The following is a 132,457-nucleotide window of genomic DNA, read 5'->3' as shown; positions in this document are numbered from 1 at the left end:
GTAGACCAGATCTTTAAGTTTTTTGCAAAAATTATAGGTTTCATAGTTCTTTTTGAAAGATTTCAGGTAGGGAGGTGGTCGTCATTACAAATTTATATTTTTTCTACTCCAGAATGAAACCTAATTAATTAAATGCATATATGAGACTCCTCGACAAGTTTGTGTATGGATTATATGCTACTCAGGTGACCGTTAAGGCCAATTGGCCTCTTGTTTAAAATTGCTATTATAAAACTATCTTGTTTTTTTTTATTTATTCAAACTTTAATTAACACAAATGAATTATAATTGGCTCTTTTTCGTTCTTAGTTTTTCATGTTAATAAGAGCTAGATATAGCTATATTTTTTTTAAATATGAATTTGAAGTAACGTGGTATGTAAAAAGTATCGACAAATAGGCAGATATGCAGCTAGACGAATAGTGGCATCTCTCTCTCTCTCTCTCTCTCTCTCTCTCTCTCTCTCTCTCTCTCTCTCTCTCGATAAATATAATTATAGCTTAATGTTAACAGAAAATTTTTAGAGGATTTGTACTAATACCCGACAGAAGAAAAATTCTTCTTTTTTTTTAAATCAATTAACGTATTAATCATTCGTCAATCTATCTTTATTTAATAGGATCTTGTGAGAAGTAATGACGAGCTTTAAAACAACCTTTTTGCCAACCGCGGGTTAAACCAACCATTAACCTCGTTGTTTCTGTCACTGTTGTCGGTGTTGTGTTCTGGTATTTTAGTCCAGATTTTGTAGCCGGTGTGGGGTAGTGTTGGAAGTGTCGGTAGTGAGGGTGTTGGAAATAATGGCGTTGTTTTCACATACATGTATATATCGCCGCCCCAATTATTTTGCATTTTTGGTGGTGTTGATAAAGAAACTATAATATTTGCATCATCGTTTCTGTTGTAGGTGCTGGTGAGTTGTTGATGCTTAAATTATGTTGTTACCTTTCGTTGTTGGTGGTGGTCTTGTACATGTATTGAGTTGAGGTTGTTGTAAATGTTATTAATGATATAACAGGTACTGCTATCGATGATGAGTGTAGTTGTTGTTGACTATATGTGTTTTTTATGCTTTTGTTATTTTCTGTTGGTGTTAAATTCTGATGCCCTTGTTGTTGTTGGTATTTTGGGGTTGTTGTTAATTATGTTGGTTGTCGATTGAGTCGTTACGGGTTTTTTTCTGATGGTAGCTCGAAATGATTTTTCGGCCGATGTACGTAATACCGGTATTCTAAATGACTCATCTACCTAAACTTGTCATTAAATGACAATAAACTTGAATCATTAATTATATAGCTGATGCCCGTACTCACAATGTAAGTATTTGATAGATATGTGACTCAATGGAATTCTGGGAGGAAGGGGAGGGCGGTAGATAACGATTTTTGTAAATATAAAGTATGTTTCTCCAACGACATATTTCTGCTTTTTATGCACCTATTTATATATTCATACTTTATTCTTATTTTTAAAAAGATAGCAATATTGCGATCCGATTTGATTACTAGTAAATGTGTTTCAAATTTAACATGTATCAATAGTTTGATCAATTCGTAACTTGAAAAGCGCTGCCAGAATCCCGTGTTTTGTGTTTTTTGGATGCCGTTTTTCGTGCAAACTGCCTATTAAAAGTTACTTAAAAAGATTTTTTGAGAACCGAATGAATAACAATTTAATCAAAGATTTGATAAAGCTGAGATGTTTTACCTTCACTTTATATGTTTAATGTTTTATGGAAACTGCAGGGTAGTGTTGTTCATATTTGTATTAAGGAATATACGTAAGCTATTTATAGCTACCACGTGATAATGCACCGAAGTGGCAGTAATTAATGTACAGCACTACTTGCATTTTATTGCATTGACATCTATTTCAAAGGATATAACGAAGATTTTGATCTGATTCAAAACAGTTATTTAATATTACGATTTTTAAAAATAACAGTCAAAATTAGACGCTAAAATGCCCATATATGCATTCATTCAAGATTCTCAAAAAAGTACCTCTTTTGTTCTTTGCTGCATGTAATTCACGTTGAAGTATTATCATGGAGTGAAATTTGAGTAACTGTTATCTATTCATAAATATACCTTTCCCTTCGTACAAGACAATAATTCACTTCAGTTATAATTGCTTACTTATTTTATTAACTCTTACACCTCACCTTTGATTGAATTGACTCACTCATATTGAAGTTTTACTCTATGACATATGTTGCTCGTGCTTAAGTGCTTATTTCTATTGTTTTCAATTCTTATTTATATTGTGCCATGCACCATTGTCGGGAGAGAGGAATTACGTTTCGGATTGTTCGGGTATAGTTTTTGGATTCCCAGAAATCACCCATACTGACCTAAAGTTCAAATAAAGTGCTTATTTACCATCTATTAGAGCATTTTAGTCTTATTGTCACCGGATATATAGAAACACCATATTTTTCCCGGTGACAGTATTATTGATAATAAATTCGTTTTTATCCATACTTGACTAAATCAATTTTATTTAAAAGAGAAAAAACTACATGTATATGCATTTTGATTGTCATTTCGAAAATGGACATGAGTTTCAGCATTCAATATACTAATTGATAATTTCATTGCGAACTGATCACGCATTACCCATAACAGAGAATGCTTTTGTAGGCCCTTTGATAATCGTAATGAATATGGTCATAATCTTAATAAATCGCGGAAAGGTTGTAAAAGGTTTTCAATGACTATTGCTTTAAATTCACATGGGACCAGAGGGAAAAATACACCTTCTAATAACTCCTACTCGACTGTACTAGGTTGACTTTATAGAAATTCGCTATCAAATAAATGATTTTTATTCAGGTTAAAACCCATTTATGTCTAAATTCTATTTTCGCTCAGTGGTTTTGAGTATTTGGGAATTTTAGTATTGTTTTTGCTTTTAACTATATTTGAATTATTATACAAATATACAATGCAGGTTGTTATCAATTTGACAATATAAGGTGTACTGTATACATTTACAAGCATATACTTAAAACTTTTTTCAAAATTCACCTTTTCTTTATTACAATAACTTATTACTTATCTTCCCTTTACATGCGATAAATGCTGTAGTAAATAGCGATATAGAATTCACATAAAAGTAATATAATTAGATTTCGGAGACCACTAACTGAGGGTAAAATCAATATATATATTCTGATAAATTTGGATAATATCTTATAATAACATGTTACATAACATGTTACATAATATGATAGAGCATGCATACATTGGCATTTCAAGTAATTGTGGAATAAAATGTTAGCAAGCTTCGGGAACCATGTGGTGAATTATGAAATCTTACACAAAATCAAGGAGCAGGATTTCCAGTCATTTTATTTCATAATTCATAATTTATGTACATGCAGGCACGTAGCATCAGGCCCTGGGGCCATAAAACTTAGACGAGCTCACTTTTGATCTCAGTCTCACTTTTCCACTATATGTTTCTTTTGTAAAAGTGAGACTTAGATCAAAAGTAAGCTCGTCTAAGTATTATGGCCCCGGGGCCAGGTGGGGCAGGGGGGCTTGCCCCCCCCCCTCCCCACTTTTTCTAGCAGCAACAAAATTTTTAAAATTTATATATAGAAAATTGAATTATCATGGAGTTGCCCCCCCCCCCCCCCCACTTTTTTGGGAGCATGTAAAAAATTAATATGAAAGTAAGGAAATTAGATTGAAATTGAAGTTATATAGTACGCCCCCCCCCCCCCCCCCCCCCCCTCCACGGATTAGGATTTTGAAGATTTTGGAAAATTCCTAATATCCTTTTTTTTATTATTTTTTTTTTAAAAAAATTTTTCCTTGCTTGTCAAGATTTTTTGGATGAGTCTGCCCCTCCCCCCACTTTCAAAAACGATGCTACGTGCCTGTGTACATGTACTATTGTCCATTAGCTTCATATTAAAGTTGTGTTTCCAAATCAATTGTAAAGTGCCATCAAAGATTAACGACACATTTGTATCAAATTCTTTGTCATTATTTTATTTGTGTTTTGGGTCTCCGGGAAAGTGTAATTTTAGATTGCATTGTTCTGGCAATTTACGTCATTTGTACAGACAGTATCGCGTTCATGTACAGACGATGCGCAACTGTTAAAAAACTGGGGACACTACACTTGAAAGAAAAAACAATAACAGATCGGTTTCGGCCTACTCCCCGATGATTACAGCGATAGTATCATTTTTTCTGTCATTGAACAATATATTTATTATTCATGATGTTTTTAACCGTTTACAATTGTAAAACTTGCATTTCCAAGTATCTGCATGTGATGTTCTGTATATTAAGCTTTCATAAACATTTAGGAATGTCTCTTTGCGCTCCTTGTATTGAATTTTCGTGCACTTGGCTTTTCCTTTCCCCATTATAGAAAACTGATCCTTAAATTCCCAATAGACTATTCCATAATAAGAATAATGCGGACGAAATGGTGGGTAAATAAAACAGGGCGAATATTTCAATGTATACAGTATTTATATAGATTACGTAGAATATACGAAATTACGAAATTGTGCATGATAATCTGTTCAATTATCTACTATTGAAAATTAAAAATGCAAAAATAGTGACAATATGGTTTCAGTAAATTATCACTTTATCATACCTTTAAAAATAAATGCATTTATTTATTGCAACGGTGTTAAAATGATGATATGGAGACTACAATTATTTTAACTTGGAAAATATACAATCATTCATATATTAAAAATTATATGCTCGATTGAAGGGAGCATTTATTTTAAGTAAACGTGTAATGTACAATCAATTACTTGTTTTTACATGCACTGAGTATTCATCTTATTTTTACTAATAAAACCTTAAGTTTTTCATTATACATGCAATGGGGGAAAATAAGTATTCTAAAAAAGCATTAAATTAAAATTTCTTAAAAAATTAATAAACTTAGAAAAATTGCGGGCTTATGCTGTATTTTAATTTATATCCCAGTTTGGTAATATTATGATAGACATTTTGTGGCATTCTCTTTTTATTTCTAAGAAGAAACAGAATAGATGTATGTGATTGATTGGCAACATCATCTTCTTTATTTTACATCATTTCAATCAAAAAGAAAAAATAATGACCTTGACCTGACCCTGCTACTAAAATTAGATGGTCAATGATAACATCACATGATAGTGTCGGTATTTCCGGTCTACATCACCATCCGCGTTGTCTTGTCCTTAAGGAATTTTTGTGCACTGTACCGGAAATATTCTTTTATCTTCCAAAAAATAATTATTCCATTGTTACACAAACACTCACTTTTATCCATTTCGTGAGTTTACAAAACGGTTTTCAACCTTCCTTTGTATACGGTGAATGCATTAAGAAAATCATTTGTTGATTATTCACAGTGCTATGAAAGAATTACAACCCGCAGGTGGTAAACGCAATTTTAATTTCGATTTGTTCCCGTATTGTGCCTCACAGTTTGTTGATATCTTTTATAATTAACAGTAATGCGTTTTGAAAGTTATATCTATTGAAGTTTATGGCAATGAGATATTGAACTTTCAATGGCCCAAAGCAAGTGTTTTTGTTGCGTTTCGTGGAAACAAACATCTGCATAATATTAAGTACTAGTAATTGTATATATATATATATATATATATATATATATATATATATATATATATATATTTATATATATAAAACACTGCTGTGTGGTAGTACAAAACGCATACTATTGAAATATCATATTTTTAAAATAGTGATAGAGAAAGCCAAAGTCATGATGTATGGCATATAGTCTGAAGATTACAAAGGCATATACATGTATCCTAAAATCACAAATGGCGGATATGACAACAAAAAAGCACCAATCTCTTTGATAATGTTAAAAAAAATGGGTTTTTTTAAAGACACACGGATTTAAGTAAAAGTATTTCGTAATTCCATTAAAACAAAATCATGTTGCAAGCACTATAGGTTCTGATGTTTTGGATCGTAATGGATATATCCTATGGTTTTACAAGAGCCAGGAAAAATGACGAGACCGATATCTAAAGCTGAAAATTTGTCACGCAGAATTTTCTTTTTCTCTTCAGAATCATCCGACTACAAAGAAAATTATAGTGCATTTGTTTTTTTAGGACACAATACTAAATTAGGTCCCTTAGGAGCCGTGTCCACGGAAACATGGAATTTTTTTTAAATTATAAGACAAGTTTGGCTCTCATAGATCGATGTCTTAAAAGTAATTTTGTTTGGAATGTTTTTAAATTGTTTAGTTATTTTATAGCTAGGAAATGTATTTTTTCTTGCTTTTTTATGTTTCAGTTGCACTCGATCGTAGCACAAGACGTAAAACTTTGCGCAGTTCTGGCAATTCTGATCAAAATGAGACACTATTGTTAATTCGTCAAGATTATTTATCCCTTTGAAAACAGGATGCAGTTTGGACAAAGAAACTTTTCTATCGGTAATTATTCCTAGATTAATGGATAATTGATAAAAAATATAAGATGTCTTTTTAACAATGACTTGGTTTTCCTTTAAATATAAAGACAGCTGAAAAAGTGATTTAAGGAAGTCCATCCATAACTGAGGTGAATTTAACAATTTTGGTTGATATTATTAAACTAAATTAAAGTCCTCTTTTATTTTGAGGCTGACATAAACCAAAGTCGAGGGGGTACATGTGTGAAATTATTTGTGTATGAGATACGGTTCATTAAAAAAATAGTTTTACGACTCGTGTTTACATTTACATGTACATGTAAATATATATATATATATATATATTTTTTAAACTCTGTCTTACTCGTGAAATTACATTTAAGAATATTCAATAATTTGCAGATGGCTATGGAGACATGGCCATCTACAAATTATTAAATATTTCCACATATATCTGCTAGTATGTCGCGTGTATGTCATAACACCAGTCGATAAACAGCAAATGAGACTGTTTCTTGCAAAGACGAAGAAAAATCTTACGTGATGGCAGTCAGGTATGGAGACAGAGTTAGAATTCTCGTGAGAGTTTATCTTGGAGCATCTTACAATAAACCATGTGAAACATCCGACTAAACAGGATTATAAAATGTCTGGATGATGTCAATGTCTACCCTTACATCACGTGATGGTGACTTAGTCAATACCAAACCATGTACTTTTCTCTACTTAATTGTCTTACTATTTATGCTCGAGGACTCCCTTCGTGTGAAAATTGTTTTCTCTCGGGTTTGGACCGGATTGGCTGTTTAAAAGAATGTTTTTGAAAATGCATTTACTTGCGCCGGGTTTCCTATGCAATTTTCCAATTAAAAGACATGGGCGTGGTTTTATATTATTTCTCATAGATTTAATTTCATTCGCTGACAAAAAATTAATTCTATATATAAATTTTTGTTCTAAAACGTTTGAAGAGTCAGTTGAAAACAAGAAACCATTTTAATCATTAGGTCTGGAATCATTTGAAGAACCGTACCTATATATAAAACCATCGTCGCAAACCACGCCTAATACGTACAGCTGTACAATCCTCTCACATCTGGGTTTGTTTATGATTCCTTTTTGTTGATCTGTATTCAGTGTGTTTTGATTTGTGTGTTTTGTCTATACCAATTTTGCTTTTGTTTGTTTGTTCGTTCGGGTTTTTACTTTTAGGGGGGGGGGTGGGTATCTGTTTGGGATAACATTTGTTTTTAAGCCAAGATCAGTGGGGAAAGAAACTGACCATCATCATATACATGGGTTGCTCTCAGTTTTTGAAAATAAATTCAAACATTTGCCTGTGGGGTCCAATCCATCGCCCCCTAAAGTTTGAGTATTCGTAGGTGTTTTTTAATTTTGCAAATATTTCCTGTAAAGACACCTTGGTCATCTCAAAATACGGAATAGAAATCAATAAATCTGTCAAAAAAAAGCAAGCCCGACACCCCCCCCCCCCCAATTGAGAATCAAAAGGTCGTCCTCTTTGTCGTATGCACACAGTATATTAACACGGTAGGAGCGTATTAATGATTGTGTTTTAGAGCCAGTCGACTTTTCAAATATATCTCCAAGTCGTCATAAATTTAAGCCAGCATGAAAGAATAAAAATATTGAAATGTAACCAAGTAGACATATAAATCGCGTTGAGAAACTACTAGTTCAAAGAGAATTCAAAACTTTGAACATGAAGTTGCAGTCAATTTTCAACATTGTCAATTTTCACCAGATAGAGAAAATCAATCAGTTGAACAATGACTACGGATATTTATAAATTTCACGAACTGGGATCTAAAAAATTCCTTGTCTCAAACTTCAAAAAAGAATATCATTCCAGGTAGGATAATTCATCGTTGAAAAAATGAAGCCGTGATCGAATGCCCGTTTAAAAGGCATGGACATCAATTATTGTGCAGTCTTGGTTTGTTTCTGTCTAGGTTTTATTGCGCAAGTTCGTTCCGATAGCGGTTATGTTAACACTTGGCACAAGGAATAATAGTTCTTTTTATGGGCACAAACTATCTCTGTAATTCTGCTTACAATAATGTGATAATTAGAATGAAAAAATTACTATGTTTCATTAAAAAAAAAATGTTTTCACGTCTGTCGTCAAACAAAGTTCTGTTTTCATTGTCTCTAACTGACATTATATATACTAGTATACAATTCTTACCTTTAGCTACACATACGCACGTGCATTTGAAATTCAATATGTCAAAGTAACCGCTAAACGTGAATTGAACATTAAAAAACCGTGTCCCTGAAGCTTCGTACGGGACATCAATGGATATTAATCACCCTATTGACGTTTGGTATCTACCGATAATCATTTGAGCAACCTACAGAACTTCATCAAAATCTTCACATGCCTATCCACAGGTCACATATCACAGCCTGCAATCTGATCCTGCCCACGCTCCTAGTCTGAAATCTTAAGTCCTTATTCTGTTCAAAAGATGATTACACAAGCAATTTTTTTAAAATCTAAAAGCAATCAATTTTACCTCGCATCTAGTCCTTCCGGGTACCTTGGTACAGGTTACTTCATAGTCTGTCAGAGGTACTATTTATAAATATATCACTATCTTGTAAGGATCCATTGATACATGTATTATGCAGTTCTAAACTTTAAAATAATTACTAGAATACAGGTAAAATTAATTAATATACAGTAATAATTTGAAAATAACGTAATGAAATCTTGGTATAATATGAAATTTTCAACATTTAGTACCCGATATGTTTTCATCGATAGCACAGATAATATAAGACAACAACGATTGAAATCAATTACCTGTGACGAAACGTCAATTAAAAGATTGAATTTGGTATTTTTCTGTGCGTGCTTAATATGACTGAAATTTTTTTTTTTTTTGCGATTGATATAAATCTTGATAGTTTAAAAAGAAATCCACTTAACATGGCAAAAATAATCAACGAGAAAACAACCAGAGCCGGAGGAATATTGGTGTCTGCATTGTTAGATACGACACATTGTACTCACTACATGTATAAATTTGCTGTTTAATTTGTCCTCGACATTGTTTTAAATATTGAGCAATTCGAAGGAAAAGCTATTATGATATAATTTTTCTCTTTATCGATGTAACGTCATTTCCATCGGCAACCCAAAGCAACCCAAAAGCTATGAGCGAAATTCAACCGAACCTGAAGTGTTTGATATTTAGCAAAGGTCAAGGTATCGGGTCATCACCAGAGGTCAAGGTCAATGCATCGTTCTTATCTATTTGAAAGCAAAGTGGAAATCAGTCACCACGACAAAGAGACAAATAAATTTGCTTATTTCTATAGATATGGTAAATAAATTATAGTGGGTAAACACTTAAAAGTTTCGTTGACTGTATATATATGTGTACATGTATACAATGTAATGTGGAAAAGAGGCGACTGTTTGGTCATTACTAGCGTCTGAAGTCTACCGTTTCTTGAATGAGACATCATGATTAAGTATACATTAAGTATAGATTAAAGCGCCAAAAGTTTGTCAATTTTATTTCTTTTCTTTTTACACTGTTATTTTATATATAAAAAAGCACCAATACATTTTTAAAAGGTTTTCTGGTTTAGTGTTTGTCCAATTTTAAAGATATTGATACTGATTAAATAAAGTGGATTCAATTCGCACTTTTTGACATACATTAAATAGTTGGATTTTTTGACAACTCATTTATAAAATTTTACGTTTAAAACACAACTTGTATTTTAAGAGCTTATTAATAAGTATATATATTTTGCAATATGCGAGCTGAGAAATCTCCCTTTGGAATGTTAATAACAATTATCGGGATAAGAAGGTTGGGAAATTATTTAAATATGATGCCAAAAAAAAAAAACAGCCAGAAAAATTCTGAATTTAATCAAGGTCTTTTAAAAATTGGCCAAGGGGTTATTTTTAACCATTCTTTGTAAATATTGGTTTTAAATGAAATATATAGTGTATAGTGGGGAAAATGGACATACTTTTTCACCTGAGTACACTTTTAAAATGCCGTTGATGTTGGACCAATATTTTAATCAAATGGATAATCTGAACTTGCAGGTTATATGTTGAAAATGTCACTGATTTGGTAGCAGGTTAATTCGGAGTCTGATAGCCTAATGGGGATTTAATGTGAGCTACAGTCCGACTGGAAAACTCCTCTAACCCAGTAAACTGCTGGGAGAAATAGTACATCATACAGCCAGATTGACATGATATACTCAATGGAAGGGGTACAATTCAATAAATCTCCTGTAGTGATTGATCCATCAACACGAGAGGCATAGCTATAGACGGCAGAGTTGGATGGCGCCCAAAACATTTGCGTTGTACCAAGTTAAAGGACAAACTTTCAATTAAGAAGGTATCAGACAATATGCTCTTCATTTGAAATCTACGAACAATTTCACAAACCATAATTTAACAAGACAACACTTACAGAAATTTCATGAGAGTATACACATCTATATAATTATCATGTCTTAGTAGTCTAAAGTTCTGATAAACGGTTCAAACGAAGTTGCTCTGTAACAATTTTGTCTATTTTGTCAAATTTGGCCAAACTTGCATACAAGTTTGAAGGGCTCAAAAGGGGAAAAAATATATATATCAGAATTACCTGATAATATGGACATATTCACATTTTGTCCTTATTTACGACAAAAATTTCATGAAATTCTGCCACGATATCAAAGAGGATATATGATGACCAAAAAAGAACTTGCATACTAAATGATGGACTATATGACAGGTAACATAATATCACGTATGTCCATACCCATTCAGACTTGTTGCATATAATATTATCATACATAACTTTAACAAATAACTAACACAATCTCACCTATTCATAAAGTTATTATTTATTGATCTCTCTTAAAAACAATTAACAAGTTATAGGTAAAACATTACCTCCATCAAATGATTTTTACTTCATACGGCACTGCATATATACTGCATATCACTTTGCAGCAATACTTATTGTCACAATGTACAGATATATCCCATGTGCAATAAATGTACAACTGCATTTTCTCTAGTTCAATATTAAACATATATGTATTTTTATTTGATAAAAATTAATCATCCTGATGATGATTGAACAGTTTGGATGCACAGTTGTCAGTGTCATTGCCCCAAATTTGTGTAAATTCATCAACATTCACCTTAGAATTCCACCACAAAATAACAGTCCAGATGATTTCCCATGCATCATGTTACACTCTTTCTCTTCTTCTGAGGCCTTCCGACGGGAGTGACATTGTTTTCCTTGGCAGACATGGCGCGTTTCTTCTTGGTGGAGGCAGTCATGGTTGGCGTCTTTGACGACCTAACGGAGTGTGGCGGAGTTTTAAATGAGATTTCCTCTTCTTCACTGTCCTCTATCAGAACCTCCATGCTCTGATCCCTCGAGGAGTTAAAAGACTCTGACAAAGTTTTCTTCTTCTTTTGAACCATAGGAGTGAGTTTATGTACAGGGGTTGCCGACTTTGATTTCGCCGGTGTGGTTACATTTCTTGGTGTCGATGTAGCTTCAGTTGATTTCTTTGAGGCAGGAGTTCCCTTGGGTGTCTTTGCCTTTTTCGTCGACACAGGAGTTGCTTTGAGTGCCTTTGGTGTCTTGTTCATCCCAGGCGAGATGGTTGATTTAGAACCTGCTGGTTTTGATTTGATGGTAGACTTGGGAGTTTTTTTTACTGTTGAGGGTTTCTCTGCAGAAGATTCTGAGTTCGACTTTAACTTGGCTGCCTTTTCTCTTTCTTCGGCTTTCTCTTTAAGAATTTTTTTTCCTGCAGTTAAAACATTTTCCTGGAAGAAAATTAAGCAAAAGATTACATCATCTAAATATAACATACAGAAAAATGAACAAAATTACATTGAATTCTCCAAAAATCCTTAAGAAGTCATGCACCTAATCAGTTAAACAAAAGAATTACAAAAAGAATTTAAAATTCTCCATGCAAAAGAGTAGGCATGCTTAAAAAAAAATGACATCAAACACTAACCAGCTTGTCCATCTGCAGGTCTATTCCAAGAGATTTCAGCATGTCACTTCTCTTTTTGTGTTTCTTGAGCAGTCTTTTGATGGTCTTCTCCTGTTTGACCTCCTTATGCTTGTTGTTGTGTCTGTCCCGGGCCAGGATGTGAGCCTTTGGGGGCTTGAACACTCCACTCCTTCTTCCCATCATCTTTGGATGAAGTTTTGCGGTAGGCACATACTGACCTATGAAAAAAATTCCAAAAATCAATTTTCTGATTCAAGTAAAATTTAGACTGCTTCTTGGTACATCATCATCCATTATTTAGTCCTAAATTTTACTGAATTAATGGTCATTTTGGTAACATCTGGTGTACAAAGTTTTAACTTAAGGTACTCTACTTGTTGTTCAGGAGATTTCAACTTACATTTGACAATTCTTTCAAATACTAAATAATTGTCCATAGTGTCTGCTACCACTTTAGCAACTTCATCTGAATAAAATTCCACAAAAGCATATCCTTTGCTTTTTCCTGTCTTAAAAGAAAAGAAAAACATGAAATTATGAATTATTAGTACCTATATCATCATAAAACTTGAAACTTTTGACTAACTCTGTGTGGTAATACCAAATTTCATAGTGTACTATAATGTGCCAAGTGAATGTTTAGTCAATCAAAACATGCAAAATTCAGAAATGAATTACTTTTATCCTTTTTAAGACTTTTTAAGAATATTAAAAATATTCATACTCTGTGACTCACACAGTTTATTACCATTGAACCAAAAAATTGTTTAAGGTGTACATTTTAAAATGAATCTTTATATTAAAAGCATAGCATATATACAGTGTAAAATAAGACAGTACATTGGTACTGTACTAATTAGAAATATTACTAAAATTTTTCTTAATCAAATGAAAATTGCTTGAATAATCTTTCAAAGTACCCATTTTTCAAAGTCAACACAGTCATTCTGTCAAACAAGAACCAATGACAGAAGCAGAGGGCAATTAATCACTTAAACATACCTTAATGCTTCGTGAGACCTTCACAGCTTTCACTTTCCCAAACTGGGACATGTACTGCTTGATTTGTTTTTCATAAAACCCATGGGGCAGGTGACCAAGGTACACTACTCCTGATTCTTTTTTTCCTGGTACTTTCTGCACAAAGAGAGAGGGAAAATAATAGAATTAATCATAATCTTATATTCAGAGTTTTAAAAAAACATTAAAGGATTGATTTCATCTGAGGGTCCAATGTTGGGTAATTTCAATCATAATATATTTTTTTAATTACATCACACACTATAAATTGAAAGTTATTCCACAATTTGAAAGGTTTGTTGTAATATTCTTATATCATAATTAGTGTGCATTAACATTTGGTACAACAACTGTTTGTTGCCTAAACACATTATTTTCTAGCATTACTTAAAGTTGCGACTGAAACAGCCGCTTTTGCGACCAGAAATTTAATTTTGCGACCAGAAAGGTATGTTGCATTTTTGTGACTGAGAAAATTCTTGCTTGTGATCGATATAATATCTAATATGTGATAGTGATCAAAGTTTAATACATGTAATATGTATAAGACTCACTAGGGTTTAGATTAATTTTGATTTTTGCAATTTGGATTTATGAAGAAATGAACTCTTACTGTCTGACATCGCAAAAAATAAAGATAAAAGTAGATATAAATTTGAACAAATTAAGATTCCCTTTATTTATATAGCAGTCAGAATTTTGTGGTTAACCTACATAGGCAAGAACACTTTTTTTAAAAATAAATTTTGCAAGTTTTTTTTATCCATATGCATCTTTGGCAAACATGTCAGATTTCGTTCCTGTAAACATTTATGAGAGAAAAGGGATAATTTGTCAATGAAGTTATCTTGGATATTTTCCATTTCATCAATTTCAACTGTACTTCTTTCACAGGTATGTGTATTTTTATTAAAAATCATCAAAAAGTGATGAAAGCAATAACTTGGAACAGACTATAGAATAGTATGATCTTGAACGCACCCCTGAACATGTTTAATTTAACCTAGTCATGTCGAATTGATTTAAATTTTATGATTTGCTTTCTTGGTTTAAGGGAGGTAACTGAAAATACCTCTTAATTATCGGGTTATCGATACAAAACAAATGCCACTTTATATGCTCGATTTGGCCAGTACCTTGTAATTCAGCATCATGCATCATTGGAAAATACCATGTTCTACTCTGGACCTAAATCAATTAAAAATAAACAAAAACTACCTTTGCTTTAATTTTTTTGTTATTCTTCTTGAACTCCTTTTGCATCTCGGGGTCTAGGGCCAAGTTTTTCTGTGTCGAACCCTCCACCACATGTTTTTCTTTCTCCATATTGCAAAAATCTACATCATATAGAAACCGATTTGCGGTTATAAATTTTCCGTATCAAAAAACGCCTCAATGATACAGAAATACATTCACTAAATACCGAAATCAATCGTACTTGAGAGAAATGTTTCATTCAATTTTATCTATGTAAATTAATAAAATTATTTAGCTATCAACAGTATTTTAAAATTTTTATTTTTTTTGGCTTAAAAAGATGAATATATGATAAAAAAAAAAACAATCAAAAAAATAAGAAGAAAAAAGAAAAGGTATAATAAGGATAAATTTTCCTTTTCGCCCAATCAGCTACTCTAGTCTCATTCGGGACCTCCTTAGAGTTTATATCTATATTTCATGACCGCTCTCGAGAATCTCCGAGTAAACTTGACAACTGTGTAAACATGGCGAAAATTGTGATTGCAGGTGAGGTTTTTTAGTTTAAAACTGTTCACTTTGAACAGCGTTTATGGCGAAATTTATGAATGCTTACACGTCATTTACTACCAAATGTATCAATTTAATGCCAGACAAATATTAAATAGTTGGAAATAGATGTTTTTAATAAAATTTATGCGCTGAGGATATAATTCCATCTTTCTTTCAGTCTATCGTAAAATGCAGCCACGTTTAGTTTAAATATATGAATTCAAGAGTTTGGGCATGTATGATTGCTTTAATGAATTATTATCAATGTGCATGTTTGACGTTCAGACCAAATCAGTCGCCGGCGTCATGCATTTAGATCTCAGTTGGTAGAGCACCTGACTAGAGATTCGGGAGACCTTGGTTTTAATCCTGATCAAGTCCATCGTTATTTCTCTCATCAGTAGCGTAACCGGCGCTGTAACTGACAGGTTATAACTTCAGGAAAAATTTAAGAACCTGGGATGTTGATCTGAGTTCTTACGGATGAAAATTGTTTGAAGAGGGGTGCATTTGGATGCTGGTTCCAGTTGATTGAGTAGCTATTCAAGGGGCCAGCTCCGTCCATTCCGTTACACATGTGTCTATGTATGTAAATATTAATAAACATATGTCTTATTCTTTTCTTTTATCACTAGGAAAATCTGATTGTCCATACTATGCCAGATCAGAGCTTTTAGGTGATAAGCTAGTGAAGAATCTACCAGACTTTCAACTCCATAAAATTGTTATTAAACCAGAAGAATGGGATGTAAGTTGTGTTTTCTTTATCTTTCAATATCTCTTATTGCTCATTTTGGAACTAAGACAAAATATCTTATTTGACTTCAGTCTGTTTCATTATTGATTTACTTACACATGAAAATTACTATCTGAAAAATGCACCAAAGATGAAGCAAATTATGTTAACTCCTTAAACCTACTTCTAACAAAATATATTTATTTTTTATAATTAAGAAATGGCTAAAAGAGACCTGCAGTTCAAGAGAATGGAGTCACAATAAGTCCCCCTTGGTATGGAGAGAACTGATTGATCGTGGTGGAAAAGGGGTCCTCATAGGAGGTGCCAATGAATTTCAAGAATATGCCTTTGGATACTATGGCGTTCAATCCACACAGGTCAGTGATGACATGCGAAAAATGGCAGAAGAGAATAAAGCATATAAAATTGAAGAGGACAAGGAAGAGGAAGCAATCAAGGCTCTCAGCCATCCCCTGAATGTTTGTATCACAAATGCTTCAAACCAAGTCTGTTACAACCTGATCAATGCCATGGCAAGGGGCGACATCTTCGGGGAAACAACTGAGATTTCTCTGCACCTCTTGGATGACAAGGCTAACATGGAATCATTAGAAGGGCTTAGAATGGAAGCCATGGACTTAGCACACGGACTTCTCCGGGAAATTATTGTGACCTCAGATGTTTCAAAAGCTTTTCAAGGATGTGATGCAATTATTGTGATGGATGACTTGGTTCAGAAAGAGAAAGAGAGCAGAGATGATTTCGTTAAACGGTCAGTGGAACACCATGTAAAATATGCCAAGGTCATAAATGAAAAGGCCAAAAAAGAGGTCAAGGTCCTTCTCACAGGAACTGGTCCAACAAATCTAAATATCTACATGATGATTCAAAATGCTCCCAACATTCCCAAGCAAAACATTGTAGGACTTTCACGCACATTAGAAAACAATGCAAAGTCTGTGGTAGGAGAGAAATTAAATGTGAATCCCAGTGGAGTGGTGGATCTCATAGTTTGGGGCAACATCAATGGTGGTACCTACATTGACCTTTCTAAGTGCCGAGTGCATGGATATGATGGTGCCATCTGGGGACCACCCTCTTTCTCACTTCCAGCTGTTGAAATGATCTGGGATAAAAAATGGATGGAAAATGAATTTACTGGTTTGTTTTTCTGATACATTTGAAAGCCTATATATAGTATGGCTCTTTCAGATTTTACTAAAATTTGCTCCCTGATTTGTTTCTATTACTGTATATATTCCTAATTAAACGTGAGAAATCAATATCCGTGTTAAATTGCGAGAGGCACTTCTTGCTAATTTTAAGATTTTCCTTTAATTTTTAGACAATATGTATAAACTACATGAAACTATGATAAAAATTTCGCGATTTGATGGAAAAATGTTGCAAAGCAGAATTAAGAACTCTTGTTAGATAAGGGCTCTACAGTTAACACTGTTGCCAAAAATCATTCAAAATTTTTTTGTTCTATCCAAAATATTCGAATGAAACTTGATTTTACAGAACTTGTGAAGAGCCGCCATCAGAAATCTGAGGAGTTGATGAAACACTCTGCTAGTATGTCCAGAGCTGCTGCTATAGAAACCACAATGGCTCACTGGTGGAATGGCACTCCAGAGGGTCAAATATTTTCTCTTGTTGTGGCATCAGAAGGTGGGTTTATACAAGTACATGTACCATTTATGGAGATATATATTTATATATAACCAAAACATTACATGATGCATAAAAAATGAATCATGAAATTAAGTCCTCCCTTAAAATAGGATCGAATTCACAGTAAACATCTGGGCCCCGTTTTTCAAAAGGTCGTTAACTCAAACACAGCGCCATTAACTCTGTGTTAAACTTTACATTCATCAAACTGAATGCACTCTAGCTAATGTTACATATAACTTAGGTTTATAATGTAATTATAGGTTGGTATGAAGTCCCAGAAGAACTAGTTTGTTCTTTCCCAGTGACCATCAGTCCCAAAGGAAACTGGTGTGTTGTACAGGACATCAATCAGACAAGTGAGGTCAAGGAGAAAATCAAAGAGGCTGTCAAGGTAACAATTCAGTTCTAATACAATGTATGATGAAATGATTACGGTACTTATATTTATTTGCACTAATAATATTATCTTCATCTCAGTCTTATTATAATGAAACATATTTATTTTATTCACAAGCTCTCTATAATTTCATTGTCATAAGATAATCATATGGAGCTTGTGAAGGTTCGATTTTAATCAGAATGCTTCACCTTAGATATTTAATGACATTAGAAATAAAACCAACCAACTACACATTTTGTCATAATGTATCATTTTAGGACATCATTGCGGACAAAAATGTGATATTCCCACCCCCCAAACCACCAACCCCACCACCGAGTGAGGTCACGGTCACTATTGTGGATCCCAAAGACCAACAGGAAAAGAAAGATGGAGGTAAGCTTCCAAATAACGGATCAACAAAGTAAAAAATGACAGCAAAATTGGAAGAACAAATTCTTAAAGATTCTAAAAAGATTTTTTCCCCTTTTCCAATTAAAGTCCAAATGAAATATTATCAATTATTAATTTAAATGATTATAGGAATTAATTCTGTTGTTTCTTAAACAGAAAAAGCTACAGACAGTGATTCCAACACAGAAGCCAAGCTAGCCACAATTATCGAGGAGAAAACGGCAGATTCTCTTCATCTCCAAAACCAAGAAAAGACACCAGCAGATACTCAAGAAGCCAAGCCAGAGTAGACTCTGCAGGATGCACAATGATGTGTGTTGTATATAATGCTGAAAGACTGTGATACTGTTCACTTCATGTGAAAATGTGAGAACTCTTACACCAAATCTTAAATATGTCACATTTACTGTACTTGATGTATGTGAAGTGCTCTTTAATAAATTATTTAAACAAAAAATTTTTCATTAGACCAGTTTGATGGAACTAGACCTTGTAATTGTGAAGGATTCCATCTGAACATTCTTTTAATATAGAAAATATAAAGCGGTAAACAGTCACAGCCTTTGATCAAAACACACTACTCTCACACCCCCAAATTTGCATTCATAGGTGATCAAGTCTAATAGTCCTAGGCATGCTCCAGATATAATACAGACGATGCTGTAAAAATGTATATAAAATTGTTCAATCGTGCTTTCATTGTCTCAATTTCACATCCTGAAAATCAATATCGCAGTCCTCATTAGTTCTAATTTAGATATAAAAAATATCAAAATAGCATACTGTGGAATCATTAGAATTCATGGTGATAATATTTCGTGGTATTCGTAGGTAACTTTCCCCCATTAATTTACATCCTTGACAAAAACAAATTAGAAAGATTATCTTTCTTACTGAAACTGAAAACCGACGCTTCAATGAAATTACAACTCAAAAACCAATAATCCCAAAAAAATTGGGCCCCAAGAACTTAAATGATTCCACAGTGTAATAATCAAAACGTTAATAAATCAGACCAGTTTATTGATAGAAACATAATGTTTATTACAATGTTTCACACCCCATCTGCTAGTTCGAATCACAAATGGGTTTGTATTGTACATGTAATATGCACATGTTTAAAGAGTGTTGTTTTCTCCATGCCAAAAATGATTAAGAAAAAGTAAGGCATCAACTACACATTGTCACTGGAAATACAAATTTCAATTTTCTCCATGCAAGAAAACATATTTTACATTATGTTATCAACTTGAACTTGCAAAACATGGTTACCTAAATGTACATGCAAGTCTTCAATACTTGATTCTAACTTCATACAGAAAGCACAAATGATCCATCAGTGTTTATCAATGTTTATAATATTCTTCGAGTTTAATAAAGGGAAATCACTCTTATCAAAACCACAGTTTTCTCCCTTGATGGCATTAGTGCTGAGAATCAAGATAAGGAGATACAAAAGAATATTAGAAATTCCCCCGGAAATTCAATGCAATATTGTGAAACCAAAGCACCAAACTGTCCACAATCATAAGATATACAGTACCAATAGCACTATCGCTTCCTTACAGAATAAAACTCATGATCTGCTATCATATAAAATGAGTCAACAAAAGAGCTTTTAAATGTAAACAATTACAATACATATATTACCAGAAGTTGCAACCTTGTTGAGGGAATTTAATGACTTTTTTTTTAAATAAGGCAATGTTAAAGTTCACTAGGATGTACATGTATTTCACATTCAAATATTTCTACCACAATCTAATTAACTGAATGAAGGAAAAAAAACCCAGTGCTTTTCTGTGAATATCAATAAAAATATATCATTCACTGGCATATTTTATAATTTATAATCCCAAAATAACAAGAGTTTAGTGCTACAAAAATGAGGTAAATCACTCACTGACTAATCTAATGCAAGACATGAACTTCGTAAAACAATATGTCATAACAATTATAACCAATAATGAGATTTACCATTTAGATAAAATGACAGCAAATTACCATATAATTCTACTGTGTCATTTTGTGAACTTGTTTAACAGGTTTGCAGCATAACAAATGTTATTTGTAAATTTATACATTGTGTAATATGTATTTGTGAAGAAAACAAAATAAGCCATATTATTCTCAAATCACCATGATCTTTTATGCTTGGCAGTTACATGTACCAACACATTTTTACCGTCACATTTTCAGTTTAAACCAAGCATCAACAGAGTTTCACATAGAGAACTTTAACATGAATTATATCCATGATTAAATGTACAAAATTTTACCAGTTTCAAACATCATCCTATATTTATATACATGTACATGCATGCAAAAAGTGCAATTCTCCTCCAACTCACTGAATCCTCAATTTGCTTGGCACTTCATGAATGCACAGAAAACAATGGAGCAAAAAAGCAGTGAAGATTAAATCATGACAGGTTGAACTCTTGTTGTCAAATCCTACTTTTATATCCACCCTAATTTTCATTTCTAAAATTTTGTCGTCTCTTCTTCTTGAAAAAAAAGATAAATGGTCATTGTTGACTGACCATTTTCTAAACAAAGCCTCTCTATGACCGGTTTCCGCATTTATGATAACACTAGTCCTGTAGAGCCGAGAATTTGTTTCCTAAGGTTAAGGACTGCTGGGCTTTGCTGGGATCATCCACATGTTTTCCACCAGACTGTACTTTATTGAAGGATGATCCACTTAATTCGCTGTAAAAAATATAACAGCAATAAATAGCTATGTTATAGTTAAAGGCTTAATTACTGCCAAATTCCTAGCACATTATAGTAGGCGAGTCCTTTAGCTCAGTAGACAGTGTTAAATTTTAACTATCAGGCATTTCCGCATTGTTGAGGTCACCTCCAACCTTTCTTTTTCAAATATAAAGTTAGTAAATACAGGCGACACTCGATGGCCCAAACTTTGATCCCCTGAAGTTCGTGATCTCTTGAAGTGAAATCACGGTCCCAATTTTTTCTCTATATATAACCAAGCAAATTTACTCTTGATCTGTTGATGTATTATGGGTTCTGTTATACATATAATTATTTCACTCTTGATAACTAGGAAATGGTGACTGTGTATTTAATCAATATCCCCTTAAGTTCGAGCAATCAAGAGTCACTAGACTTACAACCTTTAATTCATAATATTATTTTAATAATTTCTTTGATTTAAATTTTACAGTGCTAACACAATAATTCTAAACAAAACATGGACTAAGGTTGTTACAGCAAATAAAAATTGTAAAATTTCTTGCAAATAAAAGTGTTCTATAATTCAGAATTTACATATAAAATTGATTAAGGTTGACTTTCAGCAGAAAGTGGATGACAAAATTCTTATGGTTTGCCAGGTGAGCTTTTCAATTACCATATTAGAAAATCTGCTCGTAGTCTATGAAACAAGCAAACAGACCAACAGGTACAGTTTAAATAAAGCTACACACTGATCAGTACTACAAGTGAAGTCCTGCAATGCCATACCTTAGCTCCGCTGGTGTAGGTCCCCCTCCCAGTGTGGGGAAGTCCTCCTCGCTGTTTACATTGGGAGCTGTCTTCTTTCTCCGCGGTGTCGGCCTGGCAGATCCTGGAGAATCGCTAGAACTGGCGCTGCCACCCATGCCTGCCCTCATTGACGGAGGGACATACTTTCCTGGTTTAGCTGGAGTTGTGTCTGATTTGCTTTCCTCTGCACTTGGAGTAGCAGCTGAAATTATATTTGCAGGTTTAAATAATTGCCTTTTGTTACCGGTGCATCATAATAAAATACTTTTTTGATTGATAACAATGTTTAAAGGATTAAGATGAAAAAGCCATTAAAAACACATAAACAAATAAATATGAGGATAAATAAATCAATGTTGAAGAAAGTCTCACACTTTAACCACAAAATAGTTACTATTTTCCAAAAGATAAACAAAATTACAACTTTTCAATGGATAAAATTTTATGCAACAAGGATGCAACTTTTGATATAATAAAGCAAACATATGAAAGTAACCTGCAGCCTGTGGCACAGGTTGCTGTGGTTGGGGTTGCTGTTGCTGTTGTTGGCTTTGAGAAGGCTGTCCCTGGCTTACATTCCAGGGACCCTGAGCACCTTCTCGTCTTTCCCCATTCTCATCACATTCATCATCATTTTCATTATCATTTCCCTCATCTTCTTGGTCTGATTTATCTTTACTGCAAATGAAAAAATATACTTATTAATACATTTACCTTGGAAATGGGGCACTAGTGAAATCATATACATGTACACACAAACATATTAAGAAGTTCTCTTCATTGCTGTCAATAATTTTACTACGGTAACTGTGGGAACTTAACAACAGAAATGTTGCGATTTGGATAATACAGTTTCTAGTACAGTACTCCTTGTAGCTGACTTACTTAATCTGCAGGTTTTGAATCCTTAATCCTGTGTAGTCTTTCTCTGTTTCTTGCTCAAAATCAACCCATTCTTCATCTTCCTATAACAATAAAACAAAAAACTTTTAATTAATACAATTGTATAAATTTATATACAGGTATATTTTGTTTCAGAAGTTGTTCTGCATTACATAAAATTTACATTTACTTGTTTCAGGTAACTGACTGACTTCCCAAATGTAATTAAAAATTTATGATATCAATGAGTCACAAAGAGAATCCCCAAAGTCAATCATATTCGTTCTCGAAATTGCCCCAAACTTGAACCTACTCATCCCCACCCTAAACCCATTTTGATTACCGTATATACTTGCCAGTATCTATTGTTCGCCTTGAAGTCGGTTGCCTTTTTCAAGTTTATTTTCAAGAATTTGGTCAGTTATACATGAATTTTATTTTTATGAAAGTTTTTAACAGGATTCGAATAGGGATCATAGTTATGAATCAAAGTTATATTTGTTCATTTATTATGCACATCAGTTGGTATGATAAAGGGAAGGACATCTTATGAAATTAGAAAACAAAGAGCAAAATATAGAGTAAACAGAAAGTGAAAATTCACACTAAACACAACTTTCGAAATACCAGCTGCTCTTCTTAACAATTAACCACGTGTTATGCGATGCTGTAATGCGTCATTCGATCACATTTCCCATTACCTCTACCTTTTTCGGTGCACCCTCGGCCCCTGAGCCAGAAGATTGTGTCGATTCATTTTCTTTATTCTTCTTTTTCTTTTTCTTCGACCCCAATTCCTTTTCCTGCTGTGACAAAATGTCACCAGGCGTGATTTTGGATTTACTTTTCTTTTTACTCTTGTCTTTCTTAGCGAAAAAATCGTCAAGACTTGACTCTGCCATTATGTGAAATAAAGTTTATATCAAGTACAGTTATATTAATGAGTTTAAACACTCCAGAAAATTCAATTAATTCACAAAAGTCTCCCTCCATATGATCATGCTGTCGTATCACGACGAGAATGGCAGTTCCGCAGTAAATGCGGGGTTGTGTATTTTAAGAACCCATGACCCGTGATGTCTTGATAAATCAAATCGTTCTTGATGAGTAAATTTTCAATAATGTTTTTTGTTATTTAACCAAATTCATTTATAGTTTTCAATTAAAATTATAACTAAGATGATAGTTTTTAAACAACATGCCTACGGACCGTGTTGCTCACCCGAGAGAGAGAGAGAGAGAGAGAGAGAGAGAGAGAGAGAGAGTGTATGTTTGTGTGTGTGTGTTCATGATATTGTACATATACATTAGTACATTGTATTAGGCAATGAGATTAGGCATGACAAACCATTAAATGTATTTAATTAAGGCCTTTTAATTTTAAAATTTTTGTATAAGCACATGATGAAGAAAGTTCCAATTATTAAAGCTCCTCACTACATCAAGATGACGCTTTAAATGTTTTGTTAAATTGTTTGTATCTATCAATTTGATTGTATATCTTGCATATATAGCCCCCTGGTTAGAGTATATCGATATCAACTAGACTTGTGAACTCCAGACGAGTTTAGTGATCCTAGCTAGCTCAAAACTAGTGACTTCTAATTTTTATGACAGTACGTCACAACATGGCGATTTTAACACATTATGAAACCCTTTATATCGCCAATATTAAGTGTCTATCTCTGTTGCGCAATCGGTGTACCCTCATATAGTCTACCAACCCACTGGTCCTGAGTTCAGATACTGTAGGGACTTTTATTTGTATGTAGAGCGGTGAAATTTAAAAAGTTGATTATTTTCCCCCAAAAACTGATTTTTGGGGGGTCAATTTCAAGATGAACATGTGCTAAAAATCAATATCTTTAAGTAATTTAGCCTTTAGGAGAATGGGCTTACAGAACTTTTCCATGTGTGCGGAGGACTCTTATATAACTCCATATTTACTGAATATAAAAGATTTTTGAAAAATTATAATTTTTTATCCAAAATTGCAAATTTTTCTCCTATTTGTCAGAGTAATATATATACTGTACTTCTTATGCATCATGCTATCTATCATTATAGTTGAATAATTTTCTGATGACTTGAGAATTGATATCAAGGTGTCAGAAGCCACCTTATGGGCCCACTAGAGATGCAAATAAAAGAATTTAAATAAACCATAATTAAGATTCCTTATTTTTGCTTCAATGTACTTGAGTCAAATAAAGAAAATGTCCATGGTTGATATCAGATATCAATTTATTTTGAAATATAAAGATCACAAAAAAAGCACCCCTTGGAAAACAACATGGTTATATTTCTTCCAAAATAACAAAATCAAACAACATATAGCACTAATTTTTTCTCTCTGAAAATTATATGGCAAAATCCAACTAACTTTGTAGGGAAAATACAGTCATCAATTTCTGCTTTGAGACTTGCAGTCATTACAATTTCAGCAACATGGGCTGAACAAGTGAATCTGCCTTCTCTTTGCCTTCAAGGGTCTCCACTATTTTCAGTGCGAATTCAAAAGTTGTCCCGGGCCCTCTACTGGTGATCAGCTTGCCGTCAGTCACTACACGGTCCTCACTGTATTTGTAGCCCCCTGTAATAGGATTGGTTCTACATTTCTATATTTCTTACAAACTTGCATATTACAGCTAATTACAGAGTTTTCAATAGATTATTCAATAGGGTATTTAATTTGGTTAGCAAGGTATCACTTTAGGTTTAATTATAGGTCCTGTGGTTACTCAAGTGTAGATTGTTTTTTTTTTCATTCAACCCATTCATATTGCACAAAAATCAGATCCTTGATCCACACCGTGTCTTTCTCTTGTTGCTATATGCAACAATAGAGAAACAAGGAGCAAATCGAGGATCTGATTTTAATCAGATTGATTGCACAAAGAAAGTCTCTAGAACACTCTCTCCTATTGCTAGTTATTCTATTTACAGATTTTTTTAAAATAGTGGTCACCTGAACAGCACTGGATTCTAGAGCATCAATTCTGCTGGGAGTAACTTTGAAATTTTTTAAAAAAAATTTAATGTAATTTAAAAGACTTTTCTGAAGAAACAAACAAACGAAAAAAGTATAACCTTAAGAAAAGGTCATTTTTTCCTGCAAAAATCATTAATAGGTTCCTCAACTCCTGGTGCAACATACAGCACTAATAGTACTTTAGTGCTGTGCCTGCCTAATTGGTTCAAACTTTTATAGCAAAATTATAGGATACATGTAGCAAAAAGAAAATATTCTCAACAAGAAAAACTCAAAATGTGTAAATATTTACTAGATATAACTCACTTTCTTGCTATTATACCTGAGTAATCACATGACCAAGATTTAAACCAAATGTGATACCTTGCTGACCAAATTCAATACCCTATTAAGCAATCTAGCAAGTTATTGAAAACTCTACCAGTATTCTGTAATTCACTGTAAGTCAAAAGTTTACATAATCAAACAATTTACATGTAAAAAAAAATTACCCGGTATATTTGCTTCATGATATATATTGTACAGGTATTTTCATGTATAACCATATCAGCAAAAATAACAAAGTTAAAGCTTTTGAAAAACAACAAGAGGCCCATGGGCCACATCGCTCACCTGAGGAACAATAGGTATAATAAAATCAGCTCAATGGAGTCATAATACAAACTATCTGGACAATGTACAATAATACATGTAGATCCTGTATAAATAAAATCCATTTTCCCCTGGATATTCTTATGTTTATAATCATTAGTCCCTTTTCTAACAGGATGATTTTATAGTCATATCATATGTTGAATATTGCAGTTCTCAAAAAGATCCCTAACAATAGTTTATATATGGGATATAAACGTACATCAAACTCTGAACCTTCTCGTGAGGCCAAAGAATTGTCCTTGGGCCAAAGTCTTAACAATTATAAAGAATCATCTAGCTGATTAGTTTCTGAGAAGATTTTTAAAGATTTACCCTATATATTCCTTTGTTAAACTTTGACCCCCCATTGTGGCCCCACCCTACCCCCAGGGGTTATTATTTTCACAACTTTGAATCTACACTACCTGAGGATGCTTCCACACAAGTTCCAGCTTTGCCAGCGGATTAGTTTCTGAGAAGAAGATTTTTAAAGATTTACTCTGTTTATTCCTATGTAAAACATCGACTTCCAATTGTGGCCCAAACCTACCCCCAGGGGTCATGATGTTCACAAATTTGAATCTACACTACCTGAGGATGCTTCCACACAAATTTCAGCTTTCCTGGCTAATTAGTTTCTGAGAAGAAGATTTTTAAAAATTTACTGTATATATTCCTATGTTTAACTTCGACCCCCCATTGTGGCCCCAACCTACCCCAGGGGTTATTATTTTCACAACTTTGAATCTACACTACCTGAGGATGCTTCCACACGAGTTCCAGATTTGCCGGCGGATTAGTTTCTGAGAAGAAGATTTTTAAAGATTTACTGTATATATTCCTATGTTAAACTTCGACCCCCCATTGTGGCCCCACCCTACCCCCGGGGGTCATGATTTTCACAACTTTGAATTTACACTACCCGAGGATGCATCCACACAAGTGTCAGCTTTCCTGGCTGATTAGTTTCTGAGAAGAAGATTTTTAAAGATTTACTGTATATATTCCTATGTAAAACGTCGATCCCCCATTGTGGCCCCACCCTAACCCCGGGGGTCATGATTTTCACAAATTTGAATCTTCACTACCTGAGGATGCTTCCACACAAGTGTCAGCTTTCCTGGCCGATTAGTTTCTGAGAAGAAGATTTTTAAAGATTTACTTTTTATATTCATATGTTAAACTTCGACCCCCCCATTGTGGCCCCACCCTCAGGTGAGCTAAAAAGCTTAAGTTTACAATTCAATAAGTTTGTTTCTGGAAGAACAGATTTTGAAAATTTTCGTAATAAATATTGACAAATTTTTTACTTTTTTAATCTTTAGCTTTTAAGATCTGTGAACAAACATAGAATTGTGAGCAAATCTCTGTATCTTGCTTATAATTCGAAGCTTAACACTCAAATATGGTTAGTAAATAGAAATTGTAAACAATTAAACACAAGAAACATGCACTACATGTATAACAAATAAAGAACACTATTTTTTCGAAATGAATCATATATATACATGTATATACCTACATATTTCCGTCAGCGATATCAAACTCTATTTAAACTGAATAAACTCGAGAAAATGCCGAGCATCTCAACAAAACCTATTGCATTAATCTACCATTACGCAAAAGATAATGCCGAATTACCGATAGAATGAATTGTATTTCAGTACCCCTACATCAGATTTTGCTTAAATTGCGCAGGTAAACAGTTAACGTAACTGTTTGATTTACCGAAGTCTCTGTTTGATTTGATACGTAAAAATCAAGAAATACAGACGATAGTTTCCAGGTTACAAAGCATAAATAATGAAAACGAAACGAAAATCAGAACAAGCTAACACCAAGGTCATGTGTGAAAACTGTCAACGCATTGAAATATTTAGCCTCAATTTACTTCACAAAATCGGCACCAATATATTTTTCATGTTTCAAAATTTCCCTTCATACGCGAACTGTTGCACAACAAGCAAATTCATCATAGTCAGATCGACACTTTTTCGTATAATGTCATGGCTGCTTTAAACAAAGAACCTCGTTTTAGAAGTATGGAATACGAGTCTTGGTAAAATGGGTATGCAAACCCGGGCCGTGGCAAAATAAATGCCGGGGCAGATCGGCAATTGTCAATTCCAAATACGCATTATTTTGCAGCAATATTTACAGCGAATACAAATATACTAGTCCATCAAATATCCTGAAATTTTAATGAGAATGGCAGATTATTAACTGCCAATCTTTTGTTTTGCCCAGGCCAAGTCTTGCCTACCCAATTTTCCGGATGCCGAACCCGAAGTTATTAAAATGATTGAAACACGCCTTTCCTTTATTATTATTTTCGTAATAACTCAGATTTGAAACAGAATTACTCCTTAATTTTTGCAATTTATATTTTCCTTCCCATAAGGATAATTTATGCTAAACTACGTTGCATTTGCCTCGGTAGTTCTTGAGAAGAAGATTTTTAAAAATGCACCCCCCTTTTTCTACAGTTTCAAGGTTTTCTCCGCTTTGAATACAGATCGGACTTTTATTTTTGCAATTTAAATTCGCCCTCCCATAAGGATGCTTTGTGCCAAATTTGGTTGAAAAAGGATAAGCAGTTTTAGAGAAGAAGTTCAAAATGTAAAAAGTTTACAGACGGACAGACGGACAGACGGACAGACGGACGGACGGACAGACGGACAGACGGACAGACGGACAGACGGACGACGGACAAAATGTGATCAGAATAGCTCACTTGAGCTTTCAGCTCAGGTGAGCTAAAAAAGTAGATCTAATGCCTGTTAAATGGAATCATTTGAATTTGTGGGGACAAATTTTCATGGATTGTATGTTTTTGCTTATTCTTAAGGATGTATAATTTTGTGGATGCATCAATTTTTTGAATTTCAGTAAGAAAATTCTTTCAAATTTGTTTTCGTGGAGGATATAAATTCTTGGGAGAGGGCAGCTATCCACAAATACAGTGAAAATTGAGCCACCACAAATTCTAATGATTCCATAGAAAGTAAAGTGTGTACCTTCCTCCATTTTGCCTTTGACTGAGGGGTGAGAGGTCACTGTAGATCCTGGTTTGATATTATGGCTTACCAGTGCAATGGGTGCTTTAAACAAAAGTACTCGGTAAATGAATGTTAAATACCCGTTTTTAAGGGCAAAAAAATATTTGTATGCTTGCATATTCTATACAACATTTAAAAAGAATTTTACTGCATAGCAAATACATTAAGTACATTGAATATCAAGTGGTAACATTTCAGTCATATTTATACAACAGTAACAAGATTTTTTATTATAAAATTTACATCTGCATATATAAAGCATTATGAATTAACCCGATTCCAAACTGGTCAGGGAATGAATTGATCGAATATCATTGCACTTTAATAAACTTGAAAATAATGCAATATTGGACAATGGCGACTAAAAGAATGTAGCGCTACATAATGCTCACTCATGAGATTATTTTTGTTTTGCATGCATATTTTATGCACATACCTGCACACACAGCTGCTACTAGTTTGTTATTTTTCACTTGTGTTTCCAAAAGATTTCTGACTTCAGCAGACTGAAAACAAAAAACAAAACAAACAATTATTCAGAATACTGATAAATGCCACTAATTTTAATTCACCTATACCTGGTCCAGTATAAGTGAGAATCGCTCTTTGCCAATGGTACCTGCATAATGTTCAGTTGTGCAGGGGTTGAGCTGATTTGATCATTCAGAAGGATTCAGAAATTATTTCCATATATGATCATGCAGAAATGTTTCTGAACAGTTTGATGCAACTAATTTCCATGAAAATATGAAATATTAATTTATGTTTTCTAATCTAATTAAAATTGGACTTTAGATCCGCTTGTCTACTTGCTTAGTTAAAGTTAAATCCTTCTCCATGACATAAAGATTCATCTGCAGGCTCGAGGTTATCTCTGGTTTTCGGACGAGAGTCACTGACTTCCCCTTGATGGGACACCAGTCCATCGCAGGTTAACTCCCAACACACATGTAAGCCGGTACCCATTTTCAGCTAGGTGGACTGTGACAATTTAGATAAAGTTCCTTGTCTAAGTGCACAACACACAATATCAAGTGACCACATAGCAACTTTAAGTTACTGGCCCAACGTCTATGACCACTGAGTCATATGCTCCACAATTAATTTGCCTATTTGCTATATGCAAGTTTTGTTTTCATTTTCTTAGAACACCTTGATCATCTATGTATGCAAAAAAAAACCTGAGAAGTTCCGAATTCTCATGCAAAGATTCAGAACAATTGATTTCATTGGTTAGTTCAAGCTGAAAGGCCACTCTGATTTGAACCTCAATGAGATGTACATGTATTAAATGTTAACTTGTGAAGCTAGTAAACGAGTACCTGGTATATCTAATATCTGATTTCTATTAGATTGTCTCATCTCAACACTTATACATTAGTCTAAGAAACTTACAGCTGCGAGATTCTTGGCTCCATTTGCTCCTCCTGGTAGCACCACTACATCATAAGGTGCAGACTTTGATGCCTCTGCAAGAGTTGTATCAGGGACAATTTTCACATTTCTACTGCAAAGCACTGCTTCACTACCTTGCACCCCTACTAACTTTACATCAATCTACAAAATATAAATTCAATGCTGATACCAATAACATTGGGTGCTTTCCATTAATGTTGCCAGTCTGGAGACGTACGTAATAGGGAACCAGTGACATTAATATATGGAACATTTTGCAAGGTCACAGTATATATGTATACCTGATGAAACCGACGTTTATCTTGAAATTTGATCCAGGAATTAAATTAAGCTATTAGTTGTTCACTTTATTTTTAACTATATAACTATAATACGCAAGCTCCTGTGCGATAATATCAAGACTTCGGTGTCATAAAATGTATGATATAACAGGGGCGCATATATACATTCGTCTTCGGTTATAAAAAAATCTATACAGTATAGAATGTGATATAAGATTTTCATATATGTATGACATTTATTTTTTTTATTTGAAAATAATCTGCAACAAAATAAAATCATACGCCTCCACGCCGCAAAACGTCGACTGAAATAACAGTTTCCATTTCCTCTGCACCTTCTGCAAGTAAAACTGCGGCTGTCTTCATTTTGGAAGCTTGTGTGCAAAATCTGCGTATTAGTCGTGCCAGTGTGCAAGCTAGATTGCTTACTTTCACTTTCAGTTTCCTTTGACGTACGTGCACGTAAAAAATCAACATCGATATTATTTTTCCTTTAAAGAACGTGCACACCTTAAAATCCTGAAAAAAAATGGTTAACATTTTTCTATACATCTCAATGTTATTTTAATTATTTTTTTGCATCCGGATTTTTTTTTCGTAATATATACCCCTTTGGTACCTCATGTATATTATGACAGACAGGGATATCCGTAGCGTCCAAAGTTCATTCAAGCCTACAACGTCTGACGTGCACGTACGCGTGGTTAATACCGGTCTACAAACTCTAAAGATGGGGAAAATCAAAGGTACTAAAGGAAAATTCAAGTGTTTTATGTGCATATAATTAATAAAACACGTAATATGATAGATTTTGTTTATGAAATGGCCGTTTTGTTTTTTACTTCACAGGCGGTCCAGTTGTTGAAATGCAGGGGGATGAAATGACTCGGTAAGTTATGTGGGCGGAGCGTCGTATACTACAATAAATTCTGAACTGCATAAAATAAAATTATTGTTACATAATTGCAATAATTATACCGTCAATCTGTTCTGTCAAAAATGTGAAAACTCATGGGTGGATCTAAAATTTTGCTCCAGATCTGGATTTTGCATTCATTGTTAATGGTAAACTGTATTTCTCACATCATAATTTTTCTCCTTTTCTGGCTTCAAAATCATTTTATTCAGATTTGTTTTATTTCTGTTACAGAGTAATTTGGGATTTGATCAAGCAGAAACTAATTCTCCCATTTGTGGACCTGGAGCTCCACTCCTATGATCTGGGCATTGAGAACCGTGATGCAACAGATGATCAGGGTAAACACAATACATGCATTAATCAAATGTTATGTAATGTTTTATGGTTAAGTAACTAAAGTTTTTACTCTGGCTTGTTGTATATAAAGAGATTAAAGGTTGAATGGAACACTTTGTTTGAATGAATGCATCATATTTATAAATATAGCCACATGCAATAATTTGTTTCAAATACTTGAATAAAGGTAAAAAAAAAAATTTTTTTTCAAAACTCAACTTTAGACTTTCTGATCATTATGTAGCCAACATTTTAATCGTAACCAACAGTACTAGTAAATATGACTTGATATGTATAAGGATTCATTTATTGTTGATCTTAGAAAAGGTAAATTCATCACAAAAATGAAAGTATCACATTCCTCCTTAAATGAGAGAGAGAGAGAGAGAGTGAGAGAGAGAGTACTAACAGATTTCAAGGGAGTTAACTCTTTGATAATTATTCCAGTGACCATTGATGCAGCCAATGCCATCAAGAAATACAATGTAGGCATAAAGTGTGCCACCATTACTCCTGATGAGAAAAGAGTGGAAGGTAGGGATCCAAAAGACTTGACAATCGCTGATTTAACTTTAGCAAAGATAAATATTTCCAATCAAATTCAAATTCAAACTACCATCTCCTCTGGTTTTTGATATGTCAAGACCAAAAACTACCAAAACACACCCATTGCAAGTCCAATAGAAAAAGTAACTTTATAAGAAATTAGTATTTTTTCGTACAGCTTCAGGAATTAGACTTATCTGGAGGTATATAAGCTATAAAAAAAATATGTTCAATCAGATCAAAATACACATTTCTTTTTTTATTGCACATATTCTACAATGACATTTACTCAAAGAAATGAGCTCCAGTAAATAAACGTTAAAGTTTTTCTTTATCAATATATTCATTCTCAAAATTTGTCTCTGCCAAATTTTTATAGAATTCAATTTGAAAAAGATGTGGAAATCTCCAAATGGAACCATCAGGAATATATTGGGAGGCACTGTGTTTAGGGAAGCCATTATTTGCCAAAACATTCCACGATTGGTCCCGGGATGGACAAAGAGCATTGTGATAGGACGTCATGCTTATGGCGATCAGGTTAGTATGTAGCACAGTTATAAACCTGACCCTCTCATGTATTCTTGCAAAGAAGAAGTTTTCAATTCACAAGTAGTATTATAGCTACCGAACTGAGTGCTCTGTAATAGAGAAAAGTCACAAATGTTTCAAAGGGGACTGTTGAATTATCAGTATTTAGTGCTGTTATCTATTTGACGTGATAATTCTTAAAACAAGAAAGATGCCTCAACTGTGCATCTGTGATGGCCATAATTTTGTTCATATTGACTATTTCTAGTGCCAGATTTGAGCAAGTTCTCAGTTGTAGTTTCTAAAAGTAACTGGAAACTCCATTTTCCTGTTTTGTTTAACTTTGGCTCTTCTCTGTTTGCAGTACCGTGCCACTGATTTTGTTGTACCAGGGCCAGGAAAACTAGAGCTCAAATTTACACCAACAGATGGGAGTCAGGCACAAAACTTCAATGTGTTTGATTTCACAGAGTCTGGAGGTGTAGCCTTGGCTATGTACAACACTGATAAGGTATTTGTTTGAGAATGAAAAATATTTATGATAAAATTAATAGCTTGTATTCAGTATAAATAATATCATTATTAATGCTTTTATTTCAAAACTAAGGCATGATATAATACATTTTAGAATTTTCAACTTTATTCCAGAGTATTACAGAATTTGCCCATAGTTCATTCCAGTTTGCACTTCAAAAAGAATGGCCATTATACTTGAGGTACATTAGATGGATTAATTGTTTATTTTCTAATATATTTTACCAATGCATGCATTGTTCTCCAAATAAGTTAATTTATTACTTTGTGAACTAAAAATAGATATTTTTTAAAAGTATATTTTGATCCACATTTTTACTCAACCAATAACTTTTCCATTTCTAAGCACAAAGAACACAATTCTGAAGAAATATGATGGTAGATTCAAGGACATTTTCCAAGAGATCTATGAAAAGTAAGCTAATTTACTTATTGATATCAACAGATGAAGCATTCTTAAAAAATTTAAGAAATAAAATGTACATGTACCTGCACATGTTCTTTAGATTTTATAAACACACAGGTAATCATAAACATCTTAACATTAAGCACACTGAAATAATGATTAACATCTGTTGCTTCAGGCAATACCAAAAGGCTTTTGAGGAGAAAAAGATTTGGTATGAGCACCGACTGATTGACGACATGGTCGCCTACGCAATGAAGTCTGAGGGAGGATTCGTGTGGGCGTGCAAGAACTACGATGGAGATGTCCAGTCCGACTCTGTAGCCCAGGGTAGGTGTCTGCACCCACCAGGGTAGGGCTTTTACTGTGTAATTTTGACCGTGTAGATGTTCAGCGTTGTACATTTACACGTACATTTAAGTTACAATTACAACTACATATATGTACTTGTTGTTGGTTTTCGTAGGCTTTGGATCTCTCGGGATGATGACCAGTGTACTGGTTTGCCCCGATGGCAAGACCATCGAAGCCGAGGCAGCTCATGGAACCGTCACCAGACATTTCCGCCAACATCAGAAAGGAAACGAAACTTCAACAAACTCCATAGGTATACATTATTGATATAATAATGAAAAGGTATTGGAGAGAATGATGTCTGTATATTTGAATTAATGTACATGTTAAGACTAATTGACATTCAATGATTTTGATCAATGATTATCATTGTTTCGGAAAAAATTTGACTAAATTTGGGATAGGCTTCTTTGAAAACATGCACCAGTAAATTACTTTTTTTTAATGCAGACATTGATTAAAAACCTGTGCTTAGAATGAATGAGTGAAAGTTAAGTTCAACACTTATGATGAAGCTTACTTCACTTATGGTGTAACTTTTTTTGATTGAAGCTTCCATTTTTGCTTGGACACGTGGGCTCGCACACAGAGCTAAGCTTGACAACAATGATGCTCTGAAAAAGTTCTCTGATAATCTAGAGAGGGCATGCATAGAGACTATAGAATCGGGCATAATGACCAAAGATCTAGCCATCTGTATCAAAGGCATGAATAGGTAAGAGTTTTGTCATTTTGTGGAAAGCCAAATATTTTGTAAAATCTTCATAGCGAATTAATATTTTAAGTAGATTTGCTCAAGTTAAATAAATTTCAGAGATCTATAATCTGAGAGTACAGGGTAATTTATTTTTAATCAAAATTCACAAAAATAAATTTCATACATTTCTTTTGGTCCAATTTACATGTACAGAAGTACCAGTACTAATTAGTATCAATAGCTTAAAAAACTTCATTTGAAATAAACTACCAAAGCACTTACATGTACATCCATAAATTACCATATCGCTATGGTATCTAATTCCTCATATGACTTCATATTACAGTGTTCAAAGGTCAGATTACCTCAACACCTTTGAGTTCCTGGATAAAGTTGCAGAGCTGCTGACCCAGAAACAAACCAGCTGACTAGCAGGGCGGGACCCTAGCAAGCTGTAACGCAGTCCAAAGAAGATCAAGCTTCAGTTGACCATTGTGAACATAAACCCCATTTTCTTTTTTCCTATTCTTTGTCTAAACATATCAACATGGAGGACTTTTGTAGTATGTGGCATACTATGTTTGAGTGATTAACAAGTTGAAAAATATAAATTTCTATTATTCAGGTTTTTTAAAAAAAATGACTTTTTGAACAGTATTTAACAGAATGATGTGATTTTTTATGTGATTTTTACATGTACCGGTACATGAGTGTTTGATTATTCAGGATTAGTGATTTTGTACCAGTAAGATGAACCTAACAGGGTAGCTGTCAAAATTTATGTCTGTTGAGTGTCTATTTTGTGTCTTTTTATTCTGTCTTTTGATTTTAATCTAAAAATTAATATATTTCAAACACAAAGCAATATGATTTTACATTGTTACTTAATTTATGAATCTACATGTACATTGTAATCATTTTAAAAGTCCATTTTTAATAAAGATTCTTTTTAATGGAAGTTTTAGTGTTCAGTGAATTTAATACATGTGTATGGCATGCACATTTAAACAAGCATGTACATGTACGGTACCTTACATTAGATTGATTTTGAGGCAATCATTTATTGCCCCATGCTGTTAGGCTGCAGATACATGTACCATAAAAAGTAGAGAACTTTTTGTTTTGGTGCCTAAACTTTAGGTAGATAGGTACATGAAATTGATTTTATTTTTCAAATGCACAAAAATAAATAAACCACATGCCTTCAAACAACTGAATTTTAAAAAAATTACCCATATTGTTAAAAAGAATCGGGTCATAAGGGGAGGGCAAACAATTATTTTAAGGTGGCTCAAGAGTGTAGCATGCAATCAAATCTCTCGTCTTGGTCTCGTGTAAAGAGGTATAGCACACTTTATATACGATTTGGCCTCAAATATAGCCTTTTGCAAACATCAGACATTTTTAATAATGTACAATATTTAGTTTAAATATATTCAAAGAAACGTAAATTACACAATCACCATGCTCTAAGAGTCTTAATTATCTTATAATAAAATATTCAGGTTTTGTTAGGGATATATAGGAAAGTAGTTAGTATACGATAAAAAATAGGATATTTGACTATTTGAACCACTCTAAACCAAAGACATCAGATTAAAATTATGTTCTACAGGTATTGTAGTACACATTTACATTGAATTAGTTTTGGTTTAAGGTACTTCACTACACCTTCAAATAGTTTTTCAAATCAGCAGAAAATTACTTGATTATGATAGAGAGCATGATGGATAAGAAAAATATATATCAAATAGGCGAAAAAATGTGCAATTTTGGATAGAAATGATATTTTAAAAATTTCATTCAGTAAACATGAACAAAAGCCACAGGCGGATTGAACTCATGATCTGCAGTTCACAAGCCTGATACTTTAACCACTGAGCTATGACGATTTGCATCTGAATTGATTGATACAAACAGTTTAACAAAACATTTAAATTGCCATCTTGTGACGTAGTGTCTTAAAAGGATAAGTGTAGGTGTAGTGAAGTACCTTAACGTGGCCTTCGTACTGAAAATTAGACAAATATTTCAATTAGTGTCTTTTCTAATAAAATCATGTATATAGCCATATATATTGAAAATGCATCTGCTGAAAATGTTTGATGCATGGCCAAGTGGTAACATGGAGGTCTTTTTGATTTTGTGGTGGCTGGATCGAATCCGGTAAGTAGTAAATTTTTTTTTCACTTAAATTGAAACATGAACAGAATAGAGAGGTTAAGTTACATGTATCTATTCTTCTGGGTTTTTTTTTTAAATTATCTTGTTTAATTCAGTCTGAGTATGATCAGCATACCCAATATAAACAGATTTCTTCATTAACACTATGCATGTATAACTCTATTTACACTTAGATCAATTGCATTCTGCTTGAACTTATCACAATTCAGAATATCAACTACTGTTATATACAGAGTTTCTCGAATTTATGACAAATCAGTTGTTACATAATTTTCTATAAAATCAGTACAGTGCATTTAGGTTTTGAAAATCATATTGCGACACCTTGGTGCATGCAGCTATTTTCAGTAACATGTACTTTCTGTCCAAACACAAGTGTAGGCGAAATAATGGGAAAAGGTGCTATACCTCTTTACGACACACAAAGCATTTCTGATTGCCAAAATATTGAGTTTTAATCAATTCCATGCCATAATAGTGAAAATTTGTCTTTTTTACATATACATACATGTAAAATGTGCATTCACATCTGGGTTGCATTCAAGATCATAGCAGCTATCATAGCCTCTAGCTGGTTGTAGATGTCTAGGTTAATTGAACGCACCACTAGGTCTCTGATTTATAGTTGGAAATATTTAACTAAGATTAATATTATATTGACATAATTTGTGTATCGTGTAATGTTAATATTCATTATAACTTATTTATAGGATGAACAAAATATCACTAAATAAATAGATTTCATATTTGCTACAAAGTGGTAACTACAGTGGCCATCTTGAATTGATGCTTAATATCATAAAATATTTCGGCTAAGAATATATATGTAGTGGCTATGTTAGCTTACCATTCAACAGTGTAGCTGCTACGATCTTGAATGCAGCCCTAATGATGCCAGGAAAAGTCTCCTATTATATGTGCAGTGAGATGAAATTTATCAGACTTTGACTTTTAGACCGGAATAAAAGACAATACCGGTACAGTGTACAGTGTAAGTTTTTAAAATATACAACAAAAAGACTTTTTTAGCAGTTTCATTTAAATTATATCTCTTCTTTTCCTTCCTTGAATGCAAGAAGAACTACGATAGATAATTTACATTTTAGAATATTACAATATACATGTATTTAATTAGTATACATGTATACATATGAAATAAAACTCAAAATTGTTATACATATTGCACTTTATTTTTTTTTATCACAATTGTGACATTTTATTATTATTTTCAATTTTCATAACAACATTTTTAAAGCTTAAAGTGACTTCACTTGAAGCCAACATACTTCAGTATTTTTAACACATTAAATACAGTGTAAAAATTAACATATAGTTTACATGTATTGTAAACAACCACATTATTGGCAGATATGCAGCTAGACGAATAGTGGCATCTCTCTCTCTCTCTCTCTCTCTCCAGCAATACAGAAATAACAAAGTAGTTTCTTAAGTAGATGATGATAAAGCAAGGCAGATGATACAATCTAATCAATCTGATATCATAGACGATAGTCATCCATATCTGAACATGTTCTTTTTTTAATCATGAAAATTTTTAATGATATATAATGTCAAAATAAAATTCCAAAAACAGCATATTTAATTTTGAGATATTCTGGAGCACAATTTACATCAAAACATTAAATTTACATCAAAACATTCATATTTTAGATATCAGCTGTAAATTATTTTTCATTTGTCTACCTTTCCCCTCATGCAAATGCATGTATACAAGCTGTACATGCATGTAAATTAGTTCTGTTCATGATTTATCAACACAGCACAAAAACAGTTTAACAAGTGTCCCATCAATAAGTACATGTATATATAATAAAAACAAAATGAAGCACATTTGTTCATAAGAATTCCATATTCAGATCATCAAACATGTTACCCCCCTGAGGAGCGGAAGAGGGGCCCTGTTGAGCCATTTGGGGCATGTTTCCCTGGAGCACCTGCCCACCCCCCATCACTTGTTGGTGTCCCTGGTGTAGAATCTGACCGCCTCGCCCTTGGGTGATGATCATCTGGGGTTGTCTCTGGCCCTGTTGCTGCTACAAAAAATATTGAAGTCAGTTTAAAAGGTGTACAGTCTATCCATTCGTTTATCAGATACGTGGCTGGCCAAACAAGTACCGGTAATGACAAATACATGTACTAGCACATGTAATATTTTGCATTTTGACAAATGATGCTTCATCAGTTAATTTTATTTTCATCTTAATACGGGAAATAAAAAAATGTATAACAGCCTGTACATTGTAATTAGTACAGTATATACATGTATTAAACACCATCAATAATCCACAAAGTAAAGTATAGTGGTTTTGTGCTCTAGCTATAAAGTACACAAATATGTACTTCTAAAAACGGGGGATGTCAATTTGTAGTTTTAGAGGTTGTAAACGGTGTTTAAAGAATTCCTCAAGTAATAAGAGAAATGAATTTAGAAGAAAAATGTCTTTTTGGTGATATATTTGGAAAGAGAAAACTACTTTCAATCCATAATTTGAGTCCATATTTGTGTTAAACCGTCAACCCTTCCCCAACCTCTACCTGTTGCATCAGCAATTGAGTCAGCTGTTGTTGCTGCTGATTGTTGAGACCAGGTTGTTGCTGCTGCTGTTGCTGCTGCTGCATCTGTTGCATTTGGAGTTGCCTTTGTTGCTGTAATCTTTGTTGTGCTGTAAAAATTATATGTAACTGCATCAGAAAAAGAAACTACTGAGTTACATTTTGTTGTACATGTGTATGTATTTGAAGTGCTTATGAATTACTGTGCTGCTTTTATTTTTTCAACTGGATTGGGGGATTTGAAAAGAAATCAAATGGTCCTGGATTGTGGATGTTATACTGTACTTAGACAGGTTATTGTTGATATAAACTGTCAAACAGAAATATATGTAGTTTAAACTTTATACACTAAGAATGGCTTTTACCCAGTAGCTTCTGTTGTTCTTGCTGTTTTGCTATCTGTGTTGCCTGCATTTGCTTTTGCTAAAATAAAACAAATTGTCAAAAGCATGTTGATAATGCAAACAATTGTTCATTGAATTTGTGTATATCACAATATAACATTTTCCTACCATGTTCGCCTGTTGTTGAGTCATCATGGGATTCTGCATGCTAACCTGTGGCATCTGTTGTACCTAAGTATGATTCAACGTTATGTTAAATACATGTAATAAAGTTTCAAAGCCATTTCATTCATCACAACAACAAAATTTCTGGCACTTATCTAAAACGTTTGTAACAAGATGATAAAATACATATTCTTATATCTATCTTTTATCTATTTTTACCCCAAATTGGGCCCCTTGGGGATTCTGCACTGGTTGGTTGGGCATGGTTTGCTGTGGCCCAGGAAACCCTGTCTGCTGTGGCATTTGTGGTTGCTGATCCGGTCTTTGCTGCTGTTGTTGTTGCTGGGAAAAAAATTTTAAAATATAATTTCATTGTGCTAGCAAAACATTTTTAATAGTTATTGCAATATTATATACAAATTACCGGCAAAGACATTCATTGCTGTGAACTAGTACTTTAATGTTTTCCATTTAATAGTTTAATATGGTAAATGTTTTCTTGCTGGTTTTGGTGAAAATTAGTTTGGGGAACCAGTTTACCACTTTTTGAATTAAAGCTGGTTTAAAGTAAAATCAATTTTTTCAAAATGTATGCACTGATAAATTATAATACTGACCCTGATTTTGTGGGAGTAGATAACACTCCTTATCCCGTTTACAAACGCAGTCTGGTCATTGGGGATAAGTCCGATAAAGGCTCTTCTTTTGTTGCTAAACAACAACAGTAATACGCGAACCTCACACTGACTCCCAGCTGGAAAGTGTACACAACCAGCCTACAATGAAAAGTCAGTCCAAAATCACAATGTACAATGTACCGGTACATGTATATTTCCACGGGTGGTCAAAATTTTTGTGACATCCTGAATAAAGATGACATGATCTCTTGAATAGATTTTATCAAACATACATTGTACCAATAGGCTACAGTATATGCATACATTTACATTGTAGCTTTGTATTAAATTAATCAATGGCTGAGATTACCGGTATTTTTCAATTCTTTTATTTTCCTTACAAATCACATTAATATTGCAGATGTAGTGCCCAGTTACTAGCCAAAAATCTATTGCCACTAAACCATATGCATAAAATCCAATGCACTTTTACACATGTATCAATGAAATCATCGTAAAAGAGTGAACTTACAAAACCAGTGCCCATGACTTTGTACAGATTCCTTAGGTCGTCAAGGTTCTGACTGCCAAAGTGGAACGCCACCTGGCGGGAGTTTTTAAAGAGAGGCTGAAGCTGAGTGGAGTTCAACAGGGACTGGGGGATCAACTGCATTATCAGGACCTTCGGCCAGTTCATGGCATTTCTGGAAATATGAAGGAAATAGATTAAGTTTTAAGATTCATTTGTAAAATAAAATTGGCAATCCTTAACAGGAACAAGGGTTTATTGTGTTGTGGTTGAAACCGAGAAATTCTGTTGAACAGGTGAAGTCTGCTCTGTTCAAAATATTACACTGTGAACATCGAAATGAGAAGTTACAAAAAATCACATTTCTTAAAAACATTTTGGGTGGAAATCTTTCAAATGAAGATCATTGCTTTACATGATTAAAGATGGATGAACATGACCCTGACTAAAAATAGATACCGGTAACAAAGTTTTACTGTATGCATTTCATCAACTGACATCCCGGAGCATCTGAGTATGATTGTGAACGTAAATATACCAGTACATGGGACATATGTTTAATTAAGCATTGTCTCCCTCAGATCTTTTTTTTAAATTGTTAATTTTAGTATCAAATTTAGAAGTACAATTATAGGCATCTTAGTTTGAATACCGGTATACAATAATGTACATATACATGACAATCAATTCACTTAGTTAATGAAAGAATCATCTTATGACATTACATTTAGTAATTTTATTTGTCTTTCTGTGTGGAATGGAATACATCTTTTTCTTTTCTGTAGATAAGAAAAGTATATACATGTAAATGCGTGCATGTTCACTAGACCTGTAATATTTTTTTCATGATGAGCAAATGCTTTATGGTCTAAACTAAAATTATTTATGCTTGTAGAAATCCAGAGTGTTGCTTACATATCTGGGTCGGCCTGACCTATGGACAGGTGACACTGGAGCTGGCGGTTGACTTTGGGGGTCTGGGGTCCCCCCGCCTTCATCTTCTCCTGCCACTCAAGGATCCCTTGCCAGATGATTTTCCTGTCCTTCATCTGGTTGGGCTGACCGGGCTGTGCCGGCATGTTCACATTGGGCTGTTGATCCATCGTGGGCTGGGAGAACACGGGTTGGTTGATGGGATTGGTGGCCATTGCTGAAAATAAATCCAACATAATAAACTACAAACATCATGTGGCAAAGTCCATGTACATGTATGTTTGTGTTAGGAATACTGTAGAAGTATTTATTTATGCCGGTGGTTAAGTACGCGTTTTGTAAAGTCAAACATTAGGCGTAGATATTAACTATGCGAAAGCATGATTAACCACTCTAAAGTTTAATTTTTTTTACTATATATGCCCGGGGGTATTATCCGCAATTTTAACTAGTGTAAATTTCCCCGACACGTAAATAACCACTTTTACAGTACTTGGTGCCAACTGAAAAAGGAGCTTTATTGCATGAAGGAATTCCACCTTGGTTTTCAGTGGGGTTTTTTTAACATTTACAACTTTTAATTTGGAGCATGAACTATCATCTAGATTTTCTTATATCTGCCAGTCAGTATCTCCATCACGCTAGAAGAAGCTAAGATGCAGTGCAAGGACATGTTCTGATTTAAAATTGAATATTTGATTTTTGCGATATGAATACAATTTCATAGCCAGAACCTACACATGTAAATCACTACTTAACATTTTATACTTCATAATTTTATTTACATGTACAAGTAATTTGATGGAAACTATTACCTGTGCTCCTATTCTGCATGTCATTCGGCATCATGTTCTGCTTAAAAAAAATAAAAGTGAATATTAAGGGCAAAATTGTGTGCAAATTGGAGCACCTCTTAATGTTTTGATTACATTTTCACTTAGATTTTAACTCTATTACATTATGAGATCTACCAATGTGAACCCACCATTTTCATTGGATCATACTGAGACTGTGGTGGCATTTGATTGGTTACTTGGGGCTGTGATACCATTGGTTGTTGTTGGGGTTGTTGCTGAGGCGGGTTCTGCTGCATCGGTGGCATTGCTGGACTGTGCTGCATGGAGATTCCTTGGGAGGGGGATGGCTGGCTCATTTGAGGTTGCTGTGGAGATGGCAAAGATGGCATACTGGATACAATGGAGTCTTGTGTACCGAATGCTGTAAAACATATGTACATGTACTAGCTACTATTGAAGTGCATACATAAGTAGGATACTGTGGTTATAATTACTATTCATTAAGCACCAATTTTTAAGGGGATACTGGTGCAAATTGTATTTGTATAGTCATTGTCAACATATTTACTTGTCCTCTAAACTGTATTTCATAAACTTCATAAAAATTGACCTCTTTGAATATAAATAAAATTGCAGTGAAAATATTTATGGATTTGCTCCTTTTTAAGAGAATTACAGCTTTTTGATATCTCTGCATTTTCCATAAGTAACAGTAGATTACACGTAAATAAGAGAGGAAATAAAACCTACGAGTTCCACCAGATGTCGTGTTGGGTTTTTTGAATTCTGTAGAATCCTCACTCAGTGAAGGGGCTGGTGAAAATCCTGTGGAGGGGGCAAAGCTTGGGGGGGCAGGACTAGACGGGTTTTCTATGAATTGAAAAATCAAACAAATATACTGAGAGTTAAAGTCAACACAAATTGGGCAAATTGATGTTGTATTAAAGTCCAAGAATGTAGCAGAAGTTGGATGTTATACATGTACTAGTAGCTACTACATGTACTACTAACCAGCCCATTTCACAGGTATGCATAATTAAATTTGACTGCATGAGAGTATAGGATCATTAGGATGACATGACAAGATTCATATGCCAAGGATCAAATTTAAATTGTTACAAAGTATGAATATGATAAAAAAAAGATGCATTTATATTTAATATTTTTTTTATCTATGCAATAAATATTTAGGAGATTCTTCATCAATCTTACAGATACAATGTACATGTATTTATTGTTATAAACTAATTATTTGTTTCTTAATTGACATCAACTGGTTAAAAAAAATGACTACTTGTTCTTGGAAGATAAGCAGAGAACTATAGTGTTTAAATCTACCAGCCATTTAATTCAAACATACAGTGTATTTCAAGGTAAAGACACTCATCTATACTCACTATTTTCTGCAGGCTTCTCTATGTTGACATGGTCCCCAGCTGGACTGTGGGCTCTCTCTGTAATGAAAACATAAAGTCAAAAAATATGCATAGATAAATTATATATTGTTTTTAATCCTTTCAGTATCATAACTATCATTTTACTGTTGACATTGACCTATTTTATTGATATGAACTGAATGTAAGTCTAATCATGTTTCATGAAGCTTACCCTCCAGTTGGAACCCATGCAGTAACACAAGATGGCGGGGGTCTGTGGTGAAGTCTTTGACTGGGGCAGACATGTCTGTGGGTAGAGTTGACTGCAAACAAAGAGAAAAATCAGAAATAAAAATGGTCTACTAATCCACTATACTCAATTTATAAAGGCTATTAAGTATATATGGGTTATGCAAATATTGTAAAGGTTTCCTCTACAATTACATGTACATGTTCTTATATAATAAAACTTTCAACTTATTCTAAGATTTGTTCACTAAAAATTTAATGATTGCATTAAGCTTCAATTTATTTGAATAAAGTAAAAATGAACTACTTTAGTTGAAATTACATGTATGTCAATGAAGAATTTATTCATTTATTTAAATCATGCAGTACAAACCTCTTCATACAGCTTCTGAAGAGCTGGAATTTTTCTTGGAGAGATAATTGAAAGGTGTATCCCTCTCTGAAAATGAAAGCCACATTGGAAAAACAAAACTTATTAATGTACCTGTACTTGTATAGTTCTTTACTGCCACAAAAATTATTGAACATTAAGACTTTGCTTGATGATATTAATAGTAAAAATGTTGCATAACAAATTAATTCAAATTAACATACCGTATTTTTCGGAAATTAGGTCGATACTTTTTTTTCCAAACACGTAGACCTCGCCCTATTCATCGCTTCGCCCAATTTATGTTTTTTTTTTTTGGTTGGAAAATTTGATATGAAATTTTGCAAAAATTTATGCAACCTTCCAATAAAATCATGAGTGTTTACTATAATACTGCTTGAATTTCTGTGTAAAAATCGTATGGATTTTAATCAATATACTGTAGTAATTTATCATTTAAACAAAATTAAATGTAGATAGATTTATTTCTTCTTACATTTCTTGCTTAGATCACTGACTGAATCATCTTTCGATCATTATTATATGCTGTCATGCATTTTGATCGTGTGCTTACGATAAACAGGAAATCAATTTCACGCAGTAAAAGTAAAAAGAGAACCGTACAAAGGGTATTTACGGGGAAAAAATATCGTCGGGTAGAAATAAAAAAAAAAACAATTTGTTTTATAGTAGAATTCATGAACAAGTTTTTTTCTGTGTATTCAACATAAAACTTCTGATGAAATTTTAGCCAGGTGTCTCTGAAATCAGTCTGGGTAGCACTTACTTTGTTTATACACAGTTGAACTCTCGGCACGTGCTACTCATGCCCGCAGGCTTCAATAAGATAAGATGTTGACTCGTGTGTTATAATTATATACACAGTAAAAAGTCACACAGAGACACGGGGTGGCATGTGCTACCGTAGTCATGCCTCCAGGCTAGGTTACTATCCCCCGGTTAACAACAGTTTGTACACATGGCAGGGAAGTAATAAAAAACGATCTTAAATTAAAAAGCCGTACTGAATTAATTGGTTTGAAAATTTTGATGCAATTTCAGACATTTTCTTACGATGTTTTCAAGAAATAGATTTTATTTCCCTTTTGTTTAAAACTGTGAAATAAGATTAAAGGCTACCATATGATAACGTTATTGGTTTAAACCATTTATTCATTAGAACTAGCGGTAATTTTTCGACCAATTCTTCGAAGTCGACCTATTTATACTTTTTTTTATTTTTTGGCTATAAACAGCCTTTTTCGCCCAATAAACCGTATCGACTTAATTTTCGAAAAATACGGTATTTGATGTACAAACCTTGGCCATCATGCTGGCTAATTGGTCTGCCATGTACCCCACATAGCGAACACCTTCCTGGCTGGGGAGATTGTACGGAGGAGAATTGCATACCAATATACAGTGTCGCTGCACAGGTAATCTACAAAATCATAACACCTGGTTACATTAAAATATCTGAGCATTAATTTATTGTCCACTGCAAGCATAATGGTTTGAAAAAAGTTAGATGGATAGAAACTATTTGACAATTTGACAAACAGCTGAAGAAAATCAGTCTCACCCAATATCTATTCGAACTTTCTGCAGATCATCGAAAACATGTAGAGCTGTACTCAACCCCTCTGTTATGTGACTACACGACTCCCCGCCTCCTCCAATTAATCTGTAACAAGAAACATGTGTGCATGCATTAAAATTACTGGTGGATACGTCCTTTTATTCACTCAAGCTACTGAATCATAGGGTATATGAGGAAAAAAGAATACATGATATATTACACATGTACAGAACAAATAAATTTTGGTTAGCTGTTGTTTTTAAAAGTACATATTTCATTATATCATGTAGATTTAAAGTGTTTTTATAGATTGCAATTGTACGTTTTAAAATGTTACTGCAATTAAGTGATCATAGTCTAGCAAGGAAAAATTTTGGCGAGAATTTTGTCTAAACAATACCTAACATTATAGGATGTTCAATTAATAATCATGTCTTACTTTTATCTTCCTTGACTTACCTGCATATGGAGATTAATAAATAATTATTATAATATCTTACGGTAAATCATCCAACCAGGTGATGAATTCATGAATATTTGTTGTTACACCGGAACATCTTGAAGTTGTGTCGGGAATAACATCAGCCGAAAAGAATGTGACAAGATTGTATAGCGAACAACTGTACTGCAAAACAAATCATTTTGAAGATCAACATATGGCTTAAGACAAGCACCTTCTATCAATATTTCATTTACAATTCTAAACACAATGACAGGTGTCAAAATGAGGATATTTACATCATGTCCAATGTCTGTTGGGTCAGGAGGGCCTCCATTGAAAACTCTGAAATAGAAATATGATTTAAAAAAAGATGTGTTTCACTGTTTGTATATCAAAATAATACTCGTCTTGACACTATCAACAACAGATTTTTTTTAAATTTAACGAAAACAAATTTATTTTTTGATAACTTACTCCAGAGAAGGAATAATGTAGTATTTCTTCAGTACATCAATGTAGGCACTAAGATTTGCAGTGGCCTCAACAACCAGAACAACATCGGCTGGGTTAGCTTTCTGTTCTGCCCCTACAACCATTTTTGTTGAGGAAATACGAAAAAAGTGAGTTACTTCCCTTACGATGAAGATTTATTTTGGAGTAGGCTAATCAACGAAAAATGATGTTTTATCATTTTTATTTTATTTTGTCGATATATTTATTTCTTTTACCATGAAAAATTGCAAATAACAATTTTTCTTTATGTATCTTTCTAAAAGCATAAAGTATAACGCGATTATATAAAGATAATTATGACAATGTCCATATTGGTAGAAATGTGAAAAAAATTGGGGTCTTTTATTTAATTTATGTTCTCTATAATCATGATAACATTACTATTCATGTCTCCCTTAGTTACTTATTTTTACTCGACATTTATGATCAATTCATGAATTTTTATTTAACGCATTGCATTCTGTGTTGAATAATTATGTTATAGAATTATGTCCCGGACTATCCGCCATAGATGAATATCGTCCTAAAAATGCAGCGCGTGTTTGTGTACGGGACTTTGAAGAAAGGCCAGCCTAATCATCACCTTATATCTGGTGGGATCGAGTCGGGGGATTGCCGAGTGGAAGGTGTTGGAGTTACTGAGGCGAAATATCCTCTTATTGTGACAACCCGGTACAATGTGCCATTTCTGTTGGATGCACCTAATGCGCGAAATGCTATGGTAAGTGGCACTGGTAATACGTAGACCAAATGGTAAAAAGTGGTTAAAAAAATTAAGAGAAAGAGGGATGAGAGAATACAAAATCTTAAGGTCCTGCTTAATTTAGTCTCTTAGTCTTTAAAGAAAAAAACCTAATGCCATGGCAAGGGTCTAGAATTATGCTTTGAAAATAACTTAACATATTTTACCTATGCATACAACGCTTTGATTATTGATTTTGATAAGAACCAAATCGGGAAAGAATTCTGGCATAGTTATGTAATATGTACTACAAGTGTAGCAGGTCAGGGCCGTATAGGTTTTTGTCAGTACTTCGCGATGTGCTTATTTTTGTTTTTAGACTGAATTTCACCTCTATATTAAGAATTAAACTTTACTAATTTCTAAATACGACTTTACTCTTAATTAAAATGAATCAGATATAATAAACCAAACTCAAAGTGATTAACAACCCTTTATAATTAACTTATCATAACAATTGGATAAGAACAAACAAGTTGATACCAAGTACTTAAAATCACCCAATCCTAAAACCTAATTTTAACAAGGACCTCAAAATACTGACAGACAAGACGGGGACTCGGGAAAAAATAGCCTAGCGAAACCAGTCTCCCTCCCTCTATCTGGGTAAAAATAGCTATATAGCGAAACCAGCTGTCTCCCTCGGTCAAATATGGAGATACACGCCTTTATATAAAAAAGAAAACAAACGACAGCTGTCGTTAACGTATTGGCTATCGAATACAGTGGGCGTTAATATACCTAATCAAAGGGATTTTGTTGTTTTATTACAAATTAAATATTTGCGTCTATTTTGAACTGCCGGTCAATAGACTGCGATTTATTAGACCGCCGGTCAATAGACTGCGATCTATTGGACCGCTGGTCAATAGACTGCGATCTAATGGACCGGCAACGTATTTCAGAACGCAGGTATGTAATGTTACATCCTTTCGATAGTTCTCATGGAATGTATATTCCTTTACATAGACGCTGTTTTTAGTACTTGGTGAAACCAAATTCAATGTTATCAAAATGGAATATCAAATAATCAACAGTTTTAAAGCCTCATATAAGGTAAAAGACTACATATTTAAAATCTAATGGGTTGAAGACTCCCCTTCCTTGTGTTATTAACTAATATTAAATTGAGATGTTGAAATGCATGCAACAGGTTTTGTGCATGTAAAAGATGAAAAAAAAATCAGAGTATATTGCATAATGGCACGAAAACCATCTGCAATATGCAAATTGTAAACTCCGAAAACTAAAAAGGAATTAGGTAATAAAACAATTATTTAACGCTCGGCCGTAGATCATAGTCATCATACTGAGCTGTTCCCTGCACCTCGGGAAAAATATTCTGGTCTATTGACTGCTCAAGCATTAAATAATTGTATATTATTAAATAATAAATATAAACGAACTGATATATGTATAGTCCGAATTCTGTAATTTCTTGAAATTTATCATACAGTCTTTTACTTCACGTGGAATATATTCATATTTTAATTATACAACCAGATGCTTGATTTCTCTTTTTTATTGCCTGAAATTATGATTTACGGACCTCTTTGAATAGAGTGTGATCGGCAGTATAAAAAAAAAATGCAACACATTTGGAAAAAAATTAGTAAAATACACATAGGGGCCTACCCGTGAAAGAAGTGCATGCTTTTAAAATCGATGAAAGGGAAAATATCCAAGGTACCCTCATTGACAGATTATTAGTTTTCATTCGTTAAGATTCGTTAAGATAAATATCAAATAATTCAAGCGAAGATGGAAAATGTGCAGCATAAATTAATACCTTTGGACAGACTAATTCTTGAAAGCATGAATCTTGATCCTTCATTAGTGTTTTGAATTTATATATAACTGTATTATATGAAGGAGTACAAATTATTATAAAAACATATCGATATTTAAAGGAAACAATAACCAATGGAATGATCTGATACGGTTAGACATCTTTTCTTCAACTGTTCCTCGTATAAATGTCCATCATTATATTTCAAATTTAAGTGTCGTAATGTCATCATTGTTGATTAATTAGTCTCCCCCTTGTTGCCCAAATTGTGATTAATTAGATACCATACGTTACTAAACTTACATGTATAAAACAAAAACAACCCTTTATACATGTACAGTAAAGCACGGTTATAGCGAGCACGCTTATAATGAATTGACGCTTACAGCGAAGTGATTTTCATTCCAAGTGACTTTCGCAGCACAGATAAGGCTGTCAATAAACTCTGTTCAGACAAAAAGTACGGGAAATGTGCATTATGACATCACATTATATTACAAACCTTGAAAGTACTTATTAATCTATTTATTAGTAAAATTAACTTATACTAATCTTTTAAGTAAAAACAACAAATGCTATTACTTACAATTTTGATGTCCGTTATATCGTACACACTGAAAAATAAGCGAGATGTCGTTCTCGCTGTACTACAAAATATGACGTCATATGCTTCAAAATGACGCAGTAAGTTAAATCATTGAAGGCTATCGTGCAGTTTTATAGCGAAGAAAAATAAATGTCATACATTAACGGAAAAGTATAAATGAATATTTTGTTTAAAATTATTAGTAGTAGAATGCTACCTATATAGTCTTATTTTCATTTTGTTAAAAGTATGCATCGTATAAAGAAGCCACCTCGGTTTTGTATAAAATATCGTATATCTAAAATCTGAGTACCTAAATAAATCACTTAATTGCAAGGGCATACACTTACCTGATCCCGACAAACTTTTACATGTGAATTTGAAATATGCTATGTAACTTAAAAACTTCTACGATCCTCGTAAAATCTTACAAATTAATTTTTTTTTAATGAAATTAACCCTGTGACCTTCAAAATTATTCAACATATGCATTATAAATTACTGTTTCTACTAACAAATATTCTTATCTTAAAAAGTTCGCACCGTTTTTCAAAATCTACGATATAACATCAAGTTATTTCATAATTCAGTTGTGAATTTTGACATGATTATGCCCTTGCAATATTGAATTTTTTAAATGACCTCAAAACCACAAATACATCTGCTTGTACCATGCGACTGCCATATCACGTGACCACTATGAACATAAAATATTGTACTGTTATATATATATTTTAGAAATATATTGCATTTGAGTGACTGTTATTGATTTTAAAAAGGACATGCCAGTTTAACTAAAGTATACGTGTTTTCATCACAAAAATTTGCCCATATTTTTATTGACCGCCTTAACTGTACTGCGTTATTTCATGTTGTAAACTTGACGGATATAACGAATTATGGTTATAACGAAGTACAATTGCCCATCCCTGGGACTTCGTTATAAGCGTGTTTTACTGTATATTCATTGCCAGAACGTGGAGGGGGAGGTGTACAATGTGAACGACAAAATGATGGAAATATTGGATGACCTGGAAGCCCACCCCACCTTCTACACCCGCAGTCAGATCCCAATCATATTTCAAGATAAAAGTGAGAAAATGTGGTGCTACTTGATGAAAAACTTTCGACAAGACGTCCTCCAGCTACCAATGTATTCCAAATACGACTTTAAAACACACGGAACATATGTCGGCCGCGCGGATCGACCACCGGGAAAGGAGGAGGCGATGGCCTATAGAGCTGAAATCAAAGAGAACGTTAGTTAGATTTAATACAGACTGGGTGTATTTATAAACAAGCGTTTTTACAAACTTTATTTTATCCTAGATGGGTGCTATGTCCTGCACATGATCGTTAAAAAGGTTCATATCTATATAAAATTTCCGCAATTGCATTGATTTAAAAAATTAATGAGTGATGCACATTTAACATACAATATACAGTCTACAGAATATTTGCATGGTTTGATTTTCGTATACCAAAGAACTGACGTATATGCATGCCATCGACAGAAAACCACGCCAGTCTCACATGAAGTCTATGTTTAAATAACGTGCATGTACGGAACATATGGCTGATATTCTACATACAAATATACGATTTATACACTTTTAAATATGAAAATGAACCTGTTTAATTACTGTTTGTTTTATTCCAAAAATAAAATACAGATCAAGCTAGAAACTGAATCAAATTAAAATACAGAAACAACCTAGCTTCTTCATCCGCAGCCAAATCCCAATTATATTCAAAGTCAAATTGGTTTCCATAGACGCATGTACTTTAATGGAACATTCAAATACTCGAGAGTCCCCCATACTTCTTTTGGAAATATTTTCGTCGACGTCAGTGTCACCCCATCTTACTCCCACCCCCTAACCCCCCCCCCCCCCCCCCCCTCAAAAAAATAATAAACCGCAATTTAATATAAACCACGCTCTGGCCCTGAAAAGCTATGCCCAAACAAACATAAACCGCCGATAAAGCAAACCGTAAAGTATTAGATATAATTGATATGTTGAGAAGGCGATGTTGTATTGATTACTAGTAAATATACTTTTAGAAATTTGCTGGAACGACGTATAAAATTTATTAATACTGAAAGCTTTTTTACATATGTTTTTTTTCGAATACATCGATATGAGAAAGTGGATTGATCTTTAAATGGAAATATATTGGCACATTGCCGGGCTCTTTTCGATCTAATTCTTCACTCCGCCAAGTTACATAATGCACACGAATTAATTAAACGAATCTAATAAAATCTTGGAGATCACGCTAAGTATTATGATATATCGATCAACCTGGTATTATACCCATGAATATTTCGTCGTGACAAAGAGCTTTTTAAAAGTCATTACGCGTACACGTCTAGGCTCATTTTGAAATACTTGTGTACGTCGTCGTCAAAACTAATACCTATATCTAAACTGGGGCAAAGTAAGGGATTAATGTTGGTAAATTAGTGCGCTGTGTCTTAAAGTGTTGTTAATAATTAATAAATATTGCACTATCAAAAAAATAGCCTCGACATTTTTCCATATAGTAGAAGTCCTGTTCGAAAGGAATTGTGTATATCGCAATCATATGATATTGATATTTTCACACGTATCTGCATATATATCATACGTGGAAGTACATGTAACTCCCATCCTATTGTACACTTGCTATCGCACGTTACCTGTTTTGAGTGTACATATGTATAATAGTACATGTACCCTGCGTGGATATTGTTTTATTATATGTGATATTATAATGAGACTATATTTCTGGATCCTTTATACTCATATGCCTAACATACCCATAATTGGAATAAACTTAACATGCGAACAACTTTTATAATAATACATTTGCACATATTAAAAATGATTAAGAAATGTACGTAAAAACCAATGTTCTGGCTTGTAACAGATCTATAATATTCCACTCTACAATCTCTTTTAATCTGTTTAATATTGCGAACGTTTATAAATATTGATTAAAAAATCCACATACCCCCACCCCACCCAGCCGTGTCTTATGTGACATTGACGTTTTGACCTATTGTGACGTATCAGTTTTCATACGTCACAGCGAAATACTCGAAGCAGGTACCCCGTCGTGGCCCCAAGAAGAATGACGCGCACTATAGCAACCAATCAATCGTTTACTAACAGCTGAGAAATAAGTATGGCTGCTCTGTGAATGATCAACAGTGCACCGGCTTATTTTGATTGATAAAGTGATATTTTTGCGAACAATTACTAAAAAGTTGGAGAAGCAATTGTAATTTGATCATCATGCCGGAGGAAAACGTCCGAGTAGCCGTCAGAGTGCGACCTTTCATATCCTTTATTCATTCAATTTGTTTTCTTGGACCTGCAGTTGCATATGTACTGGAGTAGTGCTGAAGTGTATTGAGGTTATGTAATTTTTCAATAACTAGTAGAATTATAAGCTTTATAGTAGATAATCGGCATATCATAAGTTTAATACATGTATTTAAAGGCGTTTAATTACTGAATGCATATATAGGCCTGTAATTATTTTATTATCGGAATACACAAATAACTGCCATCATAATTAGATTAAGGATGCAGCATTACGCAGTTTATGTTCGGTCCTAAATCAAATTATGTAAGCATAAAAATCCATTCCCCTTAGTACTTACTGTAGTTTTTTTTAAAGCATGAATTAGCTCAACTGGTTGCATGTTTATATTGGAAGAGGATTACAGAATGTTGATATAATGTTATGCATCAACTTTCGTACAAATATTAATTGATAAAAATCTAGTTATCCCAAATATTGGTTATGCCTTAACACTGCTTACAATCGACGTGAAAGGGAGAGAAATGCCACGCTTATCATTGAAATGAATGGGGCGACAACCCAGATTACAGACCCTTCTGGAAGCGATGAACCACGAAAATTCACATTTGATTACAGCTTCTGGTCTCATGATGGAAGCAAAGAAGAGAGTAATGGATACTATGGCCCTGATTCCTCCCATCCAAATGGCAAAAAATTTGCTGACCAGGTGTGAATCAATTATATAATCATTTAGGCAATTATACATACAATGTACATGTATATATACACAACGAGAATCTACAAAGAAAGCATGTCATTGTTAATATGTATTTTTTTTTAATAGAAAAAAGTGTATGATGCATTAGGTGTAGCTGTGTTGAAAAATGCATGGGAAGGATATAACAGCACATTATTTGCCTACGGACAAACTGGATCCGGGAAAAGTTGGTCAGTTGTCGGATATGGAATCAACAAAGGTAAACATATGGCAATTACCGGTATGAATTAATTAAAAAAAATATATCTTTTCAAAATCAAAGCTATCTGATTTGAGAAAATGTGGGAAAAATGCACACCAAATCGTTAAAAACAGCATTTTCTTAGCATGATCACCTTCAAAGTGAACTTTAAATTGTCAAATTGAGTTTACTAAATTTAATTTTAATAATTTAATTATTGATTAATTCATGATTAACAGTAATTGCAATTTATGGGTATCAAGTTTTTTAGTATAAACTTAAAAAAATTCTGTACATTCAATATCTATAATTAATTGGAAATACTGCAGACTTGTGTATATTGCAGCACAAGTTGCAAACAAAACTAGATTTTTTATGAGATATCATTTCTGTTTCATTGACATCTGCAATCTTTTAATGTACCTGTACCAGTATTCTAATTTTAAATCATTTGATGTACAGGTATTGTGCCCTTGTTCTGTGATGATGTCTTCAAACAAATTGAAGCAAAGAAGGCAGAAGGAGATAAGACTGAGTTTGAGGTATCTATAATTCCATCCCAACCCCTCACTTCCTTTTGTTTAAAAGAAGACTTCATTTTTGGGAGAAACTTTAATTTAATAAAAGGAATAGATGAAGTGCAGATTTAGATTGTGTTTTAATTTGCTCTGTCTTTTGGTGATAGATTACATTCAGCATGTTGGAAATCTACAATGAACAAGTTCGTGACCTTTTGGATGGTTCACGAAAGAAAAGTGGTTTGAAGGTCCGACAGCATCCCAAGCTGGGATTTTATGGTAAACAAATAATAAAATTGAAATAAAATGAGTTATTCGCAGACTTTGTTCAAATAAATAGTGTCAACAAAACAAAAACACAGCTTGTGTAATTCATTCAGAGAGAGAGAAAGAGGAGAGAGAGAGGTTTTTGCATCTCCCTAATTGTATTTTACAGCTGATGGACTGAAAATTGTACCTGTGAGTAACTATTCTGACATTGAGCAGAGAATGGAGGAGGGGACTCAGAACAGGACTGTAGCCTCCACAAACATGAATGCCACCAGCAGGTGAGTAACTCCAACCAACCCAGATAGTGCACAGTATTATATCCGCTACTCAGTATTTTGGTTTTCTTACCTGATTAACAAATAAAAAGGTTTCAGTTGCACAAGCAAAGCTATTAAAGTTCTTGGTCATAGTTCATTAAACTTCATTTTGTTTCTCATTTCAGTCGAGCCCACACCATTGTTGGAATTACTTTCACCCAGAAATTCCAGAATGCTGCTGGAGAAGACACCACTAAAACAGCTGTTACTAACCTGGTAGATTTGGCTGGCAGGTACAGTAAATAACCAAAACATAAATAATTTTACAAATTATATGGAAGAGAGAAGACTTTAAATTTTTATTTGTAACATCTTGGTCAAGATTTTAGCAAATAAGATCGATTCTTCAAAAGACCAATTAAAATTCAAAAATTAAGTTACTCTCCTTTTCAAATTGGAAATAACATTAATTAATTTAGCAGCAAGAGAAATTAAATGTCAACTATTTTGATTTTTCATGTTCATATTAAGCAAGTAGGATCCACCTAGGGAGTTTTTTTTTAACATTTTACAAATAAAATCTACTTGTGGTATTCACTGAATAAAGGTTGCCATTGATGCTATTTCAGTGAGAGAGCTGACAGCACAGGAGCAACTGGTGACCGCCTGAAGGAGGGTGCCGCCATCAACCAGTCTTTGTCCTGTCTGGGTAACGTCATTGCTGCCCTGGCAGACAGGTCCTCCGGAAAAAATACCCGAGGTAAAAATGCCTATCCTGTTAAATACTTAAGGATTTTAAAAACCCCTCTCTTGATAATTAGCCCAGGTAGAAACTTCTTTTTGAAAAAAAATACATGAGGTTTAAAACTCTTTTTTTGATTGATAGTTGAAGTTAAAATTTCTCTCTTGATTATTACAATATATAAAATCCCTCCTAAGTAAGATGTACAGATCACAAATACATCTCTGTTATCTTGCACCTTTCTTTGTTCTTTTCAGATTACCTGTAACTTGTACATTTCTAGTTATAGAGAAGTTTAAATGCCATTAATATATTTTTTGGGGTCAGGATTTAGCAATTTGCTGTTTTAGTTCTTTTACTCCATGAGTTCTTTTATTATATACGTAGTGTCAAAAAGTTTTGAAGGCTATTTATACAGAAGCCTGTATATTCAATTTCAGTTCCCTACAGAGACTCTGTACTGACCAAACTACTGAAGAATGCTTTGGGGGGGAACAGCAAGACCATCATGATTGCTGCCCTGTCCCCCGCCGACATCAACTTCGACGAGACCCTCTCCACCCTGAGGTATGCTGACCGAGCCAAGCAGATCAAGAACAGTGCCTCTGTCAATGAGGACCCCACGGAGAAGCTGATTCGTGAACTACAGGAGGAGAACGAGAAATTGAAGGCCATGTTAGCCTCTGGGAAACTGGAGATGGTTGCTGGGGAGGAAGACGATGATTTGACTGATGAAGGTAATCTACAGATGTATTTCCATTTTATGGACTGTATGTATCTTATGGAATCATTAGAATATTTGATTCCTCGGTATAAGACATGCAGTTGAAAGTCGACATCATAAATAATTGTTTCTAGCACAGATACTAGTACATGTATATTGAATTGAATTGTCTCAATCTATGCATTTTTATCTCTGTATCTCTACTGGTAATAGCCTTGGATATGTCTCTTTTATTTGGCTATTTTGTTGATTACCATTTATTTAATATTTATTCAAATTTCTCTATGCAGAGAGAAAGCAGATTAAAGAAGACCTGGAGGACCAGTATAAGTCAATTCTGGACAAGAATGCCCAGGAAATGGAGGATATGAAGAAAACTTTTGAGGAGAAATTGAAAGAGGCTGAACAGAAAGGGGTAATTTCGATTGCCTATATATGGTAGTTATGAAATTGTTAGACAATCACTTTGTCACACTGATATTTTCTACATCAGAAATTTCAAATTGTTTAATCATTAATTTGTCATTCAGACGGATAACGTGCGTTATCAACTGCTGATTTGATTTAAGAGATGAATAGTTTTATCCTACATGTATGCACCTTACTTGTTTTGAAATAAAGTCATTATTCTGAAAATGAAGGGTGGAGGAGGTGCTGACTTTGCTGCCATTGCTGAGAAGAAGAAGACAGTGCCCCATCTATCAAACTTGAACCTTGACCCTCAGTTGTCAGGTCACATTGTCCACTTTATAGAGGCCCCAGAAGTGTGTTTGGGAGCAGAAGGAGACATTGTGTTTAAAGGACCAAGGTATCAATATTGCATTAAACTTCTGATTGAAATCATAGAAAAGAAAGTTATATAGTTGGATTACCATTCACAGATACTATGCTTATTGGAAGATGAGAGAGAGAGAGAGAGAGAGAGAGAGAGAGAGAGAGAGAGAGAGAGAGAGAGAGAGAGAGAGAGAGAGAGAGGGGGGGGGGAGAGGAGAGAGAGAGCACAGGGAGAGAGAGAGAGCAGGGAGAGAGAGAGAGAGAGCAGGGAGAGAGAGAGCAGGGAGAGAGAGAGCAGGGAGAGAGAGAGAGAGAGAGAGAGAGAGAGAGAGAGAGAGGAGCAGGGAGAGAGAGAGCAGGGAGAGAGAGAGCAGGGAGAGAGAAAGAGAGAGAGAGAGAAGGAGCAGGGAGAGAGGAGAAAGAGAGAGTAAATCAACCGTAGATAGTTCATTGAACTTCTGTATATGAGCTGTTGGATGCCAAATAAAAAACTTTAAAGGACTTATTGATAATACATGTATTAAAAATGATATTACAGATCAAATAGAATAGTAAGTGTCTATGTTTCTTGTTTGAAGTACATATAGATTAGCTATGTATATTCATGTATATATATATTTCCATTGACATTATCTATGAATGCATTTCCATACGAGTGATTGTGTTGAATAAAGCTACTACATAATGGTAGATGCATACATTTTGTATATAGAATATATTTTTCATGTGTTTGCATCATAAGATACAAAATTTTCATAATCATAGTTGACTATACATCTAGCTTGTATAATGTGACCAAATGTAATTGATTGCTTGCTCCTTGATTATTGTAAAAGCATGTTCAAATAAGATGTGACCGTGTAGAAATATTCTGCTAGAAATGCATAAATGTAGCTAGGTATCAATGGCGTAAGTCTTGTCCAACTTTTCTTCAATTACTGTAGATTCCTTATTAAACACGAAGAGATATTATTCGCGTAAAGTTGCGAGGAGCAGCCCTCATGTATTTTAAAATCTCACTGTTATTTTTCAGACAGTTAGAACTATATTAGATAATTTTAAAAAATGGTGCTCGTGATTTGATATACTCGCGATTTGAATCTAAAAAGCAAAAATAAGTACTCGCATAAAGTAAGGAATTTACAGTCCATGTATATATACTTAGCATGAGTAAGGAATTTACAGTCCATATATATATACTTAGCATGAATCTCACACTTAGAGCCCCTCAAATAACTGTTTATCAAAAAAAAAAAGAATTATCAAATAACATTTAGTATGAAGAATATACAACAAAATTATGATCATGTTTTAGAACAATTAATCTAATATAACATGTATTTTATTTCATAATTTTTGATTTTCAGTGTGGCGGGCAAACATGCAATCATTAAGGATGATGGTGGAAAGTTCACAATTGAACCTTGTGAGGTCACGAACCGTCTGCTGCAGAATGGAAAGGCTGTTGTCGCCAAACAAGCCCTCAACCACAACGACAGGTAAAGATCACCTCTACAAAAGGATTCACAGAGTGATGACAAGAAATTCATCAACCAAATGTTGCATTATTTAAATTTTAAACAATTACATTGCACCTTACTAAATTTATATATATTAATTTTTTCACGAAATCGTCATTTATTTGTAATTGAGATTAAAACAAGAGTTTTTGTTGTTTAACCTCTGTACCAGGATGTTTCATCAGTAAGATTTGGATTGTTTATTTCTTTCACAGACTGATCTTTGGAACCACCCAGTACTTTGTCTTTGTGAATCCCAAAGAAAGAGATGCTTCCAAGCAGAAGTTCCCTGAAGTTACATTTGAGATGGCTCAAGAAGAGGTGGCCAAAAAGTCTGGATTTGACATGAGTGGAGAGAACAAATCAAGAGGTGTGTAGCTAGCTAGGAATCCTCTTCTAACCTCAGAAAAAATGACAGTAGCAATAACAACAGTGTTTGTCCATCATTTTCTATAATGAATGTATATTGATAAATGATTCCTTAGATACAATTTTCTTTCTTTTTTTGTAACAATTATTTTATACAGTAATTGAGTTCATATTTGGTCACCACAAAGTGACTGCTACTGTGGTTTCATCAATATTCGTTGAATACCAATTTTCGTGGATTTCGTTGTTAAGTTGATCCACGAAATTAAATGTTCGTTGAAGTTCAATTTCAACTAACATTTTGTATTGATAGGATCATTGGCCACGAAATTACGTATCGTTGAAACTATAGTTTTCATTAAGTCCACGAACATTGATACCCACGAAAATTAATGAAACCACAGTATTTATCAGCAATATAATCTATTTCCAAAAGACTTCAGAATGTTGAAGAGAAAGACTTGTTTAACCAATGAATGTTTGATTTGTAGAGGATGCCTTGCTTCAAGAAGACATGTTAGAGATCATGCCAGCTGTGGAGGAAGCCAATGCTATAAGTCAGGAGCTGGACAAGAAGATGAAGTTTGAGTCCATGATTGTCTCCCCTGAGGCCCGAGGGGAACAGACGGGTAGAACGGAAGTCATGATCAAGGCCACCAACATTGAAACCAAACACGAGTGGATATGGCCCAAGGTCAAGTTCATGAACAGGAAGTACGTTATGCAGGAGATGTACAATGATTTCTTGGATGGAGATGACCCCTGGGACTTGCCCCCTGTGAGTACAAGATATACTACATGAATTCTATACAAAATGAAAATTTTTTGTAGCATTTGTCTCTGTTAAACTTATGTAGAAACAGATAAGGAAAACTTATGGATGCTTTTTCGCATTTAACTGGTTTATTATTTCAGGACAAGGATCCATTTGTTGATGACATCAATGCAGAGTTCCACATTGGTAGTGTCAAGATTTGGCTACAGTCCACCTCCTATATGGTATGTCTAACTATTTCTATCTCTTTGTACAATTTTTATTTCCAAAGAAAATCTTACTGGCCTTTTTAGTATTTAATTTATGTATCAAATCGATACATTAAATCAAATGGATTGATGAAAACTGTTTCACTTTGTACCATTAATATATTTGCAAAGATTGCCATGAAGGAACAATTGGACGTCATTGATTACAGAGGATATGAAGTAGGAAAAGTCAATGTAAGTCACGCCTCTTTCTTAATTCATACACCAACTCGTGTTTGGTTTCAATGTTGCTGTTACACATTAAGAAAACAATTGCTCCTAAATCTATCAATTGCAAGTTTTTTCAAAGAGAATGATATGAAAAAGAATTATTATAATATATATTCTTCGATCATCTGCAAGGTATATCATAACAATAAAGTAGGTTGCATTCATTGTGTTTTTCCTTATTATATAAAGAACTTAAATATTTCCTTCCCCAGATTGAACTCGTCCCCTGTAACAAGTCAGGAAAAGAGCTATCTGAGGATGAAGTTTTTGTGGAGGATCCATCAGAACTTGAGGGCAAAGAAGTGTACTTCAAACTGAAGATAGAAAACGCCATGGGTCTGCCATCAAAATTCACTGTGAGTTTCCTTTGAACTCAATAGCTAGTGCAAGACTTTGATGATCTTGCATTGATTTTCATGTGACATCTTGATGAGTGCTTTTGCTAATGTTAAAAATATCAAGTGTGTAGAGTATTTACCCTTCTGCATACCTAAAGGGCTAAAGCTTTGTAAAGTTTATCTCTGCAATCATTATTTTGGATTTCCTTTTAGGATTTGTATGCCAAGTATATTTTCAACCATGAGCCAAAACCATTTGAGACTAAGAAGTTGGGCAATACTATTAATCCCCAGTGGGCCTTCAACCAGGTGCATGGATTTGCGAAGGCCACAGCTGAGGTGAGTCATATACTGTTTTGGACATTCATTTAAATTCAGTTTTAACGAAATTAGTTAATTATGTATTGAACATGAAGAGCTGCATGGTCTCAAGAACTAACAGCATGTATTGCATCATACAATACATTATACAATGTAATGCATTATGCATGTACATGTAATACAAACTGTGAGTTGAGCTTTATTGACAGAGTACAATAAATAGTACCCGGTATATTGGTTACCATTAGGTTCAATAAACTATATGTATACATGTTTAGATGTATTTTGAGATTCTATATTTACCAGTATAATTTCTACTGCTTTTGTAGGACCTAACATTCCTCAAAGATGGGGCCATCATGCTGCAGGTGTGGGGGAAACAGAAGCCGCCCAAGGAAAAGAAACACTTGAACACCAAAGACGCCATGATCAAGGGGGCCATGACTAAGGGTCAGTCCCACAATGTGAACACTAACAACAAGAAGGTGGACCCGGAGAAAGTCAAGTACATGATGAAGTGTGCCATGCTGGAGAAGAAGACCCAGCATCTGGAACAGAAACTGGTGAGGATCTAACTTTTTTCGTTATGTGTAATAACAAATTTTTTGGGTAGAAGTAGGTAGACTCTTTACTGCTGTCAAACATTGTTGAATATACCATGGTTCATGTAGTTAATTTGATGGGATGGAGGAAATACTGAGAGATATCTGAAAATTCGAAATACAATTATCGACTGAGGTTTATATGAAAGGATCAGTGGTTGATACCCTCAGCTCTCTTTCACAATGACATGATATACTATATATTTTTGATTCGTTTTGAATGTCAATGGCTTTTTCATGCAACAAATTACATGTACATGTATAATTTTAAATATAATCACTATCATTATGAAAAATACAAATAAAACAGAAATAATGTTTTATAAATTACTACAAGATAGAATTTTAGTTCTGTAAATGAGCTAAACTGTTTGACATATGAAAATAGATTGATATTTAATTTTAAAGGAGAATTTGAATATTTGTAATCGCAGGCTGCCATGAAGCGTATGTTGGAGGAAGCAGACAAACACAAGAAGAAGAAGCTGACCACCGACCTAATTCACAAGATCTACTATGCTCCCACAAACGACGCCGCCGAGAAATGCATCGCCCTTATCCCACAGGAAAAAGGTAAATAGTTGGTACGTATTTTAGGAGGAATTTTTTTTTTTCTATGGCTTTAGTATGTATATTCACTTGGCAAATATTACGAGAGGCTTGTTGGTAAGAAAAGCTTGCTGAATATTATTGTTTACTTATGTGTCCACATACATGTATGTACTTGTATTGCTAGACATTGGGAGAGACATTGGATCAATTTGTACAAGAATTCTATTAATACCTATATAGTTATTCAATTGTGCATCAATTATTCAAACATTTAAATTCTGCTGGTCAGGATTTCCTATGTGATTTGACCATCGAATCCTGGTATATTTAGAAAAATTGATTATATATTTACATTTTCTTTACAATTATCTCGATTTTATTTTTTTCATCTTCCCTTAACAATGACTTGGATTTCTTATCTTGATTGTCAATTGATTGCTTCCTGACAAAATTGTTCTTTCCTTAGCTGCTTTTGATCAAAAATGATATAGATACTTTGGTTTCATTGTTAGTCATGGGCATCGATTTTTATAGATCTAGATTTAGAGAAAATCAAAATTTCAAGGATATGTAAATACAATATGTACAGGGAAATATATGCCCCGTTTTATTTTTGCCCTTTTTGCTTTCATCGTCAGTGGGCAAATTTAAGGCTCTCTAGGTGAATTCTAATATCTCAAATTATTTATCTTTAAAGACAACTGTGTTTGGGCAAATTTAAAATGGGGCAAAAATATTTGCAAGTGAAGAAGGGTGAAAATTAAATCGGGGCAAAAATAACCCTGTATACAGTTCATTACAGGCCAGTGATCAAGATTGGTATAAACAACTTCCGTAATATTGATGAATGTTCCACAAAATATCCCTTACTGTCAATATGTGAAATTCAACATGAATGATTCATAATAGTACATGCCAATTTGTACAAAATTACACAGAAAATCATGTTTGCTTTTATTTCTTTCTGACCACAGATGACACCTCCTCTGAATCCTCTAAATCTTCCTCCTCTTCTTCTTCGTCCTCTTCTGATGATGAGAAAAAATCAGGAAAGGGCACTGGTAAAAAAAAATTACACAAGAGGAAAGCGTCGTCTGCTGATAAACTCAAGAAAGAAAGGACATCATCTGCTAACTCTAACAAGTCAGCTAAATCAGAGGGAGGGGCTAAGTTGAAACCACCACAGAAGAAGGAAAAGATGGAGAAAAAGGAAGACCCCAAAGCTAAGAAACAGACATCTGAGGCCATTAAGAACCAGAACAAATCCAGTTCATGTGTACTCTTGTAAAAATAACAATCTTAGTATATTGACACATGCTTTATTTCAAACATTTATACATTTTGTGTTATGTATATATGTATGTTATTGTTTACTGCTTTTCACTTGCTGTATCTGTCCTTCAGGATTTAGAAGAAGGAAAAAAAATGTTCTTTTGAAACACACATTTCCTTGATATTATATTTTCATTATGAGGATATATTATGATGTTTGCTCACAGACCCTATCAATGTGTTCCCTTTTATTTACAATGCTGACTCTAAAGATTTTTTTATGATAATTTTATAGATTGTTTTTGCATTCTAAATCATGTTGCGGGAGGACAATTAAAGTCTTGTTTAACTTTGGTATTTAATTCAATTAAATTTTTTTGTACAGAACTCCTTATTAAGTGTATATTAGATAAGATAAGTTATCTAGTATTCTAAATATGAGATATGTACTTTTATTGTCAGTATTAATGTTATGATGCATAATCAGTTCCCTGATGCTGAATGTATATTCGACATGTAATTTTTTTTTTATTTCCTGGTATTCTATTTTCATTTGAAAATATGTATATATCAACATATATCCGTCCATTTGTTTTTGTTCTCTAATATATATATACTTGCACTGGTTGTGTATAAAACTGATTGTCTCTTGATCACACTGATACTGTGCTATAAAATCTTATTTTAAGAAACAGGGTATTTGTTCGCCAAACGGTTAAATTGACTCAAGTATTATTTTGTACTAATTGAGTTACACACAAGTAAATGTAGTTAAAATAGATATGACTTCTTAACATTCCCTTAAATTTACATGTACATATATTAGTTAAAACAGATCCACCCCTGATCCTGCTGGCCAGAGAGTTTAAAATGTTTTTATGAAGACTGTCAATGCATTCATCAACACATCAATTAAGCACCATTCTGTATTCAATCCGCCTTGATTGCAGATAATTACATGTTGTTTCACAAATATAATCCATCTTGCACTGCACCAAGAAATTATTTTTCTTTCTTACAACCAGCTTTAAGTTACCAGGTAGAATGCCAAGGATGATGAAAAAAGCATTGATTTTTTAAAACACAAATTTACTACAAACACTGAATTTTTTAAACAGGGTTTTTTTTATATTTAAACATTATTTATTTATTTACCAGAAGTTTTATCATGACGCAAAGCTATTTTTATTTATGTTGTTTGAGTGTTGTGACCAGACTGTGATATAATCTCTTCATGAATGTTAATCCATTGTCTTTTCCTATTGGTTTGTTTATATAGTGAGAGACTTGCATTCTGGTGTCCATCATTATTTATTTTATTTTTTTTTATATTGATGGACAGAGGGGCATTTTTGCTGTTAATATTTTGACATTCACACGAATGTAATTTTATTAACTTGAGACATTTTGATTGTTAAAATAAATCATGCGACATCCCCATAAATCTTTTTTTTCCCTTTTTTTTTGGGGGGGGGGGGGGGGGATACAGGTGTACAGGTGTTACTGTTTCACAAATGACCAAAGTATAATGGAAAGTAATTTTGGAGAGAGAGAGAGAGGAGAGGACTGCTTCCTTGTTCACTCCAAGATTTATTTCTTAGTTATGTAGATTAGAGCCAGGCTCAATTTAGTCATATACTGATAAGAGATCTACTGGTCTAAAGATTATACTATTATAAGGAAAACGCCACTTCTCTTGCTACATTTTTGACAGCCCTATATTTCTATATTTTCCATGCATGGTAGTCATACCCCATGCACGAAACAAGTTTTTTTACCCGTTCGCCGGTCCTGTTTTTTTTCTGTTTTGTTGGGGAGTTTTTTTGTTGTTGAGGAGATGGGGGTTCAGCGCACCTCTCTTAAACCGCTGCACAGAGTTTTGTAAAACGTCGCATGTATTTAGGACATATCCAGTATGTAAACAACGATTCCACTTATATTTATACTTATACTCCTTTACTTATATTATCCACCCATCCACCCACTCCCGTAAAGTAGTGTTAGAAGTGATAAAAACTATATAGTATCTCGATGAAATATATCATTTATAGCCTCTGAATTATAAATATGGTTATATATTTACATCTACCATGAATAATTTCCTCTTTTTCTTACGGAAAAATATAGTCAATTCATAGCTCTATAGAAACACCCAAACTGAAATTTACATGCCCCATTTATCGATTGGTCGAAATCTAAAGCGGCTGAAAGTGACAGGACCGAAATTGACACGCCCTGTTTATCGATTGGTCTGAATCTACAGCGACCTAAGTAAACTCACGGACTGCACGAAATAATCATGATGATGACAGACTCAAAGTCTCACAGGAGACGATTTGGCTGTTTCTTTTCGCTAACGTACTTATGTACATTAACAGTAATTTAGTGAATTTTACTAACTTTTCATAATCTGATAATCAATTTATTAATTAGTTAAAGAAAGATGTTAATTAATATAAACAATAAAATGCTTTCTTTGATGATTCATGCGGGTTATGAAGGTAGCGATCATTGCAGGAAAAATTAACATAACCCGCTAACGCAGGTTATATTTTTCCTGCAATGTCGCTACCTTCATATCCCGAATGAATCACCAAAGAAAGCATTTTATTGTTTAAATAAATATTATTTGTTAAGAAATTATGTTACTTACATTCTATAGACTGATAGATACAAGTTACGATGTAAGTATAATTAAAAAAAACTTTGATGAATAAATTCGATATTTACATGTACTTGTGAGCAATTTTTAAACGAATAGTTGCCAGGCTCAATATTATGCATTAAGATCGATTATTTGCGTTGTTATTTTAGCATTCAAAATTGCCAATGCGGAGATGCATAATCGATCAAAGGCCATACAAAAGGCAATTAATTAATATGCATTTTTCATATTGCTTGTTTGCCAGTTCGAGAACAGTTTTGGTTAATTCCTTGTAAATATTTTCGATAGCCAACAAGTGGTTTTGAGATCGAATATTGGCCTGTGATAACTTTCTACTTGGTGGTCGTTGTATTTGTACTATGGGAACACTTTCTTCTAAAACTGGCAACAACCAAATAGCCTTGATCACATATCTTCTTCTTTTTGACCCCCTCGTTAACCTTACGAGAACTTTCTACGAGAGATAACTCTGACAATCGGTCATTGCCACGTGTGTGTAAAACGGCGCAGAAGACAACAGAAGGTAAACATGTCGAAGGAAGACGAGAAATACATGGACGAGTTCGACAAATACAATATTGAGCAGGATAAATACGCTCATGGAAAGAGTGGCGGCAAGCCCGGACGAAGCAAGACTGAAACAGAACAGAACAAGAAGCACGGAGAACACACACGTAAAATCGCCGAGCATCTCATAAACAGCGCTCACAAGTCGGAGAAAGAGCCCGATCACCAGCACCACAAAAAATAAGCTCAGACATGTAGGTGTCTTTTTACTTACATTTAAAAGTTAATATGCATGGTGAATGTTACTTTTTGCTTACTGTGTTTGTAAACAAGTACAAATATTTATTCATGTTCATTGACCTATCAATGTGATTTTATTTAATTAATCATTGAACAATATGTTCTTATCGATCAATGCACGATTGCCCCGAGGGCCTGTTCATTGCTGTCAATTAGATTTATTGAAACAAAAAAAAATGCATTTTCAACCAACTCCATAAGAACAACTGGCACGTATATAATTTATAATATACTTCATGCATATCATATATCTTATAAATTGATTTTTTTTTTTTTACATCCCCGCGCCTCTAAATTGCTGATCTTCCACAGATTGATTTGCGAATAGCAAGTCATAGGCATGTCACAATCGCTGTATAAGATAGGACTTCCACATCGATCGTTATTAATCTCTATACATTTTATGAAAGGGGGGGGGGGGGGGGGTAAAGGTCATAATGGGGGTAATGGGGTCCATGTATTTGAATTAATGTAAGCTGCATAGTTGCAATGTATGGGACTTTCAAAAACGGACTTTGACACATACATGCACATCATACAAACCTCTCTGCAAACGTTTATGACTGTTTATGACCGAATCAAGTACCTGTTGCCCAAAACCCACTTCATTGTTTATAGCTTTAACTCTTTCCTCATATCGCAGGCACGTAGCATCGTTTTTGAAAGTGGGGGGGGGGGGGGGGGGGCAGACTCATCCAAAAAATCCTGACAAGCAAAAAAAAACTAAAAAAATTGAATTTTCCAAAATCTTCAACAACAAAATCCTAATCCGTTGGAGGGGGGGGGGGGATAGTATATCTATATTTATAACTTCAATATAACTTCGCGTTGTACTTTTGGTATTAAAACAAAAGCCTGAAATATCTATTTTGTTCACAGTTTTTTTTTTTGGGGGGGGGGGGGGGTTTGTTTGGTATTTTTGGTGATATGATAATGAAGTTCAATTATTTCTATTACAGGAAACAAATTTTGATGCAAAGCAAACCTCAGGATGGGAACTGAAGAGAAGTTGGAGTCGCTCTCTTTAAAAAAAGAAAATACAAAAGACTTAATTAATATGCAGTTTACGAAATATCAACAATGCAGATAATTGAATTTTGCGGAAATGGTTGAAAACCTGATTGCAATCTCATGGACATGCAGTTATTTTGAATATTTTTTGTGATATTTATCGCTATATTTTTTCTGTATAAATGTTATAAAAATTGTGATCTTTGTTTGTTATCTTATCATTATACATGGCAAAGGAGAATGAAAAAAAACCTTTTTGAATTGAAAGTTATCTTTCTTTGAATTGGTACTTCACTGTAATCCTAAGTCTGTATATGTGCATGTACATATGCATTGGCGGATCCAGAGGGGGGGTTCCGGGGGTCGGAACCCCCCCTTTCTCTGGGACATATGAAATTTTTTGAAAACGTTTAATGCCTATTTAAAGGCAATTTTTCCCATTTATAATAGAAATTCTGTAATTATCTCAAATAAATGCTTTTAAAATTGCTTATTTAAAGAATTTCGTATTGTTTTGTTTCCATGAATCGGAAATTCTGTTACAAAAATACCGTGTAAGGGGTTAACATTATGAAAATGCACAACTTTTAAAAACTTTTCTAAATATGATCGCATCTGTACTAGTGCCGGATGATGAGGCTCATTACAGAGGTCACATGAAGTTCCCTGGGACGACAATTGCTTTTACCATTGAATTACACACGTACCATCTTTTCAGAAGATAAATTATCCCCATTTTTTGTCATATCCTATCATTTAGACCTTTATTGAAGAAGGCAATCTATAGAAATCAAAATTGATAAATAGTTCAGAATTTAAAAACATCAACGACATAAAAAATAATACCCAAAATATCCATTTCTATAATAGTTTGTCACAATTAGTCTGAGTTATTTTTTATCAAATACAGTTGTATACGCACTGAAAACGTTCAAAATGTCCTTGTTTATTGACAAATGATGAATTTTGCACATATTGATTTTCAACAAATGGAACCCCCCCTTTTCCAAATTGCTGGATCCGCCTCTGATATGTGTTGCTCACAATCATTAGGTAAATATATAATTCGGTCATTGCCATTAGCGGTGATAAGAAAGTTTGGGGAGTAAATTACAATAAGTATGTCACAATGATAAAATATCTTTCATGTACATGTATATATATGGATATATACATGTATCCAGTAAATCAAAATGCGTCGACGGGATGCATTGCTGTGGATGTTGGGGACCAAATTATTTAGATGTCGATTATCTATTATGCATGTATGCACTTAACATATTAGTGTTTCCAGTGTGCATCTGACAATTTATTGAACAGTAAAGAAAAAGATCTATGAATGCAAATGCTGATAAGAATACACCAACGGCATGCATTGCTATGGAGGTTAGGGACCAGTCATTATAATGTTCAGACTCATTATCTGTTAATTATGCATGTATGCACTTACATATTAGTGTTTCCAGTGTGCATCTGACAATTTATTGAACAGTAAAGAAAAAGATCTATGAATGCAAATGCTGATAAGAATACACTAACGGCATGCATTGCTATGGAGGTTAAGGACCAGTCATATTGTTCAGACTCATTATCTGTTAATTATGCATGTATGCACTTACATATTAGTGTTTCCAGTGTGCATATGTTTGACAAAATGTATGTGTGTGTGCATGTGTGTGCGGGGGGGGGGGGGGGGGGCTACAAAGATGAAAAATGCAAATTCTGAGACTATCTTTGAAATGTTTAATTCTGGCCAATTGTGGGTGTAGATACATTTACGGCTATTTATGAAAAATTGACTTTAAAAAGCGTCAGGGTTTTGACTTCTGCACGATATATCGTTAACATGCATGAAATTGTATCTATAGTACGAGATATTACCAACAGCCTGATTTGTGCTGTGCGTGACGAAGATAAAAGTAATTTAACTATAGTATTTAAACAAAACTGGTTGGCGCATGTTTGCAAACAAGTTTTAATTTTAAACTTGATCTTTGATTCCTGCCGAGTTGAGTAACTTAAAAAACTTGTTTTTCTTAAAGCAGGTGTATTTAGGGTTAACAGGGGTTGTAACACTCTCGTAATGGGAAAGAAATCAACAATAAATTTTTAATGACCATGTTTATATTAATTGACTTTCGATTTAATTTTTTCGACAAAAGAACACCAGTAACGCCAATTATGTACTTTTTGATAAAGTAAAAAGTACGCGAGACTTTAATCTTTTACATAAGTACAAACGCTCTCACACACAAAAGGTTACTAATTCAATGGTAGTCAATAGTCTTACTGATATCGACTGGACATTAAATGGAACCAGACATATATGTATAATAAAACTTGAAGTGCTTAGATGTTCTGACGTGTCTATCTGCAAAATTAGGCTGGAAAATCTGTCGCTGCTTCTTTGATTATTCAAACTACATGTGCTGCATTCAAGTTATATATTATTGTACTACTACTACTTAAATAATAATAATAATGCCACGTTGAAATAAAATCAAGACCCGGGGAGATGAGCTTTATTTTCGGGGTTAACAAATTTTAATATATATTTTTTAACACCTTTTGGCAGAAACCAAACTGTTGTTCATACGATTTTGTTTATAGAAGTCAAATTTGTGTCAATAATTTATTATAACAGAAATAAAAGATACATAAAACAACATATATAATAACAATAACCAGGGATTGTAAAACAAAAATTTAATGATGATACAAAACCTCTCTCTCTCTCTCTCTCTCTCTCTCTCTCTCTCTCTCTCCTTTTCTATTTTTAATGCGTCTCTGTCCATCTGTCTTTCTTTCACCTTTTTCTATCCAAGAGCAATACATACATATATATATATAATTTTCAGTGTCATGCATCCAAATACCAATTATCTCTCTTTCTCTCTCTCCTTTTCTGTTTTTATGCATCTCTGTCCGTCTTTCACTTTCTTTCTATCCGAAAGAGTAACACATACGTATATAATATAATTCTTAGTGTCATGTATCCAAATACAAATTCTCTCTCTCTCTCTCTCTCTCTCTCTCTCTCTCTCTCTCTCTCTCTCTCTCTCTCTCTCAGCGTTCAAGTTCACCCACATCTCTTCTTTTTCTCTCTCTGAAAATATGACATACATACATACATACATGTGTTTTCCAATTTCGTTTTTGTTGCTAATGTTTTAAACTACACAGTTTCCATACAATTGATTTCTTTAATGATTTTAATGTAAACAGACTAACAATTGATCTGCACCCTAACACTTTAGAGACAAAGTTTACTTAACCCTGCTTTAGTCAAATCTTGAAATACCACTGAGATCGAATCTGCAACGTGCAAAACAAGGATTGTTACTCGAATTTTTTTTAGCAAAAAATCAATGTTTTTCTCACAAATGTAGATAAACTTAAATGTACTTTATCACAGAATTCTTGGCTATTTCGTAAAAAGGTGACGCAGTAATGACGTGTAAATAACAGCTGTAGCAAATACAGCGGTTAATTTAATCAATCAAAAATTAACATGCATACAACTCAACACCTTATATCTACATTAATCGAGTATTTCTCTCCTAAATTTTTAAAAAAAATCGGATTGAGATCATTTAGCTAATGATACAACCGAATCACGATGTAGCTACATTGTATTTCAAATCGATATATGTCCGCGGCGACGTACGAATATTTATATAAACATTCGTTATAAACTTTAAATTTGCGATCAAGAGTATTATTTAGCAATGTTTAGTTCATATTAAATAAATAAAATTCACAACGGTGTCTTATTGTAAACCTTTTAGGTTGTCTTTGTTTGGATTATATCAATATCAGACCGATCGAAACTTAAGCTACATTGAGAGACGTCAGACTTCCAAATAGAACCATTTTAACAAGACCTTGGACTTTCAGTATGACGTAGCTATCTTTTTCTTGCGTCAAAGCAAGTTAAAAATGACGCGGTTTCAAGCGAAATATGCACCGATTGCGTAGTCGTAGCTAAAAAGCAAGACAAATCTTGTTGATTTCAGAGAGCAGTGGTCAGCAATGAAATAGAGAGACCTACGTCACATTGCTGTTTAACACAACTACCCAAAGTCAAAGCTCTTGTTAAAATGGTTGTAGCAATCTTCCATATGTCATATTCTGATCGACAATTAACAATTCTTGACGTAATTTCTCTTCCTTTTTATAACAAATTAAAGAGAATTTTTTTTGACAGAATTTAAGAATAACAATTAGTTAATGTAATACAGAAATAAATTATAAAAATTCTAAATAGAGGTAAATATGTATATGTATCATAAGTGTAATGTGCTTGTTAGAAGCTTACATAAACTAAATATTGCACATACCCCTTATATTGCTTATAATACCTGTAATATAAACATAGCCATTAGTCAAATCGACCATATCTGTATGCTGTGATAAGCATTGGTAAAAATAGCTACTAATATTCTAGCATAATAAGTATCAACTCGCCAGGAAACGAAAGATGAAAAAAAAACATCCCTATTAAACTAACTCGACAAAAACTTATCTAAATTTTTCTGAAACTCACTACCCATGACTTTTTTCATGATAGTCTTATCCACGGGAGGAGCAGGTGAGCTATCGCCTTTCCCAGCCAGATTTTTCAAGTCGTAGTCGGCTAGCTTGTCGAGCTGAGCGATAGCGTTCAATAACTCCGGGTCTTCCTTGGGAGGGGCCCTCGGGGGTGGGTCATCCAAGTAGGGTGCCGGTGTCTCCGGTTTGGGTTGTCTTTTTGGGGGTGCGGCGGTGGTCACGGGCGGGGGTGCCGGTTTGGTGTCTACAGGACTAGACAACACATCTGGAATAGCATCGCTGTCATCGCTGTCTTCAGGAACCGCTGGTTTTGGCCTGTTGCCAGCATGGACAGACTCTCTTGCTGAGTGTTTTGCCCTTTGCTCTGGCGATTTGCCCTTCGTCGGAACCGCTGCTTTAGGTACTTTCGGTGTTTTCTTTTTATTTTCTTTCTCGCGATTATTCTCTTTTTCAGACTCAGAAGAATGGTCCCATTTAATCTCTCTTGGTTTTCTTTTCGGAGTTTCTTCATCTTCATCTTCGTCCGATGATTCAACTCTGGCTTTCCCCTTTTTTGGTTTCGACCTTTTTTCCGGAACCTTTTCCTTTTTCCGTTTGGGGCTTGTCTTCGGCGAGTCTTCCTCTTCTTCATCTTCAGAAGTCTCAGGCCTCGTCTTCTTTTTCTTTGGTTTTTCTTTGGGACTCTTTTTCTTTGGACTTCTTGGTATTGACTCGTCGCTTTCTTCAGACGGGCTCCGATTCTTTTTAGCTCTACTCTTTGCCTTTCTGGCATTAGACCGACTTCGAGATGTAGATCTCTCTTTCTCACTTTTAGAGTGTGCTCTACTTTTACCTCGACCAACATTGATATTAATTTCCGGGGATAGAGACCCAGAGGAGTCTTTACGATGTTTCGACCTCTTTCTTTTCCCTGACGGAGTTCTTGACTTAGACCTGTCTTTCTTGCGACTTTTAGAGCGACCTCTGCTTTTTTCTGGCGATGGAGATCTAGATCGACGGGAATTTCGATCCCGAGATGGAGATCTTTTTCGAGACCTGGATGGAGATTTGGAATGTTTGTGTTTTGGTGATCTTGATTTGGAACGGGACTTGTTTCTTTTTCTTGAATCTGACCGACTCCTTTGTCTTCCTCGCGATCTTGAACGACTTCTGTGAGGAGATTTTTTATTTCGAGAATTCGAACGACTGCGCTTTCTCTTTCGTGAATCTGATCTACTTCGTTGTCTGTCTGTGTTGTTATGAGTAACCACAACAATGTGTCTCTTACGCGAGTCTGATCGACTTCTGCGCCTCTTTCGAGAATCTGAACGACTCCTACTTCTTCTTCTCCTCGAACTTGATCGACTCCGTCTACGTTTTTCTGAATCAGATCGACTCTTTTGCCGCCTTCTAGAATCGGACCGAGATCTTCGACGCTCATTGTTTGCGTGAACAACAACTGCCACAGTTTCTCGTCTCGGCGACTTTGATCTAGATCTTGATCTCTGGCGGTGTTTCTCGACTCTTGGAGATGGAGACCTTTCTCGCCTGCTTTCTCTTGGTGGTGGGGTTCGAGATCGTTGCCTTGCTCTCTCCACTCCTACAACAGCCACGCCTACTCCAATGTCGGGATCAAAATTTCGAGAATCTCTGGGTGGATGGACTTGACGACGTGATGGATCACTGTCTTCCTCTTCATCTCCTTGCTGTGGATCACGTGGTTTTTGAATTGGAGGTAAAGGTTCACGTGGTTTTCCCTGGTGTTCCTGTCTCAGAGGAGATTCGTTGCGGTTTCTTGAATCTGCCTTTGGCTGGGTAGATTTGATAGGTGGAAGAGGTGGAGTTGCTGATAAAGAGTTACCCGATCCTTGCTTTGTCAGCCTCTTCTGTTGAGATAATAATACAATTGTCACATAAGTTTCCTTTTATTCGACACTCTTATAAAAAGTTTCATTTTGCTTTTTTTGAGCATGCAATGTATATCTTACCCTTGTACTGGGTGAGTCCTCCATATCTGGATGAGAAGGAGAATGTTTCTACAACAAATACCGGTATTTAGATATGCTGTTATAACTTGTTCTTTGAATTCTTCTTGGAAGTAGGACTAATGAATACACTGAGATGTATCAAATATGTGTAAAATGTACTAGCATTTCAGTGACTGACTTTATAATTCATAATTACTTTGGGTGGGGTTTGGCGTTGATTTGCGGCCTCCCGAGATATCGTTGGCTCTGGGGTGGGGGATCGTCGCTCGTTCTCCTCTAAACTGGCGAAATCAGCGATGTCAACGCTAGCGAAGGCACTGTCGTTCCTCTCGCCACTAGTACCATCGGCTGACTGAAATTTAACAAGATTTTCTTTTTGATTGAATAAAATGAATAATTATTGTCTTGTTGAAGCATATAAGCCGGTGAACAGCTTTATTTTCTAATATTGAAATACGTTTTTCAATTTGAAAAAAAAATAAATTTACAGCAGATTTTCTGTTGTGCAAACTTGACCGAGTGATTCACGCATGCACGGTAAACTAAGAATATCATCAAAAAAGATGGAGATATACGTGTAATGTAAATGGGCGATACTCGTCAATGCTTGCGCAAGGAGAGATTTGCAAAAGCCAAAATATTTTGTCGTAGTTTCCTATATCGGATTATTTGCTTATAAAAAAAAAAAGATAGACACTAAAAACAATCCGGAAACATGATCTTTTTTTCATATCTATTTTTTTTTACCTTACCATAAATAGATTCAACTAAGTTTACATCCAATCGTTCCGCATTAAAATTTCATATATGTGCATAAATTTGTAGCACTCTCCTAATGGGCACCAATCGATGTACGCTAAGCTTAAAACAAATTTTTGAATTGATGGAAATTAACTCCATAGAGAGTAAGTACTTGTCAAACATCAATTTCTCACCAATACCACAACCAATACATCATGCATAAACGCCCAAAAGTTTTTTCTTTTGTCTCAAAAGAGAAAAACCTATTTGAAACAACGTTATATTGGATCGCAAAAAGTAAAACTGATTTTTTTTTTTAAAGTTCGTATGCTGTATGTTTTAATTGATTTAGAATTAAGGTTTTATGATTGTTTAGATTTATTTAAATAGTATTTCACAAAAATTTCTAGGATAAAAATATTTTTAAAGATGCCAGACTTTATTCTTTGATGATAATGTTAAAATCTCACCTATTGGCAACACCTTTCAGAGAAAAAAGTCACTGTTACACAAAGAATATCCTTACTTACTGTAAAGTATCAATCGGATTATCAAATCCATTAACATCATCCTATGCCGGGAGGAAATTTAAACTTTTAAAATCAATAAACGCTCTATGAATAATAAATGGAAAGTTTTGCTCTTTATGACATTGTGTACATGTTAACAAGTTAGCATCAATGTGGAATTCATGATCTATCTCTTTTTCGATTTTTCTAAATGCTTAAATTGTAGCATGCAGGAAAACTTATTCGATTCTTGAAAGAATCGTTGAAATTCACGTTGCCTTTTTAATAAATACGCAATTGCAAAATTTCTAAAATTCATTCTCATTGGCTATTAGCTCGTATGGTATATGCATATTTCAATCATAACCTGTCAGAATCATCAAAAGATGAAATACCAAATGTTTGGTTTTTGTATGTGAGTGTGTGTGTGTGTGTGTGTGTGTGTGTGTGTGTGTGTGTGTGTGTGTGGCATACCATCATACCAGTATTTTATTGAAAAAAGTTTTTTTTTTTGACTGTGAAAACTCTGAATTGAAGTATATCGATTACAGCTTTGAACATTCGATCAATCAATCACGTCCCGGCATTGCTTTGAAGAGGTCCAGACAACACTATCCAAATTCTCCTGTTATCGATTCCAGCGATGCTGTTTGTACATAATGCAAGTTTAACGCCAAACTGAATTTCGATAAGCAAGGGAATCGATTTTTTTTGCGAATTTGAATTTCCAAAGCACTGACGTAGATTGAGTCCCTAATAATTATGTACATGGTTTTAGAAGCATGTAATAAAACTCGAATGATAAAATAATTGTTGCCGCAGCCTGAGTTTGCCGATCCATGTTGTCACTTCAGCAAAAATTTCAATACGATAAGGGTCGAATAAAATCATACCTTAATGTTAAGAAATATTTTTAATAAACGGTAACGATCATTATAAATAAGCTGCTGAATGGCACATTGGCATCGCCTTTCCAGGTAATCAAATTACATAATCCGTGTAATAAAAGTCAGTCATTGGGCATGATTTTACAAATTTGTAACCCTAACCCAAGCTTCAAATGTAGTCAGACTAACAATACACTGCAAATGATTTCAAAGAAAGATTGAAAATATCAGGGTTTGTTCGGGAAAAACCTCACATTTTAAAATCAAGCAGCGGGAAAGGACGGCTTTAGTTTAAGCAGTGGATCTGTTTCCGAAAATTTTAAATTTTAATCTACTTCATTTTGTAAATTTAAAATAAAATGACGGGGTTCTACTGATATAAACATGTTTTTCTTTAGGATCTTGCACTCGTTAAAACTAAGCTAACTGTTTCTCCTTTCTTTTAAATGCTGATAAAAGTAAATATGCATACTGAGATGTTGCACAAATAGTCGCTCTTCAACAAGTATAAATAGCGCGGTTAACCCAGACTCTCAAGTGACTTGAACTCCATTTAAAGAATCTGCAGGCATTCATAAATTGTGCTTCTTTTAGAATAACAAATAAGGTCAAATAGATCACAAATCGAAGAAAAATATTGTGCTGAGAAAAAAATTGAAGTGTTTTCGTTAAGTGTGTGTTTGTCTTCTAGTTAAGGTACTGAACTCCCTACTCAAAGAACTCTACTGTCAATTGTACAGAGATACAATGGCAAGAGACAAGACGAATAGGCAAGGGCAACGGTTTAACTGTTAAAAAGACATCTGTACGGTTTTTTTTCTGGTTCTTGCTTTTGTAAATTAGATTTAGCCTTAAAAAAGCAAGAATATGAATTTGTTTATCTCTACCCCCCCCCCCCCTCTCCTGTTTCAGTTATAATGGCCAAGATCCAGCTGCAGAAAACGCCGGAATATACATCTACGTGAATGCACCCCAAAGTATCACAAGCAATGTCATGATATTGATAGATGATTTCATGTACTATAATTACTACAGTTCGTGAAATTATATTTCTATATTTACATTTTCCAGTGTCTTTGTCTGTGATAACACTACGTATCGATTTTTTACTATATAACCCATAATAAAAATGACACCAAATTGAGGCGCAAGCGGGTTTTGCTTATTTATATTTAAATATTTAATCGTACGATGGCTTAAAATTATATAAATATAAGTAATAAGGAATCATTCTTTGAATATTATGAGGTGATAATTTTGGTCGGGGCGTGATCAAATCTATCATAAAGCCCTTCGGGCTTTATCGGATATGATCACGCCCCGACCGAAAATATCACCTCATAATAATCAAAAAAATGATTCCTTATTCCTTATCTAAAACAAAATGTTAAGTGCCCGTGCAATGATGAAAAAAACCCCACAAAGATTGACAACATAGAAAATATCCAATGTGTCCTTTACTAATTTTCAATCAAAAGTTATAACATGACCAACTTGTTATCTCATATTTTTTAACTTTAGATTGAAAATTCGTAAAGGACATACGATTGAATTTTCTAAACGTACGATAAAAAAGCGAAGCAGTGAACATTTTTGCATGTGAATTGTGCTCACCCCGTTTCCATAGCGATTCATCCGTATCCGATCCGCAAGAGTGAGGCCGTCTCTATTTTTCCGTTTGAACTTGGTTTTGAGGACCCGTTTGGCGTTAACAAAGTCCATCCCGTAGGCTTCTTTGATGGCAGACTTTAATATGTCGGACTCGTGGCGTGTTCCTGTTTATAATAAAGTATATTAGCTCAATTAAATTAGCCAGTTGAAAAAAAAAGTTTTTTTCATATTTTAATTAATTTTGGTCTCCCCTCTCCCTTTTCACGTATATTGTCGCGTATTGATTAACTATTTTAACAAAATAATTGAAAAACATTGTTCTATAAAGAAATAACCTCTCTCACATTTTTGCGGGATGGATTTAAAGATGAAATGACCGTCACCCGTTCAAGGTGTTTTTGTATCGCTAAACAACGAAAATCCTTTTTTTCCCAATCATTGGAGAGTATAGATTTTTTTAATCGTACAGTAGCTCAATCTTTGAAGGTGGTTGGAATTCATAAATAATATACATGTATTATTTCATTGTTCAAAGTTCACATTGATGTAAAATATTGATTGCGTGTTGGCATCTTGATGCTGAATTTACTTTTCTATCATTCGATAGGTAGCTGTGTAAACATAATGAAAAGGCATTGAAATGTATAATGTTGCTATGGCAGTATCAGCAATTATAGATTGGAAGTTCCTAACACTTCTTGCAGAGAGATTATTATCCTTGAAACCGGAAATTCTAAATCCTGCCAGATGGAATTTTCCAACGCCAAGTCAATATTTTCAGAACAAACTGCAGCGACCGAAAAATCCTACAGGCATTACAAAACAAATGTAATGGGAATAACATCTGAATTTCAGAATAACCATCCCATTGTAAAACTCCACATGTACAGTTTGATATAGCACTTATTGCTCCGATCACAAGTTTGTGGTTTTGGTGGGGTTTTTTTTTTAAAGGAGTGGCCATTTTTTGTTTGATAATCATGAAATCGTTATTTTTTCCAGGTTTTAAGTTGTTTAGGTAGAGTTTATATAATCAAATCGGCTCAAGCAGCAGAATGCTAAAATTTCAATTTAAAGCTTAGGGTATTCTGAAATTACAGGGCGACTGTCGTGTATCGTATTGCAATATTTGTATTTACAACCTGACATAGTTCATTCAAAACTATGGAATAACAGTAACGGATCAACATTTCAATAAAGCCTATACGACAAAATGCTTTTAATGGTATAGTGGAGATTTTAAATAGAAAATCTGTATATCTGCAAAACATTCATCAAAAAGTATTGTTTAAGAGCATTGCTAAACATGAAAAAAGAAAATAAAGGGGGTTTTATTTGAGAATTTGGTTTCATTATTTCTTCAAAAAGATTTATATTTGAATGTAAAATAGTATTCATACATTTTTGTAAAAAAAAAAATTTGTTCAGTTTTTCATTGCGAGAACTCCGAAGTCCAAGCAATATATACTATATTTGAGGATTGCCGGATGTTATGGTGAAAAGTCAGCTTGTATACGACATATTGCGAAGGAAAACTCAAACCATATTCCCCTCAACCAATAAAAATAAATTTTAGTTTTTTAATTCTGAGATGAGTGTTCACGTTTTTGACATGTAAAACAAGTGCTTTATTGACTATTGGAGTTTCAGACTTTCACGTTAATTAAATCATGAAATTTTCAACATGTTACATGTTACAAAATGAATGAAATCGTTGAATACCGCAGTACAATCCAAACTTTCAAACAAGATTTCTAATTAGGATTTTTCTTAAAATCCATTTGTTTAATTGGTCTACATGTTTTTCCCTCTTTTTAGAAAGGTAACTGGTAGTCACAAATTTAATTGTAGATAGAAAAGTTTTGAATATTTAAGAAATATCGATTGAGAAATAATAATCCCAAACAACAGAAAAGTTACAGAAGAAACTATGAAAACAGTAAAAACGTTAATTCCTTTTGAAAAAGCTGCAACATAAACAATTTATACTGACCAAGAACACGTTTGTTAAAATAAAAGCAAGGCTAAAACAAGAGGTCAAAGTTCTATTAGTCGTTAATTTACTCAGAATACACCTAATATACTGTTTATGAATGTGCTTACTACAAGTGTACCACATTAACTGCTCATGTTCTGATTCTAATCGTGCAAGAATTCAAACTGAACACCACCATTCAAAAAAAGTCCCGTATTATTTTTAGCCTAATATTTGCAATAAAGCAAGGATAATTATGAATGGACGGAAGTAGGAATTTTTTGAGCCCGAATAAGTAGTGGATAGGTGAGTTTTAGAGCGGGTTCTTATTCTCGTAATAACACCCCAATACCTATATAGTTGTTTTTTTTCGGTTCACCTACAAAATTCTCTTGACACAGCTCGAATCATTCACAGTCAATATATATGTGTATGGTGTAAATTTACTTTCCTTACTTGGTCAATAAAGCAAAATACCCGGTGGTTAAATTACACACATTTTAGCAAAGGCACTCTTTCTCATAACAGCTTAGCACTTTGTTTGACTGTTGAGGATAAAAAGAGAGCTTTTTAAAAAATTGATGAATTTTGACTTTATGATCAATATGGCGCCACGTGGACAACAAGACCCTGACCCACAATGTTACAGTTTATGTAAAGTCACCCTTGTTCATCATTTTTGTGACCGGCTTCGGCCGATCACAGTTGTGTCCACATGAGGCATCCGGCAAATTTTAATATTTGCGCACGCATTACACCTTGCACTACGTTATTAACTATGCAATGACAAACTTATTTTATCTTTAACTACACGTATATCATTAAAATTTTCTCTTATCCGTTTGCCTTTGAATATAAAACATTTATACAGTTACATATATAATGCTTCAAATCACGTTTTTCTTCACATACTAGTATTATCGGAAGTATAATTTGCCCACTTAAAGTAAAGTTTATTCATGCTTTGTTCTTTCGGAAATCAACAAAACGGTGCTATATATAGTTTTCTGCATGTAGCGAAATGCTTAGCATTACATTAACAGAGCTGACCAATGATATTACATGCCGATCATTCCTTGAAAAGGAATACTTGTTCAATATCATTCATTATGTAATTTGGTTGGCTGCCATGCGTTACATCTGTGAAGGTAGAACTAAATATTAAATACCCTGACCCCCAACCCATAGGAGGGGTGTAGAATTAATGTGAATCTGTAATATAAAATAACTCTTTGCTAATATGGGAAACAAACTAAATAAATTGTAATTTTGAAAAAGGTTGACTCTCTCAATTTTGTTGCCTCGATCTGGATCAAGGACTGTAAAGTTAAGGATGGGGTCCATTAATTGCATACTGAAATGTATAATCTTTTAAAATTGCTGTGTCTTTCTCAACTGGTAGATAACTATTGCATGTTCTAGATGAAGAAGGGAATTTCTAGAAATTGTGAAATTTATGGCCCTTGCATTTGGTTACGGATTTTAGTCTTTGGAAGGGGCACGCATTTTCAATTTTTATTTCTTCCCTCTAAAGCATTCCAGATCCCATCTACAATGAGATTAAGAGGAAGAAATTGGGATGGATAGGCCACAGTCTACGTAAATCCCCAGAAAACATCACAAGACAGGCACTGGTTTGGGACCTTCAGGAAAAGAAGAAGGTGGGGAGAGCTAGGCAAACCTACAAAAAGATCTGTGTAGTCAGAGGTAAAAGAGGCAGGATTCACCTAGGCCCAGTTAAAGCAAACAGGAATGAGTCAAATATGTTAAACCTGGTGAGTTCTGTTGTTCCCGAGAACAAAACAAATATGGACGGCGTACATGAGAATGGAAGAAAATGGATAGCAATCGGCCATTTGCTGGACTCAGGCGACTTAAATGACTAATCTTACTATTTCTGTGACCTCAACTCAACTTGACGCCAAAGATAGCTTCAAAATGTAGTTCCATAACATTTGCAGAATATCATAAGAAAAAACACTACCCAAAACACCTAATTGTATTTAGACTTTCAGTGACTTTTAAAGCAATACGAAGTCCTCTGAAATTTGTCCATTATTAATACGAAAATTCATTAAAAAAAACATAGATACACTCTATGCTATTAAAAGAGTTTAGTTTTCTTATATCTCCTCTTTAAATTGAATATTATTTTAGTGCATTCATTAAACGACACTTCTTCAGAACAAGTGTGCAAAACATTTGATGAGTAAAGTCAGTTTTGTATTTTTCAAATAAAAGAGGTTAATCAAATTGATACAGCACATCAGAACTCTAAAGTTTAAAATCTGATTTTTTATAGTGAATGTCAAATTTCTGCATTAAAGAAAATACATGCATATTTTGCATGGATGTTCAGTCGATGTTAGTATTCTGTCTCGTGTCAAAACTGAAATAATGTTTTTTGAATGGAATAAGATGTATTCTCACTTGATTGCTGTACTTTTTAGGATGAATTAAGTATATATATATTTAAAAAAAAACCGTTCATCAATTATTTTTATAAAGATCGTAAGACAAATTAATACACATGATCTTTCAAAGTATTCTACATGTATGTATTTCTCTATTCGTTGTTCTGTATATTAGTGCACATTTACTATGCAACTAATGTATACTAGTAATTATTTCTATACATTAAAAATTTTGACAATATCCGTTTCAAATGTACATTTATGTACCTCATCTTGTTCATTTTTCTTATCAAAAGTGATATAGGGTTTCATTATATAGAAAATAATGTGGATGAAAGTATACTTTATTCAAAACATCGTTTTTTTAAATTCTCAAGTTGTGCAATTTTTGAGCATAAAATGCATTTCAAAACTTCCTAGACGGTCATGATTTTATACCCTCCAGAAACGCAAGTTTCGAATTTATGACTTGTAGATCAGTACCTTGCGCTTCCTCCTATGTTTACATTTGCAAAAAAAGTTTGTTACAACATGGATCCCATAACACCTTAAGCTAAAATCATATTAAAATGTTAGTCATAGAATAGTACTACTAGTAGTTTATCAAAAGTGATTACGAACGTTTTGATATGATATTTATAAAACTCAAAACGATAACCCTCCTTACCTAAGGTGCCATGGACTATATCTCCAAAAAACCTGAAGATTTCACTCTATCAAAGGCAGAGTCCAAAATGACATCAGATGATCTAAACAGGTTTGATTTTTGCTTTAACACCTCAGTAGTCCGGGTATGAATCATATAATTGTTCGTGTTTAGTGTGTAAAAAAACAGTCAATTATTGAAGCGCTTTGCTACGGCGTTTAGGATTTTTGGTCGATGTAGCCGTTTTCAGAAGACCATTATTTCTATGTCAGGTATCACTAACCACGAACAACAGACGTTTTGAAAATGTTGATTAGGGTTCTTTGACGCATGGAGACGGAATATTTGATTAATATTTTAGTTGTTAATAAAAACAAAACAAAAACTTCACAAAAGAATAGTAAGTAGCTCTGTAAGTTACTGAGAGCATGACAACTCTCACATGTTAAGTAACGATATTAACTCACTTTAAGATCAATGACAAATCTCGCACAGTTCTGAGATTCTCACACGGTATGAGACGAGATCAATTGTCAACTTTCACAGGGTACTCATCAGTATTGTCAGCCATTCTGACATTTCTCACATGGTGCGTGACGAGATCAATTGACAGCTGTGTTGAACTCTCGCATTACATGAAAAATTCATTGAAAATTCATATACGTTCCATTAAAATATCTACTGACAGCTCTCACACAGCACGTAAAGAAACCATCCGACAAGTATCACACATTACGTAACGAATTATACGGACATTAACCTTCCAACGGTACAAAGATCTACCGGCAACTCTCACATATTTTGCACAGAGCTAAATTAACTTACAGCTATTAAATATAAGGTCACAAATCTACTGACAAATCTCCAACGGAACTTACAGAGACTCACATGCTATCTATACAGAGCTCAACTGACAACTCTATCATGGTATACAAAGAGCTCAACTAACAACTCTCACATGTTACGTCACGAGATTTACTGACAACTCTAACTGTTACATCCCGAGATCTGCTGACCATTCTTACAAGTTATATCAAGAGTTCTACTGAAAACCCTTAAATGTTAAATGTGAATGTTAACTGAAAACTCTTACATGTTACATCACGAGATCTGCTGATAACTCTTACATTACGAGATCTAGTAACAAGTCTTACATGTTACATCACCAGATATACTGACAACTCTTACATGTTACATAAAGAGGTCTTATAACAACTCTTACGTATTACGTAACGAGATCCAATTACAACTCTTACATCACCAGATTTATTGATAAAGTTTACAGTTTACGTCACGAGTTCTACTGACAACTCTGACAGTTTACGTCACAAGTTCTACTGACAACCCTTACATGTTACGTAACGAAATCTACTGACACTGCTTACCTGTTACATAACGATGGTTACTGACAACTCTCACACACTAAATGACGAAATCACCTGACAACTCACATATGGTACAGGACGATTTCTAAAAAGTAAGGGACAACTTCATGTTGTGACGTATTTCCGATCGAAAAAAACTATAAAATCAAAAATAATTTTATAAATTTTTCTTTCCCAAAATAATTACCTACATATGTAACAGCGTCGGGCAATGAGTTAAAGCGTTAACTAAAAATCTGTATGTCATGAATTCGAACCCCGCTAGGGATTTAATAAATTTTATCTTTCCAAAAATTTTAAAAACTTATTTTTTTGGTCAAATATTGTAAAATTTGACCATTTTAAAACGGTGAAAGTATTTTGATTATAATGTACTTTTATGCTCATTAATATCGACAGCTTTCCCATCTTAATTTTTGCATCGTTTTAATAGATGTTCTCATGAAAGATTAACTGTTATTATTTCCAAAACTAAAAGGCCAAGAAACAAAAACCTTGAGAGAAAATTTTTTTTAAACAACATATGGAATAAAAAAAACCAAAAGCATGTTATACTAGGAATATTTTACCTTCAGCGCAATATCCACATCCTTCGTAAACATAAAACCTAGCACAAATAATCAGCTTATTTTGTTTGCTAGGTTTTTCATCGATTAAACAGTGCTTATTGTCATATAATTGTTTGCTATCATGTGTAGTAAAATTAGGGGAAAGTCGTTAGAATATGTTTGCAAACCCCCGTTGGGGTATTTGTTTTATCTTACAGAGATCAAATATCATGTACAGCCAGCCCATTGAATTCAATCCATAAAAAACTTGATTTAATTCATAATATATCCTTTTTTAACTTTTAACTATTGCAAAGTAAATTGCAATTATGCTTTAACTAAGATACAATCGTGGCGTAAACAACTGGAAAACAAGTACAAATGAACACAAAGAGAAAATAATTTACTCTATATAATTAATAATAGCAATCGATGTTTTTAAATAATACAAAAGCCTATGTTAAAATAAACTACATATTACCCAAGTGTAGTTTTATCTACAGTTGAACAATTCTTCAATGATCAAATACTGATAAGCAGGGATGAAAACAAAGCCCCCTTATTTATTTATCATCTTCGAAGTATTTGTAAATATTACTCTTGAATTCACAATGATTTATTTTCGAAGTTTAAAAATATTATTTATCAAAATTGTCGTCTTACTACTCTGATAACCCAGATAAATGAAAAGAAAATGACATGTTTTATTAAAACTTGCATGATCATGACTTTCATATATTTACGTAGTTAAACTTTGCAGCAATAAGGAATTAGGAATTTAACTGATTCTACACCAGCAGGAAATTTTCATTTTCATTTTTATATGAATAATTCAGGCACGTAGCAATCGTTTTTAAACGGGGGGGGGGGGGGGGGGGGGGGGGGGGGGGGGAGGGGAGGGGCAGGCTCATCCCAAAAAATCTTGTGACAAAAAAAAACCCAACCCAAATTGCAAAAATCAAAATAATGAAAATCCTAAACCGTGGGGGAGTTGTACACTTAAAATTTCAATTTCCTTGTTCATGTTCTTATTTTTATTTCATTTCATCCCCCCCCCCCCGATGATAGATGCCTGTAATTCAAACAACATTTTTAAGCAAGGTATATATACAATAGAAGAGAGTACCTGCTGAATTTGTGCATGCAAGTTTAGTATGGCTGTAATTTCTACAGAAGTTGTCATATTTTTAAACGCTTTATTTATGCTGTAAAAGTATTTTGTATAGTTTTTGTGTTGGTGGAGATTCTTCATTGTTTGTACATGTACATTTTAATATGAATATTATGACAAATAACATATTTAGCTGCAGGCTGCTGATGTAGCTAATCTCTTTTTCTATGTTCAGAGATGCTCTCGCTACCACTCATATTCTGTTTTTAATAGTCGATATTTCTGCTGAATTATGCACAATGCATAGACAATTTCAAAGACATTCTTACAAGCACATACGTTCAAACAACCGTCGCAAACTTGTCCCGTGTGTCTTGTCCACAGATAGACCTCATTGGTTTCCGTGAAATGCAAAGTTTTTCAGTTGCAGAACTTGTCGAAATGTATCGATCCACCATTCATGCGTCACTTTGATCTTCATAAAGAAGAAGATCACAGGAAACAATATTAATCGGTTTTAGTTAAATTCTCTCTTGGGAGAGAATAAAAGAAACAACCAATAGGTTTTTCTATCCCTTCCTCGTTGGCTATTGCGTCCTTTAAGTGATATGGAGAAGAAGGGATTGCCCTATGCATTGTGTATAATTATACCCATATTTCAAAGGTGGTTTAAATTTATCTTTGACGAAGCATTGTTTTTGGAAATATTTTAAAAACACGGTTAAGCCGGTGCAACTCTTCACAATCAATGCCGGGATATACTGTTTGTTTATACTGAGGAAAGCGATCGAAGATATCGACAAAAGCTGCTTTAAGGCAATATAAGATGTAAAACATCGTTCGCATCGATTTCAAGCAACGGTTTTATTAGTTTCTAAAACATCGAAATATCTTAATTAGCATTTACTTCATCTTAATCTTGAAATATGGATTTTTGGTATTAATTTACTTGTTGGTTATAGAGAGTCTTTATAGCGCAAATATGTTTGCAGCACAAGTAGTATTTCTTGCGTCGAATCAAGTTTAAAATGACGCCCTTAGCTCATGAGCAAGACAAATCTTGATGATTTCAAAAAGCAGTGGCCTACAATGAAATAGACAGGCCTACGTCACATTGCTGTTTGACATCAACTACACAACGTCCAAGCTCTTGTTAAAATGGTTCTAAGGTCCCCTGTCTCTTACTAGCAGAAGTCACATTTTGTTCATGCCATTGAAAACTGACAGTGTAGGGGAAGTTTAATATGGATGTTTTAATATGCTGTATACAGGGCAATTTTGCCCGGTGTTATTTTCGCCTTTCTACACTTGCAAATCGTCTCGCCCAGTTTATTTTAATCTGCCAAGACACAATAAAAAAAAATAGTTACTCTTTTTAATAAACACAATTATTTGAGAATCGTTTTGAATTCACCCAGTTTTAAATTCGTTGCTGACAACAAGGAAAAATGAAGCAAATTAAAAATAAAACGGGATGGAATATTTCTCTGGATACAGTACTACTCTGGAAAAGATTTTATAAAACACCAATTTAATTTTTGTGATAATTATTTCTCATCTAATATGTTAAAAAATATAAACTTTTTAAAAATATTTAAAAAATGACAAATACGTTACCTTTGACAAAAAAAAAATGCCTATGTAAAATAGAAAATATACAATATTTTCTTCTCTTCAAAATACATTTTAAAAATTTGCAGAAAAAATTTGTTTGAAATATTTTGGAATATTTTTATGTTTAATTTAACGTATTTTGATGTTTGAAATGCATAATTTGAATAGACAGGAGTCATTCACATGTAAACTACATTTATATACTTCGCATTTTGATTTAGTTGTGTATATAATTCTCAAATGTAGAAATTTACAAAAGGCCAAGGCATAACAAAGAATTGTGAGCTCTGTATCTCGCTTAAATCTCGCCGACTGGCCTCAGATTTGGTTGACTATTAAAAATGCCTTACTGAAGCATTGTTAACATAAAAGTTGAAAATGTTTTGCCCAAAATTGTGACCACTTCCCTTTAAGGCAGTATTAATCCTAACTCTCGTGATTTCGGTATCCTCTAATGAAGTTGCCTCCCCCTTCGGTACAATGCTTCTAAGATTTGTCTTTATAAATGCGCCACGATATATAAAGCGTTTAACCATGCGTAGAGTACATTTAATATTGCATGCACTTCCTATGTAATTCGTACATGTGCAATTGTAAAGTGTTCATTTGGGTCAGGTTGAAAATAACCCTTAGTGTACATATGCTTATTGAATGATTCAATGTTGGAACCATTACCATCAAACTATATCTTAGGGTGATACATTTTTTTCTTGTAAAGTTTTTGTATAGTATAGTGTAAGAAATCGATTATCTTATCTATATTTTTTCCCGACTTTACAAGATGAATTTTTGAGAGATATTGCCACCACACCACCATGTAATACATGTATACTCTGTCCCGAGTTTTTGCTTCCACCACTTTTCGCTTGATATTTCAATTAACAGAAAATTTAATGTCATTGTGTTCAAACTACGTTCATCCACTATTATATAAATAGTGCCTGTTTGGGAGGGTAACAGTTGAAATTGACACCCCGAGAAAACCATTGTCAACCGACGCGAAGCGGAGGTTGACAATGGTTTTCGAGGGGTGTCAATTTCAACTGTTATCCTCCCAAACTGGCACTATTTATTTTGTTATACTGAATGTCTTTTTCAAAATTTTTAAGAAAATTTTACTGCTTTTATATAGGAATAATGTGAATTCTACAGCGAACCGTACGCGCATAATTTTCGCGCATGTAACATTTTTTAATGTTACCCGTTGCCAAGTGCGTTGCTAACGCTGAGGGTAATAGTAAATATTATTAACTGCGTCTTAACCAATCAGATTTCAGTATTTCACATGAAAGTATAACAATATGAAATATGTCCTGATTATCTGTTTTGAAACGCCCCTCTACCTCTTCAGGTTTCAATACACAACCAAAAAATAGAAAGTTTACGGGGAATTTGCATTGCATCAGCCATGGAATAGCCCGGATGATAACGTTGAAAAATTGTGCGAGGTATTCCGAGTGGGTTTCAAATTGTAAAAAGATGTAAACATTTCCTATCATAAATCCCACTAAGAAATTTGTTTTAGTTCCTGTGAACTTTTATGAATGAAAAATGATAATATGACAATTATGATTTCTTGAATATTTTCCCTTTATATAAACTGTATTTCTTTCACAGGTATGTGTATTTTTATTAAAAATCATCAATAAGTGGTGGAACCAATAACTTGGGGCAGACTATAGTATCATCATCGATTAGGCGAACATTATTTGTAAGATTAGCAGAAATATCATTAATGTAATATAAATGAAATGAAAGTATAATAATGAAAATACAAAAGTTCCCTGCAGAGTTCATTTCTGGATATTCAAACAATGACTGAAATGACGAAGTATAATCAATGCGGTTATTTCTATTTAGTGTCATATACCACAATGCTCTACTTAATTAATGAATTAATCTGGATTTAATAATTAAATACTTTCTAATGATAATGCAAAACATTGTCAAAATAATTAGGTATATCACAAACTTCAAACCTTACACCATTTCCTTTATTTATATCATATATTATAGTATCAATTTATAGGTATCAATCAGTTATTCTTTACACATGGTATGTATAGTTTATTTTCATGACTGGTTTTCAGTAAACCTATCATTCAAACAGTCCCTCGGCCGATGAGGTATTTTATGATACACTTAAACTTTACATCCGACCGTCGGGATTTTCAAGAAATATTGATATGGAGGATGCAAAATACCCGAGAGATACAGAAGGTCAAAAGTTGTTTCAAAGAAGCGGTAAAATTTTATCATAAAGTTAAATATGGAGTATACATCTGATCAACAATTGTTAGAACGTCACTTGCTACAGAAAACTACACAAAACCACAAAAGCAACTTATGAAGATGAGACCAAGACGCTGATAATATTAGAAAAGCTCAGTTTTTATACACGATTCACGTCTCCCTTCGAAATTTTTCTATTTCTAACATTTACTGACCAAAAACCTGGTATGCAAATTTAAAGTTTTTCATAGTACCAATTAAAGTATAACATAGGAGTTAAGAAATAGAAATAAATACAAAAAAAAATTAAAACAACGCAGAAACCAGGTATGCAAATTTAACAAAAGTTTTTTTTTATTGCATCAATAAAAAATAGAAAAGAAAAACAGGAGTTAAGATAAAAAATAAATAAATACAAAATACACTTAAATAACGCAAAAATTTGTGTGTCTTTGGAAAAAAAGGTCCCTTACCCTCCTGCATCTCGACGATGTCGTCAAAGCAACGCTTCGCTGGTGGTCTTTTTAAAACTCACGCTCCCTTTCACGGCATTTGCTCTCGCTGGAAGAGAAATTTAATGAATCTGTTGAAAGTATTGAATTTCTTTTCTTTTGAAACACTGCTGTACTCTCTTTATTAAAAAAAAGATCTCATTCTGCAAATCCCTTACGGTTTTCTGGAAAGCCTTCCTTCGAATTGTTTCAAAAGGAATAATCCATACTATTGACATTAATGTGTACAAATTCAATTCTATTAAGAAAGTCCTTTGATAAAGCATTGACGAATATGTACCTTATTTATCACAATAGGGTAAAATCAAATTAATCAGACTTGTCCAAATTAACGAACGATTAAACATTTCCTTTTTAATGCTAAAAATTTAAGTGTATCTTTTTCTTATGACAAATTAAACTAAACTATAATTTTCATATTCAAATTTTTTTTCATTTATCATACTGTTTACGTTTTCTCTTTGTTAAAAATATAAATCCTACCTTGTAATAATGTTTCATAAGGTATGGGGTATATATGAGAAAAATATAAAATGTCAGGTTCCTGTAATTGGATACCATGAGATTTTTGTGCAATGACAGATTTACAAATCAACAGACAACACAGTGCAAGATTACTTTTTTCCTTAAAGAAATATTAGATAAATAAATGCTTATATAGAGAGTGCCTGCTGTTTAATCCAATTATGTTATTGACGTAATTAAAATATGCTCAAATCAAATTAAAAATTATAGATTTGACAACTAATATTGTGACGCTAGATCCAAGAATCAATTATAAACTGCTTCGTCTGTTTCGGTATGCTGGAAACAAATAATTTACTGATTATGCCCCGTAGGAGAAAATCAAATGCATTGTTCTCCTCTGTGGGTACTAGTTACTGCTTTTTTAAAACAATGAACTTATTTTTGGCGTGTAAATATGTGTATAATATCCGTGTTAGTATGCTGTTAACCAGTTTCTGGACTGTGTTAAGTACACTACATGTATATTGTAGTCCTGGGTTTATGAAGGAAGTCGCTTGCTTTTTTGGACGGACTGCTATTGTATGTTTGTTTTGAATTTAAAATTGCATTGTAAAAGATGAGGAAAACACCATGGAAATACATTTTGTATTAAAGTGGAAAGTCTGATATCTATATGAAAAATGTACTTAGCGAAACATTAACTATGAAGCGGTTTAAGGACGTTGGATCCTGCGATAAAAAGTCTTTAAGTTTTTTTCTTAAGTATTTTTTTTTAATCAACACACATAGCTTAACCAAAATTCAAGACAAAATTTTGGGGTCTATAAGCTTCATTTGCCGCTACGGTGTATTTATTATGACCTTTCTGCACTTAATGTGCAGATTGCACCTAAATTGCTTTTCACTCTATATTTTTTATCAGAATGAACTATGGCATCAAATACAAATTTAAAATATTTTAGATAAATAAAACTAAAATTATCATAAAAAAATGTTACAATTTCTTCACCTAATTGATATTTTGACCTTTTTGCACTAATGAAATGCTGTTTTTGTCCATTACCGATTCAACATGAAATGAAATTATTTAAAAGTCTCAAACTCTTACTCAAATTATGATAAACTTGTCAAAATAATCTTCAATTTTCAAGAAATAAAACCAAAAGTATGGGTCTATTATGTAAAATTTTAGATATGGCATGATATAAGCTAATTTTAGCAAAAAACTGGGATTCATTTTTCCTTAACTTTTATGAAATATAAGTTAAATTTGCCAATATATGTCTATAGAAACATTGAAAAATTGTAAAAATGTGTTTTTCATAACGAAATGAAGATATCCTAATGAACAAACTATCCGTAAATTTTGTTTGCACTAAAAATGAGGAAGCTAAACTGACGATACTCTAAAACAACTGAGTTATGAAAAAATTTCATTTTCTTCTAAAAACCTTCCGCCACAAAATATAGTCCCATACTAAACTCTGTAAATATGTAATTTTTCCTTTACTATTTTATTTTAAATAGTTTAATTGGCATTATTAAATATAAAATTGTGAGTAGAATCAATATGTGATGCACAATTTCCAGAATAGAGGTGACCCAAAATCGCTACCCAAAAACAGGAACGAGCGTCTTTAAGTACCGTAGCAGCCACAAGGCCGAATCATCTGTCGTTTCAATGTGGGTCATATATCAACCTGAAGGCGCTTTAATATTGTGCTGAGCTAGTACGGTAGCCAGACTTTACTTGCATGTATTTCTTTGTCGGCACAATGCACCTTAGTGCATTTAAGTATGGCGTTTTTCCTGCAAAATGCATTCTCGACTGCTGATTTATGTTACAGAGAGGTAATCTGTCGAAATTGGCCCTCCAGTTTTTATATTTTGATATTTGATATCTTTTATTTAAAGACAAGCTGTCATTTTCTGATAAACACAGAATCACTTTCAGCCATTCGTTTTGGGTTTTTTTTTAAATAATTGTTTGATTATTAGCACTGAAAAAGAGTACTTAACTGTTTGTATTAAAAAAAACCAAAAAAAAAAAACCCAGAAAATTGCGCGATGGTTTCTTTTTTTCCCTCTGTTTATGTAAATAATTAAATAAATTTTTAAGCTCAGTTTAATGTTTTATGGGGCTAATCTAAAAATTTAATATCTCAAATCATAACCGTTACTTTGTAATGGCGAATTAACGCGGTACTGAACGTGCGAAATATTGCACATCCGTAATTGAGCTAAAATAGAATATGGCTAAACAAAAATACTGTGTATTTAATATCAAGATGTTTTTTGAACACGTTTACTTAATGTCAGTTGTTTATTAGTGATAAAATGTTTTCATCCTCAATCCTTTACTGTATATAGATATGATTTGGTCTTGAAGTCCACAGACGATCCTTTGGACTATAGATATAGATATAGATATAGATATAGATATATATATATATATATATGCTATATCTGTGTTCGTACTAAACGAGTTTTACTGTATCTTGTATTGAGCAATAGTCGTATGGAATTTTACTATAACCCCAGAAGAAAGCTATTCGACAACTGAAACTGTATTAGGATAAAGAAAGGCAACTCAATAGCTTTTTGATTGGTTTGATTCATTGATATTGAATTCGGACAAGTTGTTTTTGCATTATGAAAATATTTGTTCAAAAAATTGCGATTGCTTCTAAATGCTACTATTATTGATCTTGAGAGAACTAATTAAATTAGGCTTGCAGACATAGTAATATTTCCCTACAATGCATATATAACTAAAGGGTTTGCAAAAGTTAAACAATGGAAATAAATTGGTTACAAGTCTATCGATCCATTAGATATACATTGGTTCACTGTTTTGAAGCAATATGTTGATATATGCATTTTGCCTTCAAGTGTTAATTTTAGATTCAACCATTTTCAATATTTAACGTATGTGACAATTGAGCTATCAAAGCCCGTACTAAATGTGATGTATTAATAAAGTCTGTCAATGCCATTGTCTAGCAACAGACAACCGTTGTCATAAAACTCGATTAGTTCTCTTTTCTTATTTTTCTGGTTTAGAAAATCGTTCAAAAAAAAGAGGATATGTTGGTTTCTGGAGTTATTTTATTACGTATACACAATCAGAAGTCCTTGCCGCTTATCTAATTAACATCATAATGTTTAACGGATTTTTTAACAAACGTTTTATCGTCGATTTTTATTTTTGGTACTGCTATGAGTACCTCTGTCATAAATAGCATTTGTTTTACTTTCGTCACATAACTTATATGTATATGCGACTACAAATAAAGATCCTTTACAAGAATACAAAACAGAGACCCCCCCCCATCTCAATATTGTAGAAATAAGCCAAATGCGTCTCTCTACTGCTACAGAGAATGTCGCATGTAAAATAGACGTATGTTGATCAAGTATTTTAGCACCAATTAAATTATCCTATTTGACTTGAACATCTACATCTCACACGGTTATATTATAATAAATAGCCAGTTTGAGGATTTGATTCAGTACATGTAATTTCTAAATAATCATCTGACAGCCTAACTTTCGACAAGGATGGTAGAAAAAATGATGTATGGTAGACCAAATATGCAAATTTAAATAATCCTATAATTACAGAGGATTTAGTCCGTATATTATGCCTTCCGCAAACCCTAAACGATTCGAACTTTGCGTGTTTTATAAGATGAATGTGTCCTATTATATAACTATTATATTCAACTGATGTATACTAGTAGTTTGTTGTATTCGGATATATTTCCATTATCCAGTGTCTTTGCCTGTGATAACACTACGCATCGATTGTGTACTATATAACTCATAATACAAACGACGCCAAATCGAGGCGTCAGTGGGGTTTGTTTATTTATATTTAAATATTTAATCGTACGATGGCCTAAGATTATATAAATATAAGTAATAAGGAATCATTCTTTGAATATTATGAGGTGATAATTTCGGTCGGGGCGTGATCAAATCTATCATAAAGCCCTTCGGGCTTTATTGGATTTGATCACGCCCCGACCAAAATTATCACCTCATAATACTCAAAGAATGATTCCTTATTCCTTATACATGTCCAAAATCGGTGCCGTTTAGAGGCCCCTATCCCAATTCAAAACAAGTGTCATTTTTCAGATGAATTTCCCTTTAGGGATTCCCTTAGCCATATAATTAAACTGAAGCCTTTCTCGGTAGAGCAGAATTTGATGACAATCAGATTAAACTCGATGACCCAAAAGTGATTTTGTATACCCTAAATATAAATTAAAGAGTTGAACAATTATGATACCAAGATATCAATTTACTCTTAAAAGAAAGTAATATTAAGGTATCAAGGTCGTCGTATTCTGATTATTTTCAGCCCATCGACTGTACGGAGTTCAAATGATGTGCTAATAAATCAATTTCTTGATCTTAATTAGCTTATCTATATATTGATAATTAAGTATTAAACTTATAATCAAACTCTTTATTTGTGTTTTATTACAATAATGGTGTTATTGTTTTTGTTTGCTTTGGTGTTTTTTTTGGGGGGGGGGGGGGGGTGGGGGGGGGGTTGGAAGGGGAGAGTGAAGAACATTAAGAGCATATATTATTGCTATAGAACATTCTTGGAGATTTGACTTTTTAATTGTGAATAACATTTTTATACTGAGCCTTAATACACAGGAAGTTTTCTATTTTAAAACATTTACATGCATTAATCATCAATACAGAAGGCGTAATTCACAGACAGATTAAATAACAGCGAAAAATACCCCATCAATAATTAATTCGTTGCCATATACATACACTTTGTACATTTGGACTTGCAGCCGGATAGTACTAGCGAATTCTGTGAGCACCCAAAAATAGCATTGGTCTTTACTTTCATTTAAAACTATGCTATTTTTCAAGTAAATTCCAAAGCTGTAAAGGTGTTTAAGTTTGTCGGACTAGACTACAAAACCATTAACAGAGTTTAATTCCATAAATTCTAAAGGGTAATGCACAGAAGAAAAGTAATTCATTATCGACAAAAATCTTCGTGTCACTGCGTTAGGTATTACAAGGGTTTTTTTTTTAAAATTATTATCATCTTATTGAGATATTTTATTTCTTATTCAAATCATTATATAATTGAGGCTTAAATCTTAAATTTTTTATGTAGAAAAATATAAAATTTTGAAATAAAATTAAATCTTTGATTAAAGATATACAGATAAAAAAAAAATAATTAAACACTATCGAAAAGCTGGAAATGTTGTTTTTTTTTATCCATAAGGACCATTTACATGATTAAACAATTGAATCATTGAAGTTTTGCTTTGATGGTACATGTATATGAAGGTGTAGTGTACATTTGAGTACACATACATGTTTATGATCGAATGACAAACGTTTTCAAACGAAAAAAAGCTAATCTATGCGTTTGATTTGTTTCATGCACAATCTATAACGATAAGAATATATGTTGGCTTGACCAAAAATAATTTTAAATTCTTTATATATTTTAAAAACAAATCATAGTTCTGATTTGAGCAAACTTATCGCCCATTTCGCATTTGTTTTCCCGTATCTCGCCTACATTCAATAAAAATGGGATAATAATACGGTGCTAACTAAAACTATAAACCACAACAGTATTAAGGCGAATTTAAAACGAGCAAATGATTTGGCCAAAATAACGAGGATCGAAAAAAACTCAGTATAGAATAAATACATCATTAAAACATATGGACAAATATATACATGTACCAAACAAACATTTCGCGGCATGTTTCATGTATATGGTATTTATGTTGAAAAATAGATAAACAGCGCTGAATTCGTATTTTGAATTCATTTTTAAGATATGACAAATTTATCGTACAATATACGTGTATAATGAATACATTGTGTAGATTCTATTGTATTCTTAGATTCTTACAGTAACCCTAGTTCTATGCTGATCTGTAATTTTGTCATTACACAAAATCTTATTATACCCATTAACCACCCCCATCAATCCTTTCCTTTTTCGCTCTCTTTAAATTAAGATTAAGTATGTATAGAATCTTTCTACATGTAACTATGGCAATACTAATAATCGCTGATAAAGAAGAACAAACAAATTCATGCAATATCAACAAACACGCAACTCTCATGAACGATGGTAAACTAAGAATAATTATGCATCTATGCCCTACGTATATATAGGAATGCTATTATCAAAGTAGTGCAAATATTTAGTTATCGTCCCCTGCTTAGAATTAATTATTTCCCTTGGGTATATTTATATCATACACACTTGAACACAAAGCCCCTTTTCTGTCTAACCACTGCAAATGTGTTGTTGTTGGTGCTATTATTCAAACCATTTTTATCCTCAGAAAATTTAAGATTTCATACCAAACCCACCCATCCTTTATTCTTTCTTGCTTGTTTCTGCTTTATTCATCGAAATATGATATTGCTTGTTCTTAGTTTTGTATTGCAAAGCAACAATCTTAATCTTTAATCGAACTACTTGACGCGGCTAAAAAAAAAAATAGACGTATTGAGAGGCCTTTCCATGTCATTTGAAAATAATTGAAACTTCGATCTTGACCTCTACCTGGGTCAAGGTCACATTGAGTTGAGATTTGATTTCTGTTGATGATTTGATGGGTTGATATGCATTTGATGAACTTATATTTACATATTCCTGTGTCTTTGCCTGTGATAACACTACATATCGATTTTGTACTATATAACTCATAAAGCCAAACTGAGGCGCCAGCGGGGTTTGCTTATTTATATTTAAATATTTAATCGTAAGATGGTTTAAAATTATATAAATATACGTAATAAGGAATCATTCTTTGAATATTTTGAGGTGATTATTTCGGTCGGGGCGTGATCAAATCTTTCATAAAGCCCTTCGGGCTTTATTGGATTTGATCACGCCCCGACCAAAATTATCACCTCATAATACTCAAAGAATGATTCCTTATTCCTTATTTATCTTGAGTCTTATAACTCTAACGATTAAGGTAACTTATTTGATACGTTGAATGTTCGATGATACAGTTGTAACTTTTGGGCTTGATGTTTGAATGCATTCCATATTTATGATATGCTTTGAAAACAATTTGATCATTAATTGTTAATATATCAGCCGTACCCTTTAACGCCAAATGAATAATGAATAATACTTTTATTTGTTTAGTTGCAATATTTGAAATAATTTAACAGTTTACCGAATCAGTCAACATATGGCACAATGAAATCAACAAGATATGTTTTATATTATGATGTTGATCTAGCGTTTTCTATGTATATCCTTGTATTTTTTTATTAAGAGCGTGTTCATTTGGGTGAATATAGTTGTAATTGTACAGAATTTTATGAAATTTTCGAAATATATGTGGGTAACGAGTACAATATTTTAGTTATCCATAATGAATAAAGAAACGGACATCCAGAAGTACTTAATTTTTAATTTTTACAAATGGAATTCAAAATGTTAAAAATATAATATGACGAAATAAGTAAAAAAAAATGATTATCGAAATGATTACAAACATACATTCTTTTTTTCATCTGAATTAAGATCTCTTAAAATCAACTCACCGTTCTGTAAATCATCATAATATTTATCCAATTTTCCGGGTGCTAAAAGAAGGCTGAACTCATTTGTTACACTGTTAGAAAATCCGTCAAAAAATTAATTCAACAGCATCCGATATTGATCAATAAATACTGTAACACGAATTTTTTTCCAGTAATCTTGAATGCAAATCAAAGAGTGCGATGGAATCAGTCTGCTTAATAAGCATTTCATGCAAATCAATGGAAATTCCAACCAGACGCTCTATTGATCAACACCTTTTGCAATTCTCTCTGCAGAATTTTAATAAGGGCAGTCGTAATTATTCTCAAAGTTAATTATTTTTACTCTCGCTTTTTATCTCCATTTTCTTTACGCCTAATTTTTCTTACGTCAATGAGAAAAAATACTGTGAAAATGACATACATGTAACTCTATAAATCTTTTGTGCGAAATTTTCTAAAACTTTTGTTTTATTCTAAGCTTAGGTATCTTAGAAGGGTGTTCGAAAAGAATATAGATTTTTTCTTCTTAGGCAAGGGGATATATATAATTAATTCAGACAACTTTTAAAAAATTATGTTACTACAACAATAAAAACAGTGAATACAATACAGGTATACATGTAACATATTTACTTACTATTTTGCGATTTAAGAAATATGTTCTACAACAACATTTCGTATAAAAGTTTAAGCATATTGAATTGCTACTTATCTATACCAAAATATACAAACAGCTAAGGTATTGACTTATTCATTAATTTTACCTTCAATAATTATTTTCACTTTTTTTTAAACTTCTTATTCATATTTTTTTTCTTTTGAATTAAGAAAGAACGTTTAAACTTCATCGTCCTCCTACTTATGTCAGCAATTTAGAACCATTTTAACAAGATCATGGACTTTCAGTAGTGCAAAGCTGTTTATTCCTTGCGTCAAAACAAGTTAAAAATGACTCGGTTTCAAGCGAAATATGCACCAATTGCGTAGTCTTAGCTCAAAAACCAGACAAATCTTGTTGATTTCAAAGAGTCATCATGGCTGAGTGGCTAGCAGTGAAATAGACAGGCCTACGTCACATTGCTGTTTGACACAACTATCCAAAGTCCATGGTCTTGTTAAAAGGGTTCTATAGTTACACCGTCTGTATATTCAATTTTGTATATGTCCTTTTAGCAATTTTTATATCTTGCATTTTAATTTAGTCACTTTTTTTGCAAAGTATAGCTATCTTCAATAAAGAATGTAACTTTACTCACTTTTTTTAAAAATATGTTCTTATAATTCCAGAACACGGTTCTCTTTTTCCGGTTGGGTAAAGCTATTTTTCCTTCGATATCAAAACTTTATGGTTGTTTGGTTGAGCGTGTCCATTTTTCAATTTTCCTTCCTAGCTGCTTTGTTGTTTATTTTAAAGCTTGAACCGTCAATTGAATAATAAAGCTCAATATCAGAATTAATCCTTCCTATTTCTTGTGTTCATTACATTGCTATAAACGTTACACAAGAGTAGACAGCATCAGATATCATCGCAAACAAACATCGCAGATTGCTCTCCAATTGATTGCGCCTGTAAAAGTGATCTCTCTCCAAGAATAGAAATCAGTATTTCTAGCATCATTTGATAAATATCCGCAATTCTGCAACAATGTAATGATGGCGATCAAACGTCTGATATATTCCCCATAGTCCTTGACATTTTGAGATTTCCCTCCAAATTAAGCACTACTATTTAACAACGCAATTAAATGTGTTTGGCTCTTTATTCATTAGAGCTGTTGTTGTATAATTTTACTGCTTTCCGTATTCCATAAAGCTAACAATGAATACGAAAAAAAAGTCTTTTTCCATGATTGTTAAGGTATGGCTCAGAGTTAAACAATCTTTCCGCGACCAAGTTGAAAGATGCAATCAAGCACGCCATGGAAACTGATTGTGAATCATTTGATGACATAACTTGTCGTTTGCATTTGAAGAACTTGAAGTGATATTTCTCTTTGTTTAAAGTAGAGCAATGATTTTACGGATCCGGGTTTTTTATTTCATACACCTACCAGGAAGTTCCGGTAAATGCTTGATTGATAAAATAATATGCATGGGAGAGGAAGTACGTGTTTGTTATGTAGTAACTGTGTCCTTCTATTTAACATAGTGGTTTTAGCTTGCAGATTTCATCAAAAGGACAACTAGAAAAAAAGAAAAGCAAAAACAAAAACTTTGTCAGATTCAATCAGTCGTGTATTTGATTTAACGTTTTAAAATTAAATTCAGTGAACTGCAGTACGTATCACACAGCCATTTTATCTAAGCTAGTCAAACAGTCCTTGAATAACTACATTATATGAAGAGATAACGTGTTCTTGTGTGCTTTTTTCTTAACTTTGTAACAGGTGACCATATATGCATGCAAGTGTATTTTATCTTTATTTTTTAGATAATGACATCATATTCAATTTATATTTCTCGTGCTAACAGTATCATACGTATGGTGATAAAAGCTCTCTCCTCATGTACCGTTCATTAATGCTGCTTTTTGCATTGTTGTGTCACTGTCTAGGTATAGAATATAGTAATCTTGTAATTCTCTTTCTTATTTACTGCTATTGTGTGCACTTGATGAACTACCAATAGAATAAAAAATAGATAAGAAAAGGGTTGTGATTTACACGTGTTGCACAAGTAATTATTTACATATGTACATGTAAAACATTTAAAAGATTTTATTTCAGCAAGTACATTGGTTTTGAGGCTGTATTGGTACCATATCCATGGATTCGACATGTATTCATCCGGAATCTGTGGTGCTAATAGATAAAATCTAAAATATATTCTTTGCCATCACAGTTTGTACTCAAACAATAATAAATAAAATACAATGGCCAGTACAAAACTATCAATAGACTAGCCTTTAGATCTATATCGCGTTTGAATTCCTGTGCTTTGAATATCTAGCCCGAGGAGAAACCAAAAAGACCAAAAGTTCACCACACAATAATCAATAACAACTGCATTGGAATCGGAAAATTATTCAGTACATATACAGTTGTAGTCTGCTCAATGCCCGCACGTGCAATGGTCATGTAAAACAAAAACTTATTATTCTGTGAAGTACAAGAGAATTTCCACATTGTTATTCATAGAAACATAAGAAATTAAAATGTTATCTTAAAATTCATCAATAATGTTTCCAGGGTTGAACTGTTGCTTCAAAGTGAATAGAAACATGTTGTTTCATATTCAAAGACTTCATATAAAACTCTGCTTATTCCCCTAGGAAAATGTTGTTTTATACATTTCTGTCATTGTGACAAATTGAAAGCAGTTAAAAAAGAAATCTTCAAAAGAACCTAAATGACGTATTCCATCCCAACTTCATTATTTATTTACTGCAGGGAAGTCATCTCTTCAGAGATTTGCAACTAAAATAATTTAAAAGCAAATAATGGACATGCATCAGTGCGTAAACTTCTTTTGTGATGTTACATATATTCACGGGGAGAGGCTTATTTAAGGTAAAAATGAAATGCAATGTTAATTTAATTACAATATGAACATCTATGATACAATATGTACATCTTTATTAACTGTATAGTAATAACAACAGTGCTTTTTATTTCACGCATTTTGGCCGATTTGGGTTTCGTCATAATGTTGCACATTAAATATTTTGCATAATATACCGGTATAGTACAATTAATAAACATGTATTTAAATTTGTTTTTAGCTCACCTTAGCTGAAAGCTCAAGTGAGCTTTTCTGATCACATTTTGTCTGTCGCCCGTCTGTCCGTAAACTTTTCACATTTTTGACATCTTCTCAAGAACTACTAGGCCAATTCAAAACAAACTTGGCATAAAGCACCCTTAGGCAAAGAGGATTCAAGGTTGTGAAGGTTGTGAAAATTAAGGATCATGCCCTTTTTCACGGGGAGTTAATTAGGAATTATTGGAAATTTTTTCTTCTCAAGAACCATTTGGCCAAAAATGCTGAAACTTGTGTTGAAGCATCCTCAGGCGGTGTAGATTCAAAGTTGTGAAAGTCAAGACCCCTGTGGGAAGGATGGGGCCACACTTAGGGGTCGAATTTTTACATAGGAATATAAACGGTAAATCTTTAAAAAAAAAAACACCTTTCTCAGAATCTAATTAGCCAGGAAAGCTTAAACTTTTGCAGAAGCATTCTAAGGCAGTGTAGATTCAAAGTTGGGAAAATCATGACCCCTGGGGGTAAGAAGGGCCCACAATAGTGGTCGAATTTTTACATTATATGAAAGTATAGAGTAAATCTTTAAAAATCTTCTCAGAAACTTATCAGCCAGGAATACTTAAGTAAACTTGTGTGGAAGCATCCTCACGTAGTGTAGATTCAAAGTTGTGAAAATCGTGACCCCCTGGGTGTAGAGTTGGGCCACAATGTGGGAATCAAAACTTCACATAGGAATATATAATGTAAATCTTTTTAAAAAAAATCTTCTTAAAATCTAATAAGCCAGGAAAGCTGAAACTTGTGTTAAAACATCTTCAGGTAGTGTAGATCCAAAGTTGTGAAAATCATGATGCTCAACATGTGTAATGACATAGAAAAGGGACTAATGATAATAAAAATAAGAATATGGAAAAATGGATTTTTATTTATACAGGATGTATTATCCTACATTGTCCAGATAGTTTGTATTATTACTCCATTAAGCTCATTTTATCATATCTATTGTTCCTCAGCCTCAGGTGAGCGATGTTTCCCCATGGGCCCCTTCTTTTTTCATGGTTGGGTACACAAAGGAGTGACATAAAACACTGTTGTTAAAAATATTTGCGCCAACTTTAATTCTTACTGCAATCTGTGAACAATTCTCTTAGTCCCTGTTGTCTGAAGCGTATTTATAAAGGTCTTTTAAAGCGCCCCCCCCCCCCCCACTTTTTTGCGCAGAAAAGATTTTTGCGTGGACCCTGAGGTCCACGCAGAAAATATATAGGCGAGGTTAAACCGGATGCTATGGGGAAATTTCCGCCTGCGCATGAGCTAGCCTGGTTCCTGTGCGTAATGGGTAGCTCAGGGAACCAGGCTGGCACACGTTTATCTGAATCGGGATCGGGATTCCGTGCCATTTGCACACATAAGTTCAAAGGTGCTTTAATTTAAAAGTTGTCGTTAAACAGTATTCCTTTTAAAGAAATGATTGGCATTTGATATGAACTGTCAGTATTATGAAATAAGTTAATGTTATGCCGAAACTACAACATGCATCAACTAGCATAATTTGCAATGTTTTGTTGTTTTCCGAATACACATGTAACTTAACTTTACTTTTATAGTAGGCGAGGCTAGAGAACTACCCGATTAATTTTTTTAAGCATTTAAGTATGATTGAATAATTATGTCACTGTATAAAAGTTTAAATCTCAAGAAAAATGCATCAAAATATAAAATTTTTAATTTACACAAAGCTGTCACTGCATAGTTAACAAAGTAGTGCGATTCGTAATGTGTGCGCAAATAGTAGAATTCACCGAATGCCTGATACTATACATGCAAACTTCATTCATAGATAGATCATAATTATTTTAGAAGTATGAATCCTTTAAATTCTGAGATAAAAAGTCAGGGCTATACTACATACATGTATTACGTAATACAACGTACAAATGTTGTGGTTAAAAGCAGAGGGCTAGAGTCGGTCGAATCTGTGATAATCTTAAGGCTTTCACATTTTCGTTGGAAACACATGCAAATGGTCCACGTACTGTAGTCCTTTTTTAAAGGACAGCGACTTGTTCTTAAATTTACATACAAAAAAAAAATAAATTAACATCAAGTTGCCCCCCCCACACTTTTATAGGATAAATTTAAAAAATTGAATTGAAAATAATGAAATGAACAGTGAAATTGAAGTTAAAGGAATACACCCCCCCCCCCCGGATTAGGATTTTCGGGATTTTAGAAAGTAGGTTTGTCTAGATTTTTTGGATGAGTCTGCCCCCCCCCCCCTTTCAAAAACGATGCTACGTGCCTGCATGGAATTGGCAGTGTGAGTAAATCTTTTCCCATTTTAGCTGAAGATCAGATACCACTGAGATATACGACCAAACTGGATAGAAGCAACCTCAAGGTTGGGGCCACAATGAGGGGTTGAATTTTTACAAAGAAATAAATAGAGAAAAATCTTCAAAAATCTTTTTGGGAGTTGATTTTAATCAACTCTCCTATGCAGTCACGCAGACAAACCGAAAGTGAAACAGTGTTTGGACCTCAGCACAAATCATTGCTGCTGACAAGACTTAGTTCTTGAAAATAATTGATGAATTCGATGTAATGTATGCTAAAGCATTGTTTTTCAAGGAAACTTATTTATAAATACCTTGAAAATAGTCAGATTTTAAATGGTACGAACAATTTAAATATTTTTTGTAGTCGTATGTATTCCTACGCCAGGGTTCAATAGGGCGCGCTTGATTTTACCAAAAGGTGTACACCGTGTACACTTTTGTAAATCAAGTGCAAAGGTGTAGCTTTTCTACACCGAGTCAGGGGCATGTGTTGTTGGGTGTAGCACTGAATCCAATACGGCGGACGAATGTTATGATGGAAACTTGGACAATGATTTTAAGTAATGTAACGGTTTAGAAGTCGCATAAAAGTTGTCGTTTGTATGAAAGCAATTAAATTTTGAAAAGTGTGTTTATTTTATTGCATTTATATCACAAAAAAAAAACAATTAATTGTCGCAGAACAGCAGATTCTTTGTTAAAACTGCACCCTTTTCTTCATATTCATTCTTAACTTCCCTACACCATGTACACTACACTATTGAAGTGGACTTGATATCCAATACAAAATTTTTACACCGGTGTATACCGGTGTACACCAGTTAAGCTTAATCAAGCGCGCCCATAAGTCTCGTTCAACTCGACGCTCGGCGGTGTCCCTAAATCCTTGTCGGAGATTTACGGTGTGAGCCGAGCGTTTGGTTGAACGAGACTAGAGTTCAATATTGCTTGGATCCATACAATTTTCGAGAAATATTTCTATCACTGATACATATATAGTTTGATTGAATTAATTTCATCTTTAAATATCATTTAACATGATTCATATGGGGGTTTCTCGACATTCTTGTCGAAAAAGTCAAAAATTCATATTATAAAAATGTGCATAATTCAAATTAGAAACTATATGTTCTTGTCGTGCAAAATAACATATCATTGATTTTAAAATAAATAAACATCGACAAAATCAACTCCCATCAGTTCTTCAGTACTTTGATTTTAAATGTGGAAGCACCCTCTAGAAGTGTAGATTTAAGTTTGTCCGTATTATCAATCCTGGGTCACGGTGGGCCTTAATGAGAATTGACATACTAGGATTTTTCCTCTAGAACAATGTGGCCAGATTTTTCAAATCATGTTCCCCGGTAGTAGGTTAGGGACACAATGGTGAGTTGAACTTTAACATTGTAATAAAGAGTTAAAAATAAGAAAATCTTCTCAAGAACTATTGGGCCAAAAAAGCTTCAATTGGCTGAAAGTATTCTCAGGAGGTTTAAATATCTCTTTGTTCAAATTATGATCCCCGGCCAAAGGGTGGGCCACAATTAGAGGTTTAATTTTTACATAGAGAACAAACTTTAAAATCTCTTCTCGACAACTAAAACAATAAAAGAGAAATGAACAATTTGAAAATCTTTACTAGATTTTCCAGATAATTTACATTAGAACGATTTGATCAGAGTTACGGTTATTGTTGCTGTTTAGGTAAACGTGGCTGCGATGTTGCTATCAGCCTTCTTGTTTCAGTTACATTTTCTTCTAACGTATTTTAAGTCTATATAATATCATTTTCGATGTGAAACAAGTTCAATCTGATTGTCAATGAGTTTTGCTCTACCGAGAAAGGCTTCAGTTTACTCATGGCTAAGGGAGTCCTTAGAGGTAAATTCGTCTAAAATTGACAATTTTTGGGAATTGGGACAGGGGTCTCTTATCAGCACCAATTTTGGACATCTGAATACAACAAATTATCTCATAATATGACGCATTCCTCTAATAAAACACGCAAAGTTCGAATCGTTTACGGTTAGTTGTCCCTCAAAGCATATTTTGCGGAAGGTATGATATACGGAGTAAATCCAGAGGTTATTATAGAATTATTTCAATTTGCATAACTGGTCTACCATACATAATATTTTTTTGAGGGGGGGGGGGGGGGGGGGGTCTTGGTTTTGTATTCTTGTAAAGTATCTTTATTTGAAGTCGCATAAAGTGATTTACACGTAAGTTATCCATTCTTTTTTGTAAAAGAAATTCATACAGACGAAAGTAAAATCAATGCTATTTATGATGTAGAGGTACTAATAGCATTACTGAAAATAAAAATTTTTACATTTTAATAAAGAGTTAAAGATAAGAAAATCTTCTCAAGAACTATTGGGCCAAAAAAGCTTCAATTGGTGAAAGTATTCTGAGGAGGTTTAAATATTCAAATTTGTTCAAATTATGATCCCCGGCCAAAGGGTGGGTCACAATTAGGGGTTTAATTTTTACATAGAGAACAAACTTCAAAATCTCTTTTCAACAACTAAAACAATTAAATAGGCTCAATGTTTAGCATAAAAATGTGGAGAAAATTTTAAAATCTAATCAAATTCTACTTTACTAGATTTTCCAGATAATTTACATATTAAGTACGATTTGATCAGAGTTACGGTTATTGTTGCTGTTTAGGTAAACGTGGCTGCGATGTTGCTATCGGGCCTCTTGTTTCAGTTATATTTTCTTCTAACGTATTTTAAGTCTATATAATTTCATTTTCGATGTGAAACAAGTTCAATCTGATTGTCAATGAGTTTTGCTCTACCGAGAAAGGCTATAGTTTACTCATGGCTAAGGGAGTCCTTAGAGGTAAACTCGTCTAAAATTGACAATTTTTTTGGAATTGGGACAGGGGTCTCTTATCAGCACCAATTTTGGACATCTGAATACAACAAATTATGCATCGGTTAAATCATATCTCATAATATGACGCATTCCTCTAATAAACCACGCAAAGTTCGAATCGTTTACGGTTAGTTGTCACTCAAAGCATATTTTGCGGAAGGTATGATATACGGAGTAAATCCAGAGGTTATTATAGAATCATTTTTAATTTGCATAACTGGTCTACCATACATAATATTTTTTCAAACATACTTACAGAAAGTTATGCAGTCAGAAGGTTATCTAGAAATTATATACACTGAATCAAATCCTCAAACTGGCTATAAGCGTGTGGCATTTAGACTTTTAAGTCAAAGAGGATACGATAGTGCTAAAATAGGCTACTAAAATTATGTGTAAATTACATGCGATATACTATGTTAAGCATTATAGAGACTCGTTTGACTTATTTCTATTTTTTGAGAGGGGGGGGGGGTCTTGGTTTTGTATTCTTGTAAGGTATCTTTATTTGAAGTCGCATAAAGTGATATACACGTGTAAGTTATGTATTCTTTTTTGTAAAAGAAATTCATACAGACGAAAGTAAAATCAATGCTATTTATGATGTTGAGGTACTCATAGCATTACTGAAAATAAAAATCAACGATTTGAAATTAGAATTCTGCTGTCGGAATATCCAATATGCTATAATTATAGGTACCAGATAATGCTGACAATGTGTGCACAGCACAATCATTCAGCAAGCTGTATGTATCATTGTGATGACAATACTTGTTGCATATCGTGGAATCGTTATATTCGTTGGGGTCCATGTTCGTTGGTAGACAAAATTTTCCAGGTTCGCGAGAACGTAATTTTGTTGGTAAGTGTAATCGGGATAATTTAAAGAAATACTAAAAAAAAATGATTGTATACACGTTCATGTGGATGTAAATTCGTGGGAAAGGGTTACCCTCGAAAGCACAGGTGCTTGAGGACAGGATGTACCCCCCCCCCCCCCGCCCCAATATATAGACCCCCGGGACTTGATTTTTCTTTTTTATTAAATAATCCTTTTATGACATATTTCTAATCTAATTTATTCATCCATTGCCCAAAATTACATAAAACAAACATTTTTGAAAATAATCAGACCCTCTGTACATATAATACATTTCATTTTTTCTGTACATATAATACAATTCATTTTTGAACTAACAGCATTGATGGCACAAACAATTTACTGTCGGTAACAAAACAAAAATTCAAAAGAGCACTTAGAGACTATCTATTTAGATATTTTATTAAAGAATGGAATTCTAAATTCACTATACACGCTGACAAAAAACTAAGTTGCTACAGCACTTTTAAGCAAAATTTTGGCCAAGAGAACTACCTAAGATTACTTAAAAATTTTGAGCAGAGGAGAAGTTTAACTCGTTTTCGCATTTCCGCTCATAGACTTAATATCGAAAGAGGACGATATCAAGACATTCCACGACAAGAAAGATACTGTAATAGATGAAATGTCAAATCAGTGGATGATGAAAAACATTTTTTATTCTCATGTGATCATAATAAGGCATTAAGAGATACTCTGTACAAATTAGCTAATGACTCTTGTAAAAATTTTCAATATATGGACATTAACCAAAAATTTTACTGGCTTGTGACAACTGAAGATCTACAAGTACTTGTACAACTCAGTGAAATGATTCTTAAAGGTGGAATATAATGGTTATAGTTATATATACAGATATATTATGCAGTGTATTTACTTTGGTTGGGGGGGGGGGGGGGGGGTATGTTATGTATAAGCATGCTGGCTTGAACACTTTGAGTACAAGTAGACCAGTCTAATCGACTGTGCAGGCACCGTCCCTTGGTACTCTCTGTTTTCAGGCCACTTTGTTTCTGTATAGCTGTTTTATTCACTGATGTGTAAATCCCATACATATATTTCATTGTATTGAAACATTTTGCATATTGTTGCCTGGACATTGTGAGCAGTATTTCATTCATTATTTGTTATAATCATGATATTATTATTATTTTTTTTTTAAATGTATATGCCCCCTGTGGGCCCTTGATTGGTGAATAAATAAATAAATAAATAAATAAATAAATAGAAATATAATACAAGAAGGTTGCTAACTTCGTCTGCCAGCCGAGAGGCACTGCCGATGAATATTTGTTAAAATCATTAATGTACTATCAAACTACATCTACCAGTAAAAACGGTGACCTCATGTCGTAGCCCGATAATTCCCTTCACTGAATATCTGCATGCCATGCCCGTGTAAATACATTTATTAGGTAAATAGGACAATTTTCACCGACAAGTTGAAAGTTTTGAACCGATTCATCTAGAACCGTTTTATCGCAAGGAAGACAACTCCGAGAGATTTATGGCAAACTCGAAAAAAGTACAATTCATAAGAAATATGAATTCTAATCAAGCCGAGAAAACTTTTTTATCGTCTTGGGAACTGGAAAATCTAAAAGAAGGCACTCATACTGAGTGTATTACAATGGAAGACATAAAAGAGAAAAAAATAAATTCTGTTACGAGTTATCTTCCTTGCGATAAACCTTTCCTTCCGTTGGTTCTAGATGGACGAAGTTAGCAACCTTCTTGTATTATATATGTGGAGGGTCTGATTTTTTAAAAATATTTGTTTTAGGTAATGTTGGGCTATGAATGTATAAATTAGATTAGAAATATGTCATGAAAAGATAATTTAATAAAAAAAATAATAATAAAGTCCCCGGGGGTCTATAATCTGGGGGTGGGGGGGGGGTGGATGGGGGGAGGGTCGATCCTGTCCTCAAGCACCTGTGCTCGAAAGTCACGAACATTGGTCCCCCTTGAACAATGATGATTCAACGGCATGGCAGCTACAATTCGCAGAAACTCTCCAAGATGTAAAATATATATTGATTTGACACTACATGTACATGTACTCTATCCGAAAAAAAAACTGCACTGATTTAATCTTCTAAAAATGATTTCTACTATCCATCATATCTTTGTTCTGAGGCGACTTCTGTAGTATGCTGTTTGGAACTTTTTTTCTTCAAATAAATGGACATTTTTACAGATAGTCCCCGTTCTTCAAGAAATTAACACGATTACATCTCGAAAGCCTCTGTCAACAATATATAAGTCCTTGGTTTGGAACCAATCATTCATTCCCTCAAATTTCATAGTTACCATACGCCCTATTATTGCAGCGTCATTATTGATAAGGGCCCCACAACAACCATTGGCTTCACAAGAGGCCTATGAATGTTGTAGGACTGACGCAGAAACGTACAATCTGAACGTTTCGGGATGAAAATATATTTTCCATCTAAGACTATGAGAACAGTTTTATCTTCATTGTCACAAAATTGTTTTTTAGCAGTAGGAGTTGTACTAGTGTATGCTTTTCGACAAAATCGTCATGACTAATATACATGTATGCTCCAATCCAACATTTTGAGAGACAACATACTTGAGGAAAATTCGAGTACTGAGATAAATGCATCTTTGAATCTGACATTTTTTTCAACACTCCCGTTATTTCATTGCATTGATTAACTCTGTAGTTTTAGAGTATTTCCAAATATTAAACTCACTTTCAAATTTTTATTTCGGTTAAATTTGTAATACTAAAGTACATTTGTACATAAAACGCAAGATATTAATAAATAAGGTTAAAACATACAACTCTCTGCGGCTTAAAAAAAATACCAATTCAAATTGAACTGGTAAAACCTTCTACCAAATTATTACCTCCGATATACAGATCAACCTTGAAGAATTTTATTAATGTTTTCGTAGTCTTCGGGAGACCCGTAACTCACAGGCCAGATTTGAAGTTCTGGATCGTACCAGGAAAACTGTAAACTTTGTTCCTTTCCCTTAGTACACCAGTCTGCCACACTATTCCCATCTCTGTCTTTGCAATTTATTTCTGCCCCATTGTCGATCAAAAACTTGACTGCTGAAAGTTGTCCAAAATAAGCTGCAAAATGTAAAGGAATCTGGCATTTACCATTTAGAGCATTCACCTGAGTCCTGCCAATTTTCGTTTGCAGGATAGTTTCCATGACATCTGTGTGTCCCCTCATGCTGGCAAAGTGCATGGCAGTATTGTTTGCCTTGTCCACCGCCATTAAAATTCTTGGAATCTTTTGAATGAGGCAGTTTACAATGGAACTGAAGCCTAAATTAGCTGCATGGTGAATGCAGCATCGCCTGAACCCAACGTTTTCTGTGATGTGATCTTCCAAGGTTGTTTGATTTAGTTTCTCTAATATTGCCGATACGATTTCCAGTGATCCGCCTTGGCATGCGTTTCGAAGGTCGTTGTGGTTCAACAGCCCGTATTGATCAATTAATAACCTAAACATTTCGTAGTATCCCTTCCTACATGCGATTGCTATGCCTTCTTGTATAGTTTCTTTTGTCAGTGAATCTAATTTCCTTTTTACGCTACCGACGTCGTTTGCAAAACAACACTTCAGGAATGTAACCGAGTCTGAAAAGACACATTATTTGATGATACGTTTCATACTTGCGATTCCCTGATTTGAATATTGCCTACATGTATTATAGGTTTATATATTATTTTCATAATTATCATAGAATAAACCCTTTCTTGTTTAATTATTTATTGCAACACAATACTGCAGAAGAAAATTCGATGCCATACAAATTCAATATCATTCGTAAGTGGAATTGATACATGTTCATGTAATATAATTACGTAAACTTTTTTTTTAAAATGGAGAAGACCTGAAGACCCTTAAATTTATATATTGATTACATGTATTTAAAAATACGAAAGATTTGGATTATAGAGCTCGGTAAACCTGAATAATTATATAGAATAGTTATATAGATATACATGTACCATCACCGTTGTCTCCATCTTCTGAGTCATCAATGTCCGTATTTTCCTCCGAAGTTTCACATCCAGTATTGAGTCTCCCTTAAATGATAAAATAACAATAACGATATTAATGATAATTTACCATTAAAAATTGTCTTTACTCGGGTCAAATTTACATGTAAGCCTCGATGATTACCTGACAAATTACATTTGTATATTTACCTTATTTGAAAACTTATATTTTATCATATAAAAACTACGGAACTGAAGACAAAAGTAGGACTAAATAGGTCTTTAATTAAACTTGGGCCTACTATATTTTTCTCTTTTTAAAAAAATTCATACATGTACAATTTTCAGAGACAGCTATAATTATTAAATACATTGATGGTAAACATATAATACGTAATATAATACACAACCCAATCAATTATTATATAGAAATGAAAGAACATACAATGTACAAGTACATCTTTGGGCGACTTTCTCTAGAATTGTCCTCGTATTACATTGGCGTTTGGCAAAGTCCTGGTCGTCAAATTCACTGACCAGCGACTGGAAATCTCTTTCATTTGGAGTTCCTCCCACTAATCTACTCAGAACCTGAGTGTAAAAATCAAACCATTAGAGATCGAATAATACTCGCATATCTTTACAGACAAGACTTTAAATTGACATTTTCACAATACAGTTAAATAATTTAAGCAAACTTCTTTCAGTTTTGGATAAATTTCGTAGAATTTTTCTTTCGTTATTCTGTTAGATGACGGCAAATGATGGCATTCATTCCGGATGTTCCCGATTCGTAGTACGTCTGCTCCTTTGCTTGTATCGTCTGCTCTCAGTCCCCCCCCCCCCCCCGATTCCATCCGTTTTTCGGACCAGGGATACTACCAATATTTCTAACTAATACACACAGTAGCCGAACATCAAGTAAACTGATATCGGTCGGGCCTTCTGCTTTCTCAATCTGTTGCAAAATTTTATACTCATCTTGAAAAATTTTGTTTTCCTGCACAAGTTTATCTATACACTTTCGTTGACGGGTTAAAAGGCTCCGAAGAGACTCTTCTGCTTCCAGTATACAAATCAAAGGAATTTTGGTGAAATCCAACAGCGAAGCTAACCTAATAAAATCAAACACATCCTGTGTTAATATCAACCTTCCACTGCCTTGGCGATCACCCATCTGAATTTTCATAGATATAATTAATGTAACTAGGTAATAATGGTTAATTTGGTATTTCCCCTTCCATTCCGGAAGTTTTTATTTCACTGCCATATACCGCACAGTTTAAAAATATCATCAAGTCATTCTTGTTTTAAATCCCCTTTACCAAGTTTGCCAAGTACAGTGCACTCTGATCATAAATCAAAGAGGCCTGTATATACGATCAATCAATAAACACCTTTCATGCTTTATAAGACTTTGGAAAATTTGAAATGACCATTTTAAAAATTCATAGCGACTTATTAAATTCTTGTATATACATGTACTACATGCATACTCCGAAATTAAGGGGTTTTTTTTTCATATCATGATATTCTAAGCACGAATGCGATGCTGCTTGCGTAAATTAATACCCATATTCCAGCATCAAGGACCGAAATTGATCCAGAAGGACTGACATGGAACCGTATCAAACCCACTGCTGTCCATCTGTTAAACTGACCTTACTAATTTTCAACTGCCATACTTCATGCATAAATTAAAGCTTGAAAAAGGCGATACTTGTGGTAGTTTAAGGGTAGAATTTTATTTTTCATGCATCTGATTATAATTTTATACACCGACTATTTAAAACAACTAAATATGCCGGAAAACCTCTGCGACGTTGCTTTCGCATCGAAAATTGTTTAATAGTACAAATAATTTGTAGCTTTAGCTTGAACACATAATTCATAAAAAAAAATGACCCCCAAAAAATATCTAAATAAATATTAGAGCAAAAAAAACAAACTAATATATATGTATATAATATTAATATAAATTCGTTCGATGTGCGGTTTTGGCCACCAATTTATCGTTTTGGTCATTTATTCTCCTCCATCTATAAAAACACTTAAATGATTGATACCTTTAAAACAATTTTCAAAATAACGTATAAAATTTGAAATAACCAATCTGGGGGGGGGTTCCATATGTAAAAGGCTATCATGAGACATATGATTATATGGATTATATAGTTAGGTATTTTTTGTATCGCTTCTTCGTTTAACAGCTGTTTGATATTACTTTACAATATTTTTTAAATATAACGCACCGTATTGCCGCTATTTTTCATAATCTTTTATGGCAAATATATAGTTTTTATTCTAAATAGCTAACTGAGTCCATGTCAAAATACCCTGTACATCACACAATGAACCAACAAATGCTAAAAAGTGGGTTTATAATCGGTATTGTTAATTAACGGACAGGTTGTGACGGGACAATAGAAAAAAAAATTGTCAATTATTCATTTTTCCCGCAGATGATTTTTGTAAGATGTCAATATTAAAAGTGCAAAATACTCCTAAATTTCCAACGAAGACAGTAATCTGTCGTCATAGTATTTGACCTTTGATCCTTTTAAGTGGCCTTGACCATTCACTGACATAGTCAGGAAATGACTTTTACAAATCTCCGAGACTCTATTAATATGAATATCGTTCAATACTAAAATTAGGGCATGAAAATTTTGCTTCATGCTTTCATAATCGATGCCGGGCTCGATATACAGTACACTATTATAATCGGGTTCGGAAATAACACATGTGAATGGAGAGGGCCGTCAGACGAACGACTACCCTATTGAAGCACGTTGTTTGCCGTCGTTCTCTGCAGATGTCTTTACGGGAATACACTGCAGGCATCATTGGTAATAATCTGTGTTGTTCCTGGTTACATACAGCTGCACGGCAACTTTGAGGCGCCCAGACAATATTCAGTTATGCAACAAAGTGTTATAAAACCAAAAAACAACCTACAACAAGTCCCTTTTGATGGCAGGGGATATTCTCTTTTGAGAAGTGGACAGGCATAGCCTATATCCATGTAGGCTATGCCTGTCCACTTCTCAAAAGAGAATAGGCAGGGGACTGTTTCGTATTAAAGACCCCGAAAAAACCTTATCAGAATTTTGAAGGGGAAAACGTGAGGTTTGGATGGTTATTTGAGAGACCGTATGAATTGCAAATAATTATATTTATTGCATTCATTTTGTGGTTGGGGTAATCCGATATTTCTCTGACTCTGACCCTCGCTTTTATATTGTGACATGCAGGGGAGAACAATATAAAAGGGGGTAGACTAAGAGGAATATTGGATTATGGTTGGGGGAGCTTATATCATATATTGAAAATTACTATTCATTCACAAATATTTGAACATTCGTTTCAGCACTAATTAACAATAATTTAGTTAATTATACTTACTTTTTATGATCAATTCATATATTTGTTAAAAGAAAGATGTAAATTATATAAACAGTAAAATATTTTCTTTGATGATTCATGGGGGTTTACCGTTATGAAGGTAGCACTATAATTGCAGAAAAATTTTGAATAACTCTTTTGCAATGTCACTACTTTATTCCGCATGAATCGCTAAAGAAATTATTTTTTTGTTTAAATGACACTTTAGTGCTTCATGTGGCAGCACTTTCCGTCAGATATGGAATTAGCTGCATGTCTGGAGCTCCCTGTCTGAAAAAATTCAGAAGGATGATCTGGGAGCTACAATGACTCTTACAGTAAAAAACTGCATGCAATTTACGGTGCACAAAAACTGCGCTAGTTTTGGACTAAGTAACCTTATATACACACAAATAAATTCTGTTGAAAAATTTAGTACCATTAAATTCTTTGAGCAATATACTACTGATATCGTCTCTTTATCTGCCTCGGACATTTTCCGAAACACGCTAACCGACCTTTTAAAATGAAGTACATGTATATTAATTCATGTTTAGATCGAGAGTCACCATTTTTACATGTAAACAAACTGTATCACTTTGCTTAACAGGGCTGGTGATGGTGTTTAAAAGAATCTCAGAGGCAAGTTTTGTGATGATGTTAGTAGTAAAATATCTTCGAATCAAATATTTGTACAGAATGTGTTCGGATATGAGATTAATCAGTCCAAACCTATGGCAATTTTTTGTGTGCTGTAAATACGCAGTTTTTTTACTATGGGAGGCACTGTGGCTCCCAGATCCAATTTTTTTCAGACCGAGAGCTACAGACCTGCAGCTTATATAGAATGAAAGTGCAAAACATATTCTCTCACCAGAGGTTGTGCTACACAAGCTTTACTTACAACTCTGTCAACACCTGATGTATAGGATTCTTATTCAAACTGAAACGATAGGCAAAGTTTTTCAAAATTGATGTTTTTACTTCTTTAATCTATAAATACGATTGTAAGTAATTCAATTTAAAATTTAAATACTTTTATTATTATTTTGTTCAAAGTTATTGTGAGAACAATTTTCCGGAGGTAAATATGGACATCTTTCATCAGAGCACTAGGGGAGCTTAAAGAAAGTAATGGATTATGCTCAGATGATGCCAAAATATTTTTCGTGACGAATCTGTTGGTTAGCTTGTTCTTTTCCTGCTCATTGGTTCTTAGAGCTTGCTTTGCTTGCTGGTGCTTTACGCAAGTGAGCTTTGCTTGCTATAAATGCTTGTGGTACCATATTAGAATATGAACTTTGTTCTAGGATAATGTATCCAAGTAAATAGATTCAAAGCATTGATTGCTACCAGACTTTTCATGACATTTTTTTCCCAAGGATTGTATACTGTGATATACTCTGATAACAGATTTATGTAAAATTTCTTCAGGCATGTTATGAATACTTTAAGGATTTCATAAACACATCTATTTTTTTTTTGTTTTAGTCATTGGAGATGAAATTTTGAAGGGACAAACTACTGACACCAACTCACATTTCCTTTGTAAACATCTCTTTACATTGGGAGTCAAAGTTAAAAAGGTATAGATAGTTATAACCATGGAAAAATTGCTTATTATTGTTTATTAATGTGTGTTGTGGAATTTCCAGGTTTTGTTCATGACTTTGATCAGGAGTGAGATTATAAAAAGTTCACATATTTTATTTATACATGTACCTCTATGAAGTTTCCCTTGAATAACACTATTACTGGTAGCAATTTTGAAAAATGATTTATTTTGGTAAATCATCTTCGACAAACATTTGTTTCAACAGGGCTCTAAATTTCATTTTCTTAAGTCGAGGGTTTAAATTTCTGATCTGCTCTCCTCCTGTTAGGAGAGAAGTGGTTCAGAAATCTTTGATTCGGGATGATCCCAAATGTCATTTAATCCACAAAAATAAACCCTATTCCCGTATTTAAAATATATCCACTTTAATGAAGGACAATAAAACATGTATCATGTATGAATTTGGCTAACTGTTTAACTGTGTATACTTTGATAGATATCAGTGATTGGAGATGATCTGGAGGTCATTGCCAAAGAAGTGAGTGAGTTTTCCTCCAAGTATACTCATGTGATCACCTCGGGAGGAATAGGTCCTACTCATGATGACAAGACTTTCGAAGGTACAGAGAGTTCCACTTCCACTTATCTTAATTCCTGCAGTTTACACATGAAGAGAATAAAAAAATAATTAAAATTTCAAATTAGTTACTGCATGTTAAACTCACACTTCAACAGCAGATGCTGAGTTAAATTTCTTCTTGTGAATTAAGGTGTAGCCAAAGCATTTGATGATGACATCTGTCCTCACCCCGAGATCGTAGAACTTTGTAAACAGTTCTGGGGAGCCAATCTTTCTTCGCCAAAGATGAAGCTTGCCATGGTAAAGAATTCATGAATGTCATTGCTAAGAATATTGATGTAGTTTACAATGTGTTGTGTAATTTATTTTCAAGATTTTTAAAGATTTCATGGTATTGATGTTAAAAGTTCATGAAATATTGAACAATGGAGTTACCGGTATTAGGAGGAAGCCATTGATGTTGATACATTATAAGATGCTTAAAAATGTTGTTTATTTCTGTGAAATTTTTAGATACCAAAGTCAGCCAGGCTTGAGTATGGAGTGAACAAGAAGACGGGTGAAAAAAACAAATTTCCATTGGTTGTTGTCAACAACGTATATATATTTCCAGGGGTGCCATCACTAATGGAAAGAAGTTTTATAGCTTTAGAGGTTGGTGTTTAGAGGTTAGAATTTGTATGGAAATAATCATCATTCATATATGTATATAACTCAGCAGAGAACATTTATCTGCTAGTGTTTTATTTATGGAAGTGTGATCAAATTTTCTTATATTTATTTATTTCTGAAAAAAAAAATTATATAATGGTCATGCTGCTGTGATTTGTATTTTTCTGTTGTTTTTATCTTTGTAAAGGACTTGTTTAAAAATCCTGATGCACATTTCTATACTGAGGAAATCTATGTACAACAAGATGAGGTGTCAATAGCTCCCATATTAAATGAAGTAGATGAGGAATTTAAGGTGGATGTAACATTGGGATCATACCCAGATTTTCACAACAAGTAAGACTTTGATGGCCATATCTAAGTTAAACAATTTTGAAGAAATTGTACATGAGAAATTGAAAGTCATTAAAATGCTATTTTAAATGACACTTGATAAAGAATTTTAATGTACAAAAAAAAAATTCACCAAGATTTCATCTACCAAACAGCTTGAGTTTTAACGATTGTGTCTCATATCTTTGAGAGAACATAAATGTTTGTTGATTTTTTGTGATTGAACACCAGCTTGTTATTTAATAATCAATGAAATCAATTGATTTAATATTTGAAAGAGCAAATGCTTGCCTTTCTGATAATTACTTTTACCCTTGTGAAAGTCTAATCAGGCAGCACTTTACATATTCTTAGTTTACGAGTAGTCTTGTGTAAATAAACGTTGTATATCAATAACTTGTGAACTTTATTAATAATCATTCTAAAATAAGGCAAGATATGACTGAAAGTGTACTTAGTTCTTTGCAGGAGCAAATTCTAGTAAAATGATAATTTAAAATACTTAGTAGCAGCAAAGAAATGAAGTTCATTGTTAAATACTAGCTGTAAACAAACTTTATATAATTGTGACAACTTTACTTGGTAATATACTAGTCACCAACTGTTTTGTGCAGAATAATTTTTCAAGATCAAGACTTGTTCACAATCAGAACAAATGAAGTTTTACAATTATTAGGCTTTTTGAAAGATTCTGAAGTATACTGTAGATTCTTTATTTTACCCGCGTACTTAATTCTGCGATTCAACCGTTTTTCATCAAATCGCAATAACATGAAATCATGAAATAAAAGTGAGATTTCAAAATTTGCGAGATGTTCTTTTCGCGATTTTACGCAGATATTAATTCCTCAATTTTAAGTAGAAAGGACTATGTGCGGTATTATGCATTTTTGCCCCCAAAATTAAAGTTTTATAACGAGCTTTAAAAATTTGGTGAAAGATATTTAAAATCATATTAAAAATAGGTGTGTTAAAGGTTATCGCCACAGTGACGTCATAATGTAGAAATGACCTCATGAAGTTTGCCTTATTTTGATAAATTGATGTTTTGTAGCAAAATATGGGCATTTACCGATGGTTTTTTGACTGGGAAACACCAATCGCAGTCTTGCTCAAGTACCATTTTTTAGTATAATGTGTATAATTATCTGAAGAAAAATATATTATGTTAAAATCGTACTTGTGCAGACTTGCGCTCTATATTTCCGAATGCAAAATATAAAGCAAAAGTGCGAGTATTTTCATTTGTTTGCAAATTTGCGGGAATAAGGTCATTTGGGTGACTTCATAGGTACACAACGAATGAGCAATGATGACTAAAATCAAGATTAAAGTTACAGGCATCCACTGTACAATGATTTTTGAAGATTTGATTTTTATACGATACTATTTAAAAATTACTTAAAATTGGGGGCAGATATTTGACCATTGCGCACAGTCCTTTACAGTAATACATTCCATCACTTAAGCTAACAAATTCTTTCTGTTCTACAGTTATTACAAAGTTAAACTGATGCTTGAGTCGAGTAATCCTGAACAGATCACCAAAGCTGCTACTGCATTGAAGAATAAACTACCCAATGGTCAGTATGGCAATTTTATTCACCTATATTGAGAAAAAATATGGTTAGAGAACAAGAGTCAAAACATATACTGAAGTTATATAACTTTAATCAGTTTGAGGAGACAGGATTTCCCATCATTTAAAAGCAACTTGTTACAATAACTTTTTCACCTGATTTGATGCAAAATTGGCCCTATTTTCAAAATTGATGAAATTTTAAATAAAATTTATGGATAAATAGCCAGTTTTAAAACAGCTTGATTTTTGAAATATCTTTAAAGGTTTTCATATTATAGCTATCAAAAACATACTGAGTTTATAGTTATCAAGCTAACCAATAACGTCATGACATCATAAAATGTATTGATAAACAGATACATGTAACAAAACAATAAAAGAAAATCGCATGATTATGGTATAGTTTTTAAATGGGGATCCCTATAATTCACATCTTCGTATATTTGAGCAAAGTAAGAGCGTACTAAGAGTGAAATTGTGAGCTATATTCTATTTTAATTAAATAATGTGTCTATAGTGGTTGCAACCCCCTCCCCCTTTTTTTGAAAGTTCAGAGAGAGAGAGAGAGAGAGAGAGAGAGAGAGAGAGAGAAAGAGAGAGTAATTGATCCTTGGTGTTTTTATTTTACTTTGCAGGATATATTGTTTTGTAAATAAAATTATTTAATTTCATATTTTGATATGTACTGTCAATCTCAGAGAGAGAGAGAGAGAGAGAGAGAGAGAGAGAGAGAGAGAGTATGTATAAATGCAAATGTTATTAAGAAAGCAATAACCAAAAGACTGTTTATAGAAAAAAAATTGAATATCAAAAAAATTGCAATAATTATTATTATCCATATGATTCTTAATGGAAAGCTATATTTTACTGTTTTGTACATTAATAACCATCTGTTGTCTCTCTTTAATGTCCTTTCCTGCCTATATCTGCCATTTAATTTATTTCCCTCAGTCATATAAGCACTTTCATGTATATGAGAGCTGTTCGAAAACTATTGAGACAACACAAATATTTTCCTAAGAGACGAATTTTGATGAAAATTGGCATGAACATCGAAGAAACCCCAGCAAAAATTGATAAAAGTAAGATTATGAATATGTTTAATATTATGTTTATGGTCACGGTACATAAACAAGTCGGCATAATCTGGGAGATAAAAAAACTTAAATATCTACTTACTAAGTGTCGGTAGACCTGCAGTTAATGATAACAGAAATCAAATTAGATATGTTCATTTTGCTATTTATTGCGACTAACTTTTGTGAACGTTTGTGTTCGAGTTGTAAAACAGAAATAGTACAAATATATTTACCAAGCAATAGAAATCTGACAAAGATGGTAAATTGGATTTTGATGTCAAGGCGGCGCAGCGAATATATGTCCAATTGGAGGGAACCCCCAAAAAAACCTTTTCTCAGGCAAAGCAATTACTTAAACAAAAAATACACGATGGAAAAGAGCCAAGTGCTTCAGTTTTTCGGGGTTATTTTTACCGTTTTTGTGCACGGAAACACAGGCATGAAGGGAACATGTAAATTTTGGCATCTTAAAATTAAAACAAAAGATGAGAATTAAAGAATAATTCGTGTTTTTTGTTTGTTTGTAAGGGGTTTAAAACATATATGGGATCGATGAGACATTGTAAAATGACGTTGCAATAAGTTTGCGGTTGCTCCGGGTCACTTTTAAATTGTCAGCTTACAAGGAGTGATCTAATGATGATATGGACTAGAAAATTATTACATGATTAAACTGTATCCTGAGTTACTCTCTGGTGATTTTTCAAGGATTTCTTTTATTTAAAAAGGGAATATGAGTAAATGTCTCTATAATTTCCGAACAGCCTGTTTTTGTATAAAACTACAACATATGCTTTCTAGGGAGTAATATGTACATTATATCTAAAAAAATCCAATGTTTAAAATCAAATGAAAACTGTTAACGTATATATTTGAACTGTTATTAAATACTTCCGTGAATGGGTAATGTTTATTTTGATATGTAAAAGTTCAATAAAATAAATACTGGTATCTTAAAATCTATATATTTTTTTATTAATATGCTATAAAATGTAAGTCGATCAGTTTTTAATGAATACATTATAACATGTACAGGGGGTTGTCAACCAACTTTTTTTTACAATGATTCCATAACGTAGGAATATGATTTTTTTTTTTTCTGGGAAAGAATATTTTTAGGCCGAAGTCAAAATTAAGTGCTTCAAAACTGATTTAGATATTTCTTATAACTTTGTAGAAAATCATAATTTGAAATACCTGTACATAGATCTTTAAAACTATATCGTGTCTTGAACCTGACTTCTGAATTGAAAATAAAACTGAATTGAAAATAATGAACCAGTACAGACTCTCTCAGATATTAAAAAGGTCTTGTAATAGTATAAAAGTAATCAGAGGCACTTTATGACGTCATTTGTTTACACCTGTTACATCATTTATATAGAGAATAACGGTGCACAGATAACATTTATATATTCATTATAAGGCAAACTTTAAGAACTTTTGAGGTTTTTAAAAGAGTTTTCCTCTTATATTAATCATGAAAACAATTTTTGTCACTACACAACATAATTAAACATTTTATCTGCAACATATGGCATGTTATTGTGAGAAAATCAAATTCGCTGTTTCAAAATTAAGACTTAATTATAAACTGTTAAAAAAAATATTTTCATTTCTGTAAGGAAACATTTTAATTTCATTAATCTGAGTTGTGTGTCAATTTTAAAGTTGGTTTATACATTCACATTTTTATTTAAGCATTATTATAATGAAAAACTGATTTTATACCATAGCTAATTGATGAAAACATCCACTTTTTGCTCATCTGGGAAATACAAAATAATAAAAAACAAAAGTGGTTGCAGTCTTGTACATAATTTGTTCTGTTTTTATTTTGACAAGCAGTCTAAAATTGTCCTATTCTGAAGTTTTGGTGTATGTATACTTGAATGCGGCCTTATCGAAATGTCAGATCAAACATGACAACAACCATATATTTCACAAAATCCGTATACAAGGCTCTGTTTCGGAGCTTACAATTACCAATCGCACGGAGTTTTTGGCAAACGAAAGTTACTTTCATACATGAGGTATATCCTACATGAATTATTGTGGTGAACAGATTAAAGATATCTTAATTGTGTTTGATTTTTTACATTTCAATAGGGCTGATATGTAATACTTAGCGTACCCAGTTCTTTCCTCAGGTGCATTGATTTGGAGACATTTATACTTGCACAACATGCACTGATTATAGGAGGAAATTTACACTTGATAAAATGTTTGATATTTCATGTACTGGTGGGAAGGTAAAGTGTATCTACATTCAAATGTATTTTTAATATAGAAGTCAGCAATACCAGTACATGTGACTTTAAACAATACCTAAGAAAATAAACTGTCTGTGTAAATAGACTTTAACTGTTTCAATTAATCTACATACACTGTAAACTAACCATATATATTTGATGTTTCTGTGAGAGAAAGACAGAAAAGGGATGGAGAGAAAATGAAATTTAATTAGTAACACTTTTTCTCTGAATTGAGCTTTATTAAAAATTGATTATGTTCAATAAGTGGCTGATGAACTCATTGCTCAGCATGTTATCCCTCCAAGTGGTGATTGTCAATGCACACTGAATGATAACATTTGACTTCCTGGTCACAATAAAAACAATGGTATACATGAAAGAGATAGTGTTGTTTGTTTCTACTCAGTAAGCGAAATAAAAGGACTAGATTTTCTTTTAATCTACTGTTAGATGAGTGTACTCCAGAGACCAGTGCGTGTCACATCATTGGTGAACAGTAAAGCAAACACGGGGAAAAATTAAGATACTGAAAAATGCGGGAGTTTGTTTAACAGACATTGCATAGTTTTTGTCACACAGACATTATTATGGGTGTGTATGAAAATTGTGAGCAGACATATTCAGATGAGGAGTTAGCCCCTCAGCATACAGGTATTAATTTAGTATAATTTTAATTTAACGTGTTATTTGAGTAGAGGTAAAATATAGGATGTTCTGATTTTTGACCTACAACTGATTTTAGAAAGACGGGTTTGTCCTTTCAGTGTTATGTAAATTGGATAAGGTATTGAACCTAGATCATTGAAAGTGTGTAAGATTTTGATTGTATAACGAGTTCCCAAAACAAACATAACTGCATGGTCAAGGTACATGTATTAAAAAAATTATTTTTGCCTTGTATTTTGAAATTCAGCAGTATATTTATAAAAATGATTTTTTTAAAATTTTAAATTGGATTTAACAGTTATGCGAACTGAAGGTTCTTTTTATTCCATAAATTAAGTGGTAGCTTAGTGAATTTTAAAATTTTCTTTGGAGCAAAATAGAGGTTAGGAGGGAAGGGAGGATCAAATTATCGGTATTTTAATTAAAATGAAAGTAGGAATACATCTTTTCATTTTGTTTAATTTTTCTTTTCAGGAACACTGTCATATTTGGTTTACTTCATAAAGATATATTTTAAAATCATCTTAATCTCCTAAGTGAGCTATTGCTAATGCTCCCTTTCAGTCAAATGCAACATGTACATCCTTTTGTAAATTATATACCTATCATGTGTTAAATGTTCATGTCATTTTACAAGTACATGTAGTCAGTTTATAATTTTCATGCTACATTGTTACTGTGCCCAAAACCAGAACAAAATTTTTAGATACCTGTCTATAAACTGGTATAACAAATTGTTATAACAAAATTATAAACTCAGAGCTATATATATCTTTAATTTTCTTATTTTTTATTTTCAGAAAGTATTGTGAACTATGATTGTCAGCCTATTATAAATGCTGCTGATAGAGTCTACAAGTTAGTGGAGTCCTGTAGCAGTGATGATGTGTACGGGAACAATGTCCAGAAAGCTGTCTCCGTATTAGAGGAATGTTTACAGAAGTATAGGTAAGCAGAGATCTCAAACACTACTGCATTGTTTGCACTAGCATACAAGGAGCTGATCATTTCTGTCATATTTTTGCTCATTTAGTTCTTATTGTTAGTGGGAATATTTTAAATGGAGTATAAAGTTAAATTCATTGAACATGTACTGTAGATTCCTTATTTTACACGAATACTTAGTAATACCCCAGATGCCTTATTTTCATTTTTTTACAATACACATTATAACTTTTGTTTCACCATTATTGATTCAACAATAATTTGAGTTGTTTATTAAATCCATGAAATAAAATATATCCTATTTTAAATATTATGTGGAATCATTAGATTTCATGGTTGCTCAATTTTCATGGTATTTTTTTGGTAGCCCTCCCCCACGAATTTACATTTTGAAAGAGTTGGTTTTCTTACTGAAACAGAAAACGGACGCATCCATGAAATTACACTCCCATGAATGAGCAAAAAACTAATCCTTGAAAATTGTCCCCTCCCCCCATGAATTTCAATGATTCCACAGTACTAAATCCAAGGAAAATGGTGCTCACTATTAAATATCATACATGTTCTTAAGCACTGGTATTCTGGCTGTCCCAAGAAGACCTGCTGTCTTCTCTGATAAAGCTCTTTATGCGATAAATGAAATTGTTTTTATTTACAGTTTAGATGAGATATGTATTGGATTTAATGGAGGAAAGGATTGTACTGCATTACTCCATTTGTATCATGCTGTTGTTAAAAGGTATTGTATCTAAGGGATATTAGTCTAATTTTGATGCAATAGTTAAGGAAAGACTTGAAGTGCTACCTGTGTTACATGAGCATATGGTACCTCAAAGCAGTTTACACTTTATAAACTGCAGTTTATAAAAACATAAATTTGAATTTGTTTTATAGCCAATCAAAAAAGACTTAACAATAAGAATTAAATTAAATGTATTTGCAAATGTTTGCATTTTATAAACAAATGAGATGTGTAACAGTCATGCATTACATATATCATTACAGAAAATACCCTGGTCATCAAGGAAAGCTCAAAGCTCTGTACATCAAAAGCAAGCTGCCGTTTCCAGAGGTAGAAAAGTTCACACAGATATCAAGAGACAAGTATGTCAATACCTGTATTTGAAAATTCAAAACTTTCTTTAGGAAATATATCTTGAAGAATTAAATCAACTCTGCTCAATATTAAAATGATTAAACCCCATGCAACTTCTAGTTTGAAACTGCCCCTTTGGTCTTAAAATTTTGGCCATATATCAATATGATAATGAACAGTTTGTAAGCGCAACTCCTCTTAAACCACCATTTGGAATTTGGTAAAACCTTGTCAGCATTTAAGACACAATGTGCCGATGTGCATTTTACCAGGAAATTCTGATTCTGTTTTCTGGGAATTTCAGCCCTTTGAAACTTGGAAATTATTTAGTTTAAGCTACACAAAGGAATAGATGTGCATATATATTTGCAGGCAGTTTTTTGCAAGTTATGCTTTTGTCAAATTATTTTGTTTATTAAATGCAAACCTTGCCATTCATAAGGCCATTGCAATATGTGAGCTTGCTCACTCTTTCTTTCATCTTAAAACTTGGTAAAAGTTTTGATAGAAATTATTTTGAAAGTAAAATTAAAAATCAATTTGAGGTAATTTCATTTGCCTTTACTGTCATCTGTGAAATTACCTGTACATGTATTTATCATTTGTTTTTAGATATCATTTGGAAATGCTGCATTTTGAAGGTCGTATAAAGGACAGTCTTGGACAGTTGAAAGCCAATCATCCCAACATTAAGGCCGTCATCATGGGCACCAGACTCACAGACCCTTACTCAAGTATGTCCTCTGTCATTAATGTGGCATGTCTTTACAAAGAATTGTGAGCTCTATATCTTGCTTACAACATGATAGTTGAAACTTAAATGTTGGTTTGCCCTCAGAATTACCTCAATGAAGTATTGTAAACATTGAAAATTGGAAAATAAGATTTGAAAATTGTTCACCACCTTTATGAACTGTACAAACTTAATTTGGGCAATGTATTGATTAAAGGTCTTGTATACTATTATAGGTCATTTAGAAGCATTCAGTATGACGGATGCTGACTGGCCACAGTTTATGAGGGTAAATCCTGTCTTACATTGGTCTTACAGTCACGTGTGGAAATTCCTGAGAGATCTATGTCTGCCATACTGTAGTCTTTATGATAGAGGGTAAGTATGGAAATCAGAAATTAAATTATTGTGTATTTTGCATTGTTTCTTGAACATTGCTTGTTTTCTTTCTAGTTTGTTTTTTTGTATGCCTAAGCTTAAAAACCAAGTCTAGATAATACAGAATTCATTCAGAATAAAATCATGTTTCCCAAATAAGCCTATCACATAAAAGATTTACCATCATTTGAACTTTGAAGGTCTGAAGATTTAATTGTATAATAATTATTGCATGACAGAAAGAATGTTACGTTCAACTAATTTAGTCCAGAATTGTATTTTATTTCAGTCATTTCCTATTGAAACTATCATGCAAGATTTCTATTTTCTTATTTACATGGATTCTATAGGTATACCTCTTTGGGCAGTATGAACAACACCCACCCTAACCCACTACTACAATACGTAGATGAGCATGGAGTGCTGAAGTACAGACCTGCGTACACACTGTCGGACCCTACGAAGGAGAGGGATGGCAGAAACTAGTGTTCATTGTATATACCTCTGACAATGACAGTGGGTGGAATGATCCTTCTGTAAAGATCATCACCATTTATTTGTCTGGACCTACCCCATGAACTTACATGGTCCCCCTTTACACAATCAGATAAACAAGTCATTGGTTGGATGATGGGGCTTGCTGTATACTCATGTATACTGGGTGTATTATTAAAGAACAGAGTCAGAGAGAGAAAGTGTTGAAATGTTTAGAGCTAAAAAATTCAAATATACAGCCTACATTTCTTACAAGTAGAAAAATCTGTAAAATTCATGCTTGTGAATGTTTGTATGCACACAAGTTTAATTTAAATATATAAAATATATGTAAGGTGAAATGTGATTGTATTTTTTTGAAGCTATGTAGAATTTGGAATGATAAATTTTACTTCATAAATTTTTTTTTTGAGAAGTTTTACTCTTTTCACAATTATGACATGCGTGGATCTAAAAACAGAGAGTCAAGACGCCTCCAACCCAACCCAGCTATCAACATCATCTCTCGGACCCCCCACCCTAGGAAAAGCTTTTGAGTCCATACATATGTGATGTTCATTTTTCAGAAAATGAAAATTTCTTACAAAGAGGAGCATTGAATTAAATATCAAATTAAAGTTAAACTTGGTTATAGCAAATTCCTTGGGACCATTAGATTTACTCCTTTATATCCATAATTCAGTATAATTGTATAACAAATTCGTAATCAAATGCAAAGCGAATTTGTTGTATACATGACCACCATTTGTGTTTATTTAGGCGTTCCATTTAAATACATCTTTAGGACACCAAAAATAATCTGATTGTGATATGCAAAATACATGTAAAAATAAATTCATTTGTATCAAATAGTATTGCTTTTCACAATTTAAAACAATTAATTCATTATAAAAGATGTAAATTTTGTTATTTTTCACCTCTCTGGGGCTCAAAAATTAGATCACTATATTCATAAATTTGTTATAACCAGGTTCGTTATAGCTTAAAAATTTTACAAGCATTTGTGAAGAATTTTGCTGGGGATTCCACAAAACTTCGTTATATCCGGGATTTCTCTATATCCGTGTTCATTTTAAACAAGTCTTGCTTTGATGATCAATCTGTGATATTTTTTAATCGTGAATCATTTTTTTTGTACATGAATATCTACAGCTGTACATTTTATTTCATTACAAGGGATTTTATAACAATGTTTATGAGAATGTACTTTAATAAATAAACATTCGATGGACCAATGTCTCTCTTCTGTCTTTGCACCCTAAATTTATTCTCCTTTCTAAAATTTTTAAAATTTCAGGGGGTTAGAATCTTTTGACTACAGCATTCTGCCCAAGAGATGTTAAGTTATCTGACTAATGTCAATATTTCAGTTAATTCATGAGAAATTTTAAATTAGGTTGGAGCTGCTTCATAAACTTAAAGCATAGAATTTGTAAAGAAGCAACAAGATATTATTATACCCTCCGCAAACGAAGTTTGGGGGGGTATATAGGAATCACCTTGTCCGTCCGTCTGTCCGTCTGTCTGTTCGATTCGTGTCCGGTCCATATATTTCTTATGGAGAAACATCAGAAGTTCTTACTTCACACAAAGATTGCTTATGACCTAAGGGTGTGTCATGACCTTGAACCAAGGTCATTCGGGCAAGGTCAAGGTCACTGGCAGAAAAAGTGCAAAATTCGTGTCTGGTCCATATCTTTCTTATGGAAAAACATTAGAAGTTCTTACTTCACACAAAGATTGCTTATGACCTAAGGGTGTGTCATGACCTTGACCCAAGGTCATTTGGACAAGGTCAAGGTCAATGGCAGAAAAAATGCAAAGTTCTTGTCTGGTCTTTCTTATGGAGAAACATTGGAAGTTCTCAGTTCACACGAAGATTGCTCATGAGCTAAGGGTTTGTCATAACCTTCACCCAAGGTCATTTGGGCAAGGCCAAGGTCACTTGCAGAAAAGTGTAAAACTCGTGTCCAGTCCATATCTTTCTAATGGACAAGTATTGGAAGTTCTTAATTCACATCTAGAATGCTTATAACCTGAGAGTGTCATGACCTTGACCAAAGGTCAATTGAGGAAGTTCAAGGTCATTGTTAAAAAAAAAATCGGGCTCAGTATACCAATAATACAAAATGTTTATATTAAGTGGCTGCTTGACATGTGGAATTTCGTTTGATTCGAGTCATGTTTGTAAACATAAGGATGCAAATGTCCTCATGCATTAAAAGTTAACTTGAACTAAAATGGAATTTTAAAAAGAATACAAATTGGTTTATGTACTCATATATAAGCATTAACAGTTTTAAAAAATAGAGCAGTTGTTATTTATAGAAAATTCATCCAATATTTCTATAATAGAAAAAAAAACATGAGTTATGATTTTTTCTTAGCGGGGGGTATCAATTGTGAGCTTGCTCACAGTACCTCTAGTATTATTATTGTATTAGTGCTGGCATAGGTAAGGCACGATTGCTTCCATTTCCTTAAACAATCGAAAGATGCAACGAAGTCTGTTTTTAATCACCCAAACATTTACTGCTGTATGACAAAATATTGCAGTAAATGAAATAATTACTCAAAGAAATTAAAGAACACG

At 33.4% G+C, this 132,457-nt stretch overlaps 10 protein-coding genes, 1 long non-coding RNA gene and 1 pseudogene across 21 annotated transcripts; 6 read left to right on the top strand and 6 right to left on the bottom strand.

Annotated features, from left to right (window-relative positions):
• Positions 1 to 11,305: 11,305 nt before the first annotated feature.
• On the bottom strand, positions 11,306 to 14,851 carry LOC128184887 (MKI67 FHA domain-interacting nucleolar phosphoprotein-like). The gene is made up of 5 exons (XM_052854525.1): positions 14,703 to 14,851; positions 13,467 to 13,601; positions 12,865 to 12,973; positions 12,465 to 12,682; positions 11,306 to 12,267 (listed from the first exon to the last, which is right to left on the bottom strand). Exons 1-5 carry the CDS (start codon positions 14,808 to 14,810, stop codon positions 11,671 to 11,673), a joined length of 1,167 nt encoding a protein of 388 aa, XP_052710485.1. The 5' UTR covers positions 14,811 to 14,851; the 3' UTR covers positions 11,306 to 11,670.
• Positions 14,852 to 15,127: 276 nt separating this feature from the next.
• On the top strand, positions 15,128 to 18,918 carry LOC128182069 (putative malate dehydrogenase 1B). 2 transcript variants are annotated; one of them, XM_052850697.1, is made up of 7 exons: positions 15,128 to 15,230; positions 15,869 to 15,981; positions 16,188 to 17,133; positions 17,497 to 17,646; positions 17,913 to 18,043; positions 18,310 to 18,427; positions 18,602 to 18,918. In XM_052850697.1, the coding sequence occupies exons 1-7, from the start codon at positions 15,209 to 15,211 to the stop codon at positions 18,733 to 18,735; spliced, it is 1,614 nt and encodes a 537-aa protein (XP_052706657.1). In that variant the 5' UTR covers positions 15,128 to 15,208; the 3' UTR covers positions 18,736 to 18,918. The 2 variants fall into 2 exon arrangements, with proteins under 2 accessions (XP_052706657.1, XP_052706651.1); XM_052850691.1 differs by lacking the exon at positions 15,128 to 15,230 and having other exon boundaries at positions 15,841 to 15,981.
• A 533-nt stretch (positions 18,919 to 19,451) lies between these two features.
• Positions 19,452 to 23,880, bottom strand: LOC128162470 (protein CDV3 homolog). 2 transcript variants are annotated; one of them, XM_052825701.1, is made up of 5 exons: positions 23,539 to 23,880; positions 22,841 to 22,920; positions 22,452 to 22,633; positions 21,935 to 22,157; positions 19,452 to 21,157 (listed from the first exon to the last, which is right to left on the bottom strand). In XM_052825701.1, the coding sequence occupies exons 1-5, from the start codon at positions 23,737 to 23,739 to the stop codon at positions 21,040 to 21,042; spliced, it is 804 nt and encodes a 267-aa protein (XP_052681661.1). In that variant the 5' UTR covers positions 23,740 to 23,880; the 3' UTR covers positions 19,452 to 21,039. The 2 variants fall into 2 exon arrangements, with proteins under 2 accessions (XP_052681661.1, XP_052681666.1); XM_052825706.1 differs by having other exon boundaries at positions 23,545 to 23,879.
• Positions 23,881 to 25,063: 1,183 nt separating this feature from the next.
• LOC128156927 (glutathione-independent glyoxalase DJR-1.1-like) lies at positions 25,064 to 31,660 on the bottom strand. Its single transcript, XM_052819265.1, has 5 exons — positions 31,501 to 31,660; positions 30,917 to 31,078; positions 29,958 to 30,027; positions 29,480 to 29,563; positions 25,064 to 25,430 (listed from the first exon to the last, which is right to left on the bottom strand). The coding sequence occupies exons 1-5, from the start codon at positions 31,582 to 31,584 to the stop codon at positions 25,270 to 25,272; spliced, it is 561 nt and encodes a 186-aa protein (XP_052675225.1). The 5' UTR covers positions 31,585 to 31,660; the 3' UTR covers positions 25,064 to 25,269.
• A 172-nt stretch (positions 31,661 to 31,832) lies between these two features.
• Positions 31,833 to 36,497, top strand: LOC128156919 (isocitrate dehydrogenase [NADP] cytoplasmic-like). Its single transcript, XM_052819255.1, has 12 exons — positions 31,833 to 31,964; positions 32,068 to 32,107; positions 32,369 to 32,475; positions 32,921 to 33,007; positions 33,399 to 33,559; positions 33,915 to 34,061; positions 34,199 to 34,266; positions 34,431 to 34,499; positions 34,669 to 34,820; positions 34,957 to 35,097; positions 35,397 to 35,559; positions 35,888 to 36,497. Exons 1-12 carry the CDS (start codon positions 31,841 to 31,843, stop codon positions 35,967 to 35,969), a joined length of 1,341 nt encoding a protein of 446 aa, XP_052675215.1. The 5' UTR covers positions 31,833 to 31,840; the 3' UTR covers positions 35,970 to 36,497.
• A 2,418-nt stretch (positions 36,498 to 38,915) lies between these two features.
• LOC128170532 (mediator of RNA polymerase II transcription subunit 25-like) lies at positions 38,916 to 48,334 on the bottom strand. Of its 2 annotated transcripts, none has more exons than XM_052836320.1 (19): positions 48,175 to 48,334; positions 47,997 to 48,042; positions 47,759 to 47,883; positions 47,262 to 47,363; positions 47,000 to 47,120; positions 45,683 to 45,748; positions 45,293 to 45,383; positions 45,082 to 45,138; positions 44,435 to 44,554; positions 43,873 to 44,105; positions 43,703 to 43,742; positions 42,870 to 43,104; positions 41,958 to 42,129; positions 41,426 to 41,584; positions 41,028 to 41,150; positions 40,812 to 40,874; positions 40,665 to 40,722; positions 40,282 to 40,409; positions 38,916 to 39,779 (listed from the first exon to the last, which is right to left on the bottom strand). In XM_052836320.1, the coding sequence occupies exons 1-19, from the start codon at positions 48,294 to 48,296 to the stop codon at positions 39,582 to 39,584; spliced, it is 2,259 nt and encodes a 752-aa protein (XP_052692280.1). In that variant the 5' UTR covers positions 48,297 to 48,334; the 3' UTR covers positions 38,916 to 39,581. The 2 variants fall into 2 exon arrangements, with proteins under 2 accessions (XP_052692280.1, XP_052692285.1); XM_052836325.1 differs by having other exon boundaries at positions 43,703 to 43,739; positions 48,175 to 48,333.
• A 353-nt stretch (positions 48,335 to 48,687) lies between these two features.
• Positions 48,688 to 53,163, top strand: LOC128170738 (putative gamma-glutamylcyclotransferase CG2811). Its single transcript, XM_052836525.1, has 2 exons — positions 48,688 to 48,934; positions 52,305 to 53,163. Exons 1-2 carry the CDS (start codon positions 48,725 to 48,727, stop codon positions 52,596 to 52,598), a joined length of 504 nt encoding a protein of 167 aa, XP_052692485.1. The 5' UTR covers positions 48,688 to 48,724; the 3' UTR covers positions 52,599 to 53,163.
• A 1,305-nt stretch (positions 53,164 to 54,468) lies between these two features.
• On the top strand, positions 54,469 to 66,540 carry LOC128170476 (kinesin-like protein KIF28P). The gene is made up of 21 exons (XM_052836247.1): positions 54,469 to 54,657; positions 55,146 to 55,351; positions 55,469 to 55,601; positions 56,046 to 56,125; positions 56,269 to 56,380; positions 56,538 to 56,649; positions 56,814 to 56,921; positions 57,258 to 57,388; positions 57,811 to 58,107; positions 58,385 to 58,509; positions 58,736 to 58,902; positions 60,236 to 60,367; positions 60,604 to 60,758; positions 61,249 to 61,535; positions 61,673 to 61,756; positions 61,913 to 61,975; positions 62,224 to 62,367; positions 62,563 to 62,688; positions 63,000 to 63,233; positions 63,707 to 63,845; positions 64,799 to 66,540. Exons 1-21 carry the CDS (start codon positions 54,612 to 54,614, stop codon positions 65,110 to 65,112), a joined length of 3,195 nt encoding a protein of 1,064 aa, XP_052692207.1. The 5' UTR covers positions 54,469 to 54,611; the 3' UTR covers positions 65,113 to 66,540.
• A 1,327-nt stretch (positions 66,541 to 67,867) lies between these two features.
• On the top strand, positions 67,868 to 69,776 carry LOC128170779 (uncharacterized). Its single transcript, XR_008241899.1, has 2 exons — positions 67,868 to 68,522; positions 69,528 to 69,776. It is a non-coding gene; the product is annotated as an uncharacterized LOC128170779 (long non-coding RNA).
• Positions 69,777 to 72,942: 3,166 nt separating this feature from the next.
• On the bottom strand, positions 72,943 to 101,867 carry LOC128170485 (serine/arginine-rich splicing factor 4-like). 8 transcript variants are annotated; one of them, XM_052836257.1, is made up of 7 exons: positions 101,570 to 101,867; positions 100,951 to 100,975; positions 92,244 to 92,331; positions 79,849 to 80,009; positions 76,294 to 76,449; positions 76,098 to 76,145; positions 72,943 to 75,995 (listed from the first exon to the last, which is right to left on the bottom strand). In XM_052836257.1, the coding sequence occupies exons 3-7, from the start codon at positions 92,251 to 92,253 to the stop codon at positions 74,085 to 74,087; spliced, it is 2,286 nt and encodes a 761-aa protein (XP_052692217.1). In that variant the 5' UTR covers positions 92,254 to 92,331; positions 100,951 to 100,975; positions 101,570 to 101,867; the 3' UTR covers positions 72,943 to 74,084. The 8 variants fall into 8 exon arrangements, with proteins under 8 accessions (XP_052692217.1, XP_052692226.1, XP_052692234.1 ...); XM_052836266.1 differs by lacking the exon at positions 100,951 to 100,975; XM_052836274.1 differs by lacking the exons at positions 100,951 to 100,975; positions 101,570 to 101,867 and adding an exon at positions 100,332 to 100,438.
• A 10,965-nt stretch (positions 101,868 to 112,832) lies between these two features.
• LOC128170613 (uncharacterized) lies at positions 112,833 to 115,489 on the bottom strand (annotated as a pseudogene).
• A 1,355-nt stretch (positions 115,490 to 116,844) lies between these two features.
• LOC128170559 (FAD synthase-like) lies at positions 116,845 to 131,099 on the top strand. Its single transcript, XM_052836349.1, has 13 exons — positions 116,845 to 116,960; positions 118,987 to 119,081; positions 119,547 to 119,670; positions 119,821 to 119,930; positions 120,144 to 120,284; positions 120,490 to 120,638; positions 122,130 to 122,218; positions 127,018 to 127,165; positions 127,821 to 127,901; positions 128,168 to 128,266; positions 128,871 to 128,992; positions 129,228 to 129,369; positions 129,720 to 131,099. Exons 1-13 carry the CDS (start codon positions 116,861 to 116,863, stop codon positions 129,853 to 129,855), a joined length of 1,536 nt encoding a protein of 511 aa, XP_052692309.1. The 5' UTR covers positions 116,845 to 116,860; the 3' UTR covers positions 129,856 to 131,099.
• Positions 131,100 to 132,457: the final 1,358 nt, after the last annotated feature.

Source organism: Crassostrea angulata, chromosome 1 (genome assembly GCF_025612915.1).
Source record: "Crassostrea angulata isolate pt1a10 chromosome 1, ASM2561291v2, whole genome shotgun sequence".
NCBI classification, from domain to species: Eukaryota; Metazoa; Mollusca; class Bivalvia; order Ostreida; family Ostreidae; genus Magallana; species Magallana angulata.
The sequence above is the reverse complement of the archived record's forward strand: the minus strand, read 5'-3'. Positions and strand labels throughout refer to the sequence as shown.

Bases quoted from the DNA above. Each gene is read 5' to 3' on its own strand.
- LOC128184887 (XM_052854525.1), bottom strand. From the start codon at position 14,810: ATGGAGAAAGAAAAACATGTGGTGGAGGGTTCGACACAGAAAAACTTG. The intron at 13,602-14,702 runs GTAGTTTTTGTT...CTCTTTGTGCAG, and splicing joins ACAAAAAAATTAAAGCAAAG to AAAGTACCAGGAAAAAAAGA. The intron at 12,268-12,464 runs GTTAGTGTTTGA...ATTTTCTTCCAG, and splicing joins ACCTGCAGATGGACAAGCTG to GAAAATGTTTTAACTGCAGG.
- LOC128182069 (XM_052850691.1), top strand. From the start codon at position 15,841: ATGTCTTATTCTTTTCTTTTATCACTAGGAAAATCTGATTGTCCATAC. The intron at 15,982-16,187 runs GTAAGTTGTGTT...TTTATAATTAAG, and splicing joins TTAAACCAGAAGAATGGGAT to AAATGGCTAAAAGAGACCTG. The intron at 17,647-17,912 runs GTGGGTTTATAC...ATGTAATTATAG, and splicing joins TCTTGTTGTGGCATCAGAAG to GTTGGTATGAAGTCCCAGAA.
- LOC128162470 (XM_052825701.1), bottom strand. From the start codon at position 23,739: ATGGCAGAGTCAAGTCTTGACGATTTTTTCGCTAAGAAAGACAAGAGT. The intron at 22,634-22,840 runs GTAAGTCAGCTA...TTTCATTTGCAG, and splicing joins ATTCAAAACCTGCAGATTAA to TAAAGATAAATCAGACCAAG. The intron at 21,158-21,934 runs GTATGGCATTGC...TATTTTTTACAG, and splicing joins CCTACACCAGCGGAGCTAAG to CGAATTAAGTGGATCATCCT.
- LOC128156927 (XM_052819265.1), bottom strand. From the start codon at position 31,584: ATGAAGACAGCCGCAGTTTTACTTGCAGAAGGTGCAGAGGAAATGGAA. The intron at 30,028-30,916 runs GTAAGTTTCTTA...TTTTGTTTTCAG, and splicing joins GAGCCAAGAATCTCGCAGCT to TCTGCTGAAGTCAGAAATCT. The intron at 29,564-29,957 runs GTATGTGCATAA...TTTTGTTTAAAG, and splicing joins AGTAGCAGCTGTGTGTGCAG to CACCCATTGCACTGGTAAGC.
- LOC128156919 (XM_052819255.1), top strand. From the start codon at position 31,841: ATGTATATTATGACAGACAGGGATATCCGTAGCGTCCAAAGTTCATTC. The intron at 31,965-32,067 runs GTACTAAAGGAA...TTTACTTCACAG, and splicing joins AAAGATGGGGAAAATCAAAG to GCGGTCCAGTTGTTGAAATG. The intron at 35,560-35,887 runs GTAAGAGTTTTG...TTCATATTACAG, and splicing joins TGTATCAAAGGCATGAATAG to TGTTCAAAGGTCAGATTACC.
- LOC128170532 (XM_052836320.1), bottom strand. From the start codon at position 48,296: ATGGTTGTAGGGGCAGAACAGAAAGCTAACCCAGCCGATGTTGTTCTG. The intron at 43,743-43,872 runs GTGGGTTCACAT...ATTTTTTTTAAG, and splicing joins AGTATGATCCAATGAAAATG to CAGAACATGATGCCGAATGA. The intron at 41,151-41,425 runs GTCAGTATTATA...TTTTTTTCCCAG, and splicing joins TCTACTCCCACAAAATCAGG to CAACAACAACAGCAGCAAAG.
- LOC128170738 (XM_052836525.1), top strand. From the start codon at position 48,725: ATGAATATCGTCCTAAAAATGCAGCGCGTGTTTGTGTACGGGACTTTG. The intron at 48,935-52,304 runs GTAAGTGGCACT...ATTCATTGCCAG, and splicing joins CTAATGCGCGAAATGCTATG to AACGTGGAGGGGGAGGTGTA.
- LOC128170476 (XM_052836247.1), top strand. From the start codon at position 54,612: ATGCCGGAGGAAAACGTCCGAGTAGCCGTCAGAGTGCGACCTTTCA. The intron at 58,510-58,735 runs GTAATTTCGATT...CTGAAAATGAAG, and splicing joins AAGAGGCTGAACAGAAAGGG to GGTGGAGGAGGTGCTGACTT. The intron at 60,759-61,248 runs GTGTGTAGCTAG...TTTGATTTGTAG, and splicing joins TGGAGAGAACAAATCAAGAG to AGGATGCCTTGCTTCAAGAA.
- LOC128170485 (XM_052836257.1), bottom strand. The intron at 76,450-79,848 runs GTGAGCACAATT...GTTAAATTTCAG, and splicing joins TGAATCGCTATGGAAACGGG to TCAGCCGATGGTACTAGTGG. The intron at 75,996-76,097 runs GTAAGATATACA...TTATCTCAACAG, and splicing joins AGGACTCACCCAGTACAAGG to AAGAGGCTGACAAAGCAAGG.
- LOC128170559 (XM_052836349.1), top strand. From the start codon at position 116,861: ATGGAGAGGGCCGTCAGACGAACGACTACCCTATTGAAGCACGTTGTT. The intron at 120,639-122,129 runs GTAAGACTTTGA...TCTGTTCTACAG, and splicing joins TACCCAGATTTTCACAACAA to TTATTACAAAGTTAAACTGA. The intron at 127,166-127,820 runs GTAAGCAGAGAT...TTTTATTTACAG, and splicing joins GAATGTTTACAGAAGTATAG to TTTAGATGAGATATGTATTG.